Here is a 129,437-nt window from a genome sequence, read left to right on the forward strand (position 1 = left end):
AGTATGTATCATTTATGCTACTTTATACTTGCTCTTCACTAAATTAGGATAAAACTTTGCATTTTACACCATTACATGTATTTAACTACTGTAGTTATTTTGTTGATACAAAACATATGATAAATGAATTAAATATGATGCATTGTTTATAATAAATACTTTGGTTATGTTGCTGATCAGACCTACTTTGGTTGGAGTTGGTGTTCTTATAACAATGATAAAGTTGTAAATTGCCCAGCAACAAAACTAACAGAGATAGAGTGTCGCAAAAATATTTTTGTATGTCATGTATGGACGATGATGATGTATGAACTTTTCCTTTATAACAAAACTGGACGATTTAATGAAGGAGACAAAACACAGAAATGACCATAAATCACCAAACAAGGAAACATTTCATATTTCATGTTCCACGGGCCAGGCGTAAATTCTACATCGATGCTAATTATGTTGGTCAGTGAGACCAGAGAGGCTCAACTCCATTCACAGAAATCCATTTCAACAATTTCTTGGATTTGAGAGGTGCAGTGATGCGTAAAAAATGAATCACAACGATGGAACACACATGAAAATCCATCGTATTTAATCATGTTTCTCTGAGACAGAAATAATGTGACATTTTGTTTTTGTTTGAGGAACATTTCATCAGTTCAACATCGTGTTACTCAAACATTCTCATGAATTGAGGAAAAATCAATAATCAAGCTGATAAAATAAAGTCAGGTATGTCTTTTGCAGCCAAATTAAATGTATTTGCAAACGACGGTTTGTATGATATCTGACAAATAGCTAGTTCTTATTTTTTGTGCGTTATCCTACCAAAGTCCACCATCACGTGTTAATGCACGCAGTCTTTTCAAAATAAACTTCCCTCCTCACAGGAAACTACTCCGTCAGGTTTAGGGAAAAATCGTCATTTTGGTTCAAAATAACTACGGAAGTGCCGTTACTGAAGTACGCAAATGAATGAAAAAATGTAGCGGGTGCTCCGTGCACTGCTGCATGGAAATCGGTCGCTTTCCCCTCAAACACTTAGCAGTTAGCAGTTAGCACAGCTAGCAGGCAAACAGCCTTGTGGCTTTATGATTGTATTTAGCAGCTTCAAGGACAAGACGTTTTACAAATGAACTTGCATTGATTGAAAATACTTTCAGCGCCAACGTCATCGATTACGCTGACTAATCGCTGCAGCCCTGACGACACAAAAGATAATTGTTTGCCAATCCCTCCAATTAGTTGCTAATGGCAACCTGGCAACCCTTACAGTGGAGCCCTGCATGAGCTCACAGATTCAGGACCCCGAACAGAACGTATCGGTGAAAGATCTTTGATTTCTCCTTCAAAAACAATTGAAATGTTTGCGTGTGGTTTCGTCAGGACTTCACTCTGAACCAAGAGTCATAAAAACGCCCTCCGTGGTCCGTTACTTCAAAGCACCTGCAGGAAATGCACAGAGAAGCGCCGAAGCACGGGACGTATCGGGATGAAACTGCTGAAGCGCACAACCAGCTCCGAACAACATTTAGCTTTTGTCATCATAGCCTCTTTTTTTAGAAAAGGAGAAAATAAGGCCACTGGTGGCTTCTCATGTCTCAGCGCTGGCAGCACACCGCCCTCTTTAGATAAACATGCCCCGCGTCCCTTCGGAAAGATGCATATTTCATGAGCACATTTTGAGTTCGGGCTCCGTGTGTATCTTGTCAACAGCAAACAAAGCTGTCGAAAAAGGCTGCTGCGCCCTGCGGTGTCGCTGCACTTGCCATTGTGTCCACGCCACGCCTGCCCCGAAGACTTGTCTCAATAAAAGGCAACAGAGGGTTTTAATACCAACGGATGTCCTTCATGGAGGGAATGGCCCTCGATCAGTGCACGGCTCCGCTGAGCATGTAGCGGCGGCTACAAAGCAGTTCGGGGCAGGGGTGCCTCTTGAAAATATCCAGGCCGTAACTCTGCTTTTCTGGAGAGATTGAATGGACGAGTGTTCATCTTCTTAAAAAATAGAAGAAGCTATTTCTCCATCTGGTGTTCATGTTTTCTATTTCTCCATCTCGTATCCATGTTTTCTATTTCTCCATCTCGTATCCATGTTTTCTATTTCTCCATCTGGTGTTCATTGTTTCTATTTCTCCATCTCGTATCCATGTTTTCTATTTCTCCATCTGGTGTTCATTGTTTCTATTTCTCCATCTCGTATCCATGTTTTCTATTTCTCCATCTGGTGTTCATTGTTTCTATTTCTCCATCTCGTATCCATGTTTTCTATTTCTCCATCTCATCTTCATGTTTTCTATTTCTCCATCTCGTGTTCATGTTTTCTATTTCTCCATCTCGTATCCATGTTTTCTATTTCTCCATCTCTTATCCATGTTTTCTATTTCTCCATCTCGTATCCATGTTTTCTATTTCTCCATCTCTTATCCATGTTTTCTATTTCTCCATCTCGTATCCATGTTTTCTATTTCTCCATCTCGTATCCATGTTTTCTATTTCTCCATCTCGTATCCATGTTTTCTATTTCTCCATCTCGTATCCATGTTTTCTATTTCTCCATCTCGTATCCATGTTTTCTATTTCTCCATCTCGTATCCATGTTTTCTATTTCTCCATCTCGTATCCATGTTTTCTATTTCTCCATCTCGTATCCATGTTTTCTATTTCTCCATCTGGTGTTCATGTTTTCTATTTCTCCATCTGGTGTTCATTGTTTCTATTTCTCCATCTCGTCTTCATGTTTTCTATTTCTCCATCTCGTCTTCATGTTTTCTATTTCTCCATCTCGTGTTCATGTTTTCTATTTCTCCATCTCGTATCCATGTTTTCTATTTCTCCATCTCGTATCCATGTTTTCTATTTCTCCATCTGGTATCCATGTTTTCTATTTCTCCATCTGGTATCCATGTTTTCTATTTCTCCATCTGGTATCCATGTTTTCTACGGCCCTCTGCTAAGTCAAGAGTGCGTGGGAACGATGACTATAACTGAGATTCCTTCGGAGGAGGCTTGAAAAGGAAGGCGGCATCAGTATGTGTCGGGTGCAATGAGGCCGAGCTGAATCCTTTGGCTTGTTTCCATCACGATGTGAAGAGACAGATGGCTAAAAACACGTGACTACAGTGTTGAGCAGCTTTCGATGAAATGACACATTTTTATGTTTTAAATGATTCGGGAGAAAGAGGTCAGAGGGATGAGATATGTCTTTTTTTTCTTTTTGTTAAAAGGAGAAGCGTTTATTCAAGCTGGTGTTCGACTGGTTGAATCTTTAGAGTGCCGCCTCTGAGTTAATGTCTTTGCACAACGAGTCCGTATTTTTTATGAAATTGATGCATCTTTATAAATAAGTACGACCTTGCATCGTGTCAATGTTTACTTTCCACTGACTGGTAAGCTTGCTTGCTTCCAACATCCCACCTCCAGACTTTGTGATGTCAAGTGACATAATTTGAGGACATTCATCAGACTTTACACGGCTCCTTCTGGAACCACAGACGTACAGCAATCAGACGCCATTGTTTGGTTCCGGTTTCAAGCTGGGCATCTCGAGTCCCGACATATATCTGTAAAACACTTCAATTCTCCGCATTCACTGCAACACTGTCCCGCCTTTCCCCACAATTGAAATAATTATGTCCAGCGCTTACAGAGACGTTTATCCTGTTCTGTCCTCATCATTGCCTGATAAAAACGTCAACAATGCACCACGCTGATTTGACCTCCGTCAGCGGGGAAAACGCCGGTGACCGCCGTCGGAAACAGCTCAGGAGGGGAAGTCATGTTCACGTCTTTAAAGGTATCTAAAGACAGCAAAGGGATTTGTACTGTGTGTTGGAACATTAAATATCTGGCAGAGATTTGTCACATTTAGCCTGAGGCCTGCGCTTCTGCATACAGACAAGAACCTTGTTTTGTTTTAAAAGGTATCTGAAAGATGAATATTACACCAATGCAATCCTGGTGTTTTGTGTTTACGAGTGTATGGGACAGTTTTCAAATAAGCTGCTTGGGTGGATTCCAGGAGACAAAACAGAACAAGCTGACACAAATGAAGCCACACATCCCTTTAATTGTACCAACTCTGCTCTCTATTTTGAGACAAAGGTCGAGGAAAATATAATTTCATGTATTTTTTCAGCTGGTGTTCCCTGAAGAAGCACGTCTGGCTCATTGACGCGTCACCAAGGTGCTTCATGCTGCAGTCTGTTTTTCTTTTGTTTTTTTTCTCCTCACCCCTTCCCCACCTGCTGTTCCCCCACCTGTTCCTGCAACCTCCACATCTCTCCCCCTGAACCCTCACTCATCCTCACTCATCCTCACTCATCCTCACCGCCCCCCCCCCCCCCCCTATCGCCTCCACCTCCTCCTTCAGCTCTGCACCACTCCACCTGCATTCAGCACAGGTCCCAAGGTGCATCCTCCGGTTTGTACATCCATGCTGTTTGGACTCTCTGCTGCACCACACTGCGGACACTTTTCTCCCCCTCACGCTGCTACAACCGAACCGCCATTACACGAACAAGGGCAGTGAAGACACCCCCCCCCCCTTCTCTCCATCTGTCTCTCTCTCTGTCTCCAGCTCTCTGCTTTCACTGTTCTTCTACTTCTCTCCAGCTCACAATGCTGTTTTTTTCCTCTTCCCCCATCTGCTTGCTCATTGTCCAGACTCATTTTTGCGTCTGTTTGGCTTCACTTTAATACATGCATCTCCCCTCCATAGCCCCCCCCCCTCTCTCTCTGTCGCTCACTCTCCCTCTGCCCAGCAGCATCCTTATTCTAAGCAGCTCTGCAGCAGAACTCTCCCGCCCTTCTCCGTTTACCCTGTCGATAAGAAGATGGGATTTTTTTATTAGTGTAAATAAAAGCCTCTATTTTTACTCTTGTTAATGTGTGTGTGTGTGTGTGTGTGTCATGGGAGAGAATGCAAATAGGTGTGTGAATGGAGGTCGCGGAGGAGAGCAGGCGTGGATGGAGTCAGCGGTGTTGCTTTCTGCATGTTGCATCTAAAACGTTGAGTCTCATCAAGCGGAATATCTGAACTTGTTTGACAGCTCGCTGACATAAATGTGGCGTGAAAAGAGCAACAACATTTGGAGCACTTGAAGCTCGGATGAACGCTCACAGTGACTTGTGAAGGAAAGGCGGAGAATATGATACAATTCACTGTATTGTGTTAAAGGTAAGAGTGTGTGGCTTAAACAAAAGGGAACAACGTGGTATTGTTTCAAGTGTCGGCTACTTCATCGGAGAAAATATATCACACGTTTATAGTTATTTTGAAACTATAAAATAAGCGTCCACGTGCGGTCAGGTCGCTGTGCCCCTGAGTTTGACGAGCAGAAGAAGAAGAAAGCATGAAAATGGAAATGCATGTCCAGTTCTCTGCAGTCTGACTGAGTTTGAGGTGAAGCAGGTGTTTGGGCGTAATTACAAAGTGAGCGTTGTCACTTTGACACAAAAAATAACAAACGTGTGGGAGCGCGTGCTGCGTCTGCCAAACTGACTGTATGAGGAGGGAGTTTACCGACACGGACTCATTGAAATCACAACACCTGTGCACACATATGACACTTCGCTGTCCGGCTCTATTTACTACGATAAAGGTGACTTTTCGGTTAGAAAACAGCATTTGTTGGGATTCAGAATTGTTCTCATATGCTGGAAATGTGGATTTAAATTTGGATTTTACTCACACGGGTCGGTTTACTCGACTCATCTGTGACATCTTTCATCATTTGAGGCTCCTGGAGGTGTTTAGTCAAGTCTGACGAAAGTCACGAGGGGTTCTTTTTGGGCTTGGAGACTCGAGATATGTGACAGAAAGCCTGTGGCGGTGTGGCGCCTTAGTGATGAAGGATGAAGGATGGAGACAGTTTTGAAGAGATGATGCTACTGGTTGGAACACATTGATCTCATTCAGGATAAAAGCTACGTTCAGACTGAAGGCAAAGCTGATTTGTTTCTCAGATCTTTAAAACTGATTTAAGACAAATAAACCGACGTGGACGTCTCGTTTCACACAGGGAGCAAACGGCGGTCTTCTGTTTGTTGGACCCGTCCACCTCTCCTCCCGTCCTGTGTGGGCTTCAGGGTGTCGATACTTCCTCCTCCATGATTACATGGTTTTCGTGGGATATCTACGAATTACGGCGCATTCTTTTTCCTGTATAGCTCTGAATGCTGGATGAGACCAGCCGGTGATGTTGGAGGGAAGCAGCAGAACGTGGACGTTAAAGTGCCAGCAGACACTATATTTCACCAGCCGTTGTCAGACTGTTGTCCTCCATGTTTGTCCTTCACAGCGCTCTGCTTCTGCTCAGCACTTCTACACTTTGAAATCCGATTTGCATATTTCATGTTGTTGTTTATTTTGCTGTCAAAACCTTCTCAAAATAATCTGAATATGCCAAAAAACAGATTCTGTGCTGGCAGTCTGAACAAGGCCCATAAGTCGGCATGTCTTTGCCTCTGCTGCTTCAACCAAATCTCAGACAGACGTTGTTGGAAAGTGCAGGACACCAGAGACTGGAGTTTGCATCCTTTAGGCAGCAACGCTACTTTTGGTAAAGGTGAGCAATATGAGCTCAGGAGTGTTTCGATTGCCTCTCAATGGCTCCCAGCATGGCGACGCCTGTAGCTCACGGTGCAAACTACGTTAAACCTGCAGGTAGTGTTTCCCTGAAGGGGGAACCGGAGGGCGGCACTACGCTTCCCCAATAGCGCTGTAACCGCCGCCGAATGAGAGCAGTGCAGAGCGGCGTCCATTAGTGAGCTAGTGGGGAACTCTCACATGCCCGGACGCATAGATAATAGCAGTTTGCTGCTATGGTAACGCTCTGAATGCCGTGTGTTGCTCCTTTAAGGTTGGCAAAGATTGTATTGTTGGTTAAATGTTTGAGCAAACGGTTTCTTTTTTATGCTTCAAGTCACTTTCAGCTTTTTCAGTCAGTAAACTTCGACCACAAACTTCACCAGGTGGTTTGATTGAATAAGCAAACCAAACTAAATGTCATACTTCAACAAAAACAGAAAAAAAAAAGTTTTGCAGAAATGTCAATTAAAACGTTTCCTAATTATGATGAAGAAAAACTAAAATCAGTTTCCTTTTTTTTCCAAAAACATGTTTGTCGTTGCAAATGAGGTCGATGACCTTTTGTCTCTTGGTAGTTGCCCAGCTGTGAGTCCGTGCGGTGCTGAATCAGTGCGGCATTCTTTAACTAATGAAGCACAGTCATTGTCAATCAACATTACATGTTATTGTGTTTAATTATGTGCTTGCTATGTGTCAGTGGTGTGGTTGTGTTTATTGTGTACTGTATGTCACATTTGATGCCAGTACTGCAAACCAATTCCCGTCTGGGATCAGTGGAGGACAAACTCTAAGAAAGTTAGTTGTTTGTCTATTTTTGTCTTATTATTTACTACTATGGAGGGAGCTTGATGACACAATATGTCATGTGTCATATTATGTCGGCAGTATTTCAGTCAAAGACAAATTTCCCTATGGGGACAATAAAACATCGTATTCTGTCGTTTCCAACTGTATATCAAACATCAAGCGGATTTGATGGGAAACGTGAATAAAAAATATGCCAAAGACATAATGCAGCTGTAAACAAAGAACAATGACATCCCGCCATTCAATATGTCCCTTAATGCACCTTTGATACGTCTTCAATGAAGTCCTGGATCGGGCGGATACAGAATGTATACGCTGCACCGTGTGGGGTTTGAAGCGACTTACTGGCAAATATTCTTCCTGACGTCTGCCAACTCTGATGCATTTTAAATGTTTTCATGTGAAGCACATTGTGTTTTTCCTCATGCGTGAAATGTACTTTATGGAAGTTTGACGTTCCTTTTCTAATCTTACACTCGGTACAACAACCTCCAACCAGAAACGTTGCATGCTGCCAGTAGAGAGAGCAGAGCACAGCTGCTCCACAGAGGTATGAGAGCACGGGGAGGAAGGAGAATAACAATAGGAAGAGAGTGAGACTTCCAACTGCGTGGGAACATCACAACCACAAATCAGAAGGCAACGACGTCTCTGGTAGAAGAGATAAAAGCAGCTCGAGTGCCTTCTTAATACTGTCATCAATAACACTAATACGTCTGACATCTGGAGGATCGCAGACCCGACTGGTGGAGAATACCCATTTTACTCAGCAGCACAGAACTCATTCACCAGGGTGGGTTAGTGTCTCAAAACCGATGCCATATAAATGCAAAATATCAGAACATTGTGATTTCAGATCACATTTACACCACGAATAAACAGGTTGAATCTCCTTCTATTCACAGACGATGAGTTATTTCATTTGAAGCGTCGAGAAGGAAGACGATTGGGAAATGCTCTGAGTGAATTTGAGTTCCTCTGGTTGGCGGTTACCTTTCACAATAAAAGCCCAAGACATATACACTGAGAAAGGATGGAAGGAGTGGATCTGGACTGGATGAAGTTTGTCTTCTTGGTTCGGACGACAGAGACTCTGTGTGGTTGTGATCGTGTGTGTTTAGAATATGTCTGTTCCACAAGATGCATTTATTCGCGCTGCAAAAACTCAGAAGAATGAACCGCGTTCTGGAAAAACAATTGTCGCTTTTTTTTGCCGCGTGTGTAAAAGTACTCATGACGAATACAACAGTTAAAAGATGTTTTATATCGGTGGTGTCCTCCGTCCGCAGTGAAACAGAAGATCTTTCGGCTCTTTTCGTCCTATTTCCCCTTTCAAACCAGGATGGAAGACTATTGGATGGAGGACTATTTTCCAAAGTCCTGGCCTATGAGCCCCCTCTTAGGTAAACTAGTACATTCAGACCCGACACGCTATTTAACATTGTGTACTCTACTACTGCTAGTACTACTCTAGTACTACTCTACTGACAGACAGACAGAAAACTGTCACTCTACGCGTAAAAGCCATTGGTCCGAGTCAAACAGCCTTTATTATTGATGTTATTTATTCTTTCGTTCTCTTATTGATGTAATGTTATATACACAGGTTGCATATTGTATTATAATTGTAATTGCATGTGTATGTGGGCTCTAGGGAATGTCGTAGATATCGTAGCTTCTACAATCCTTGTGTCGGTTATGTAGCCGCGGTTATCGGTGAATCCAAACATCCCTCGTGTGCTCATGTGTATTTGACAACAAGCTCATTTCAGAGAGAGAAATTCGGTCTCTCCTCAGACTGACATTACTTTTGCGCCGCTGCTTGTTCTCAAACATAAATGACTCGTTACTGCAGATTGGACCCGGACCCCTCGGTGCCCTTCCTCAAAACATCGAACAGAGAATTCAGCATCTCCTTAGAAACAATCTCACACCAGCGAGACAGTAAACGGGACTTTCTTTGTGATTGTTCTTCAAACGAGAGAGTATCTTTTGCCTTGTTATTTTCCCAGCATGCCCTGAGAGCTATCGATAACTAGCAATGACTTTGTTTCTATTTGCATCGCAGAACAAGAAGTGTTGTTCCCGCTCGGTTCGCGTCTCCGCAGCAGGATGCGGTCGGCTCTGATCAGTGCCACTTGGCTGTTTGTGCATTCCACTTGGGCCTCCGCTGCACCCTAAACCGAGGCTCCTTTCATGACACCACGCTGTCAATTAGGTGCATCGAGCTGCTTTTATCGCTCCCTACATCGGCGAAGTTGTCGCGTTGTTGGAGCCGGCTGCCTCCACCTGCTCTCCTTCTGTAATGAGACACACAGACACAGGTCTGCTAACAGCCCAGCGCTGTGCACCAACACAGGAAACCTCTCCAGACACGAGTCTCCACGGTGTGTGAAACGCCCTCTACCTTGATCAGCAGAGGGAAAACAAAGTGGTGTGATTGTACGGAGCATCGTAATGGTTCCTTTGTCTGGAGTCTCCCTCACACATGCCAGTTTAACGAGACGGCCGACTCGTCATTCCCACGACAGGCAATTTCGCATTTTTCAACAACGTTTTAAGGTTATAATTCTGCCAAGAACACATCTGTTCTCTTCAGTCTGACGGTTGTGATTCAATTCAGTTCAGTTCAATTCATTTTTGTATCGCCCAAAATCACAAATTTGCCTCAGAGGGCTTCACAATCAGTTCACATGCGACATCCTCTTGTCCCGGAACCCTCGCATCAGAACAGGGAAAACCATTTAACGGGGAGAAAAGAGGGAGAGACCTGTGGGAGAGCACCAGAGGAGGGATCCCTCCCCCAGGATGGACAGAAGTGCAACAGAAGTCACGTGTGATGCTCAATGTCTGCACCGTCAACGTTCCTCTTGTGGTGGAACGAGCACCTGCTCTGAGAGAGCAACTTTAAAAAGTCCTTAAAATGGCGTTCTAACTTCAATCGTTCTTGAGACGCAGACACCATGAAAGGCGGAGGTTCTTCCTCCGCAAAGATCCTCGAGGTATGAAGAAGTTCCTCCTGGCAGATGAAGGCTGCATGCTGGTTTCTCCACTGTGCTGCACATCGCTTTGACACATCCAACCGTCAACTGCCCTTCATGAATATTTTACAATCGTCATGTAGAATCTGTCAACTGTGATGACTGCATCTTCAGGAGGTACAACAAGTATGTCCTCTAGTAATGGGGACATTGCATCGGCTTTCTGTTCTTCTTGCAGCATCACAAAATATGTTCACCTGCTGTTAAGAGACGTCCTTTGTTGCCATGGGAAGACGAGGCCAGCTCTCACTAAGCACTTCAGCCTCGTTCCCCTCGAGCTAATCTGGGAGTGCTGGAGAGAAGCTCTTCTTCTCTCTTCTGCAGTGTCGCTGACTCTTAGATGGGCCACTCGGTGAGTAAACATGTTTACTGCTGTGGAGCACATCTGTGAGTGTGCTGTGTGTGCTGTGCAGTTTACACTCACGGTTAGCCTGTCCCCATCTAAAGGCGACGCAATCCGCTCGCTGATGAACACATATTTAATTTGCTTAATCCACCGTGCTAAATGGCAATTAGCTTGATAATCAGTTGCCAGATTGCTCGTCTTCAAGGCAAAATGTGTTGAAGTCGGCCCAGTTCTTGTTTATCTTGTTTAGTTTTGCCCTAAACAATCGGCGATATCTCCGTTCTGTCATTGCAGACACGGAAGCTGCAGTAGTGGCTGCTGGAATCATATCAACACATATAAGTAGATTTAACAGTTCTGTACACGGATGAAGGGAATAGTTCACCCAAAAAACGACACACTTTGTTTATGCCACTCAGCACTTTGGGCTCTCTGTGGTCCCAGAAAGATGAATCTATCCATCAGACATCAGTGTGTTTGCCAAGACAGAAGCACACAGTGTTTTATCGTCATGAAATCGCCTTTTTGTGACTTCCAATAAACTGTGTAAAATACTCTTTTGAAGAGGACAATTAGAAATGGAGTGCGACGTGAGGCATGTTGGCAGCAGCCTCACAGACCTGAGATCAGCTTTGAATCCGGTTCATTCACTGAATGGATTCCAGCTACTGACATACTTCCTGCTATCAAGGGGCCCTGACATGAATATTTTAAACTTCTTCATAGAATGAAAACATGCTTAGCTGCGTATATCTTGGCTGCATTAAAACAGGAATAGAAAAGCACTTTTATCTGAAATTTCATTGAAATCTTTCATTGATATTTAGGTGAAGTTATGTATTTTAATGAGCTGTAGGAGGAAGGCACAACGTCAGGCCCACGTTTTCTCTTGAAAGTAATTCAGTGAAAGTATTTTCTGCTGCCGTTACTGAGGTCAAAGGACAAACGTCATGATGGAGGACTAATCCCTCCATATCACAAGAAAATAAAACTCTCATAAATATCACTGCTGGGAACAAATGAAGCCATGACTTCATCCTGACAAATTCATGTGACTTCACTTTCATAACCATAGAACCATGACGAAGAATTGGATTTTAAGAAGCTAGACGAGGCTTCAAGTAGGTCAGTGTTATGGCAATGCCGAACTCTGGTGCGTATGAGAGCTGAGAGCTGGAATCAAAGGGGTTTGAGTCTTAAACTGGCAGCGGTGATCAAGTCAGAGCCGCCTCACTGAGGCCCCGACCGAAAGCCTCTTCCTCCTGAGCCAATAACAGACCCTGGAGAGCGTTCTTTAAAGGCCTTTTATTGTCAGGGAATAAACCTGGGACATATTTAATTGTGAATATTCTAATTTATTCAGCACAAACTACGTATCCCAGCATCTGATAAAAGAAACTGCTGCTGGTGTTTAAGATGCAAAAACATGTCATCATCTCTAAACACAGTAATGATGTAAAGACATCCCCGGCGGTTTCCTCCTCATCTCCAAATGTTTCCCCCGCAATCAAACGTGTGTGTTCACAAAGCCCACAGGCAGGAGTGTCACACAAACAAAGTCAGCAAAAGCAAACTGCAGGCCAATTACATGGAGCAATACCCCCCCTGTCCCCCCCTGTCCCCCCCTGTCCCCCCCTGTCCTGCTGCCAATCGATGGACTGTGTATAGGCCGGGCAGGGGCGGGGCCGACAGATCTCAAATCAGCAGAAAGACGATTTCTATTGATCCGGCTAAATCGGTGCAGACAGATGGAACCCGTTCACAGCTCTGGCAATCCATGGAGCCCTCTCCGTCGGGCTGTGACCGACATTACGATGACAAGTAAACACAAGTTCAGAGGACACGTCTCGAGTCTCTTCCTCCCGCTCATCCCATCTCTTCCTGTCCCACGTCTCACCCGCTGTCTCACCCCCCTCCTCCTCACCCCCCCCTCCTCCTCACCCCCTCCTCCTCCTCCCCTTCCTGACTGTGTGGAAAAGCCACGTTTGTGCGAACAAGGTTAATTAAAAAGTGGCTGTAAATAAGTCTTATTTTGTTTTGTAGCCGCGAGGCGCTTCTTTGCAGCTCTGCAGTGTTTTTTTCCGCCATAGACGATTAGTGTTGTGCATCGGTGCATTTTTTTTTTTAGTTGCCCACTGTTGCAATTTTACGGTGGAGTCATTGCTGCTACATTTAGGGGGATCATCAGCGTTTGTCCTGGAGCGCATGAAGTCCATTTCGCTCCGTTTTAGTTTTTCAAATTTTAATTTCATTTCATGTTTTATTTTGAGGCTTTGAGGCTTTGAGGTGTGGTTTTTTGTCTGGTGCGATACTCGGCTGCTCTCAGCCACACAGACGTTAATGTACGAGGTCAGAGTGCTGAGCTGCTTTCACACACTTACAGCGATGGGAATTAACACGAGAGCGACTGAAGAGTCATTGTATTCCACTTTGGGTCTATTAGACGTGTAGGATGTCAGCTGACACACACACGCAAAAAAAACAACTTGGAAGGACTTTGTGATTTATTTTCACGCAGGGCCTCGAAATAGACTTGTTTCCATGACGATCTGCTCGATGCACCTTGTAATGTCATGCAGTCATGTAATCGGAACGAATACATTCTGAGAAACATGTATGATATAACTAATGTACTGCATATGAATGTACATTATACTGTGGGCTATTTTGATGGTTTAGAAATGTGCGACAATCGAACAAGAAAATGGGAAATAATAGATTTTGATAAATTTGTTTTGCAGCACAAACACACTGCAGTTGATCTGTTTCTTTTTTCACTTACTTAGACAAACTCCGGTGCATAATTCGCACTTGATTTGTGTTTGATCTTCCCTTATCAGCACCAGAAGCATCGTCTGAGCTGTGAACGTTGCACGAGGAGCCTATTTATTGTAAAAAGAGGTGATCAGTGTCTGCAGCAGGAAACAAAGCTTAGATGCTCGGGGACATAAAATCAGTGGAACTGGGTTTCAACCAATCCGCTCATTTCAACAACAAAAAAAGAGAGAAATACAAAGTAACAATGAACTTCAAAGTGTTTCAGACAATAACATTTAAATTATGAATTAAACAATAGTTATGAACGATGAATAAAACATAAGACATGTACATTTGAGGAGTGTTTTAAAGTGTTAAGGAAAGTAGTTTTAAAGATTTAATTTGGATCCAAACAAAACAAAGAAACCAGCCCGAAGCTCTCGCTGTCATCTGCCACTTGTTCCCATCATCCCTCAGCCGCTGCAGACCCAAAGCTCTGACCTCAATCACAACGAGCGTCCTCACTTCCCCGTCACAGTTTGACTCCTCGACCTCTTGCTGTTGCTCTGGAGAGCAAATTGGTCGGCGACACCGACACGAGTCTCCAGTTTGACCCAGAACATCCCGACACTTCTGGCTGCTGTGTCACGAGCTGAAAGGACGACTTCATCCACTTTCTCTACTTTGGGTTCTAATTCAACCAAAACTCTGTTGTTCTCCTCGCGCTACAGAGATATACAGTACATTTGGTGCATTTGTTTATTTTTGGAATAAAAAAGTAATTTAGACGTTTCCAGACATTTGCCAAATGGTATTTCGTTGTGCAGTGAAGCAACTACTTCCACCCAGCTGCAGCTGAAATGAGTCTGTTCTGTGATGCTTTGTATACAACAGTGAGCAAAAGATTCTATCATGGAATCACTGAGTGGAAACAAAAGACCTTCTGCATCAGCAAACATGGAACGAATAGAAAAGAACAGAAGAGCCTCCTGATTGACAACTACATGTACACTTTGTTCATTTCTGCCATTTTTGAATGGCATGCACTTGCACCGTGAAAGATCCATTTTGTTTGTACTGAGTTCAATTTCTTTCCTAATTCCATTTATTGGTTTCTTCAATTAATAGACTACGACGCTCCACTACGGTCGCAGTAAACACGAATTTAAACAAAACACTTGCTTAGGTTTAGGCAACAAAACCACTTAGTTGGGTTTGGGAAAAACATCAAGGCTGGGCTTAAAATAAGTACGTTAACCAAGTAAAACGTAAACAATGTAACATAAGTACGGAGAACACGTCACCAACATCAGTAACGTAACTTCAACACAACACTTTGGGACACAAACACTGGTCTCCTGGGTGAATGTCCTGTGTTAGTTTGACCCGACCACGGGTGGGTTTTTTCAGTCTTTATATTTCGTCATCACAAGCCCGGAGCGTTTTCTCTGAGCATGTAATGATGACGTGGGTGGGTTTACGCTGTTGTAAAGCCCGGTGCGTCTCCTACAGACGCTAACGGGTGCCTTGTGCATCGGTGACAAAGCGTCGGTATTTATCCAAGAAACACAAGATTTAAAGTGATGCTTTTGTGTCATTCTTTTTGGAGAAACTGACATCTAGGTCAGTGGTTCTCAACTGGTCTGGCTGCGGGACCCACTATCACCCCTTAATGACAAGTCGCGACCCACCACCCAAATTATATATATATATATTTATATACATATATGTATATAATTTGGGTATATCTATAGTCAAGAAGTCTAGTAGTGGTAACGTATCTGTGTGGTAAACCGTCAAATCAAATAAAGAAAGTACACCAATTTTAACAATTATTATTCTCATTTTTCAAATGTAACTGGATGGATTATAAATAATACATAGAAATACATGAATAAATGTTCTTCTCATTTCAAGTAAAATAAAGGCTGGATTAAAAAATTATTTTCGTAACGAAATTAATTTTAGAAAGATTATTTTCGCTGAATTGCCCTGCAGTTTTAAATTCAGTCCATCCATTTTTCTCATCTTCTAAAAAGAGAATTTAGTGTTGGAAGAATTCACCTCTATGACTCTCTCTCTGGTCAATTTTCTCTTTTGGAAATCGTCCTATGATTTGACTTTCACAACTCAACAGTCCTGCTCTGCTCTCTCTCTCCTCGTGTGTCACGGTGTGTGAACATCTCACTCAAGTCAGGGAACTTGTCAGAATACTCATATTTGATTGGCTGAGCTGCATCACGTGATGTGATTCACAACGCATTGGTCTGTGTTTTTCCTGCACCACTGAACAAGTGCCGTAAATGCTGGAATAATTCTGCTGCATAAAAAATGCTATCTTTTTTTCTTTTTGTCAGTCAAAGGCTCGCGACCCAAAAGTGGGTGTCGGAGAACTTCGGAGACCGTGTCTGTCTGGTTGTGGGCCTCTGTAGAAACATGGCGGTGTAACATTGCAGACACCATGTAGATGTACACACATGTAAATGCAAACGGCTCATTCTTAGCCAACAGAAACTGAACTTAGTTTCAGGTCGTTATGCACCAAAGAAAATTGTATTCCATTTCTGCTAATAAATCACCCTGAATCCTACACACTGTCCCTTTAAATGAGTGTTAGCCAACTAAAAATGTCTTTGGTCGAGGACAGCACTACTTATTAATATTATACTGTTCATTTTTCTTTGCCGACTGGTTTGATGGTATTTACACTTCCTGTTCCTTGCTGACAAATGGACACAAAACGGTGTGAAAGCCAGCATAACTTTCAACAACAGCTGGCGAGGATCCACCATCAACACCAACTTAAAAAATGCAACAGCTGTTTCATTAAAGAAATCACACCAGCAGAAGGTTCACATCCTGCTCGGGTCTTATTTTAGAAGCAACAACATGCATTTTTTTTTGTTTGCCTTGACCCCGGGTTATCGCTGCAACCCATTGTTGGTGCTGTGAATTCAAGCTGGCCACAGCTCAACTCAAACCTTTCAGAGCCACGTTTTATATATTTGAGACAAGCTGTGCTACATACGTGCAAACTGATGTTCTTCTGTCCGTCACATGACGCACACCGTCTCCTCACGCAGCATGTGGAGTCATGTTGCAAACTAAAGAGTGAAATTAACGGCGTTGACGCAGTCGAGGTTTCTATAAATCAACACGGATATTAATCAACACTTCAAGGTGTTCTGTGTTAGTTTGCAGTTTGTCATTTCTGCAACATGATGAGTTCATGTACATTTACTCCACTGATTCTGCTCCTAATTATTTTTGTCGTTGATGCTGCACGTCTGCTGTGGTTGATATCTTACTCAGTGGTTAAAATGTTAATGATCGATGTCTTCTGTGTGAAGCGCTTGATGCTCTGGTGTACTTCTTATTGTGATCTGTCAGGCCTACTGTGCTGTCTTTATCGTTGGACTTTTCTGTGTGAGGTTTATTTTTTGTCATTTCAGCCCAAGCTGTCGCTGCACACACTACAACCTCCCAATTCGCAATTGTTTTTTTGTTACTGCCTCTGGAACTTCTTGGTCTCGTGTCAAAAACTGGACAATCGGAGTGCTGCACACATCACTTTGCAATTCTGGCATTTAACGCTCATAAATATCAAATTAATTTCTGCGATACAAACCCAGAAGAGGCATGGTGGATTTTTGAGTGACAATTCAGGCAGTTTTACCCTGTGTTTACCATGTGTTAACCTACAAAACATATAAGTTCATTGTTATTGTTGCGATATAGCTTTTGGCCACGTGGGGCAGCAATGAGCACAATGGTGCTGAGCAGCGCTCCGGTCCATGAGTAAGGAAGAAGCTATGCGCCATCTTGGATTTTACATTAATACTGTAGAGTGCTGCAGGGATTTTATGAATTTTTCCAAGGCCAACAGGAAGTTAGCATCACACTTGTTACCTCAGTGAAAAGCAGATGGCATTTTTCCTTTGGATTTTGGATTATTGAAGAAAATAAGCTTTGTGGCAAACAAATGTTTATGATATTTAATCTTCAAAGTAAATAGCTAACGTTATACGAACATCACCACGGTCACATATAAACACAACGAGGCTGTGAAGGCGGACTACTCTGCGTTTAAAAGTTTTGTTGTCTCATTTAGCGCCCTAGTTAGTATTTTAAAAGCTGTATTTTAAAATACTATAAAAGCTGTAAAAGCTTCACATTTTCACAAGAGGGCATATTTTATAGAACTAAACGCTTGTGTTAAGCACAGACCTTATTTCAGACATCGAACCAAAAACACTTCACAAAAACACTTTGACTTCGAGACAAAGGAACCAAAAGTGCAAATCTGAAAATGTATTTCATACATACACGGATGAAGACACTGCACACAAGTCCCCAATAGGCTGAATCACTTTAGAAATATTTTTTGGCTCAGTCTACAGTTGTTTTTGGAATATATATTTTTTACGAGGATATTATTTACTGCCTTTTCTTTAGTATGTTAGTATTCCGTGTTACTGTGTTCTTTTATTCTACAGAAAAGCTGCACAAAGCTTTTCTGTGACCAACAAAGACCAACAAAGGTCCCAAGGCCAAAGTCAGGGGCGGACTGGGGGAAAAAAGCCCCTGAGTTACTGTCAGACCGGCCCACTCAATACACGGCGCGCTGCCCACTCAATACACGGAATGTATTTCGCCGGTCTACGGCGGCCATTCGCACCTCCGCCTACCGGGGATTCCCCCGGTATCCCCGATGGCCAGTCCGCCCCTGGCCAAAGTACAATACTGTTTTCAGTGATACAGTTTCTCTTCACTGGCTGTTTTAAGGTGACATTTCAGAAAAAACAACTGTCCCTATTGGACATACGTCTGTTTTTTGCCCTATTGGCTTTGGTTGTCTCTTTTCGCGTCCTGAAATATGTCTCCAGCACGCCTCTGTCCATATGTGGCACAAAGCTTGGGTGTAGGATTACACAGGACTTACATTTGTTATACTGTGGTATTGCTACCCTGACTTCATAAAAGGATCTGAATACCTCTTCCACTTCAACATTAATTATTTGATTTACAGCAACCATCAGTTGAACAGATACCATTCAAACTGGTGCGTTCAAGTACAGACATTCTGCATCCCTCTTTCTACCACTTGATACTGCCGATGTACAAATTAGACTGATGAAAAAAAAGACACTGCACACAAGTCCCCAACAGACTGAATCACTTTAGAAATTCTTTACTTTTTGAGCCGTTAAATGTTAACCAAATTAGTTTGGATCAAATGAACACCGTCACATGATCTGCAACATTAATACGGAATCAACAGATCATAAAGAAGAATTATCGCTGTCCATTTAGCAACAAAATCGTTCCTCGTCTTCTCTTCGTTCCTCGTCTTCAAAATGGAACTTGTTAACTCCTGTCACTGAGCTCTTAGTTTCACTTTGACGGTGTTTCAACAGACGAAGCTGCATCGACCCCACTGTACTTTCTGATTGCGGGGAAATCAGCAATGACGATGCATTCAAAAAATATACAAGTTCTCGAGATCTGTTTCTGTCAAAGTCAAACAGCAAGACTGTCGGCATGAACTCCACCCACTCACTTCCCGACACTTTTTTTTTTTTAACAGTTTATCTCGCTGCTTGGTGCGAAAGTTGCTATTTACATGAGTCTATGTGACATTATCACAAGTTTATTTTGTACAAATATGATGGCATGTCCATCTCTAAGCACTGTAGCTTTATGTTAGATGAGATGCCTTCTGAGAATCTACGTGAGAACTTACTGGCAGTTGAGCTGGCGGAGGTGGAAATCTCACTCATATAAATAATCTTCAGCGACGAGAGCCGTTGATGAGAACACCTGCTGTGGTACAGGATGTAAGTGAAGTTGAAAAATGAAACCTATTTGTGTCGCGTCAGGAGGGTCGTCCACTAATCGGAAGATCGGCGAATCGATCCCCGGTTCTTCCAGTCCGCATGACTGTCTTTGGGCAAGATATTGACCCTGCTGATGCTGCCTGGTCACGAGACTCGTTAGTCACACACTAGTCACGTGACTGAGTGGGTCATTAGTCACACAAGTCTTTAGTTTTGTCTAGTGAATCGGTAGTGTCTTTACACGGGAGTCATTAGTCACTCGCTAGTATCGTGAGTTGTTAGTCATGTGAGTCGTTAGTCACTCGCTAATCACCTGAGTCGTTGGTCAATCAGGAGTCGTTAATCAACCGCTAGTCACGTGGGTCAGTCCCGAGTCGTTAGTCATTTGCTCGTCACTTGTTAATTGTTAATCACGCGCTAGTGATGTGAGTTGTTAGTCCAGAGCTGACGCTAGAAGTGTCCCTTTAGCGTAACAGTTTAAAGTGCGTAACCACTGACCAAGCATTGGTATTTGATTATTTGGGAGTGAGAATGTGTTGCCGCGTGTGTGTGTTCATGTTGTCAAGAAGGTTTAATAAGAACGGTGTGCTATACACGACACATGCGGGTCCTTTTCATCGCCATTCAGTGTAACTTTAGCACTTTCAACTCTCGTCCCAAATGTAAAACCATATAATCTGCTTTGACTGTCTGACCAGAGATCCCATCCACTTTACTGCCGACGCAATATTGAGGTCACATTCAACATCTATGAAGTCACCCCCTTTAAAAGTCTAAATTTGAAATGAGACGTGTGAAAAACTGGGTCTGGACGAACCACTCAACGTGTAAAAGCTTGTAAATTTCTCTTGAAAAGGTGGTGACGCTGAGGTCTATATTATATAAGAGCTCCTCTGTTTTACCTGGAGGATCATAAAACGCTTGGCTTCTCAGGAGGGGAAGCTCGGCGTGGTCATGCGGTCGTTATATATCCCAAGAGGCACCACACACACACACACACAGGGAGTGTGCCTATAACAAACACTGTGGCCCCTCTTTGACAGTGCTTTATAGCTGAGAGAAGATGAAGAGTTGAAGAGGTCACTCGTTCCCCCGAGGGAGATTGCATCTCGGCAGCTAGATTGCATTTCAGCGTTCAAGGCCTCATCTCGTTCCATTACCAATAAGAACAGAAGTATGACAAATCAAAGTAATCCCAGCAAGGTAAACCACAGGGGGGCCCGGCATCCCCTCAAAACTCTGTGGCAAAGTTGCAACAAGATTACGCACAAAAGAGAGTCTGTGGCAACATGAAAAAGCCAAGATCGAGATCTTTAAATGTGAAGCTGAAGCTGTGGACCATGACAGGGCTTCACAGTGGAAATGAAAGTGATCTGTTGTGGGGGCTACTGGAGTGAGATTGACAGAGAAAGACAAGACACCGCTGCAGAATCGTCCCCTCGGCAACAGATACGATCATCCAGATAGAGCGGATTGACAGCGTTGATGGTCTGAGAAAGAGCTGCCGTGCGGGGAGGAAGAGGGGGAGGAGGAGGAGGAGGAGGAGGAGGAGGAGTGAAGCAGAGGTAGGTGAAGAAGAATCCCAGCGTTGTGATTGACGAATCTACGCAAGCTCCAAATATGGGAAGCTCAACACAGAAAACAAAACAAAGCAGTGTACACCCACACTTGGAAGAACTGTATAGGGAACAGAAAAAGCTTGACTCACCCACACAGTGGGCTTTGTTACACATGATCTAAATGCATGACCTGTCTTTCTCCCCCCCCCCCCTCCTCGCTCCATCCTCACTCCTCACATCACTCTGGTTGCACATACCAGAGCTCGACAAGATTTAAAAAAAATATGAGTGAACATGCAAAAGTCTTTAGTTACTTACGTGACTCATCAACCATGTGAGGCGTTAGTCACGTGAGTCGTTATTCACTCGCAAGTCAGGTGAGTCGTTAGTCACTTGCTCGTCAGGTGACTCATTAGTAATGTGAGTCGTTAGTCACTCGCTAGTCAGGTGAGTCTTTAGTTAATCGCTAGTCAGGTGACTCGTTAGTCACTCGCTACTCAGGTGACTCGTTAGTAATGTGAGTCATTAGTCATTTGAGTCGTTAGTCACTCGCTAGTTCGGTGAGTCTTTAGTTAATCGCTAGTCAGGTGACTCGTTGGTGACTCGCTAGTCAGGTGAGTCTTTAGTTAATCGCTCGTCAGGTGAGTCGTTAGTCACTCGCTAGTCAGGTGAGTCTTTAGTTAATCGCGAGTCAGGTGACTCTTTAGTCACTCGCTAGTCAGGTGAGTCTTTAGTCAATCGCTAGTCAGGTGACTCTTTAGTCACTCGCTAGTCAGGTGAGTCTTTAGTTAATCGCGAGTCAGGTGACTCTTTAGTCACTCGCTAGTCAGGTGAGTCTTTAGTCAATCGCTAGTCAGGTGACTCTTTAGTCGCTAGTCAGGTGAGTCGTTAGTTAATCGCTAGTCAGGTGAGACGTTAGTCACTCGCTAGTCAGGTGAGACGTTAGTCACTCGCTAGTCAGGTGAGTCTTTAGTTAATCGCTAGTCAGGTGACTCGTTAGTCACTCGCTAGTCAGGTGAGTCTTTAGTCAATCGCTAGTCAGGTGAGTCTTTAGTCAATCGCTAGTCAGGTGACTCTTTAGTCACTCGCTAGTCAGGTGAGTCGTTAGTTAATCGCTAGTCAGGTGAGACGTTAGTCACTCGCTAGTCAGGTGAGTCTTTAGTTAATCGCTAGTCAGGTGACTCGTTAGTCACTCGCTAGTCAGGTGAGTCTTTAGTCAATCGCTAGTCAGGTGAGTCTTTAGTCAATCGCTAGTTAGGTGAGTCGTTAGTTAATCGCTAGTCAGGTGAGTCGTTAGTTAATCGCTAGTCAGGTGAGACATTAGTCACTCGCTAGTCAGGTGAGTCTTTAGTTAATCGCTAGTCAGGTGACTCGTTAGTCACTCGCTAGTCAGGTGAGTCTTTAGTCAATCGCTAGTCAGGTGAGTCTTTAGTCAATCGCTAGTCAGGTGACTCTTTAGTCACTCGCTAGTCAGGTGAGTCGTTAGTTAATCGCTAGTCAGGTGAGACGTTAGTCACTCGCTAGTCAGGTGAGTCTTTAGTTAATCGCTAGTCAGGTGACTCGTTAGTCACTCGCTAGTCAGGTGAGTCTTTAGTCAATCGCTAGTCAGGTGAGTCTTTAGTCAATCGCTAGTTAGGTGAGTCGTTAGTTAATCGCTAGTCAGGTGAGTCGTTAGTTAATCGCTAGTCAGGTGAGACATTAGTCACTCGCTAGTCAGGTGAGTCTTTAGTTAATCGCTAGTCAGGTGACTCGTTAGTCACTCGCTAGTCAGGTGAGTCTTTAGTCAATCGCTAGTCAGGTGAGTCTTTAGTTAATCGCTAGTCAGGTGAGTCTTTAGTCAATCGCTAGTCAGGTGAGTCTTTAGTTAATCGCTAGTCAGGTGACTCGTTAGTCAATCGCTAGTCAGGTGAGTCTTTAGTCAATCGCTAGTCAGGTGACTCGTTAGTCAATCGCTAGTCAGGTGAGTCTTTAGTTAATCGCTAGTCAGGTGACTCGTTAGTCAATCGCTAGTCAGGTGAGTCTTTAGTTAATCGCTAGTCAGGTGACTCGTTAGTCAATCGCTAGTCAGGTGAGTCTTTAGTTAATCGCTAGTCAGGTGACTCGTTCGTCACTCGCTCGTCAGGTGACTCGTTAGTCACTCGCCAGTCAGGTGAGTCTTTAGTTAATCGCCAGTCAGGTGACTCTTGAGATACTCGCTAGTCACGTGAGTCAAAAGTCACACGAGTCCTTAGTCACCCACTAAGATGAGTCCTGAGTCACTCTAAATGCATGACATGTCTTTTTCTCTCTGTACCCCCTCCCTGCTCAATCCTCACTCCTCTCACATCACTCTGGTTGCTCATACATAGCTCCCCCTAAAAAAGATTTGTTTTTAAATATGAGCAAACAAGCAAAAGTCAAGAAAGCTAAACAAACACCGACCCCCCAAAAAAAGCTTGCACACACAATAATACAAGATTCAAGACTCACCCAGAAAAGGAGGTTGAAGAAGACCATTCCGTATCGCAGGGCCATCATGCAACCCTCGGCCATCCTGCAGCGCCGCAGTTCTAGGAGGAATATGAAGGAGAGGTCCAGGTAAAACACCACATACTTCTTCCCCTGCTGGGTGTAGCGCCCCTTGGACGCCTGCGGCCCTTTCGTCGTGTGGAAGCCGAACGCGAATGGCGGCCGCTTGTACTCGAACTCCCCGCTGAAGCGGTGAAACCCGGAGGTGAACGGCGGCGACTCGGATTTGCTGTCCAGAGACGGACTGCGCCGGTACGGAGTCTCGTCTGTGCTCGAGCGTCTCATTGTGGGAGCCGGACGAGCCTTTTAAAGAGTCACTGTGTGCGCTTCAGGGTCCGAGCAAAGTCCTCAACGAGGGACCAGAAGTTATTCCACTGAGTGCTGATGGATGCTTTTGGGGTTGTTTTCTCCAGTTTGCCTCAAAAAATAGTTACAACCCCTATCAAACCGTGGGAAGGCTGATTTAATCCCCCACCCCCCAAAGGTATGATCACACTTGATCTGACTTAATCTGGAAGATAACGTCCTGCCATTCACTTCCTCTCTTTAATCCTACAGTTCCACTATATTCAGCGGGGGGCTTTGCATAATCCTGCTGCAACACTTTGTGTAATTCTGTATGTTTAGGATATCATCCCAACACACACACACATCTGCACACCACCTCTCAGTAATCACTCAAACGCAGGTGTCGACGCTCCGAGAGATAAAACTCTGGTTTGCCGTTTCATCTCGCAACGGTTCAATCGGGTAAACAAACCGGAGGGGCTCTCGACTCGACCTCCCACCCCCCCCGCCCCCCCCTCCCCCCCACACCTCCAAGCTGCTTTAAGGTGGCGCGAAATAAAGATGATTCAGGCAACGTTCCTGCCTGGTCTCATGAGAGATTCCTGAGCAGGTGCTCTCGCTCTCTACGGATCGGAGGTAATGGCAACCCCTGATCCGGGCCGATCAACTTCTGCTACTCAGTGACACGTCCAGTGAGAATGAAAAGAGTGTTTCGGGGCACGTGTGTTGACGCTGCCGATGTGTGCTTTTTGCTGACATGCAAATAAAATAGGAAAAAATGAGCGGGAATGATGGTGTCATGAATGTATGGAGAAGGTTGTAAAGACAGATGAAGCGATAAATAGCGCGTGCGAGCGGACCGTACTTTGGCTTCTTTAATTCCTGCCTTGCCCAAATCCCCCCCAACCCCTCCTTTGGCTGCTTTTGCGTCTGCCCCAACTTGTCCCTTTTTTTGTCTCTGAAAAGTGTCTAGAGGTTACTCTGCCTCTCCCTCCACAACCTGCTCTTCACACATCCAGCGATTGGCCTCCCTCTCCCTCTCCCTCTATTCTCCTCCTGCGCCTCGCTCCTCGCTCCCCCTCTGCGCTGACGGCGGTTAATTAATTTCCAGACCCTCCTCATCAGCGGGGCGAAAGTGTGCGGCGTCCCCTCTTCTTTCCTCCGCTACGGCTATTTTCGCCTCCTCTTCTCTGAAGTGGGCAAGGAGATCAAGGTGTCCACCGGGGTCATGGCCAAACGCGGCGCGAGAAGAACGCGCGAGTCAGCTCCCTCAGAGAAGCTAAGAAAGACTGCAGTGTTTGAGCGGTAGTACGGCGTCGCTGCCTGGAGCTCCCTCCCCTCTTTCTCTTCCACAAGCTCCTGTTCTCTCTCTCTCTCTTTCTCTCTGTGTTCCCAACACCCCCCCCCCTCCCCCTTTTATTTTCCTCACAACCACCGATGCGCTCCTCTCCGCGTGCACAATCTCAAACACCCCATCCCTCCCCGGTAACTGCCCCCCAAAACCTGGCAGCGCGAAAAAGGCAGGAGCAGTCATTCATATTCTGGCCACACCCTTACGAGGGAGAACAGCCAATCAGTGTCTCGCGGCTCCCGTCCCCCCTCGTGCACACTGCAATCGCATCCCACCATCTACCAGATTGCACACACACATGCACACTATGTACGTGCACCACACGAAACCTGATGTGTGGTTAAAATACCAGAAGCCGCCGCCTCCTCCTCCTCCTCCTCCTCCTCCTCCTCCTCCTCCTCCTGGAACTGATTCCACATGCAGAGGTTGTTCTTGTGCAAACACGCTGCTGAGCACTCTGCACACGCTTGGCTACAGTCATGTTCCACTCTCCCTCTGGACCTGGCAGTGGCGGCCGGCCAATAGAGGGCCACGGGGCCTGGCCCCACCCACCTTGAGCCACAAAAAAATAATAATAATAACATGAATAAATTATACAGATTGTCAATATTTGTGTTTTTGAGCTATGTAATATACCCAGTAATATTTGTAAAATAGGATATCTGCACAAAATAAATGCTTTTCCGCTGGTGCACCTCTCAGCTGTCCCCGTGCACGTCTCTACTGCGCGTGCACGTGCTGGGGCCAGATCGATTTGGCCCAAGGAAGACGGGTCTAATAAGCAGCTTAGCCAATCACTGATTAAATGAATAAATGAGTGACTTACAATTTAGCCAATCAGCGCCCTAAAAAAGACTTCCGGGAGGGCCAGATGAGAATGGCCCTCCCGGAAGTCTTTTTCTCCCGGAGTGCCCGCGTCTAGTTCTCATCTCGCGTGTTCTCGCTGCCCAGCTGGACGACGGTCACCGGCTTTGCGGTAAAGAAACACAACGAGGAGGTGGATAAAAACCGGCACATTTTATCAAAAATAATTGATTGTGTCAAGTTTTGTGGGGCTTTTGAGTTGGCTTTGCGTGGGCATGACGAGTCTGACTCCTCGGACAACCCTGGCGTGTTCAAGGGACTGGTGGGTTTTGTTGCGTCCCTCAACGTTTTTAAAGGGACGTCGAAGACTGTACAAAATGAGCTGTTGGACTGCATGCTGTCGGGTGTAAGGGATTACATTCTGGAGGAAGTAAAGAACGCTGATTTTATCGCCATTCAAGCAGACGAGACGACGGACATTTCCACCCACTGCCAGCTGGTGCTTGTGCTACGCTACATCGATGCTAACGGTAACGTACAAGAGCGTTTTAATGCTCTGGCTCTGCTCTCCATGGAGAAGGAACTTGTCAGGGACATGCGTGACTTCAATAAGAAGGTCATTGAGAGGTTTGCCACTCAGAAGAGCAAAGTTCCTTTACAAATAACTGTCATAAAAACATGCAGGTTTCCTCACCGCACTGATTGGGTGTTTCTCCAACAAACAAGGTTCATAGGGGCATCTTAAAATATACTTGTTCTGTTAGACTATATATGATATTTATATTTTATTATTATATATTCATGCTATTTACATTGTATATTTATGATTATATGGTATTTATGTATCATATTACACTGAATATTATTATTATATGATATATATATATATATCATATATATATCATATATATATATATATTAATATCCTGAATTGTATGAATAAGATGTCCTTTATTATGTCAGTGTTGGAATAAATGATAACAATGTAACTGCAAAGTACTAATGTGTTTTTGATTCCTTTTTTTTTTTTGCATGTAATTATACAATTTGCTGAAATTGATTGGATGGCCCGACACCACTTTATATACCGTGGTTCTCGTTAACTAGGTTCCACTCAAATGAAGCACAAATCTCAACCGAATCAGCTATAATATCGGCAATAGAAAATGCAAATGAACGTGTTTCCATCCACACGCATTATACAGGTGTCAGGCTCAGTTGATAAGTTGGTGGTGCTAATTCTCCAGTTAGGTGCCATTTAGTAAAGTGTGTTATGAATATGATATTTAAGTTTGTTTCATGTCTTAAATTGTGGAGTGTTACAGTCTCTTTATCGCTCCACAGACATCTGATGTTCTCAGCTGCCACTATTTATCGTCTCTTCATATATATCAAGATTTATTTAGTTTTTTGATTGCACTTTATTTGCTGAAGATGAGTCACTCAGGTATAGTTCCATCATTGTTCAAAGTCAAAGAATAACTTCATGATGTTAGTTGTAATGAACAAATATATTTTAAAATAAAGTACATTTCTCTGCATTTATAGTTTTCTACTGAACCGAAACGTACCGAACCGTGGCTCCACTGTATCGTACCCAACCCAACCGTGGATTTTGTGAACCGTTACACCCCTATTATTCATACATAATGCATATTGTTGACTCACAATACAAACATATGTATACAGCATGTGGTTCATTCCACTTATATGTACATTATATGCAGTAATCGGCACAATCTGCCATCATTTTCATGAAATATACAGTCTGGGACGATGAATGTAGCAGGAGACTCATTAAATGTCATGAAGCATGACACCTTCCTGCTAATCATTCACGTAAGCCCCAAACCTGACACATCCACCGCCACACACAACACATCTCTACCGTCGATTCTCACACACACACACACACACACACACACACACACACACACACACACACACACACACACACACACACACACACACACACACACACACACACACAGTAAGCGTACAGTGGTGCCCCGAGGGTGGCGGCAGCTTTGATGTCCTCAGCCTCTACAAATACACAGAAGGAGAAAAGGGGGGGGGGGTTGCTGCAGCAAGGAAACTTGGATACACAACATGATGAAAGGAATCCTCTTGTTAAGAACAAAGGTTTTAGGCTCATATTAAAGTGCTTCATGAATCGCTGGGCTGTAAAGAAGAAGGGATGTAGATGGACTGACGTGCTCAGTCAGATACACACAGTGCGCTGCGCTGCACTCTGGTCTCCATGCAGTCATAAACAGGAGCGCGGCTTTCCCCTTGTTTAAAGCTGCAATATGAGTCTCCTATGAATATCTCCACTAAATGACAAAACAGGCTACAAGGACAACTGCAGTGCGCACTGAGCGGCAGTGCGAGCGTACGAGAAAGGCTTTCCACAAGACTGGCAAATTATTTAGAGCTGTTTGCCGAATAGAATTCCAGCTTATGCAACTGCAATCGCTTCAGCTCACGCTTTTAACACGATGCTATTTTGGGAAAGTTCAAATGTTCAGACGTTACTGTTTCAAGGCAACCAGTGATTGCCTCCTTGGACATTATTAGGAGGCTGTAAATCAACGGTGACAGCCTCACCATGCAAAGAAGGCTCGTTATGTGCATTCATGATGTTTACAGGGATGCAGAAGGCAGAAACTTCTTATCTCTACGTCACATCTTGATTATAATTATTTTTTCTTGATCACATTTCAATCTTTTTGTTTTCGAAATGTCTCAAATTATGTTTCTTGGTGATATTGATGTAACAGATGAAACCACTTGGTGGACTGTTCGGGTCAGATTGATCTCTAAGTGGATGATTATTATAACCAAATTAGTTTTCTTTATTTGTCACGCAGATAATCGAATTGACTTTTCTGTATTTATTCCATGAATAGAGAATAAGGAATAGGACGGCTTTGCTATTTACCAGCTGCCAGTTCTTCTAACCTTTCCCTCACCAAGGGCTCGCTTTGGGTTTTGCCGTTTTTCTGCCTGCTCTGTTTTAGAATTCACGTCAACTGGAAGTATCGACAGTGTTTTCATTCAGTGTTGTTTTTCCCGTCCATCCAAAAATGCTCTTTATGGTTTCCTCTATTGATCAGAATTGACTAAATGAATTGACTGAATCTTAAATCGTTCCTTGTTTGACTCTAAATGGACAATAATGTACTAAATGAACATCATGCTGTATTGAAGAAGACTTGAAACTAGAGATTGAGACATAAACTCATGTTTACAATGTTTACTGAGGTAATAAATCAAGAGAGAAGTAGAGTAATTTTCTCATAGACTTCTATACAACCAACTTCAAGTCTTTTTTCCAGAAGATACGTGTGTAAACGGAAAGTTGATGATCAATAAAAACGCACAGAATAACGATGTCTTTGGTCGCAGTCAGCTGTGTGTGTAGTTCCGTTAGCTGTTAGCTGATAGCCAAACACATCGTCCAAAACAAGATTTACCATCAAACACACAACCAATCTCACTACGTATCTGCTGGTGAAAATGGTAATAAATTGCATCTTAAAACCCAAACCACCTGAAAGAGTTGTTTTACTGTAAGTTTTGCACGACAGTTCCTGCCATTTTCTGGCCATTAATATCACATCATGACTAATGTTCAATAATTTCCCATTCAGAGTTGCCATCAAGATGTTACCTCCCAAAAACACAGCTGTGTGTGAGGCACATAAGCCGACTGAAAGCACATTTTCACAACAGCACGACGCCAACGATCACTGAGGAATCGGAGCCATGAAGATGAATATCAACAGCTCTGATGGGAAATAGATGTGTTTTACTCAACCGCGCTGACTCGTGAGGAATTTAAGAGTCGCCTCGCTGACAAAAGTGAGATTTATGCACAATAAAACAAAAATAGATGAATACAGACACCAACAAAGTCTTTGGTAAAGACAGAAACCAGCACTGCAGAATTAATAACGAAGGAAAACACAAGATCAAATACTAAATAAATGATGTAAAAGCATTCTAGTGGAAAAGGTAATATGATAAAATATATTATAAAACAGAATTGTTTTGGAATAACCGCATATTATATCTGTCGTGAGGCTGTCGGTACCTTCAAAACACAATGGGATTATAAAGCAAAGGGTTTTAGTAACAATCTTTTTGTATGTCACATGTTATAAAACCTCTAAATACTTAAAGGCTTATATAATGTTGATGCACAGTGACAACGGAACAGAAAAGTGAATGTGTCCTCGGGCTCCTGAATTCATCCTTCACCATATAATATAGTTTTGTTTGGTCTTGTGTGTATTTTCTTATGTGGCAAAATGTGATTTAAAAAATACATTTCGTTGCGCAACTCTGTTGTGCAATGACAACGAAGTCAACTTTGAAACCTGAATGTGATGTATTCAGGACCAAAACTACCGTGTGACCTCGACTGTGTTTACCTTCGCATTCTTCACAACAAATCCAAACTGGGGTTTTGATTCGCTGTCACAGAAAGATAGTGCTGAGAATTGTTGGCATTGCAATGTATTGACTGCACAAGCACAGCACGTACTTTGGGACATGAAGGCCGGACCTTGGGTTGCAAGTGTTGAATTAGTTTGACCCATCCACCTCCACTCCCTCGCAATATACGTAAGTGTCCTCTCTTTTCTCCGTCGTCGTAGCATCTTCTTGCGGTCGCATTTACATTGCAGTCAGAACACACTACGTGGGGTCTTATTGCACGCAAAGTGACCTACAGATTGTCCTGATATTCATATGCCAATTAATGAGAGTGGGCTGCTACTTTTACTTAAAAGTTACTTTGTGGAATTTTTAATTGTTTAAATTGAATACCGATCCCTCTATCAGACCTCCATCAGCAAACAAGACCATCAGAGAGAAGATGGTCTAGAGTTATTCTTAATGCTCGTCATCGGGGCCACCACGTCGGATTTTGGTGAAACCAGATGAAATCATGCAGGTCCAGATCCTCCAGCAGAGACTGGTCCACCGTGGACAGACCCAGATCCTCCAGCAGAGACCGGTCCACCGTGGACAGACCCAGATCCTCCAACAGAGACCGGTCCACCGTGGACAGACCCAGATCCTCCAGCAGAGACCGGTCCACCGTGGACAGACCCAGATCCGGCTTCACCTGCAACCTTGGACCTGTAGTCGGAGCTCCGGAGGGAGGAGGAGAGCTCAGCTCCCGGCAGCTCCTCCTCCTCCTCCTCCTCCTCCTCCTCCAGGAGCAGCGCTTCTCCTCTCTGGGAGCCAACACCAACACCACGCTGCTGGAGACCCAGGACATATTGTTGGACCCGCTGGAGGGAAGGGAGGCACGGGAGAACCAGAACCAGGACTGAGAGCGGCAGACTGTCAGACCTGCTGCAGTAAAATGAGGTTTTCTAAAGGGAGTCTGGTGCTCTTACGTCCACAAATCCTGAGAGTGAAAAATGAATGAGTCACACCTGGGTCATCATTGGTGTGACTGAATGTGGTGACTCAATACCTTTTGTACGTAACGATTAAGTATTAATTAACGCTGTTTAATTAATACATCAATTCAACAAGGGGGTTTCACATGAGTGGACACAAAACAATTAAGTAACCGTGAAAGCATGCGAGCCGACCTATTGTTCACCGAGCATGCGTTTGTGTGTGAGCCAAATGATGTCTGCAGTTGGTGCAATGTAATTACGCTGTACTCTCTCGCTCAGAGACAAACAGATATGCTGCACATGCAAAGAGATGAGATGTGGGCGGCAGAAAAGAATGGCTCTACTTCTACCTACGCGTCTTTATTGTGTAAAGAAGAACATGAAGATGCGAAGAAGTGTGTCTCCAGGCAAAGAAATAGTTCTGCTGTTGCCTTGAAGCAGGCGCCAACACTCTGGTTCTGAAAAGTGAAGCCAAAGCTGAAGTGCCTTCAACCGGCATTCTTTCTAATGTCATTTACTAAATGAACATCATGCTGTATTGAAGAAGACTTGAAACTAGAGCTTGAGACCATAAACTCATGTTTACAATGTTTACTGAGGTAATAATCAAGAAACATTTTTATTGTACTTCCTGATACTTTGGTTGTACTTAGCTCCGCCCTCTCGTGTCACTTCTGGTTGCAAAAAAGCAAGATGGCGACGGCCAAAAACCAAACTAACTCGTTATTATGAAACCCACTGCTGCTCTTGACATGACCCGCCCTGTGCAGCATTTGAGCACTAGGATTGGCCAGGCGTCCACGCTCACCGATGTACTGGTCGTCTGTGCCTCGACCAGCTACGCAGGGCGGGTCTGGCCAAAAAGAGCAGTGGGATTCATAATCACGCGGAAGGCCAAAATGTCGAACTCAAGGCTTCCAAACGGCAGTCCACAAACCAACGGTCACAAACCAACGGTCCACAAACCAACGGTCCACAAACCAACGGTCCACAAACCAACGGTCACAAACCAACGGTCACAAACCAACGGTCACAAACCAACGGTCCACAAACCAACGGTCCACAAACCAACGGTCCACAACCCAACGGTCCACAACCCAACGGGCGAATACGTCCACTTCTTAAATCCAGTCTGTGGTAGGAAAGGACAAACAAGCATCTTTTTCTATTTGTTTTAGTGCTGACAGCCTAAAGGTAAAATACCCATCATTCGGGACGGTGAACAGAGGAAATTGAACTTTAATTATTTATAACCTTTTTTCCAGCACAGGCTGCCTCCACAGAAAAAACTAATTGGGCTTAAAGTCGTTACCGCAAGTTTGGCGTCTCCTTGTGTTCCCAAAGGAGACAACAGGAGTAACAATGCTCAGATCTAGCCTCAATAAACCTAATAATACCTTACATCAGCATAAAAGCCATGTATATTTCAAGAAGGCCTGACATGTCTGTCGTGAAACATTAAGAACAGAAACTCAAAGAGCCAGTGGAAGCAGTTTCGGGGCTCTTAATGTGTTGACATGTTCAAAATGTAGACGCATCAAATTATTTTCCTCATTAAATTATCTTTTAACACTTTGGGTTGCATTGAATGCATGAATTGTGCTACACGAAAAATAACATTATTAGTAATAATTACAATAATTTGTATTATTATTATAACGACAATTATTATTATTATTATTATACATGAATACATAAAGACATTTTAGTTTTTGTTATTAATATTCTTATTTTAACAGCAATACTACTACAATAATTCCGATGACATTCATGAGAAGAACAATTATTAATACTTATTATTTTTGTATAAATATCAATACATTATATGCATGCAGCATTGTGCAGTATTTGTGATTTTCATACAGTATAATAAGACTGCAGGAGGCAGAGAAACACTGTAAACCGGGCTTTGGCTTTTTAACCTATAATCACTATTACAGATTTAGCTCCATCATTAAGTCAAGATTAGGACAAAGTAGCAGCATTTATGAGCTGCTACGAGAGAGGTTTGGTAATCAGCACCTTGATTCACAAAATAGCTCCAAAGAGGCCAAATCATCTGTGACCAAACTGCTTCTGCATCAGTCGGAATCAAACTTTTTAACAAGATTTTAATACGTCAAGCAGAGCAGTCTGGAAAGTCAAGACGAAATGAAAGAAACACCGACTGCGTCAACAAAGAGAAACAGCTGAAACAAAAAGAAAACGTGCAGCCCCCTGCTGGCCATTAGAAAGAATGCACGTTTAAAGCTTCACGTTTTACAACCGGAAGGCCTATAAATAGCACATTTTAAGGACATTCCGCGTGTCATGATAACGCATTTTAGGCTTTTTTTTTGCATGTGATTTTATGGCACGTTGTTACTGTGACAAGGCCGCAGTTGGGTTTACGCAACAAAAACACGTGGGAAAACATGACGGTTGGGCTTAAAACAAGTACGTAAACCAAGTGAAACACGACACAAACAACACAACTTTAAAATAACTCGACAACACTTTGGGACAAGAAGAAGAAGCGTTTTCGTTTGACCCATCCACCTTCCCTCCTGAATAGAGAAAGAAGTAATCGTTGTAATTGCACATTAAATTACTTACTAATTGTCATTCACACGTCATTTGGTGAGAGCGGACTGGGTTAACGGTTAAGACATTAATATGTCACTGTGTGTGAATAATGGTGGCAGGCTGATTAACACATCCAAGCTGTTAAGAAGAACTGCGGGTGACTTCCATTAGTTACACCTTGCGGCTCTCATTAGTCTGGCTCATGCGACACAGTAAACCGATGGCCGATGAACAACCGGTATCTCTGACTCAATCATATGTTCTTTCACTTTGCAAATTGACAAGGAAATTGCATCCAGGTGCGGCATTAGTCAGCCTGTGACAAACGCTGCCAACACCTCAGAGGAAATCTTTCAGACCTGCACAGAGCGGTAATTACCACCTATTAATATCTCCATCTATCTTCATCCATATCTCCGTCAGTTCATCAGGCAAAAACAACAACCTGCAAACACGATGCATGCATACAGTACGTGTCACATCCGTCATTTGCATTCTGCCACTAATCCCTCCGAGCTCCGAAGGTTATTACCATGCTTGCCTGTCAAACGCGGCCCAAGAAGAGACAAATGTGCTCTCAGTGTGGATTTGTATTTATGGGCAGAAAGGGAAGAAAAAGAAATCCCCCGAGGACGGGGGGGGGGGGGGGTTGTTGTAAATACACATGTTACACAAACACGCGTCTCGCATTCTGTAAAAACATACACGCATGAACCACCACGCCCACTGTGTTGACACTGTGATGGTTACTTGACATACATACAGTTCACTCCCACTCCTAGATTATACTCCTTTAAAGAAATTTAAAAAAAAACATCTATTTACAGCACATTACTTTCAACAAAATCCTCTTTCACTGAGAAAGTATCCAACTCATTGTTATTTGCAGATAAAACTGAGAAGGCTGTGATGTGTCAATGTTTCCTCAGCCGCTGTAGCGAATGGTTTTTTTAACAGGCCACACACAGAAACACACAGAGACATCTGTCCGCCCTCCTTCACTGCATTAAGAGGGTATCGCATCAAAGCACGTGCGCAGCACAACACAGCCGAAATCCCAGTGCGAGGAACGTCATCAGGGGGAGTGTTCAGACAGGTGGCTGAGTGCAGGCAAAACACCTGCTTGATCCAGGAGACGGAGAGCACCAGAGAGATACCCAGCGATGAAGTCCCCCGGAGCCCAGATGAAACGACTCGGATCACGACATATCAATTGGTGCACGAGTGTGTATTGTGTTAGTATTAGTGATGTTACGAGATGTGCCGACGCTTCGAAGCGTGTGTCGAGTAATGGAGGGGGCGTTTCCTTGAAGCGCGTATCGAGGCGTGCTTCATGTAGGGGAGGAGCCAAAAATGATGACGTCCGAAGCCTCGCTGCCCGGCTGTACCACGTGACTGCTTCGGGAAGTGGTTCAGAGTTTGCCGGGAGGTTCGACAGCAATATAAACCACTCAGGCTCCATTCAAAATGTGGGTTGTTGGTGGAGAGTTGCGGTCAGTTGAGAGTTTGGATAGTTTGGAGAGAGAGAGATAGTTTGGATAGTGTTTATATAGTTTGGAGAGTTTAGAGAGAGAGAGATAGTTTGGAGAGTTAGGAGAGTGAGGAGAGAAGGATAGGTGATGGAGCCAGCTAGGAAGAGGAGGATTTCCCCTGTGTGGGAACACTTTGATTTGATAACTCCTAATAAGGTAAGCTAAAGCTAACTCTATTTCAGACACATTAGGTTTGCTTATCAAGAACTGTATTTTTCACAGTTTCTTCTTTTATTCAAAGGTGAGGTGTTTATTGTGCTCCAAGGAGCTGGGGTACAATAACAACACCTCATCCATGCTAAGGCATTACCTTATGCATGAGAATAAGGAGGAAACTGGAGCTTCAGCCAGCCATTGTAAGTGATTACAATATTACAAATGCACCATCACAATTTGTCCCTGTTCACTTTTGTGTATTGTGCAAATTAAGACAGGTAACAGACACTGTATTTATTCTCTTTTAACCAGCCACCAGAAAACAAGAGCTGGATGAAGCCCTCGTCTCCATGATAGTGACGGACACACAGCCCTTCAGTATTGTGGATGATGTTGGATTCAGGGCATATGTGTTTGCGTTTTTGTGCACGCCAGCATCTTCTGTACCCTGTGAAAGGGTGTTTTCAAAGGCCGGAGAGGTCGTGTCAAAAAAAAAGGAATCGTTTAAAACCAAACACTGTTGAGAAACTGTTATTTTTGAATAAAAATGAATAAAATGTCCCGTGTCCTGTACATCACTGTCCAAGTTCCACAAGCATATTCAGTCCCCTCTTCCTAGTTCCACAAGCACTTTCACTGTCCTCTGCCTGCTTAAGCCCATGCCATTTTCCTAAAGTGGCATAATAACATTATTACACAACCTGCCATAACATGATACTACCATTTTGGGAAAATGTACACACACAGAACACATTAAAAAAATATTTTATTATGCACATATGTCATAATTTATGTACAGAAATTATTTGGTCATACATTTTTGTAATTCATAGTCATTCCCAACAGCCATAACAGACACAACAATTCAATGCATCACATTATGTGGTTCAGATACAGCTGCCTGTGATTATACACTTGGCCAGTAGGTGGTATCGTGTGCACATGAAGCATCGAGTAATGAACCCTTTCTCGAACCAATTGGCTGAAGTGTTGCGAGGCCTCATGAGGCTTCATCTCGCCATCACTAGTTAGTATGTGTGTGTGTGTGTGTGTGTGTGTGTGAGCTCCATCTTTCCTCAAGGACCTTGGTCCACGGTGTTCTGCTGAGGCTGTCGATAGTGTTTGAAACACAGATGGAGAGCTTTCAGCGGCAGTGTTCTCATCTAAGCTGACAGTCTGCAGAGGAGCCGAGCTGCTGATGTGTGTTAACGTTACAATCGCGTCATGTGTCACGCAGGCAATTGTCCGTCATGTGGTGCCGGTTTGCCTTCTGCAGCTGCTGTGATGAAACTCACGAGGCTGAAATGGATTCAGCACAACCAGCGGCGGCAGGAAAAGCAGTTTTTAATGAATCCCATTTGCGGTGATGTTTTTCTTTGTGGGGTCCTGGAATCAAGGTCCAGAAAAAGAACATGTTTGTTCGATTGTTTGTGTTTCTATGGTGACGTTACACAACAAGACGTATTATGACGTCTCATCCTCACTGTGGAGAAAATGTGTTGCAAGTGAGCAAACTTGAGATAATCTTGTTTTATCCGTCCAATGGTGATACAGTCGTCTGTCATGATATGATAAAATACAATGTTGTGTTTAAATGTAACACATTTGTCCTTAACCGCATATACACACTGTATTTGATATGTTGTGCTTGCTGAGTGGATTGTGTCGTTTCTGAGTCTTAGCCATAGAAATAAAATAAGAGTCGAGCAGACATTTTCATTCGAATTAACTTTTTTATGTGCACTAACTTCTTTATAAAGTAAACTGAGACCACACCCACCTGTCACTCAAAGGAGGCCACGCCCTCAATTATTTCTAACTTTAAGCCTTAATATAATTCTCTCTACTGACCACCAGGGGGCGACTCCTCTGGTTGTATAGAAGTCTATGAGAAAATGACTCTACTTCTCTCTTGATTTATTACCTACACAGCTACACAGTGATTGACAGGTCGCTACCAGATCCGTACTGTACATGGCGTCTAGCGATGATAAGCGAGTTGCGTGACTAGCTTTACCAAATGTCATTGTTGACCTTAGCTTTTTGCACGGGACACAAACCGTGGTCTGTGTTTGTTTGACCGCCTACAGACACTGAAGAGGCCTCAGCGTGTCGTCTTCAGACATCGAGGAGCACCGAACTAACTGTAGTATTTGACGCACTGGGAGCGAGTTGGTCGCGTAGCTAACTGAACCAAATGCCAAAGCTAACATTAGCACGCTAATACAAAATAATATTATATGTAACAATGTTGAATAAAGTCAACTTATCAGTTGGTGAAATGCTGTATTACAATGATGTAAATTGGGAAAATGAACAACACAGCTCACAAAAATAACACGTTATGCCTGGCGTCGGTTAGCTTAGCATGATCAAATACTATAATTCCTTATATTATACAATAATAATATGTGTTTAATTACGCTGAGTGTATTGTTTTTTCCCATTGGCAATGTTACAGTGAGTAAGATCATTCCTGCATGTCATTACTACCTGCTTGCGCCACTGTAAGTACATCATATGTATCTGTAACAGGCATAATGATGGGAAGCTGCAGTCTTATTGAATGAAAGTCTTCATTTTTCTCACTATACCACCCTCGGAGGAGCAGCTGATCTGCCCCCATGCAGCATGGGTCAGATGGTTAACAGCGATCAGTGTTGCGTCGTGAATAACTTGCTCCCAGAGATGAAAAAGGGTTTGATCATCAAAAGTGTGCAAATGTTTTTTTCTGGACGTAAACGACATGTTTCACTGAACAGGATCATTCTTTCTTTAATGGAGACGGCTTCAACGTACCGAGCGGTTGATGTGTTCTGCTGTATCGGCGTTCCTTCAGCTAAAACATGATTATGATGAAAACAACAGAAAAACATCTCATCAAACAGGCTTTCATATCTCCCTTCTGCATCAAGAAACATTCATACGTGTTATGTTTTGATGACTGGTTTTACGTCCTGGACAAAGTGGATATTTATACTCTTTCTTTCAAGCGACGCCTCCGTAGCTCATCATTAGCAACGCGACTGTTAGCTGAGCAGTTGTAATGTGGTGAGACAGGACTGTTGAGATGGGAGGCTTTATTAGTGCATGGAAATTAATTGAAACACTCCAAACACAAATTTGACTAATGTTCTGTTTTTTTTTAAAGAAAATGACTGCAGTGTTAAGACGATGTGACAACGATGAGACACCCTGCATGTGTTACTCAAACTCGTAACACAAATAGAAGTGAGTCAATTAGAGGAGAAATACAGCAAAAGCAGATATTTCTGATGCTGTCGAGAAACTTGATGTGGCCGACACGCGATAATTTACTTGTTTTATGTGGCTTATTCCTCAGTCGCTTAATATCTACAAAATAATGAGTTAGTGTCTCAAAATAATGAGTTGGTATCCTAAAATAATGACAATATCTCAAAATGATGAGTTAGTATTTTAAAATAATGACAATATCTCAAAATGATGAGTTAGTATCCTAAAATAATGACAATATCTCAAAATGATGAGTTAGTATCCTAAAATAATGACATAATATCTCAAAATGATGAGTTAGTATTTTAAAATAATGACATAATATCTCAAAATGATGAGTTAGTATCCTAAAATAATGACATAATATCTCAAAATGATGAGTTAGTATTTTAAAATAATGAGAGCCAAAAGGTGAGAGTGAAGCGCTGGATAGTCCGGCTGTTTTATTCCACAAACGCTGCACACATTTTATATTCATAGAAGACATTTATCTATTTTCAGTTAGTATTTTCCATCCTCCCTGAAGCTGATGAGCACATGGGGCACATCCAGCCCGTCCGTCCACCACAGACACACTAAATGGCTCCTTTAGCTCCCAGTGGCCAACTTCAAAACTGTGTGCTGCCACTCCAGTATCTCCAGAACCTCCAGTACCTCCAGAACCTCCAGTACCTCCAGAACCTCCAGTACCTCCAGTATCTCCAGAACCTCCAGTCTGTCCAGAACCTCCAGTACCTCCAGTCTCTCCAGAACCTCCAGAACCTCCAGTATCTCCAGAACCGCCAGTATCTCCAGTACCTCCAGTATCTCCAGAACCGCCAGTATCTCCAGTACCTCCAGTACCTCCAGAACCTCCAGTATCTCCAGTACCTCCAGAACCTCCAGTATCTCCAGAACCTCCAGTATCTCCAGTATCTCCAGAACCTCCAGTCTCTCCAGTACCCCCAGAACCTCAAGAACCTCCAGTCTCTCCAGAACCTCCAGTCTCTCTAGTACCTCCAGTATCTCCATTACCTCCAGAACCTCCAGTCTCTCTAGTACCTCCAGTATCTCCAGAACCTCCAGTATCTCGAGTGCCTCCAGTACCTCCAGTCTCTCTAGTACCTCCAGTATCTCCAGAACCTCCAGTATCTCCAGTGCCTCCAGTATCTCCAGTCTCTCCAGTACCTCCAGTATCTCCAGAACCTCCCGTACCTCCAGAACCTCCGTCATCAACTGGGAGCAGAGAGGCTCCACTGTGGCAACTCCAATCACAGGAGTCGAAACACAAACACCTTCCTGTCTGTTAATAATAATCCTCCTGTTATGAGGGAAAACATGCAGGCTGCCTTTTTATCTGAGACAGGTTGTGCTGCAGTGCCCTTTGTTCTGAATATGATTTGCAGCACTGTATCTGTTCTTTTGAATTACTAACCGAGACTACAATCATAATCTGCAAATGAATCTGGCTAATATGCAAACAATTCAAGGTTAAGGAGTGAATAATACTGTCTGGGCAGATAAAGAAAACATGCAGCTCCTGTTAGTGAATAATTCATGAAGGAATTATCAGGTTATTAATGCAAGGGCTGCGGTTTCTTACTGCTGTATTTTAAGCATTATACAGTTTGTTTTTAAGCCCTCCGTTTGGCTTTTGATGAACAAATCACCAAACATTCGGTGTAAAAAGTGGAGTTCTCGACCAAAGCGCAGAGCAAAAAGCTGGACGGACAGTCAGAGCAGAAACAGAGCGTCTGAGAGCTACCGAGCCTCCGTCAACACAACTCTCCAAACTTTTCCTGAAAGTATCCTCCGCCGGAGAAAGCACACACAAGTATCGGTAAGGTATTCCTGCTGACTCTCGACAGCTTTGTTTCCATGGCAACTAATCCGCAGGCTGTGGCAGTAAAGAAGTGAACTTCTCAATGAGAACGAGTCACTGTGGAGCACGGAGAGGCAGACTGTGAATGTTAATTATACCTCAGACCTACATAAAAACACAACAAATAAGAGCAAGATTCGGCATTTCTCTCTCCACTGTGTGTGTGTGTGTTCAAAAAGATATCATTTGATTTCCTTTGCATTCTCTCCAATGTCTACCAGGGGGCGACTCCTCTGGTTGTATAGAAGTCTATAGAGAATGACTCTACTTCTCTCTTGATTTATTCCCTCAGTAAACATTGTAAACATGAGTTTATGTCTCAATCTCTAGTTTCAAGTCTTCTTCAATACAGCATGATGTTCATTTAGTACATTATGGTCCATTTAGAGTCACACAGACCATAAAGCAGGGGATGCTTTAGGGCGGGGCTACACAGTGATTGACAGGTCTCTCTACCAGAGACGTATACGGCGTCTCTACGTCACTCCTCTGCTGTTCAAATATAGTCACTTCTGTTCACTGGTTGCATAAAAACAAGACGGCGACGGCCAAATTGCCAAATTCAAAGCTTCAGAACATCAGTCCACAAACCAATGGGGGACGTTTCGACGACTACTTCCACTTCTTATTCACTGGCTACAGCACGTCCAGCCTTTTGCTATAGCATGTGTGAAAAGGTGCAGAAATGTGAAAGGTTGAAAAGTAAAAAGGTTATCCCAGTAAGGTATCGGGATCGATGTGCGAAGGAGGCTTTAAAGTATTAGTCTGTGATAGACTGGAGAGCCAATTTATTTTGTCACAAAAAACATTTTAAATTGAATTTATCAGATATATTTTATTCTCAGTAGCTGATTCATATTGTGACGGCTAAGACAGATCAAGAAATATTTGACAGAAAACTGTTGGAATAAGAAGCTCCATTTTAAGAACTGCATGAGAACCAGTCGTAATACCAAATAGAGTGGATTCAGCTCTAGAAATGCTTCAGTGGCTGAGCAGAAAAACCCAATAAAAACGGGCTTGAATGAATCCTCTACGAAGTCTCTGCAGCGACTTGAAGATAGTTGTTCACAGAGGCTCCCCGTTGAGCTGGAGAAACACTGCACACTGTCTGAACAGTTGGAAAGAAATCCAGATGTGACAACCAAACAAAGACACATCTAAGAAGAGCTGAAGCTGTAATTTCACCCTCGAACTGTTTGTGTTTGAATGGGATAATAAAAACGAAAGAACTGGGGAAAAACAAAAGAATTAGAGCTGTGCTACGTTTTTCATTAAAAAGTATTCCGTGCCGATTGTCAACAACAAATCACTTTTTTTCCCACTTTGAATTCAGTGCGGCACACTTCAGGACACCATGGGGGTTTCAGAAAGTTTGTAAACTCTTCACTTTAAAGTCATGACAATTGATTTTTCCCTCTGAGGCAACAGCATGATCTGCATCCAGGGAGCCAGCCTCTATAACGTTAGACCAAGTCCATTAAGGGCAGCTGCGATCGGCTGCCGGAAACTAATGTAAATGAGTGTCAAGCTCTTACTTCGGACTCATCATATCAAGAAACATGTAGAGAGAGAAATGGCTCGATGAAAGGGAAGCAAAGATATAAACCATACAAACAGAAATGTACAGGAAATACTTTGACTGTGTGGGACGCCTGCGTGTTTTAAAAAAGATGCAAAATTACATGTCATGTAAAGCTTAGTCTGCAGTTGTTGCACCACAAAGAAGGTTAAAACGAACTATACACAGCATGTCAATGCTTGCTGCTATTTTCATCACCCAAATCACTCTAAACAAACAGTTAAATAGAATATAAAGACAGGGGGAGCAAATTATGGTGGGCAGAATGAGATGTAGTGGAGGACACATCAAGAAATACAGTGTGGGGGGGGGGGGGAGACAACCCTGCCTTGTGTTGGTTGTTTTCTGTTAAACAGGGCGTGAGACTGGGAGTCGGCAGCAGTGAAAAGAGTGCGGTTGCATGGGCTCGTGGTTTTCACTCGGCAGCGACGTCTCAGCAGAGCTCTCACCGAGGAAGGAACAGAGGCGACGAAACAGACCCTTCACAATGTGAGAGGCCGCGCTGCTGCCTCGCATCCTGAGAGGACGAGTGGGAGAATAAAACAACAACCGTGTGTGTGACATCGAGTGTGTACAGCTGAGAGCAAAATTACTGTCGCTGTGACTTTGGCTGTCAAACGCACTCTTTATTCCTCTTTATTCATTGTCGAGGGCAACCTCAAGCAAATCTGTCCCCTCCATGACCCGAATGGAAGAAAAGTACATTTATATATATAAATATACAATACATGTAGGACTACAGAGTTGAATATATACAAGTGTATGAGAATATTGTTGTTATATTGTGAATAAAAAAGGATTATATATAATTTGTAGTAGCACTTCTTTATTAGTAGAATTTACCTTTTGCTCAGTCCCGCCCCTCGAACGCAGACTGGCCAATCATAGCGTGGCATCAGCTCGCTGCAACTATTGGTCTCTGCTCCTCAGGCGCTCATCAATGGTTGCAGATGTTCTTCATTTACAGGATGGTTTAGTGTATTTGGAGCTGGTCATGGTTAAACATTGTGTAATAGTTACACTCGTTACTCGTTAGATGCTGGAAGGAGATGTTTCCAAAACATCTACAGAACAATTTGTGGTGCGAGGGATCATAAAACTCACGGTTTGGATCATATCTTGGTGTTGAATCACAGATCAGATCAGCACAAAAGAAACAAATTGCAGAAAATATAACTTTAAGAGATTTATTGATCGCGCTTTTTTGCTGACGATACCGATTGACTGTTGTTGAAGATCCGTATCGACCGTTCCAGATCGTTTGTTGTTGTTTACTTTTGTTACAGCAGCTGGTAGACAAGGCTCCAGACAATTTGTTTTCGCCATCGTCCCAAAAATATTTCCAACTGCTCTGAAGTCAGTGTAAACTACAGACTGTATATAAGAAGTGAACGTAGTTGTCGCGACGTCATGCGTTGGTTTGTGGACGTTTTGAAGCCTCGAATTTGACGTTTTGGCCGTCGCCATCTTGGCTTTTTTCAATCAGTGAACGGAAGTTACCATATTTGAACCGTGGAGGAGTGACGTAGAGACGCCACATACGGCTCTGGTAGTGACCTGTCAATCACAGTAGCCCCGCCCTAAAGCATCCCCTGCTTTATGGGCTGTTTGACTCTAAATGGACCATAAGTTACTAAATGAACATCATGCTGTGTTGAAGAAGACTTGAAACTAGAGATTGTTGGCAGCCCACTGCTCCCTATATACAGGGATGGTCAAATGCAGAAGTCAAATTTCGAGTATATGTATATGACAATAAAAATGGTTTCTTCTCCTTTCTATTGTGTTTTTGCACTACCTCTCACCGTGCACCGGACTCCATCCTGGATCCCCTTACGTCACCTTGCTCCTGACTTCCCTTCAGATACTGTCTATTTTTCATCCCTGTGCTCATGCAATTCCCTCTAAGATCAGAATCAAAAACTAAAGAAATACCTTACGTATGTTACTTATTTTCAACAGAACACAAGTGGGCTTAAAAACTGCTGGCATGAAATATAGTGAGGGAACAAAGGGGAGAGAGGACCGGCTGCAATCTGGCGAAAAAAGAAGAAAAAGAAAAGTAGGCTCCTGAAGGAACAGAGGGAGAAATTGGGGGAATTTAGAGCAGAGCAGTGCACACACACACACACACACGCACACACACACACGCACACACACACACACACCTGCAGCACAATGCAGCCTTGTTATATCCACCTTCAGTAGAGCCAGTGTTCAGGGCCATTATCCAGGGGGTTGCCACACCTACGAGCCCACAAGTTGAGCTCCCGTTGGACAAACGACTAAAGAAAACACCTCCAACATGTTTCCACCGCTTCCGTCAAAATAGCTGGAATGCCATTAAACGCCATGGCAATTTAAAAAAAATAGTGTATCAGCAGCAGGTCTGGTCTTGGCCAGTGATTGCAGGCTGAGCGTAAAGTCATCAGCTCCAGTACGGCTGGAGCTGATGACATGAGGGAGGACATGGGGGTAGAAAGCTGTCTCCCTCTCTTTGCTGTCTCTGTCTGCACATCCTGGAACGTGTCACGGCAGTCTGACTGTCACCGAGAGCTGGAGATTTCATGAGCAGCAGTCATTAGGTTTATATATAGAGCATGGGTTTATTCATGAGGGGAAACATGTGCCCTTCAATAGTCAGAGTCATCAATGTGTGCAGGCTGGTCCCATCCAGCGATCGTGGCTATACCTACGAAAAAGAATGCGCTCTGATTGGTAGACAAGCCACAATATCAATTAATCCACGTCACCGTGAACCGGGAAGTATAAAGACCGCAAAAGCACACACAGGGCGGGTAGGAGGGATGACGGGTCAGACGATGATTCACCCGGTTTATTCCCCGTCAACGGTGATTTATTTGTCACGAAACTGCCGTAGTTCAGGAACAGCACTTCTGTAGTAACGACAAACTTTTCCTAAACCAAACCGAGTATTGTTCTGTCGTTTATTAAACCTAACTCAGTATTTCACCATCTTTTGCTAAACCTAAGTAAGTATTTTCGTTGCCTGAACCTAACTGAGTTTCCTGTGAGGACAGAGGTTTATTTTGAAGAGACTGTATGAATATAACGAGCATAAATTGACACGTGTTTCTGGACTTTGGTCGGAAAAGGCAGGAAAAATGAGGAGTAACTTTTCGTAGAATTGTGATGGAATTGAATTCTTTGAAGTCTCCTCGTCTGTTTTAATCACTTTTCATTGAAATACAGAGCACTATCACTTCAGTCAACATCTACATTATCGTTATCCAAAGAATATCTGAAAAGGACTTTCATCAAACACGTTTTAATACGTTATCATAATGCATCTCAACGTTGATGTATGTTGTTTATATAACATAAGTTCTTCAGCGTACAGAGTGAGAGTTTTTGTAGCCGAGAAAAAAAGTCAAAGTGTTGCTTCTTATTCAAATGTCTTGTAGCCGCATTGCATTCTGGTCTGTTGTGGTTTCTGCCAGAGGCACATAAAAGTGTAAAACTTCTCACTAAACATGTCTCCGTGTTCGACGGTCGACGATCAACACAAACTGTCAAAAAATCTCTCTGTGACGAATGGGCGATTTACTTTCCTACTTTAAAAATAAAATAAAAAAAATACACACAAAACAACAGGAAGATGTTCAGCTCGAACAGTTTTTAGTGTAGACCCCTTTAATGCTGCCTACATTGACGTTTCCATCAATGTTTAATGTGCCGCATGTAATGTGGAGCAGCTCCATGTGGGAGACTTTAACCTAACATAAGGGCACATTGTACGCCAGTGACTTCCTCTGCACTCTGCCAGCCAGCCACGGCTTCCAGAAATCACTGAGGCCTTAAGTTCCTGCAACAACTCCAGAAAAAAAGAAAAAGAAAAGTGATGGGAGGGAATCACCGGAGGAATGGTCGGTATTCTGAAATGTTGTTCTTCTCCACAAGTTTATTTCTGTCTTTCATCGAGGCCCCCGGGGGAAACATTCCTCAGCCAATCAGAGAGCTTCATTCTCACCACATCACCACGTTTGCACAATCACAACATGAAAAAACGAGAGACAACAACTAACAAGCTGCGGGGGAAAAAACATCCAAAAGAGTCAAATCACAGAGAGCGAGCTCAAGTATGATTAATGTAATCCCAGCCTTTAAGTAAACATTCCCGAACCGATTCACACAAGATAAATGCAACCAGGACGTAGTTTATCCATTCTCATTAGACAAACTCAGCCGGCACAAGCACACCTATTTATCAAAGTTAAATCTCTAAAACAAGGTCACTGACATCAGTGTCGGAGCTGGAATACAGAGTTAAAGACAGGAAGAAGAGAAGAGGAGAAGTCAGGAATAAGAGTTAGTGGATTTAGTCTCATTTAAATACAGAGAAATGACTTACCACTCACTTATCTCACTCCCGGCTCTCCCTCTTCTTCCCTCAGAGTAAACTTCTGAAGTTGTTTCTCTCCACAGACTCCCTCTCTCTCTCTCTCTCTCTCGCTCTGTCTCTCTCTCTGTCTCTCTCTCTCTCTCTCTCTCTGTCTCTCTGTCTCTCGCTCTCTCTCTCTCTCTCTCTGTCTCTCTCTCTCTCTCTCTCTCTCTCTCTCTCTGTCTCTCTTTCTCTCTCGCTCTTTCTCTGTCTCTCTGTCTCTCTCTCTCTGTCTCTCTGTCTCTCGCTCTATCTCTCTCTCTCTCTCTCTCTCTGTCTCTCTCTCTCTGTCTCTCTCTCTCTCTCTCTCTGTCTCTCTGTCTCTCGCTCTATCTCTCTCTGTCTCTCTCTCTCTCTCTCTCTGTCTCTCTTTCTCTCTCGCTCTTTCTCTGTCTCTCTGTCTCTCTCTCTCTGTCTCTCTCTCTCGCTCTTTCTCTGTCTCTCTCTCTCTCTCTCTCTGTCTCTCTGTCTCTCGCTCTATCTCTCTCTCTCTCTCTCTCTCTCTCTCTCTGTCTCTCTCTCTCTGTCTCTCTCTCTCTCTCTCTCTGTCTCTCTGTCTCTCGCTCTATCTCTCTCTGTCTCTCTCTCTCTCTCTCTCTCTCTCTCTCTCTCTCTCTCTCTCTCTCTCTCTCTCTCTCTCTCTCTCTCTCTCTCATGGATGCACGTGCACATGTGAGAGATAGAAACAGCAGAAGGTCGACATCCAGTGGTGAGTAAAGCTATCACACTTAATGTAAGACAGTCCTCCTTTGTGCCACTGACAGTTTGCAGAAAGTCATTTACAGGCTATTGGCTCTGATTGAGGTGACGATTTAAAAAGCAGCATCAGATGAATACAAACAGCTGCTTGTAACAAACACAAGCAGACGTCCACAGACATGCTCTGTGGATTATAAACTCATCATTTTTTTGTTAGAGTAGTAATATTGTCATCGCGTTCCCATGACAGATTATTTCCACAGCATAACATGTTAAAGGAGCAGTATTTAGTACATACTAATGTCAAACTGTGACGCTACACTACGGGCGCAGTAAACATCTGGTTGACGTTGGGAATTCAAACAACAACAAAAAAACTGCAAACAGCAAATGTTCTTGTTGGTTTGAACTGAATGACCGCTGGTGCTGATGGGAATGTCATTTATTTTACCAGTACTTCATCATAAGCCAAAGAGTTATATAAATGTAATCATTTTATTCTGATGAAGGCGCCGTGATGAAAAGTTAAGGGATCACAGAAGTCAATAATTTCATGACAAAAAATCTCAAATGTGAACCTCAAAGTCAAGTCAAAAACGGGTATTTACCGATCAGACACAACCTGTCAATCACAGTAGCCCCGCCCTAAAGCATCCCCTGCTTTATGGTCTGTGTGACTCTAAATGGACCATAATGTACTAAATGAACATCATGCTGTATTGAAGAAGACTTGAAACTAGAGATTGAGACATAAACTCATGTTTACAATGTTTACTGAGGGAATAAATCAAGAGAGAAGTAGAGTCATTTTCTCATAGACTTCTATACAACCAGACTTCTTTCGAGTGTGGCATTTTAGCTGTCGCCATCTTGGTTTTTGGTCGTCGCCATCTTGGCTCTTGCAACCGGAAGTGACACAAGAGAGTAAAAATAAATGCTGCAGGAGTGAGTCAGCATTTTTGAACTTCTGGTTCCCTCGACTCAAAGTCAACGGGGCTTGTGGAAAATATGTATTTTTGACTTTGGGGTGAACTTAAATGCAGGAAACAATGTCATAGACCACACAAAAAACAGGAATAAGCATAGACCTACAACCTTAACATAACAAAGCTGCCACTCTGGGAAGATAAACAAGAACTATAAGAGAAGAGATCAAAAAGTTCATGCATCTGCAACTGCACTGATGGAGGTTTATATGTTTGCTTTTGGGTTGGAAATAGTTTGTTGAAGGAAGGTTTTTCACGCATGGAAAAGTACGAAGCTCATTGAAATCATTCAGGTAATGATCAACGCCCTGTAATTACTGTAAAAGAGAAATTATTGTTAAATAGCAATGTCAGTGAATGATACTGGAGTAAGTGACAGCATCATTAAGCTGCTCAAGCCTGAGGGCTGAAGTCTCATTTTTTAATACAGGCACATAAACTGAAATGTGCGCGAGGCAACCGCAGCAAATGTAATGGTTTCTTAAATTAAATTGTCCCCATATTATTGCTAACAAGAGTCGTGTTCAAGTAGCTGTTCCTGGAGGGCACAGAGATATGAACGGGTGCCTCAGAACAGTTATTGAGATAATCAAGCAACCAAAATCACACAGCAGGCTGTACTCTTTGTGTTATTACATGTACCACATGTTACATTGTTCATGTGGTAGTCTGCGATTCACAGAGTCATTTAAATCTCATTGCATAGCAAGTAAAAGATTCAAGATTGCAACCTAATTCCTTCAACAGACTTTAGTGTACCAGTGATTTTCAGAGAGGAGGGATGGAGGATATGGATTGTTTTCGGTCGATAAGATGACCGATACCGACCTGCCGATACCTACAGGGCATTTTTCAAAGGAAGCTCATAGCCTGCACACCTGAGGGTAAGAAAGGCTGAGTAGAGAGCAAAGATGGACTCTTTCATTCTCGATATCAGAATCAGAATCAGCTTTATAGGCCATGTATGCGGACCCATACAAGGAATTTGACTCCGGTTTCTCCGTTGCTGAAAACAGAGGTAAGTATATAACATCTATTCTGTACAAATATAAATATATCTATGAAAAGTATATATCTATATATGAACATAAAAAACAACAACCTGTTGTTTACACAACAAAGAATAGTTCTGACTCGTGAATGTTTATATATTCATCTAAAGTTCTTCAAATCTTGTAATGCAAAATGCAATTGCGTCTTCTTTGTGTAGATGCTGCACTTGTTCCGTCATTTGAAAGTAATTTGGTTTTGTATTAACGGAGGATAATTTATCCCCTATCATCTAATTATTGGAATAATAAATAACAATGTACATTTTCCATTATCAGACAATAATATATTGTGCATCCCTAATTATAAGGGTTAACAAAACTTCCTATATGCATGTGACATTTTGAATACAGGACTTTTACCAGTAATGGAGTACTTTTATACTCCGTTATTACTACTTTTAGACGTCAATACATCTTCTACATTACCTCATTGACTTATGAGACATATGTATATGAGGTATGCAGTGGTGAGATGTACCTAAGTACATTTACTATATTATTATTATTCTATTTAAGTGTAATTTTGAAGTATTTGTATTTTACGTTACTTTATACTTCTACTAGCCTACTTTATACTATTTGTTTTATATTTCTTCTCCACTACATTTTGGATGATTTGATAACATTAGTTACAAGTAACTTTGAAAATTAAGATCATTAATACAAAGTATAATCAATTGATAAATGTTTTATAAATGTATGTACTATAAAGGAAGTACATAAGGTAATTAAAACTGACCCCACCTTTACTAGCTGCAACATTAATAGCCAAATACTTATCACAAATTATAATACTGTAATATTCTGAACTTGGCCATGCTGCTTATGAGTACTTTTACTTTTGGTACTTTAAGGATATTGTGATGCTTGTACTTGTGTACTTGTATTTAAATTAAGTTTTAACTATGACTTGCATAGTTAAATCTGTAATACATTCGATTTGTAACAGTCATATATCTGCTTCTTGTCATTGTTCTTACAGTAATGTACTTCCTGTTCTGCACGAGCTTCCTTGAAGTCTAACCTGTCCGTAGCGCGTTGCCGCTCACTACTCTGCGCGCTCCCGTGTCTCTCTGACATTCCGCGTGCTCTCGCGTGCTGTCTGTGTATAAAAAGGGTCCCCTGTCTGGCTGTGCTCATCATGTCCACTCTGTCACCAGACAAACGGAGGAAGATGGAGTCCGCGCTGAACCAGCTGAAGAAGCACACCGTGGTGGTGGCAGACACCGGAGACTTTAACGGTAAAACACGCACTCTGCTTCCAATAGCATGCTAACGCTAGCTCGGTTAGCATGCTAACTAACTGAGCGCTTCGTGTGAATGACCTCCGTGTCAAACGTCAGCATCAATCTCATTCATTTTAAACCGACATGCTAATGTTAGCTAACTACCCGTGAAGCTAAACAACTCCGAGGAGGTTTGTACGATAGTTTTACTTTTGTTACGTTCACTGCGTAAAGTTGACAATCTGATAATCCGATTACTTATTCATTTAGTATCAGTAGCTACTTACGTTAGCCACATCACTAAACTATGCTAACTAACAACAGTACGTCTGTGCTTATTCTATTAAACTTTTGTTTACATTAGCCTTATTAAAAATGACATCTTGCGACGAGCTACAACTTGCATGCACTGCGCATGTGCGTGGAGGTGAAACTTAAAGTTATAGCCTGCTGTGCAACCTGCGTGAACACACACAACAGGGTGATTTCTGTCCTTCCTCGTTTCTCTCGTTCATGCGCCACAGAGAGGTCAAAGGTTGCGTTTCTCAATGGGTCAGAATGAGGAACTGTGTGTGCAGTAACACAAATGTGATGCAAAACCACCAGATATAGTTCCTCAGCCTGCAGCCTGCAGACTCACAATGACATGACAGAACTGGTTAGTGACAGCCAGGTGTGACTCTAATGTTCCTCATGTCACACAGCGGGCAGGGGGGGTTGCACAAACAAGTCTTTTGTTCAATTAAACAATGAGTTTACTGGAATTTAGACTTTTATTTTTATTTTTTTAAGGCATTCATACAGAGAATAGGAGTCTAATAATGCTGTTATTAAAAGCAGAGTATTAGTTGCTCAACAGAAAAATACCTATTTTGATTTGTTGTCGCTTTAATTTAACCCTCAAACAAAACGCCAGTCTAGCTTCTCCAAAGTGAGTGTTTGCTGTTCATCTCTCAGAGCTTTACTTTTGATGGACAATACTTGTCTGTACAAGTACTATACACATTCTAGTACCCTTCATACAAATTCTGTGCAACTCAAAGTGTGTTGCAGTAAACGGACGAGCTACTAATTCAGTATTGCAGCTCAAATACAAATATGAGCAATAACAGAGTCTAATGCACAGAACTATTTTAAGACTCAGATTCTTTTTTCAGGTCATTTTTCTAACATCTTTATCGACTAAAAAGCAGTTGATAAATGAATCGACCGTGGGAATAATTATTGTTTGCAGCTTGTTTAATCTAATGCATCACAACTCGCGCAATGATTACAATTTGCCAGCAAATACCGTGTCTGCAGATCAAACAATGTAATCGGATCATCTCTCACGCTTTGAATGTTTCTTGTCAGCACGTCTTTAGAAAAAGACGAGTTTATGAAGCTGATGGTGGTGATAAGAAGAGTGGTTACTCGAGATTTACCAGCTCCATTTTTTTATTTTAGACTCTGTTGCATGAACGTTTCACTGGATGCAGGTTTAGACACGTTGAAGTCAAGCTGCAACACTTGTGTTTCACATAAGAAATGCAGGAACTTGGTCAAGCATGGTGAAACGGCGCTTTCTTCACATGGGTGGGGGGGGGGGGGTGCGCCGCCTGGAGCAGCTTGAAATGTAAATGGAGAAGGACCGAGGGGGAACATGTAAAAGTTTGTGCAAGTCTTCTTGCTAACCACTTTAGTAATCCTGCACAGTTATTGATGGTTTATTATTCGGGGTGTCACGGATCACAAACCTCACTGTTCGGATCACGGTTCAGGAGTCACGGTTCGGATCAACAAAGAAAAGGGGAGGAGACAAATCATAACTTTGCTTTCAATTTATTAATTAAAGAACTTCAAGAACACTTAAAGCAAATAACTTTGGGCTATAGTCTTGCATGCAAACAAAAATATTGAAGATGTCTAATTTGAAACGATGAAATGAATAAGTAAATAAAAATAATACATTCAAGAATTCTGTTAAGTTTAAGTGCAACATGAGGTATGTTGATATCCTCGTCCTTTCATCAATATTGAAAGAAAGAAACAGCCAGTGAGCTTCCACTGTTTACACTGAACCGAACTGCTCAGCAACAACTTGGGTCTCTGTTTACTTCCTGTCAGGTTATGCCATTCAAATACACAATAATGTTACATTACTGTGACATTATTTTCAAAAAGATGAGAATATCTCCATTGTCTGGGGAGAGGGTAGACCTTTCTGTGGTGACTGGAATATTATTGGGCCTGTCCAGCTTCCGCTCTGATACTTCTGTCAGCACCTGAACCAGGTGTGTGTCCGTGAGACGTGTCCGCAGCACTGGTCCCAAAACCTGCGACTTAAATGACGCCGGCTTCTGACGTTCCTCCGCTCGACATGACTTCACCGGTAAATGCTTCTAAGCTGCTCCGTTCACGTGAACACACTACTGCTTTATATCTGTTCGCTGACACTCTGCATTGATATTCGGGGACTTGCTACTTGAAAAGGAACCGCAACAGTAGAACTTTACACACTATGATGATTACGCTGTAAAAAAAAAAATACTCTGGTGATCCGAACCGTGACACCACTATTTATTATGCATCCTTAAGGTGTCGTTTCCTGGTTTTAAAAGGCTGCATTACAGTAGAACTATATGACTTTCTGTTCGGGTTATGAGTTGTCTATATGAAGGTAATAAAATAATAACTCAGAGGCTGAGCGTTTCTTTAAGGGGAAACTCGACAAATAACTTTTAGCACTGCTCTCTGCAAAGATTTAACCTGTTATACTATCAGGAGTCTCTCCAGTCTGAGTTGCATAGTAATATGTATGAACACACTATTGTACAACAATCTTTTCTTTCACACCCTCCACTGCCATTGACATCGTCCAAAAATATCTGGAACGAGCGAAGGACTCTGTTAGCAGAAAGATTAACGTGAGACAACATCCGGTTTCTTCAGACGAACATCCGGTTTTCAGAATAAGATGCCAACAAAGTATGAATTATATTCACATTAAGTATAAAACATGCTACCTGCATCTCGTGCGATAAAGGGAAAATACACCTAAATTGTGGGTAAAGTGTCTTTATTCTTTGATCGCTGGGTAACATCATCACCTCGGAGTTGCAGCATTATAGTGATTAACAGTAGAGCTGCATTCACATGCTCCGACTGTCATGAAGACACACATTTTTGCTGAAACGTGCTGAAACATTTTATTCCTGTTGCACAGCAGTGGAATGTTTCACAGACAGTCACACACTGAGCACAGATAGTGACGAGATGTAACTGCTGCTGTGTAACGGGAATACTGCTGTTAAAAAGAACTTTATTTGTTTAAAGTGTTTACAAACCAAATGTTGCCCTTTTGTTCATATAGCAGTACCTTTAAAATAAAAGTGCACAATACACTACTTTTGATTTCATTATTGAACTTTGCCATAACAATGAGATTAATCGCAAGAAATTGGAATCGTTGCCCAGCACTAATAATAATAATAATACAAAAATAACGGGAAAACGAATAGAATAATTGATGTAACATAAAATGATTATTTTTATTAATTTAAAATATAGACATGTCTAAATTAAAATATGTACACGGTATGCAGTACTCTGTCTCCTGTACTTGAGTTTGTATTTTTTTGTTCTAGTTAACTTCATATTTGCAACCAGATATCACTTTTATTATAAGTCAAAACACTTTAGTACAGGAGCTAATAAGGTGTTTTTTATACCATGCAACACTATATTTAGGATGGTTATTAAATTATGTAAAGCTTACAACACCAGGTTTTTTTTTATTTTTAAATTTTTTTTTCTTCATTCCCCAGGTGGTAGACTGACCAGACCCCATGTTTTGGGAATACTGCTGTAATCTGCAGCACTTAAGTATTTAGTCCAAACCCACTGACCTGCAGAAGGATCCCATTTAGCTTTGTTGAGTTTTTGGGGGGTGTTGAGAGACAACAGCCGAGCTTTGTGCTTCTGCTGACGAGCTGGCAGCACTGACTGGATTCTGCAGCAACACTGGCGTGCTGAATAAATAGAAATGAACAAAAGACTGTTGAATCATTCATCATTGCCCCGCTTAAGCCTTCGTCGGACTGGAGGTTGTGTTAAACTGTATCTTCCGTCTCTGTGTGAATAGTTTCGAGGACTGTAAAGACACATCGCTACACACTAGATGGCGCCATTGTCTATCTGCCCGCAGCGGTTTATTGTCTCTTCAACTGGTTAAATTTAGTCTGTCGGTAAAGACACCGATGGGGAGGTTTAGGATGGTTTTACGTATGAAATCATGAAAGATTATAATGAAAGCATTCTAGGGAACAGTTTAGTTGTAATAAATCCTTTTGAATGCCGCCCTTGTCCTTTACCTTTCCTCTTTATGTTTTTGCTTATTAAATGTGTTGCAGAGCTGCATTTAATGCTCGTTTTTGTAGATTAAGATTTTAATTTTGTAAAGAATGCACAAACAGTATTTGCAGAATTCTTTTTTTTGGACTTTTAATAAATATGATAGGGAGACATATTCAAAATAATAAAGTTGTTAAAATGTTTCTGTATCATGATGGTCTAAATGTTAATGAGTACATGTTGACCGATCATTACATTTGACCCTGCCTCCACCTGAAGATGCGACAGGATTCAGTTAAACATTTTGTCATTTACTGGATCATAAAACATCCAGGAATGAAAACGTAATCAAGGTCATAAAGTATTAGTACGTCTTCCACGATACCATGTTCCCCTGTGTGAGACATTTGTTAGAAACCAGGCTGTGGGTGTTTTTGTGTGACTTTTAACTACTTCGCTCGGTCTTCCCGTCCTGCAGCCATCGAGGAGTACAAGCCTCAGGATTCCACCACCAACCCGTCTCTCATCCTGGCTGCTGCCAAGATGCCGGCCTACCAGCACCTGGTGGACCAGGCCATTAAATACGGCGTCGCCAAAGGCGGGTAAGATGTTGAGCTCAACCAAAGAACCCTAAAATGACACAATTGGTTGTATAACTGTTGAAATTACACCTGAAAGTGTTTTGGAGATGTTGCACAGTTCCTCTGTGCGCGGTGTTAACAGCTTCCTATTTGGTTGATTTGGTGTTTGACTTTGCATCTTTTATTGTTTGAGTATAATAACAACTACACAATGTCCATTAAATCCCTTTTTGCGTGTAGCTGACATTAAGTTAACCAGCTCATGATGTTCTCTGTGCAGAACTGAGGAGGAGCAGGTAGAAAACACCATGGACAAGCTGTTTGTGAGCTTCGGGCTAGAGATCCTCAAGAAGGTCCCGGGCCGAGTCTCTACCGAGGTGGACGCCAGGTGAGAGATGCTCTGTCATGTTTTTGTTCTCTTTTTCCTACGGCGAACCAAAGCAATTGTGTCTCCAGCTGGAATACACAACGTCTCGTTTGTGTCTCTTGGTCAACAGACTTTCTTTTGACAAAGATGAGATGGTAGCCAGGGCCCTGAGGCTCATCGCTCTCTACGAGGAAGCTGGCATCGGTAAGGAGCGAGTGCTCATCAAGCTGTCGTCTACCTGGGAGGGGATCCAGGCCGGCAGGTGAGCATGTAACGTGAGCTATGCTCACTCACTCACACTCAACGATGGGAGAGCGTTAAGTCATTTTAACTTTGACTATGTTTGTTGCTCCTCTAAGCTCAATAAAACCTTCACGAGTGAAAAGCCAATAATGTATCGATACTCATACAAACCAGCTAAAACAAGCCGTCCTAAGTGTTTAGTTAAGCTCAGTTTATCTCTCCATCCTTGTAAACGTCTCTGCTGGTTGAGACGGAGCAGCTCTCCTCCCTCTACCAGCGGGCAGTGAATCACATCGGAAGACGTTCTTTAGATTTATCGATTAACAGAACCGAGGATTATCGAGAAGAGTGTGATTTATAAAATCCTACCAGGAACGGCACTATTTCTAGCAAGACTCTTGAATATAGGGTCACAATTCTATGACATTTTATGAATCAAACATTTTCAGTCGCTGAATCAACTGTGAAAATAAAAGCTGTCGCAGCCTTAATCCATTTTGTGCTCCATGAAGCTCATGTCCGGTAGCTGTGTGACACATTTAACGGTAGCATTTTATTTAATGTTTGAATTCAGTCCGTTGGCTCATCGCCTCCGCTCAACCTTTAACTTTGTGCAGTGTGTATATAATGTTTCCTTTTAAACACGACGGAGTTTCTCCGTCGGTTCTGGAAGAGAAGTCCTCTTCATGGCACTCGAAATATTCAAAGCACATTGTTGCAGGGAAACGGCTTCATGACTCAGACATTTATGACACGGGTGCATAAAGTGTCCACTAAAATCTACTAAAGCTGCAACTAACTCCACAACTCAAAGATATTCAGTTTTATCGTCAGAGTAAAACAAATCACTCAAACCGATTTCTAATTGATAGTCTAAATAGTAACCGCTGCATTTAACAGTTGCCAACTAATCGTTGCAGCTCTAAAAAGTCACTCTACAGCTGCCGTCTGCTGTCGGGGCCATAAACGAAGTATTCAGGCACATGGAAGGAGAGAGAATTCTCCTCGTGAGGAGAAGAGAACATGAGGATATCAGAGGAAGCGCGTAGTAAGACCCGACCAAACACCCGGAACGCTCCTGATTGAAACACGCTTCACCTGTCTGCCAATCAATCAATGGCACTGTGCATCTGTTTATAAAACGGTTTTTGATATCCTACGAAATTTCAGCAACGCGTGTCGCGTTCTGCTCGTTGCATGCAGTCTTTTAAAATAAACAGCCGTCTACACGGCACCTGAGAACTGTCTCGTCTCAGATTCTTCTCTTTTAAATGAGCGTGATTTTGTTTTTCTCTACAGGGTGCTGGAGAAAGACCACGGCGTTCACTGCAACATGACCTTGCTGTTCTCTTTCGCGCAGGCTGTGGCCTGCGCAGAAGCAAAAGTGACTCTTATATCACCCTTCGTTGGCCGCATCCTCGACTGGTACAAGGAGAGCACCGGCCGCGCAAGCTATGAGCCACACGAAGACCCAGGTGAGCAAGTGGTTCCTGCAAAGAAGTCTGGGGACAGAGAACCGTGTACATTCTAACGTTAAATGCATCAATCTGGAGCAAAGGGAGGAGGCTAGGTCTATTTCTGGTCACACGACCGAGATGTGTCAGATGCTGTCTGACACGCCCACTGCGTCAGAACAACATTGTACTGTGGTGAGGCTCGCATGTTCCGGGAGGCACGCTACGCTAAACTAGCTTAGCAGGAAAATCAACAGCCAATCATCATCATCATCATCAATCAATCATCCCTAGTGATTCAAACGGGGCTAAAGCAATCCCCATTTCTCCAGACTATAATTCTTGCGTTGTGAAAGAAAACTTTTAGTTTTTCTAAATATGTACATGAATTAAAAAAGCAAAAAAAAAATGTACATAAGAATACTTCACCCACACACGGTTGTCACAGAGTAGCGAAGCACTTTGCCATCGTTGGATAAGTTACAACTTAAGGGATCATTTCCATGAACCAGTTTTGCATGACTGCTAGTTAGCTAGCTAGTTAGCTGGCTACCTCCACCATGCTACACTGGTCACAGAAAATCAGCCCAACAGGGGGCCATCTCTCCATCTCCCGAATAATTGAGCCTGCTGCGGTTGTTAGCAGAAAGCTAAGCTAACCTGTTAGCTTTATTAACATTTGATCTCCATCTCTGAAAATGCTTTGCCAACGTTGCTGCTCGCTGCGGCTTCGAATCACAGTTTTATCATCTCGAGTGAATACGATATCGCTTCTGGCACCCGACAACAAACCAAGATGTAAGTCAACCCTCTACTGTGAGGCCACTCGTGCTCGCCTGCTGTCTGTCCTCAAGCTAACATCATGACGTTGTCTTGCCGCTGGCTGTAAAAGGGTCTTTGACATAATTCTGTATGCCTGAACGAGCAGCAATCGATTGCAAAATATAATGAAGATGCTTCTTAAGGTATTATTTTGTAAAAGTTAAACTATCCATCTTCAGATTTTTCCACCAAACTCATTCAACAAAGAACAAGGAGGAGGAGCCTCATCTTTAAAATGTCTTCTCCTTCAGAAATGATCCTGTTTGTTTGAATGTTCCTCTCCCAGGTGTGCTGAGCGTGACCAAGATTTACAACTACTACAAGAAGTTCGGCTACAGCACCGTGGTGATGGGCGCCTCCTTCAGGAACACGGGGCAGGTGAAGGCGCTGGCGGGCTGCGACCTGCTCACCATCTCCCCCGGGCTGCTGGCGGAGCTCAGCCAGGACCACAGCGCCGTCCCCGAGATGCTCAAAGCGGAGAAAGGTACCGTTGGCTGTGATCAGGATGAAGTATAAAACGACCGCACCTGGGGTGGAAGTTATAGAAGGGTGTGGATTTAGTCCTTCGGTATGAGTTTCTATCATACCGTGCTGACCGGTGGAGCCTTGAGACGCACCGACCGGTCGGCTGCAGATCGAATCAAATGTTGTAAAATGTAGTTTTTTTTCTTTCTTTTTTTCTTTTTTTTTTCTTTTTTTTTTTGTGACACTTGAACACATGCAGTTGTTTGAAGGAGAGATTTTTACAGCAATATAAAATAGATATTAGAGAATTATGAGCTGTTGAACTTCCTAACACGAGCTCAAAGCAGCTTTGACGCACGGACGGTACCGGTTTATTATTAATGCACCGGTACCGTCCGTGCTTCAAAATGACACCGTGAAATATATTTGAGGCCGTGCCGCCCGGCCCTGACCGTACCTTTCTTTGCAGCGCTCAGCCGCTGCTCTCATACGACCTTTGGAGATCCGACCGAGACGTTCCTACAATGAATTCATGACGTCATGGAACCGCTTTCATAGGTTCTGAATACCGGCTTGTGTTACACACTTTGATAACCGGTGTCACCCTTTGTTGTTATTGCCCCTCTGAAGTAATCTGATGTAATGATGTAAATCAGATTAATGGATCATGAATACATGCTCACTTTTTAAAATCCTATTTGCGGCACAAAGACCAGTTTAACTTTTACACTCGTTTGTCATAAGAAGTGCCTTAATCTTTAAACGGTCCTGCAGCCTCATTTGTAAAAGTAGAAGCAGAGAATCCACACACGGTACCTACGAATGAGGAGACGTACTTGTCTGGTTCATAAAACTTCACATCCGTCTGCCAGTGTTCAATTTATAAATCCCAAATCAACCTGGAATTGTGGATCAGACTCGTATCATCATGTTTTAGTTTTACGGCTCTGTCTGATTTATTTATGATGCTTGTGTTGTTCTTTTGCCGATGCTTCTTGTTGCTCGTTGCTGCTGAATCATGGCAACGACTGAGAGGAAGACGTACGAAAAGGAGTTTATGTGACAGCGAAATCTGAATGCTTTTGGGTGAGGCGTTCCCGCCTATTTTTCCATTCACGTACTCATCAGTGCCATTAAATGCACCGCGGAGCATTGGGAGGGTCGCCACACTATCATGCGTGTACACCAGTCGCACTCATTGCCCGTCTCGCAGAGCTTCATCTGAGGTTGGTTTCATTTTGTGGGGTTTGGTTTTGGAAGCCCGTCGCAGCGTCCCGTGCTGCAGTACCACTGTCTGCCTGACGGGGGCGCTGTTTCACACAATTTAAACTTTTGTGTCGCGATATCTGGTTGCAAATGAGTATTTTCTTTTTAGCTTTATTTTTAATTACTCTCAAAATAGAAAGTTAACGATCAAGGAAATCATTTAATTTCCATGTATCTATGATTTCATAAATCTTTTTGCCGAGATATTTAGTCGGTGTGTCTTGTTGAAGTCATCATTTTAGTTTTGTGTCGACACATCCAGCGATGGCGACTTTCCGACTATGTGAAAGCTAGGCTGCACGTGTTTCCAGCTTGACCTCGGTGGTTTGTGTCTGCAGCCGAGGCCTGTGATCTGGAGAAGATCCACCTGGATGAGAAGGACTACCGCTGGCAGCACAACGAGGACCGCATGGCCGTGGAGAAGCTGTCCGACGGAATCCGCAAGTTCGCTGCTGACGCCATCAAGCTGGAGACCATGATCAAAGTACATTTGTTGTATTGTTAAATGTGTGTTTCGATTTGAACACTCGTACTAAGACCGTGCTGTTTTCCTTGCAGTCAGTGTAAAGATGATTATGTTGGTGTTTGCTGACTCTTTTTGTTTTTTTACTTCGGAATCACAGGAGAAAATGCTCAACGTGACAAACTGCAAGTAATGCACAGATCTGGCGTCTCCGGCTGCATCGACAGGCGGTAAAAGGAGTTGGCGGGCCGCCGTCTTTGTCTCCAACCACCTGAGAGAAGGCCCAAAGCGCTGCAAGGCCTCCCCTCTCCTCATCGGACCAAACTCCAGGGACCCCCGTCTTGCCCGGAGGTCCTCTTAGACTGAGATTAACTGTTTGTTTTTCTGACCAAACATAAATGGTGCTTGATGCTTGTGTGGGTGTGCTGTAAAATAGTCGTGTTTTTACTAGAAATTTGACCAGACAGGGACAAACTTTTGCGGAAGAAATGAGGCGTGTCACATCACGCGACTACTAGACCATGAGAGAGCTTCTTTTTTTTTGGCAGGAGAAGAACTACAATTTTTCTGTGGATTGAGAGCCGGAGTTTGATGAAAGACCAACATTGTCCTGTCATTCCTCAGAAGATAATCTTTTGCTTTTTCGATGAATAAAAATCTCAGTCATTAAATTTGTGTTTGGCTTGTTTTGTCGGTGAGTTGCATCAGGTGTCTGACACAAAGAAAGCCCCGCAAGGTTTAGATGAACCGGGATTATTTTTGGCAGTTTAACAACTTCCTGAGACGTCATGAGTTTCTTTTATTTTACCGTCTCTTGCCGAGCCAGTTGAACGTCATTCTGTCTGCTCACATTAAGCGTAGCTCCACCTGCAGAGCTCAAGAGAACGCAGTTACTGAAACACCCGTTTGTCCACAACACCTCAGTTTAGTGGGACTTTGAAGCTTTTTGTGTGTCGGTGTCTTAAGGTAATTAAGGATTACTTTAACTTCTATGTATGTGATAGGTTTCCTCTTGTGTTGGTGTGATTATTCCATGCAGTTTGTGGAGATTTGAGTCTGTTTTTAGCAAAAAGAAGCTGGCAGAATCTGTCTGTCATGTGATTCGAAGGCGAGACTTTATACAATTGGTTTAATAACATTAAGCACATAATTAGACTTACTAAGGTAAACTACGCTGTCTGTCCTTATTTCAAATCTTTTAACAAAGTGATTGTACGACAAACTTTAATGACGCAAGAGGTGAATTTTTTTCATTTTGTTTTAGGGATCTGATGTGATGTAAACTATTGCTCAGTGTACAACAAAATAAATACAGATCTATAGATGTATAATCGAAAGAAATACAATCTTTTAAACGGTGTTTTAAAGAAGACCAACCAGTGTGTTTATGTAACCGACGGTGAACGCATTCAGTCCTTGAACGTGTAGTTGAAGCTCGGCGTACCCGTGACTCACTCAGCCCTGAAATGCATCGCGACCTGTTCTGAAAAAACAAACGCGAAAGACATGAACGTCTTACAACAAAGATTCAAAATAGTTAACTTCACTTCAAGGCGGTTTGAAACATAAACCTTTTTAACGGACACATCTCATCAAACATAAGATCATCAGCCGTATCTCATGTAAGCAAAGATAGATGTCCAAACTCCAGGACAAAAGCTTATTTTATTTTTAGAAATTCAAATTGGATGGATGAGTTTGTTTTGGGCCCTATAGTTATTATTTCACCTGTGTTATAGTTATGATGAAGATGTTTGAATTACTCTTCACTTGAAATGTCTTTTGATGGTTCAGTATCGGCCCAACTTGTGCTTTGAGTAATCAAGACGTGCAATTTAACGTTATTCTTGGTTAATATTTATTTGTATTTAGTACAAAGAAGAGGATAAGCAATAATCTGGACAGGTGAAGGAAACGATACGAAAGCAAATCAATTAAAATGTCGTAAGAAGTGATTTAGCTCCAAAAACACAATCCAAAGTCTTAAACATGCATCCTTGTTTCCTTCACTTGTATTTTCCTTTTGTGTGCGGGAAACACGAATGCGACGTATTTAAAAGTGCTAATCCCTTCCTGTTTTAAACCTCTAATCAGCAAACAAAAGAAGAAACGACAAGAGAAAACCGAGTTACACAACCAGTAATTAGTCTGTTTTGTTGAGAACATCGTGCCAGTGATCAGTTAAGAGGTGAAGAAGAACAAAGTCTCAGGGAACACAACTGGCATCGACTGACTGAAACGTGAATATTTAAAACAACAATTGGGCCAAAACTGATTCTTAATACAGAGATGGAGCGCTGAGGTTGTTTTTAAAATGTAGGATCTAAACTCTCAACAACCTCTGAACCTCAAACATCTTTCCTCAATACTGTGACCAAATATCAGAAAATCACCGTCAATCACCGTCTTACAGGTTTTATAATTCAACACCAACTCATGAAGCCTAATTGTGTTAACAAGTTCTTCATGTCTCAATCACACTGGCCTTATTTCAGGCATCTAAACAGATAAATGCAGGAAATAAATGTGAAAATAATTGAAAATTTTCACATTTTCACTGCCGAACATTTCTGTTTCTGTGTTTCCCAAAGGTTCAGACTTCCTGTCTGACTGAGTCGCTGCGATGTGGAGAATATTCAAATTGAGCATCCTGTTGCTGGGCCTGACTCTGCTCCTGTTCGGCCCGGCCTGCGGAGCCTCTTCTCTGGGGCTGACGGTGCACGTTGTGCCCCTGGACAGCGATGGAGGGAATACGGTGCTCAACATCTTCTCTTCCTCAAACAACCTTTTGTCTCTGGGTCTTCAAGTCCAGACTATTATCTATTGAAGCGTCTGTGCCGTCTGAGGTGACAGTGAACGAATACAAGAAAGACAAAACCTGCACTCTTACACCACGAAACAAAAGTTTAATTAAGACAACTTTCATTCTTACTTGGATGTTCTTCAGGCGAGAAGTTGAAACCACACCCATATTTAAACATCATGCCAACAGGCTGATGAGCTCTGTGATGGCAGCAGTTTTGTAAAACTTTGATGTACTCTTTCTATGTACTTTCTTGAATTGTTAATTGTTTTTTGGATGTTTTAGCGCCAGCCATGATAGAGCTCATCAACCCTCTCAACACATTTACAGGTTTACCTTTTTCCCCCTTTATGGAAGAGACTTTGTACATAAAAAAATCAGGTAACTGAAATATTGTGTTGCATAGCACATCGATGCAAGGCAATATATTCATTATAGATGCAGGTATTTTACACCCATTTGGCAAAACATAGAATGAAATACAGAAATAAATGAAAGAAAAATAATGGACCTGAGATTTTGTTTGTTTTTAAACTAAATCTGATCACAGTTTATTATTTTCAACCTCCATGTAAACCTCCTAAGCTCCGCCCAATTAGTTTAGGCTGTAACATCTGATATAATAATCCCATATAATAATTATTTCATGTTTCCACTTCTTAAATAACTACACAGGAGATACAGAAATGAAGACATTGTGGCTTTCTGTACAGCCTTATTTGAACATGTTAATGGCTGCACGTGTCAGTTTGTCATGTTGTCTCTTTGCTTCCTGCAGGTTCGGGCTCATTTCACCGCCGTCGCTCCGAGTCCCTGTCCGTCTCTGTCTGGCCTGTGTTCTGCAGGGGAGGACTGTCTGGTCCACACAACATCGGTACCTTTCACCGGCACCAAACCCAGCCCCGGCTGGTGCGTCCGCCGGTGGCAGAAAACTCTCCCCAGTAATTACAAAGCCACCGTAAATTTAGGGTATGAGACCGACACGCACACACACACACACACACACACACGCACACACACACACACACACACACACACACACACACACACACACACACACACACACACACACACACACACACACACACACACCTTTGGACTAAATCATCTGACATTTTTATGAATGTATTGAGAAAAATGCTCGTGCCTTATGGTTATTATATGTTGGTCATTCATTCACTGATTGGTGTCTCGTGACTCTTTTCCCGTGTAGCTCATTGCTTTTATTTCTTTAACATTCCTGCAATAATCCTGCTTGTTTAGGTATAATGTACAGACTATAATCTACTATGTTCTACTCAGTGTTTGTGTGATTGGACGTTATTTATTTTATTTGCTGAAGTATTTGATGTCGTGCTTTGAATCAGGCTTCCTCAAGTAGTCTTACTTTCTCGAATACACTTTCTTTTTTCTTAAATGTTTAGGTCCAACACAGAAATGTATGTATCGATGAACGCAGGACCGAAGGTTCGAGCAAACAGCGGGAGACTCAACCAACCTGCTTATGTTGGTCTCCCTCCTCCACTGAGGTACACACAGACACACACACACACACACACAACTTACTCTGTAAACACGTATTTTAACTTCACATAAAAATGATTACATGCGTTTTACAAATGTAATATGAAGATACAACCAGCAGTTGGCTAACTTAGCTTAGCATAAAGGCTGCAAACAGGGGGAAACAGCTAGCCTGGCTCTTTAGCACCTCTAAAGCACACCTATCAACATGTTTAGTGTAAACCTCAATTGTATTTGTGATTCTGTTTTAGGGCCCGAGCGAACTGTCCTCTCCACTTCCATTTATCGGTGAAAGACCTGGATGGTGACAGGGTGACGTGTCGCTTTGCCCGGCCCGACGAGGAAGAGTGTCTCAACTGCACTCAGCACTCCTTCATAGAGCTGGATGAGGTGAGTCCAACTTCATCCATGGACAGTACACACACAACACAGTTATTTATTAACCATCATCATCATCACCACCATCATCATCATCATTACCATCATCATCACCATCTCAAGTGGGGGAGGAAGTATTTACTCAGATCTTTTACTCAAGCAGAAGTGTAGAAATACTCTGTTACAATTGAAAGTCCTTCAAAAGTACAAAAGTATGTGTAAATACTCAATATGCAGTATGGCCCATTTCTGAATCAGTACCTACATTATGTAATTTAATGAATACATGCATAATTATAATCATACCATGAGTCAATTATACATGTATGTATAAGTGTCACTTTAATGTTGCTGGTAAAGGTGGCGCTAATTTAAACAAATGCGTACACTGACAGGTTGCTTTATCCATAATAATACATCATCATTTATTAGTTAATTATGCTTTAAATGACTTAATTACATCTGCAAAGTAACTAAATCTGTCAAACCAATAGTCGTGGAGTTTAAGGAGCAATGTTGCTCTCTGAAATGTAGTGGATCCATAAAGTTGCATAAATAAAAATACCTCAAAAAAGTACCTCATAATTGTACTTCAACACAGTACTTGAGTAAATGTATCGCCACTGAATGACTAAGATCTGACAAATCTGATGCACTCCATCTTCATCTTCTTTGAAACCATTCACAAAGGACCTTTCACGTTATTACGTTCCTGTTGTGAAGGCTCAGTTCAGTGAAAGCGTTCTGTTTGTCTAAACTCTTTTCCAGGAGAAATGCATGTTGTCGTTCACTGGAAACGCACCAGTGGGACAGTATTTCATCTACCTGATGGCGGAGGACCACATTCCTGTGCCCACAACAAGCCGTCTCCAAGACAACAAACCCCTCAGCTCTGTCCCTGTGCACCTCTCTCTCACTGGTGAGTCCGTCAGTCAGATCATAGCAGCGTTAATACTGCATGTTTACTGTATGTCGTGGAGCAAACAGAATGAGGATGTTGTCAAAACATACAACAGAATGGTTGGAGAATATTTCATGTCCCTCCTTTCATAGTTCCTCTCCTGTCTTCAGTTATAGAAACGTCTCTTATTGTCTTTCCTTCCTTTTTAGTGGAGGAGTCGGCTCACAGCTGCATTGATGAAACTGTGGCAACAGGTGAGACCCCCAAAGAGGACACCACGCTGTTTGTCCTGCCGTACCAGGAGGTGCAATTCAACGCTGACTTCTCGTCACCGCGGGAGAGGTGCGTCCTTGTATATAAATATACAGCTCAATTCAAATACATTTATTTGCATAGCCCAAGATCACAAATGCCTCAGAGGGCTTTACAATCTGCTAAGCATACGACGCTCAAGGATCCAAGGATCATTTATTGACGTTGTGCAACACAGGGATGCACAACGGAATGCATTTGTAGTCCATTTGCATCCCCAGAAAAACACAGGATTGCATCCCTGAAGTGCATTATTTTGAATTTGCATCAAAAACACAAACATTGTCAGATAACATGCCATCTTAAAACGTTGTCCACTGCGACGGTTTGCAGCAGAGGGTGAAGCGGTCGGGATGAGAGTCAGTAAGTCTGACGACATGATGATTCTCTGCAAGAACAATGGTGGATTGCAACCCTCCAGGTTGGGAGCGGGTTGCTGCTCAAGTATTTCAAGAGTTCAAGTTGAGGTCTTGTTCATGAGGGGAAAGTGCTGCAGGCGTTGCACCACACCTCAGTGGCGAAGAGGGAGCACAGCTGGAAGAAAAAGCTCTGGATCTACCAGTCCATCTACATTCCGACCTCACCTTGAACAATGAGCTTTGGGACCTAAAGAATAAGATTGTGGAGACAAGCGGACGTAATGAGCTTCCTGCGTAGGGTCGGTTCAGCCTGAGAGACGGGTGAGGGGTGTCTGATCAGGATGCCTCCTGAACGCCTCCCTTTAGAGGTTTTCTGGGCACGTCCAACTAGTAAGAGGCCTCGAGGTCGACTCAGAACACACTGGAGGGATTATACATATAATCTGGCCTGGGAACACCTCGGGGTTTCCCAGTCCGGCCGTGCCAGCACATATCAGAAATTCCTGATGTCTTTGACTCTGAATTACATTTCGGGGATGACGATCTAAACGATATCTATTGTTTGCACCTGATTACATGGAAACAAATCAAACCAAACAGTTTAGAAACTTCCATTGTACGATAAAAAAAAGTAGCAAATGAAATGTTCCTCTCTGTGTTTGCAGTGTTTCAGAGGTGGCGGTGGTCGGCCCCCCTGAACTCTACAGGGTTGGTTTCAAATCGATCGGCTCCCTGTCAGCCATGACGATGGCCTGGATCCGCTCCGACAACAAACTGCCCCGGCTTTTGCCCATCTGCTTTGCTGCAAATACCAACAGGTACGTTGTTACCTGAATGGCACTAATGCTGCAGAACTTATTGGAGAAAAAGTTTTTTATCGAGTTTTATATCAAGTTTGTTTGAAAAGACACTTTTTAAATAACCTATAGAATACACATATTTCCCTTTGTTTATAATACATTATATACTATAGTGTAAGTAGTACCAGTATTTTAGTACTGTTAAGTGTACACCAAAAACAAGATAAACCGAGACCAAGTCATGACCATGACCCGAGACCGAGACGAGACCGGGACTTTGAGAGGTTGAGACCGAATCGAGACCAAGATCAGACCAGTACGAGTCCCACTGCATGACACACCTACGGTAAAATGTGGAACCACTGAGTCACAACTCACACTGATCTGAAGGATCCACATTCCCATAAAAAACACTCAAAGAACACGTCTTTTGTTTTGTATTTACTGCATACGTGTGTATGTTTAAGTGTACCATGAGAAATGTCTTGGTAAAATCAAAGCCTTTGCAGAGGTGAATTTTATGTGTGGAAATGTTCCTTTGTTTAGAATTAGAAAAACAAGCTCAAACCATATTTCACTGGGATTGTCTCGTGTTTCCACCAAAGCCATCAGAATAAAGTTGAAATCAGCAAAAACAAATGCTCAAATATATCCAGGTTGACCAAAAGGCTGTAATTTGTTTTAGTAAACTAGTTACTTACACAAATGTGCATAAAGTACACATAAAAACGCGAGTTAAAACACAAACCATATAACTACTTGAGAACCTTTGTTTCACGTCACGCTCATTGTCTCCTTACTCTACTGCGTCATATTGTGTCAATTATCCAAAACCTGTAAGTGCAGCGTGAATACTTCACGCTTCCCGGCGCTGACACCGCCAGTCAAGAGTCCATATTTAGCACACGGCCTCGTCTGATTGCACTTCTTGTCTCTCCAGTTTGCAGTCAGAGCCCCGATGTGTGTGGCTGTACCAAAGTAAGACCTCATGAGGATGTTATGCTTCACTGTTGCTTACAATGGACCGCGCCTAACCTCAGAAAATACTGACGGTTAACTTTTCGACCATTAAATTATGCTTTTCTTCATCTTTTCAGGGCAGATGAGGACGCTACCCAATGGAACAGGTTGAGAAAAAGTGTTTCAGCGTGTCATTCAAATTTTAAGTGACTTAATTACGAAGACGTTGCTGCTGTCGACCCGCAGTGCTGACGTGTGAGAAGACGGCGATGACTCTGGTGCTGCCTGTCGCCTCCCTGAGGGACATCGACCTGGACGAGCTGCAGCTCAACAGCCCCACCTGTCCCGTCACCCTCAACAGCACACACCTGACTGCAACCATCTCCTTGACTGGCTGCGGCACCAAGACTGTGGTAACATGCTCCACCTGTCTCTGTCTTTCTTTCCTTTTCGTTTTTAAAAAGGCAACAAAAGGGACGTTTTCACGTGCATTGCGCTGCATAAATAGTGGGTGATTTCCAGTTTACAAATGTTGTATGCCCAACATAAAAAGTATTTAAAACTCTACATCTACATGCACCGAAAATAATTGTTGCATTCACGTGTTTATATACGATAACATACGACCATAAAAAAGACAAAAGGTAAAAAAAACATGTACTTCTAAATAACTGGCTGTCCCAAAATGTGAATGATTGGACTTGAATAAAACATTATTAGTTTCATGCTGTGTGGTTTATATCTAGCAGTACTTTGAGAGTAATTTAACACCCTGATAATCTGAAAGTCTTGGCTCAAGTGGTTTAACTTTAGCGTGCACTGGTGTATTCCAGGACAGTGTTGGGTTTGGTCGCAGGTGCAAGAGAGCACACTTCTGACCACACCCGACGTTCAAAACCAGAAAGGGCCGTAAAACACTGCTTCTCAGCCTGGTGTTAAATTACTCGTGAAGTTCAAAAATACTTTGCATTGACCTTTTATTCAGCTGACTGTTAACTCTGATTACCCCCCCCCCCCCAGCACTCTGGTTCAGAGCTGGTTTTCACCAACACCTTGCAAAGTGTGCGTCCCTACACTATTGTCAGCCGCAAGCCCTCCCTCGTCCTCCCTCTGGCCTGCCGAATCCCCGGAGTCCAGGCCGAGGGGCCGCACTACGAGATAGGCATACCCACAGAGAAGGAGACCTTCGGTGAGGTCAGGTTTTGGTTAGAACTTCACATACCAGGAGAGGGGCCCCTGGCAGAATTCACACGCACCCCCGAGTTTCGCACCCTCCGGATGGCGCCGGAGCGAGTGCGTCGAGAAGCAGAATCGGCCATCGGGTCCAGGATCTCCAAGCTGGACCTGCACGTGTTGTCCAACTGCAGCATCGCTCGATCCGAGATGGTGGTGGTCAATTGCATTGAGTCTGAGACGGAGGACTTTGCAGTGTCCTACCCCATTATGGAGCAAGGGTCAGTGACAATCAAACTTGTTGACTGTAATAGTTTGAGGTTACTAATTAGAGGACGGATACTGTATGAAATACAATCCTCTGAAAGAAACATTGACTCTGTTTTGCAGAAGCTTGTTTGAATTCCAATGCTTCTCTCACTCTTTGTCTTCCAGGTGTGCGTCTTCCGAAAGCACATTAGAGGTTGTTACAACACGAAACAATTCCAAGGTTTACCGCCTTGATTTGAACACCATGAAGGCCAATGGAACGTCGGTCTGTACTCTCATGCAACACACTCATACAATACATTTTTTGCAGTTCTCCTCTTCCGGGTATTGTTTTGAATCTTACAAAACAAGTCTAAGCACAAAATGTATTTCATGTACTGCCCTTTTATACAGACTTTGTGGTAATTGGTTCTGTTTGAATCTTTGAGTCGGGCACTCATGTAGGCCACGCTGCTGTCGTGAAACTTTCTGCAGGATGTTGTGGAGATTTAGCTCCAATGAAGCCATCTGAAACAGCTGGGACGAATGCCTATGACTACGGTCCACCTCTTCTGGTCGGACTGAGATATCTCAACAGCTATTGGATATATTGTCATGAAATACAGATGTTTATGCTTCCTGAGAATTAATTTTGGTTTCCAAAAAATGCGAAACCTAGAAAGCTGCACTCAGTAGAGTGCACATCTTTGCCAGGTGTGTCTGCAACAAACACAGCTGTATTAAGTAATTGAATGAATAAAACCCGCTATTGGCCAACTCCCGGTCGAGACACCAATGGGCTGTAAGGCATCATAAACCGTGTTTCATATAAACGTCAACTTCAAAAACAAGCGGCGATGTACCCAAGCAATCTGCTCGAAGTCGTTCTATAAGACGTTTCATACAATCTTGTCAAAAATAAAATGAAACTCACCAAGCTGTCTGCCGGCGTAGCAGCAGTGATGGCGAGGTATTCAGCAGTGTTTGCACTGGTAGTTTCATTAGCTGTTAGCGAAACACAAACAAACGGTATCATTAGCGCCGTCATTAGCGCCATCTACAGGACGGGGGCCGGTTAAGAGTAGTGAGGGTGGAGTCAGCTGGCATTCAATGGCAGAATAAAACAGGCAATGATTGATGAGTAAGTGTGAGTCACCGCAACCATGAGAGGTCCTTGAGCATGCAGCCATAACTGGCCTCCCAAAATATACCGCAGTTTGCTGCAGCAGAATGCGAGATTACCCGTGGACAGACACAGAGGTGCACACTCCCTCATGTGACTGATTGCATGATCCTCCTTTCACTAATGACGTTCATCAGCCTCAGCTGAACCACGTGTTTATCATTAATGAGGTCATTTTATGGTGCGTGCACACGGCAAACTAAGGCAGCAACCATGGTTAACAATATGAGCATGCTAGCTTTGTTATGAGCTTGTTTGCATGGTTAACTTAAAGCCCCATTGGGCCTTCGTACAGCCTGGTACACACACAGACTTGCTAATGTGATCATGTTTGTTGAGCTCAAACATTGCCTTAACTTACACTTCTTCCATTGTCAAAAATGTTTTGTGACAGTATTCTGTCAACCAATGCTGTCTTACAGATAGTTGAAATCATATTATGTTTGTGAGCCGCCTCACCACACAACTAACCGGTATCTGTTTATTTTGTGTTTTGCAGATGTTCGTCCAGTGCACAGCCAATCTTTGCATCACCACCGTACCATCTCAGAAGTGCCCTAGTCTGTGTAGCCCTTCCTTTGATTCCAGAACACTGGTTGACAGTTGGTTTACCGGCTCCTACACCACGAGATCAGGCCCCGTTAGCCTCATCGTCACCGCTCCTACGACCGCTCCTACGACCGCTCCTACGACCGCTCCTACGACCGCTCCTACGACCGCTGCTGCACCAGCTGATCCTGCTGTTGTTACAACTACAGTCAGTCATGGTAAGAAGTTATCTTCGAAACAAGCCTCCGTGTCTTTGTTTTGTTTTTTATTTGTGATGATTCATGAAATACAATATCAATATCATAGTTTTCTCTTAAGATTGTTTTATTTTGGAGGAACGTACTTACATGTTCAGCTGTTTGATATCAATTTCCAACTGCCAGCTGTACAAATTATCATAAATGTTCGAAAAATGTTTGAAAATATCAGTTTTTGGTAAAGTGCATATTAGATTTGTGATTTTAATAACTATTCTTAATTCAGAACAAACAATATTTTTTTCACCGTTGTCAGCCTTCCCAGAGAGAAAAGCAGTAAATTTGAGAAGCTGCATTAGTCAGGGTCCACTTTTATTATTTCTGTAATTCATAATAAGAATTCTTCGAAGCCATTTATTTTTTTCAGAGTTTAAGTATTGATTCATGTTAAATCATCCTGTTTCAATGTCAAAATGTACACGGAAACACTGTAATTGTAAATGCGTCTCTTGCAGCTCCAGAACAGGCCTCGTCCATGGCAGCAGGAGTGATTCTAACAACTATCGGTGTATTTCTTCAAAACATCCTCCTTTACTGAGCATGCTGCTGGGTGCTGATCTGTGTATGTTAAGTTGTTCCAGAGACACAAATAAAGCAGAGAGCATACTGCAGTACTGTCAAAACAACTCCCCAAAAAATCATAAAATAATTGCTGCACTGTTCACATTTACGGCTGAGGTAAATGGCCAGAATCCGAATCATTTTGTATCTCAATAACGATATAAGTCCTGATAATGCATGTTTTCTAGTAATTTAATAAAGTGTAATAACATCATGGTATAACCTATTTTAGTTTAGTCCTCTGTGAATGAAGTACTTAAGTACTGAGTATTTTGTCATTGAACTAAGAAGTTCAGCGCAAAAGTGAAATTATAGAGGAAAAAACGAAATGTATCTATATTTCCAGCATGTAAACAACACACCGACTCTGTTTACATGTGTGCACACAAAAACAGAGTAATCAGATGAAGACAGCAGTTTGATTTAACTACACTGCGGTATTTGCATCAACAAAATTCTGAGTTAATGTGCTATTCATTACTAAACTCAACATGTGAGTTCATCGAGATATGAATCCATTGAAAGCAAATAAATGATCATCTTGAATTATCGCCCAGCTCACATTGAATGATCTGTATTATTGTATCTCATCTCACCAGTAGTGGTAGGATGCTAAAGGATGCTACGTCTTGTTGGATGTTACAAGCGTTTGAGCAGGGAATAACAAATACACTGCTTTTCTGCTGCTCGCTGTTGTCAACATGTTTACCTGTTACAAACATCGTGGATACAATGTTGGAGTAAAAACATTTGAGATGATTCAAATATTCACTCAGACACTTTGACCCTCTAAACCTGTCTCAGACCTAAGGAACCCGTATGAGACGGTAACATAGTGCCGGTGGTTGTGTGACGTGCATCCCTCTGCACTTTAAATGTAAAAGTCTATTTTTCTACAATAAAATGTAAATGTGACATAATATATATATTAAACACTTGCAAACCTTTATGTGTTGTTGATTTGTTCGATTACAAAGCTGTAAAGGCTGGTGGTCAGTTAGACATCTATTTCAAGATTTTAAGAAATGTTGCATCACAAAGAAGGAGCTGGTTAGAACATAGCAAAAATAATTACAGTGTTAAACGAGGAAAGGGTATGTAAGCTGCTATATAATTATACATTATAATACATTATCATTATTTTTTATTTACTTAGGCATTGACAACATGACATAAACCAATAATGATACAAGTACTAATAATGATAATGTTAATCAGAGAGCACTTTTCAAAAAACAAGTTACAAAAAGCGTCACATAAGTAAGACAAGCAACAATATTAAAAGGCATATTGAACAACTTACAGACAACAATAAAATCAAACACAATCCATCAAAATAAAATTACAATATGTCTTATTGATAGAAATATGAAACAAATAAAAGACAAGTGTATATTATGTCAAGATAAATGTATAAATTAAAACATGATGGAAAACTTTGACATATGTTCTGGTAGTTTGACTTCTAACGTCTGAATTGTGTACTTTGCCCTTCACAGACAAAATCAATAGACGGAAAGTTGAAATACTTTTTGCTTATAATTTTGCTGAAAGCTCAGAAAAGCTAATAAGAGAGTAGTTCAATTTACTACACACAAATTTTGTAAAAAAATGATTTAAGTTGGTAAACTGCATTGGCAGAGCTGCATGTACAGTATACAGAAGCAGCTTTATGCAATTCAGAGAAACGTTCCTGTTGCATGTGTGCAAAGTGAGGTTATGCACCATCAACTGCTAAAAAAGTAAAAGTGAAGCGAGTCTATTTGTGGTCCCGCACAACGTTTAGTTATAATGGGTTTCAACTACTCTGCTTTTTAAGTGAATGTTTGCATGAAGGTTTGAGACCAGTATTGTTCTAAAATGATGTTACAATGTTTAAAGGCTGTTACAAAACACTGTCCCTGTGTAAAATGAAAAGGTAAAAGTAATATTTTGACCCAAACAATTGTGTTATTTGAGCTCCAAATGAGTTGGAAAACAAAAGTGACCTAATTTGATTAACTTTCTGTCTATAAAAGAGCACTTGCGCCTCCTGAACGTTTACCTTGCTGGACACGAATGTCGTTTTACACATGTTAATGTAGAAATGATAATAAATATAGTAGACCGTTCTGCAGATCAGTGTCTGTGTAAAAATGAAAAACTCAAATGTCACAAGTTTTGAGACCCGGCATGCCCTTCGTTCATGAAGCATACATTTGTTTATAAAGTCCCCTCTCAGTAGCATGGAATAAACTGGGCATGACCATTACAACTATAATACTAGAAAACTATAATATGTTATGTAGTCATATCTTATGCATATTCATTGTATGTTCTCTGTAATATTGTAACATTTTAATATTATATAGGTGGAGGTTTCAAATAAGCCCAGTTGGCTTTTTGCCTCTTCCTGCACTGTGATATTAATTTATCTCTGTTATGTTTGTTTATTTTTATTTTGTTGTTTGAATTGTGTAAAATAAATAAACTAAACTAACTAAACCAGACGCCTTTAACCAAAGACACTGGCTCTCTGCCCTCACTGTATTTGTTTTCATTCTGTGGATCTGACCAATCACAGTTTAGACTGGGAGGAGACTAGCCCCGCCTTCATTGTTAGACACGCCCCTATGTTCAAGGAACACCGCTTCATACATACACTGTTGTTAGCGACGTATTAGCCTCTACGGCCAATTTAATTTTTTGACATTTCCCACCAGCTGCCACTTCTCAGAACTTCACTTTTTTGTCACGGACAGGTGAATTTGTTGGCTGGGTCCCATTTCACTGGTGGGTGAAATTGTTGCTGGTGGCAGTCCTGCGAGGTAAGTTTAAACTAGTGCTAGCTCGTTAGCCCCCGAAGAGATGCCCTGTACTGATGGGGGGTTGGTTGTTGTGCTAACGTGTAGCATTTCAAGTTAGCTCCTATATTACCTTGTCGAATAGACCAGAAAGCGATCGGGCACATACTGATTTTACTGTGATTACCGAATATATATTTTGTACTGTATTTCCGTCTTCCACACAAAATAACGTGGTATTACAGTTAGCGGCTACATTAGCTTGCAGCGCCGATGAAGTTAAGTCAAGCTAGTGAGGCTAGCAAGCTACGAGCGGCGAACATGAATTAGCTGACATGCTAACGCTAAGCAGACTGACCTGACATCATGCAATTTATTTGTTGTTAAGTTTCTTCTTTGCTATGTCTAATTTTACTGTCCGGGTCGGCCAAAGGTTAACGGTGGTGAAGCAGTTTTGTCTGACAACCAATCGTCGAACTTCTCGCACAACTTGGCGTTGATTGCGACGTTAACGTTACGGAGAGGCTTGTGTTAGCTTGTTAGCGAACTTAGCTAGCGGTCTTTTTTCCTTGACATAACGTTAGCCAGCTAGCATAGATAGCCATACTTAATTACAGACTGCGTGACTTTTATGTATTACGTTATTAACGGTAGTCCATACGTTATAAACTAGCTGTGTTCTCGCGCGCTGTCAGCTGCGATGAAGCGCGGCTGTGTTTAACGGCACGGTAGCTAACACGTTCAGCTCATCTGGATTTATTTTATTCATATTTTTATACTTAAGTCTCATTTAGAGTGACAAACCGACACTCGCTGTGTCTTTTATGCGAACTAGCCGTTAATTTGCAGACAGTTGAGGTTAGCTTGCTTGCCACATAAGTTAGCGTCGCGCGCTAGGACGAAAAGCCAACGGTCATCAGACTACCGTAACCGAAAGAACCCGAGAACGGATGGCGTTAAAGCTCGGTGTTTGGCAGAGAGAGAGAGAGAGAGAGAGAAGGGGGGAGGGGATGAGGCAGGGCTACGAGAGAGAGAGAAAATGAGAGAGAGAGACAGCGACAACATGCCTAAAGTGTTAGCTGGCAGCTAAACGTTAGCCTTTTTTTTGTCTAACGTTATACATTTCGCCATCTTTTTTTTTCACTGTGTCGTATTTGCTTCGCGTTCCGGTCAAAGAAGCTGGATGAAATGCGACAGACGGAGACTTAAAGACCGTAACGCTCAGCACCACCGTGTTTTCCGGTACTGGTGGTGCAGCGTAGCGAGGCACAATGTCCGCTCAATCCACCGCTCTACGGCTGCAATGACGTTTAGGTTTAGGGAGCGTCAATAAATTACTTTTCTCACATGTTTTGTGCTTGGAGACACAAAGACTTGTTTAAATGATGGGAGACGGTAACTACAAAATGAATAAACTGTAATGAAAACAGTACATAACAGGGCCCATGCGTAATGAGAAGGAATTGTGACACCCCAAAAAAGATAGGTGTGTATTTATTTATTTATATATATATAAATATATATATATATATATATATATATATATATATATATATATTATCTAAATCACACACACAGATGAAAACAGTAAGAACAAGTATATACCTATGTCGTAGTAGCAGGCAAAAGAAGCTCTTTACACAAATCTCTGTTACTTGAAGGATGGTCCCTAACTGGCTGGACAATGATGGCATGTCTATTAAGTCTCGTCACAGCCTTTTGATGGACTAAGTTTCTGCCTTTGTTTTCCCCTGATTACATTTGTTTTGTGCATTTGTTTGTCAATTGTAAAATAGGACTTTCAATCATCAATATATCTTTCCAAGTGGTCATATGTGCGGAGTTCATTTATTAGGTAGACTGAGACTGACTGTTTAACTATGTTCACATACTAAACCAATCGTATTTTTAAGATCTACACTTTTACAGTGTTTTAGAGCATCTGATTAAAGCCTCACTCTTCAATTAGTCGGTAACAATTTCTGCGATTAAGTACCGTTGACACTTTTGACACAGTTTTATTGGATTGCATCACACTGAAACACATTTCACTGCCTCCAGAATAACTAGTTAAATTAACACCTTTCTGACACAATCTGTGATACTCGATACTGGATTGCAGTGCAGTTTTTCTTTCAGTTATTTCAACGTATATTGACCATGATGAAAAGAGCAACGGTGTCATTATACTTACTCTGTGCAAATAAGTACAAGTAGAACACTACTTACATTACCGGTACTGTCCATCTGTCTCTGTCCCCTTTAGCCCCTTTGAGTATGCGTATACAATGAAGAGGCGCGTGGAGGACCAGGAACCAATATTTGCGCCCCAACAACAGCCAACACGCCGCCCCCCAGTTCAAGGCATTGCAGACAGCTTCCAGCACCGGGCCCTCGCCCCGGCCCCTTCTGTGATCGAGGCAGCTGCAGACAACATGCAGCCGTCCACCGGTATCCAGTATTCTCTCCCCCAGGGCTACCAGGTATGACAGCATTGATGTATCCGGCTGGTACAACAGCCTCCAGAGCAAGAGTTTCTGTTAAGTACCAGTGGGTCTGAGATTAACTTTTACCAAGCACCAAATTCCAGAAAAAAAAGTTTGCTTTATTGGCTATAAGTCGTGTTAGGATGTTTACCATAAATCGGTTGTATACGGTCTCTGTTTCTTAGCCGTAACGCTGTGTTCACACCAAACGTGAAGCACATTTTCGGCATCATTTATGTTTATTTGCGTGGCTCGCGCTAGACGCGCCGTGGAGGAGCGAAGGGGTTCCCTCCGTGGAGACGTTTCACCAACCACGGCTGCTTTGTACATGTTGCGAAAGTCCCAGATCTCCTCGTGTCTGGGTTCATAACATCACCCGGGAGGCGCTCGGTGAACTTCACCGATCTGTATTCACTGTATCTAGCAAGCCACACGTCGGCTGGTCTACTTCAGCGGTATGAACACAAAATAAACAATTTTGCTGTGATTTAACTGCAATAAATAGATTTTTTAAAAGTCTGAATTCATGCTCTGGTGGGTCTATCCGCAAGACGACAAGTGAACAATTTTTAAAATGCTTGTTTCCTGAAAGGAGTTTGGATCGATTTGTGCTTGGCTTTGCTATCATTGTAGCAGCTCCATCAACACTCAAAATAACGTCATATAGGCGTGAATACGGCAGCGTCGTCATTGTTTGAACCACAGAAAGTCTGATTTGTACACTTACATTCACAGGTAGATCGGTCCGGTCTCTGGATGAACGTGTGTTTTCCCTTCATGTCTGACTCGACGTCGGTGATGACGGGAGAATCTTAACGCTGATACAGCGTCACACAAATTTCTTGCTTTAAGTTTAAATATTTCAACCCGAGTGAATACGTAGCTGAAGACACGGTGATCTTTAAGATTCATGGATCCTAACATTCCAGTGATTTCTTCCTAAAAAGGTGCCCACGATGCCCCAGAGCACGAGTGGACATGGACACGGACATAACAATGCTGCTCCTCATGTTGGTCCCCACGCTCACCCCCTGGCAGTGCAGTCCCAGGGCCCTGCGGTGGTCCAGGGTCACGTTCATCCACCTGCACCCATGACTTCAACCCAAGGACAGCAGTTTCAGCGACTGAAGGTACTTCACACACTTATTTCCACCAAAATGAAACAAAGACACAGCCGCCTGTGTGTTTGTGTTGACATATGCTAATGAATACACCAATTACACACAGAAAAGTTCTTGATTTCACATTGTAGTACAAAGTAAGACCTTCATTTTGTTTGTTTATTGTTCTTTCTGTACTTTGTAGGTTGAAGATGCCTTGTCCTATCTGGATCAAGTGAAGCTGCAGTTTGGGAATCAGCCACAAGTTTATAACGACTTCCTTGATATCATGAAAGAGTTCAAATCACAGAGGTGAGTTCAAATTTTATTGCCATTTTCCTCCAAATCCTTAAATGATATTTCTATCCTCCCCTAACCCACTGAGCATTTTCACCATAGCGTATTCATATTCATACCACCGTCTATACCAGAGGTCACTAACAGGCGGCCGTGGTCCGGACCGAGAAGCCGTCCCTTCCGGTCTCAGACCTTCAACCGATAAATGATTGAGAATTATTACATATTACACAAACTACAAATGTTGAGAGCAAACACACTCACTCGCATCCGAAATGAAGGCACAGAAAACAAACACTCTGAGCCGCGACTTCAATACATGTGGCGTTGTGTTTTAAAGCGAGTTAGACGTCATGATGTTCTGGACAAAAACAAGTAAATAGATGATATGAAGTTACCTCTCATCTTGTGAGGAAAGAGCCTGAAGACTTTCACATCAGGGAGTACAAAGTATACAATAAATACATATTTCTTGTTGTTTTCATGGTAATGTGATATGTTGCGGCAAAGTGCTGTCCCATTCCTATTTACACCATCTCAAGCCCTGCGTTCCCTGTAATTGCCTGTCTGAAAATCCCCGTCTGTCCCTTCGCTACTCTTTACAGGTTAATACAGTCAATGACTGTGTTTTATGGCTTAACACTTCTATGGTAAACATACTATGTAATAAGGATTTGCAACTTTTGGCAAAAACTTCACAAGTTTTACAAGCATAGATGGTACGACCCAAGTACTTGCTATCATTATTATCCACCTCTAAAGGTGCTACACATTCTACTAAGAAACACTTCTAACTATACATTCTAAAACACACCTATAATTATGAATCTTCTAATTATGAATTCTAAAACACTTCTAATTATGATTTCTTAATTATGAATCATTAAACACTTCTAATTATAATTTCTTAGGCACACTTCTAAACCTAAATTTCCTACAGTATACACCGTCATATCATACCTCCAGCTGTTTATTCTGTACATAATTTTGTGTATTTTTTTACTGAAACATTTCCCCTCACTGCCTACTGTAATTGCTGCATGTGTTTTTCCTCCTTATTCGTAGCATGTTCATATCTCCCCCATACCGTTTATTCCACATTCTATATTCATTCTAAATATCACTGTTCATTCTGTCCATACTCTGTAGATAACTCTGCAAACTGCACTCATTTTCTCATCACTGACAATACAGTTTCATGTAATTCTTTCTACGTTTTAATTTGCAGAAACAACATCTGTTGACCCACGTTGAAGATGATTCAGATACTAAACAGCTGTCACTCTCTGTCTCTACAGCATAGACACTCCTGGAGTCATCAACCGCGTCTCCCAGCTCTTCAAGGGCCACCCAGACCTCATCATGGGGTTTAACACTTTCCTGCCACCCGGATATAAGATCGAGGTTCAGACCAACGAACAGGTCAACGTGACCACGCCAGGTCAGATCCACTACATCACCCCTCATGGCATCTCTGTTCAGAACATCCCTATCAGTGGAGCGCCCAGCCAACCCGCGAGCCACAACCAGCACCAGAGTCTGCCACAGGCCGGCCCGCACACTGCCACCAACACCACCACAACCACCACCTCCACCCCACCGACCCCCACCCAACCTGCTCCAAACAAAACCAGCAAGGTAGAAGACATGCTTTTGTATTGATCTGCTGAATTGAGTATCATTGACTTGAAAAAATACTGTAGTTTCTTTGGAATAGATTTGTTTCAGGTGTTTTGATTGTTTGCACCAAACTGAATGTTTACTAGATGACTGTAATGACACACTTGTGCTCTTCTCTGTCAATCCTTTAAGCCGATTCAGTCTCCGGCCCACACGCCCACCAGCCAACCCAACCCATCCATCCCATCCTACGCCTCGCCGCGCTCCCCCTCGGTCCAGTCCCACGCTCCTGTGAGCAGCACGCCGTCCGGTGGGCCGCCTCTCCAGAACAACCAGCCCGTGGAGTTCAACCACGCTATAAACTACGTCAACAAGATCAAGAACCGCTTCCAGGGTCAGCCAGACATCTACAAAGCCTTCCTGGAGATCCTCCACACGTACCAGGTGAGAAAATACCACATGCGGCATATACAGGGCTGCTGGTACTAGGGGTGGCTATCGTTCAGATTTTATCGACACCGAGTCGGTGTGTGTCAGAGTAAAGCACAAAGAGACAGAGAGAGGAGGTTTGAGACAAGGACATCTCACTCCTTAACTTCTAAAGTACAGTTAACTCCGGTACTTGGTACTCTGGATTTAACTAATTTAGAACCGGTTCTCGTATCGGGGGGCCTTTTTGTGGTACCCAGCCTAAGTGCTAGAGAAAAGAAAATAGGATCCACAAAAGTAGTAATTTCACGGCCTCTTTTTATGATACATTTTCCAGAAGGAGCAACGAAATGCTAAAGAGGCAGCGGGCAACTACATCCCATCACTGACCGAGCAGGAGGTCTACACTCAGGTGGCAAGACTCTTCAAGAACCAGGAGGACCTGCTGTCAGAGTTCGGACAGTTCCTGCCAGATGCAAACAGCACAATGGTGAGTCTCTGTGAACGCACGAGAGTAAACCAATGCGGTTGGGGTCATTCTTGGCTGTGGCAGCAAAGTCATTGTGTTAAAAATTGTTTGATCTTAAAGTACCGTAATTTCCGGACTACAGAGTGCACCTATATATAGGCCGCACCTGCTAATTTTGAAAAGAAAAAAGAAATTGTACATAAATAAGCCGCACTTGTCCATCAGCCGCAGGTGTCCCCGCTGAAACATGAGATATTAACGTGGCAAGATGTTACAGGAAAGATTTTTTTAAACCGTTAATTAAATAAATGCCGGTAACATCCACAGCTTTTGTCGTCTTTTTGCAGCGAGTCAGTTCTTCATGCTGCCGTCTCCAGCGTCTCACCATCGATTCATTGATGCCGAGCGTACGTGCAGCAGCTCTATTTCCTTCTTCGACAGCCAGGCGGATCGCTTTTAACTTGAAAGCCGCATCATATGCATTTCTTCGTGTCTTTTCCATGATGAGGGTGCGTGCACGAAGCGCAAAATGGGCACCATTTGTCGTTGGATAATTTGTGATAAAACAGCGACAAATGGTGCTTGGCGCGAGCCGTCCTCGCTCCTCCACGGGGTGATAGGAGAGAGACCCACGTTGCCAGGAAGGCAGAGCTTTATCCTGGAGCAGTGGCCCAGGTGTCTCCCGTTTACAATCTCCGGGTTCCTGCCGTTAAAGGGACACACACACCAGGAACATGGCAGGGAACCGTCACACCCATGAAAATCCATCAATTAGCCGCATCGTTGTAAAAGCCGCAGTCTTTAAGCGTGTGAAAAAAAGTAGCGGCTTATATGCTGGAATTGACTGTAGTAGTGACTCCCAGACCGGACAACACCAATCAAGTGAGAAGTAGAGTAAGTTTCTCATAGACGTCGATACAATCAAAGGAGTTGCCCTCTGATGGGCATTAGAGAGAATGCAGCTTAAAGGCTCTTCAGTATTGGCTTCACTTTCAGAGCCGGAGGTTTTGTCGTCTGACTCCTATAAACTACATTTACACCGATTTCCTTTGATGTTTCCAGTTATTTTGTTGGTGAGATTATGATAATAATAATAATACTGTAATCCTCTCCTCAGCTGCTGGGCAAGACTACACCAGACCGGGCCGAGTCGGTGCGTAACGATCATGGCGGCACAGTGAAGAGACCTTTACTGAACAGCAAACAGAGGCTGAGCCAGAACGGCCTGCCGATCAGGAGACCTGCTGGAGTGGGAGCCCCGCCTGTCAAGGTACACTCGACATGCTGACTCTCTTCTTTATATTCAACACTTTTTGTTTCTTTCTGCTATATTTTAGACGCCAGAAATGTCAGTGTGCTGCAATTTAAATGAATGAGGGTAGGTTCAATTATTAGAAACTCCTCACAAGGACAGTTCAGCAGCATCTCATTCTCCACCAAACTGCAGCTTCCAAAATGACCATAAAGTTGAATCAACATTTAAACAGTTTTAACAAAACCTGAACATTAGGAACCTTCACGAAGGAAGGTTTTATTAGACTCTGTTAGTTTTAGCTACGTTTAACATATAAACTGTCAACTCAGTGTGTTTAAATCTACCAAAAGTCTTCTTTTATAACATTTACCATTTTCAAAATAAGTCATTTTTGAGAGCCTGCAACAATCATGTCCTCATACTATTGCAGAAAAAGCCCAAAATATTGGGGAAGGATCACGGCATGACTGAAGTTGGCAAACACAGCACCAACACTGAAACCATGTTCTTTGAGAAGGTCAGTTTTGTTTGTTTATAGTTTATTCTCCTGCAAAAACAAGATGATGACACACATATTAATGGAATCACCTCGAGGGAAAGGTTTGATTTATTTTATTAACGTCACTGAAAACTCTTTCCCAGGTGAAGAAGGCTCTGCGGAGCTCTGAGGCGTACGACAACTTCCTGCGGTGTCTTCACATTTTCAACCAGGAAGTGATCTCTCGTGCCGAGCTGGTCCAGCTCGTCATCCCATTTCTTGGGTGAGTTTAAAGATGCACACAGTCGGTCACACATCTACAGTCACCAGAGCTTCATTGCTTCTACAACTGCACTGTTGTTCATTGTCGCTAAATAACAACAGCGTACTAAAACACACGAGTTGTAGACGTGTATTCAGTACGATGGAGATATGAAATACAACTGTGACAGTAATTATGTTGTCATTCTTGTGCAGCAGTTGCAATACAAAGTAGGACAGAGTGCAAATATAATACAAATCAATGAGGTGCAAAAACCAAATGTACATAATATCTGTTTCAACATCCATGTACATAACATTTAATACTTCTATCACTGGAAAATATCCTCTAGAAATGTCCCTGTTACACACAATACCCGTAAACCACCGGGCTGCAGTCTCACAGCATTTCGTTATTTGGTTGACAGAAAATTCCCGGAGCTTTTCACGTGGTTTAAGAACTTCCTGGGCTACCGAGAGTCGATTCACGGGGAGTCGAGCCACGCGGAGAGTTTACCCAAGGAGCGCGCCACCGAGGGCATCGCGATGGAGATCGACTACGCCTCCTGCAAGAGGCTGGGCTCCAGCTACAGAGCGCTGCCCAAGAGCTACCAGCAGCCCAAGTGCACAGGAAGGACGCCGCTGTGCAGAGAGGCGAGTCACTGCAGACGTTTAGTACAGGCGTTCATCCTCTGCTACGGGGCTGTAACTAGGGATGCCACCGGTTAAACCTGGGCCAACACCGGTGTTGCCCACGACACCAGATATTTAAAAGAAAAGATGTTCGTCATGTGAAGCGCTGACTTTAATCTCTGACGGCTGTGTGTCCGACCTCTCCGGTCGAGCTTTTGCTGCGCTGCCTGTTTTTGGCAGCTTCACTCTTGCGGTGCACTTGTGTTTAGCTTCGAGGCTGTTGCCTCCAGATGTTGCCACGTTCATCAGACAAAGTTTACCGAAACATTGCTAAAATTGCTTTTTGTTTAAATCGCTTGATTGAGCATTCAGTCTAAAAAACACCAAATGTCCTTTACAAGTTAACAGAGCGCACCATTATTTCCTCACACTTGTCTTTGACTTCATCTAATTGTTAAAAGAATTTAAAGCTTTTTAAATGACACAGGAAAGCAGCAAATCCTCACATTTGAGAAGCCGCCACGACCTCTAACTTTTTTTTACTATTTTATACCTGATTATTTGTTCCAGCTGAGCAGAAACAAGATGAACTACTCGATTGGTTGAGTGTTTCATCAAGAACAAAAGGCCATCTTTTAGCCACATTATGTTACAGACACTGTGTTCATTTTTAATTTCGGTTGATTACGTGGTGAGGCCTGAAACCTACACACTTTGATTGTTATGACATATCTTCCTGCTTTTTGTGATCTTTGTGCCGGACATGAAGTCAAATGACAGCTTTCACACAAAGTCTTTCCCTAAAAACTGACGTTAGAGTTGAGCTGAATGTGATCTCGCAGGTTCTGAATGACACGTGGGTGTCGTTTCCATCGTGGTCTGAAGATTCGACGTTTGTGAGCTCCAAGAAGACTCAATACGAGGAGCACATTTACAGATGTGAGGACGAGCGCTTTGAGGTGAGGAAGTCCACTTTGATTAGAAGTCAAAAGACTACAGAAAACCTTTTTTCTTTTTTTTCACTTGTCAATAACTTCCCTGCGATCTCTCCCGCTTTAGCTGGACGTGGTGTTGGAAGCCAACCTGGCCACGATACGAGCCCTGGAGGCGGTGCAGCGGAGGATGTCCCGCATGTCGGCGGAGGAGCAGCTGCGCTTCAAGCTGGACAACACGATGGGCGGCTCCTCGGAGGTGATTCACCGCAAAGCCATCCAGAGGATATATGGGGACAAGGCCCACGACATCGTCGACGGGCTCAAGAAGAACCCGACTGTGTCGGTTCCCATTGTGCTGAAAAGGTGAATACTCTTGATTTGAATGACTTATCTGGTCAGGCCTTAACCTAGATCTTAAAAGATTGGCTGTACTTAAGATTTAAGCATCACTTTTCTTCTGTTCCAGGTTAAAAATGAAAGAGGACGAGTGGAGAGAAGCCCAAAGAGGCTTCAACAAAATCTGGCGGGAGCAGAATGAGAAGTATTACCTGAAGTCACTCGACCATCAAGGCATCAACTTCAAGCAGAACGACACCAAAGTGTTGCGTTCGAAGACCTTACTCAATGAAATTGAGATGCTGTATGATGACGTAAGTAAACATGAGGACAACTTAACGGGTCTTTGTGATTGGTAACTTATAACGATGATCATTTTATTTGGTTTTCATGCATAAAATGCAGCTCAGCGTGCTTTATGGTATGACAATAACAACGACGCACATCTGATGTAAAATACAGAGAATAAGAAGTTCCTAAAAATATAAAGCCAGAGAACTAAAAGTAGTAAAATGGTATTGGAAAGATAAAAACGTACTACATTAAAGTTTATAAGATTGTCACTCATCCATTGTTTTATTGAGGCCAAACAGGAAGTCACAGACGATAGGCCGTCTGGGTTAGTTTCATTTAAAGGTATAATTGTGTGTCATTTGCGTAGCTGTGGATATTTGTATTGAACTTCTTGCTTCCCACAACACATTTCAATTTATTTTTGAAGCTGCAAGTGGGACTCATACATCCAGAATGCATCTGTCTAATAAGAGGAATGCCTCAATCTACTCCTGTGTGTGTCCTGCAGCGCCAGGAGCGAGCGGCGGAGGAAAGCGCCACACCGCCGCCGAGCGGCCCACACCTGACCCAGACCTACGACGACAGCCAAATCCTGGAGGATGCCGCCGCCCTCATCATCCACCACGTCAAACGACAGGTGGGCATCCAGAAAGAAGACAAATACAAGATCAAACAGATCATCCACCACTTCATCCCCGACCTGCTGTTCGCTCGGCGAGGTGAGCTCTCCGATGTGGAGGAAGAGGAGGAGGAGGAGGAGGAGGAGGAAGAGGAGGAGGAGGAAGAAGACATGGAGTTGGACCCGGGCGGCCCCAAGAAGCACAACGGCCTGCCAGGCGGCAGCAGCCCGTCCAAGTCCAAGCTCCTCTTCGGCAGCACGGCAGCTCAGAAGCTGCGGGGCACCGACGAGGCCTACAGCATGTTCTTCGTCAACAACTACTGGTACATCTTCCTCCGTCTTCACCACATCCTGTGCTCTCGCCTGCTGCGCATCTACGGCCAAGCTGAGAAGCAGATTGAGGAGGACGCCCGCGAGAGAGAGTGGGAAAGAGAAGTGCTGGGGCTCAAAAGGGAGAAAAACGAAAATCCAGCAATCCAACTGAAGATGAAGGAGCCAAGTAAGTGAGACAAAAAGAGTTTGGTTGAATTACTGTCCTCTACACAACAATGTTCCATACTTTTCTCACCATATCACGTGAACTGTCTTCTGCCTGCAGTGGATGTTGATGTGGAGGACTATTACTCCATGTTTCTGGAAATGGTGCGTAATCTGTTGGATGGAAACATGGAGCCGACTCACTACGAGGACTCCCTGAGGGAAATGTTTACCATCCACGCCTACATCGCCTTCACCATGGACAAGCTCATCCAGAGCATCGTCCGGCAGGTCAGCACATTCAGGATCGGACCGCAAGGATTTGATTTATGGAGCACAAAGATTCGTCTTGACTGTTTTGAGTTTAATTCAAATTCAAAACATCGTTTTTCATGCACTGGTCAAATTTGACATTTTGTGTTATTTTGCTTCCTTAACATAACTTTCAGATTAGTGGAAAGAAAACATCCGAAATACACATTTAGGTGTTTATTTCACTACCTTTTGTTACCATTAGATAATGCTGCATTTGCATATTTAAAGGAACAGTGTATGGGATTTATAGGCATTATATACATAACTGTGTTTTCATTCGTGTATGATGACAGGAAACTAAGTATTGTGTTTTCATTAGCTTAGAATGAGCCGGTTATATCTATATGTGGTGCAGGTCCTCTCCACAGAGTCCGCCATGTTGCTCTGCCGTATTCTACAGTAGCCCAGAATGGACAATCCACTGGTTCTAGTGAGAGCCTTTCTCGTTTTGACTTTAGGAAGAGTGAGCGAAGGGTTATTTAGTTTGATGCAATGTGCAACCACACCACTAGATGTCACTGATTCCCACACACTGCTCATTTTAATCGCAATATTTTAGAAATCTTGTAATACAAAAAAGTAAATAATAATTCCCTAAACAATAACTTCTGTGCTGATGATCTGATCATAACGAGCGCAAGTTGTTGCATCTCTTCAAACGGCTGTTGCGTGCTCACACCTGTTGCTCTCCACAGCTCCAGCACCTCGTCACGGACGACGTGTGCTCGCGCGTCACCGACATGTACCTGAGCGAAGGAGCCAATAAAGCCACGGGCGGCGCTCTGTCCACGCAGACGTCCAGGGCCACAGCGGAGGGAGCCTACCAGCACAAAGCAGAGCAGCTCATGACGGACGAGAACTGCTTCAAGGTACAACAAGTCCACAGAGCGGTGATGAAATCCTCCCTCAGTGTAAACCACTTCGGACACTTTGTTTTAAAGGCGATCTCCTTCTGGTTGTGTTTTGTGTAGCTGATGTTTGTGAAGAGCCGAGGAGCCGTCAGTCTGGCCATGGAGCTGCTGGACACGGAGGACGACAACTCTGATGAGCCGGCGGATGCAGAGGTACGACTCGTTAGTTATTCACGTACAGGTCATACTCTTTAAGTCCTCAGTTTATTAGTTGTCTGGTACAACAGCCCTGCAGTAATTGTGAATGCAAAGAATCGTCTTTTGAGGCCGGAGTTAATGGTAAAGTTGCATTATATCGCTGCGTGTTTCTAATATTTTTTTCCTCCCAAAATTGATATCAGTCTAGAAACAACGCGTCAGTTAACATAATAAAGCACAGATTTAAGTCATCTTCCCTTCCTTTGTCCCCTTGGATGGTGTCTCTAACAATCTGTATTAGCGTATAAATATACAGGGTTCAACACTGACTTTTAAAAGTGGTTGCTATTTTTAAATCGCCTTATATTTTGAGTAATGAAGACAGGAAGCAGTTCTGTGTCAGCTTAAAGGTGCAATACACAAGATTGGGAGCGTTCTCTATCACATTCCCCACTACATTAGTAGATTACAGACGGCAGATGCTGTATTTCCTTCTCTGAATCCTGTATATTGCACCTTTTTTATTTTAATCATGAAAATCTTGCCCACGGCGGTGCTCATCAATCTGTAGATGTCTGTACATTATGTGGTTTTATTGAAAATCATTGGACAGAGAGGGTGAAGCAAGTAAAGGTGTGTGTGTGTGTGTGTGTGTGTGTGTGTGTGTGTGTGTGTGTGTGTGTGTGTGTGTGTGTGTGTGTGAGAGCATAACTGTACCACAGGACAACATATTAACAGTATCAGGATGAGAAATCGGATTATTCAATATCAATATCTGCGAGTTCAAAAAGTCCAATAACAATATGCTGACTGTTTTATATTTTTTACATCGATACATCACATACACACACATTTTTGATAATCATCCATAAATTATATATATATTTTAAAGAGATATATCCTGACCAGAATACTACCGTCTAGTTTCATGTCGTCACTGGTTTTACTGCATTAATCATCGATCTTTGGAGCTCCTGTACGTCTGTGTCCTGTAAGTTTATTGGCAGTATTTTTATACCAATATCTCTGCGATACGCTCATGTCGGTGGATAATATATTTATATTTGTTGTGTACGGATGGTCTGTTATACTAACGCCTCTGATATTGAGGTCTACAGGTTTGTCTGCGAGCTTCTGTTTATACGTTTTCTCGTCCTCCAGAGGTGGTCCGTCTACGTGGGCCGGTACCTGAACTCAGATTCTGCGTCCCCAGAGCTGCGTGAGCATCTGTCCCAGAAGCCCGTGTTCCTCCCCAGGTGAGGCCCCCCCACCCACCCCCAGCCATGTGTCCCTCTTGTCTGCATACTTTCTGTCCCTCCCCCCCCGAGGCTCTAGTCAGCCGAGCAGCCACTCCAACTGTTGACAAGCCAAACCAGCTGCCAAATACAACTCCTGTTTCAGAGATAGAAAACAGTGGCTCTCCTGCACAAGCCCGACTTAGGAAGCTCTTTCTAACCGCGACCGTTTTTGGGGCATAAGAACGGACAAACGACGAGGGTTTGAGAAGGTTCATTAAAACAAACAACAACAACAGAGTAACTCCAGAGTTGCAGCTTGAAGACGCCTGAACGCCCGCCTGTTTGTAAAGAATCTCATTGGCTGTGAACGTTTTCAGTTTCTGACATCCGCCTCAAACAGAAGATTGCACTTTACACGGCCATCTTTTTAAAGAGAAACGAGTAAAATAATGGAATTTATTTATTCATTGATTCTGTTCCTTTTTAAACGGGAATTTTATTTATTAATAGCAAAGGTTTTTTAAAAATGGTTTTGGCTTGATCGTGGGTTTCAGACAGCTATGAGGATTTATTTGGTTTGATTATTCATATTGTATTGAATTGAAATGCTCATTTTTCATTGTGTAACGTAAGAACAAAAGTCATTGAATGCACAAACTGAAAGCGAAACACATGGGTTCAACCTTTTACTTCCTTTCTTTTGGTTTTGGTTTCTCTTGGATGTCTTTGAGCTGAGTTTGAGAGACTGAAGCTGTTGTGTTGGACCTGAGAGGACAGTGACGTGGTTTCCTTTTCTACCCTATCATGCCCTTTTCTTTGTGATTGTATCCAGATCAAAGGTCCTGTATTTGACTGTAAATGTTCAAATGTCCATTTGTTCAAGTCTGTTATACTCCGTGTTATGTTTGTAATGATTTTCAGTGGAAAACGCTCCCGTTGCAACTTTTTGTTGTGGGTGAGGGGTTTTATTTTCCACCGGTTTTGACAGAAATTAGTGCTCGTAAGTTTTTTAAAACTCTGGTCAAGCACATTATCTGCAACACTTGTACAGAGGAGTAGGGTTTGTAAATAAAATGATTGTCTAAATTGTATGTTCATGTTGGAGTATTTCTTTACCTAAAAGCTCCCGATGAGTGTTGCACATAAACTGTCATTGCATCTGTTGGTGCTTTTATTTTGTGTTCCTTTGAGATGGCTGTCCATTACCATAAACATTTCTTTAACAAAAAAAAAAAGGCTTTAAAATATTGCTCGTAAGCTTTATCTTGTTCTTTTTTTTTTTTCAACCCATTGCATAAATCTGGTCACATGATTTATCAGTGGGTCACCCACATCTTGTCCCTTTCTTTTATTTTCCATCAAATCTATGAGAGATCAGCAGCACAAGAGGTCAAAAGACTTCCTTCTACAAAAGTCTTCAATGGCAGCAAAAAAAAGAAAGAAAACTGCAGCAGTTTCTTCTCCAGTTGTGTTGGGTCTTCATCTCATGATCATAACACTCTGTACGTTGTTTGGTGAAAGTATGTGCACATCAAAGTATTTCCCCGATCATATTTCTGGATTGGTTTTCCTATCAGGCAGCGATTTGTTTCCCTGTTTCTAACAGTTTTAAATTGGCCTCACTGTCACGTCTTTAAAGTGAGTCCCCGCTCACCTGTACCCTCGGTGGTAAGTACACATTTAAACCTTTCATTCAGGTGGGCTGAGTCTGTGCATTTTATTTATTTTAAAAAATCATCAATTTCCAATTCAAATATAAAATCATTGTGTGCCAATAACGAGTATATTTAGACCTGAAGCTGTGTCTGCACCGTACGGCGATATTACCACTGCTGCCTCTGCTGCTCTTATAGATCCACATTTCCCTCCAATGATTTGACTCCCAATCTAATTCAGTCACTCGGTGAGTTATACAATGCATGGGTTTAAAAAAAAAATACTTGTTTAAAGGGACAGTCCTCTCAAATTATGACTTTACTGCTTTCAAATTTGCTTAACGTCATGTGTGTTGTGCACGCTGTCAAATAAAGTAAATAAAAACAAGTTCTAGAAGATTTGTGCGAACTTTCCCTGTAAACGCTCTTTTTTTAAAAATTTATTTTATTTATTTTATTTTATGCGTGGAGTAATCAGAAGATGTTTTTGTCGTTGTTGCATGCTCAGTCGCCGTTACTCACGCTTGTTGATTTGTTATTCGGCCTCCAGGAACTTGAGACGGATCAGGAAGTGCCAGAGAGGATGGGAGCGGCTGCAGCAGGAGAGGATGAACAAGGCGCCCTCGGACAAGTCGCAGGGCGCCAGCGGGGCGCTGAAGATGGAGTGCATGTTCAAGCTCAACTCCTACAAGATGGTCTACGTCTGCAAGTCGGAGGACTACATGTACCGGCACACGGCGCTCACACGGGCTCATCAGGTAACAGGAAGTAGAAGTCCAACACTCGCCGGAGACAAATAGTTTTTCTATTTCAAGTTTTCTGAAATGTTATGTTTAAATATGCAAATGAGGCATTCGCTTATTAAATGTGTGCTAATTTGCATACATTTCCAGAACAAAAATATAAACAAGTGTATTATGTTGTTGACATATTAAAGTCGAAGGTTTTATTATTACAGAGAAGATTTTAGATATCTCTTTGTTTCACTCCATCAATCAGAAAATACTGTCAACAGACATAAAAAGAATCTATTTTCTCTATTAATAAAATGTATACGTCCTCTTCTGAATGCTGTGAACAAACCCCTCTGTGTGAACCTTCAGCACACAGAGAGGAATGAACGAGTGAAGTTTGGTGAATGTAAGAGCTGCTGAAGTGGAGATTTATCATCAGAGTCTGAGAACAAACTCATTGAGAGGAAACGTCTTAAAGAGACGTTTAGTTACATTACAGACATTTAGAGACTCTGCAGGTGAATATTCACCACTTCATCACTCACATGAAGAAGACTCTACAGGTGAATAAAGTCACAACATGACCTCATAGATATCACCATGAAACTTCACCACTTCATCACTCACATGAAGAAGAATCTACAGGTGAATATTCACCACTTCATCACTCACATGAAGAAGAATCTACAGGTGAATATTCACCACTTCATCACTCACATTAAGAGACTCTGCAGGTGAATATTCACCACTTCATCACTCACATTAAGAGACTCTGCAGGTGAATATTCACCACTTCATCACTCACATTAAGAGACTCTACAGGTGAATAGAGTCACAACATGACCTCATAGATATCACCATGAAACTTCACCACTTCATCACTCACATTAAGAGGATTATTATTAGTATTACAAGTTTTCTGAAATATGTTTAAATATGCAAATGAGGCATTATCTAATGGTAAAACCACAAACAGACAAACTAGTGAAATAAAAACCTCAATGTGTATTTTGGGACACATTTTGCCTTCAAACTATTTAAAGGCAAAGAAGCAGGATATTCTTTCGTATTGATAAATATGTTCTGCTCTCAGAGTGACTCGTGTCCCAGTAGCTGAGCTGAGTTCTGTTCGTTTGTAATCTCAGTCCCAGCAGCGGGTCAACACACGGCTGCACAGACGCTTCCACTCCTGGCTGGACTCCTGGGCCGAAGAGCACGTGACCGCCGACATGTCCGCCGACAACCGCAAGTGGCTGATGGGAGAGAGACGAGAGGGCCTGTTGCCCTGCAGCACCACCTGCAACCCGGAGGTCCTCCACTACATCAACGTCAACAAGTACCGGGTGAAGTACAGAACTCTGTAGTCTCTCTTTAAATGAAGGATAAACTGGCAGCAACTCCCTCCACACAACAAACCGCCGGACGATGACTTCGTATGTATATGTATATATATATACATATAAAGTGTGTGTGTGTGTGTGTGTGTGTGTGTATATGTATATGTATATATATATATATATATATATATATAAATAAAGTAGCTTTGTGCAGAACCTCTACAACCTGCTGTCGCTGGATTCAGATGCCAAAATACAGCAACTTTCAAGCTGGTGTAAACAGAGGTTCTGCAGGCGTTGCTGTCACTGTATTGGAGGAAAAACAAACGCCTGTCTCAGAAATCCCAACATTATATTACGTGTAGATTTTTTACATGAGATGATGATGAAGAGAAAACACTCCGTCTTTTTGGAGAAATTCACAGTTTCCCTGTAAACTTGTATAGCCTGTGAATTTTGTTTTTTCTTCTTCGGTGGTAAAGGTGCAGCGAGGCACTCTAATATATTCTCTGGCGACCGCTGGGTAGATGCTCGGCAGCAGTACGAAGCCAGCAGTGTATATCGTGTACAATAATTTATGACCGCCCAAACGCTTCTGTGTAAATATGCTGTTTATATCTAGATCCTTTCTTTTTTTTTTATCGGATGTCATGGATGTGTAGCGTGCATTAACACACATACTGAGTACCAGTCTTTAGCTAGAGGTTGCAGAGAAAGTCTCTTTTTTTTTTTTTGTACCACAGGATGTAATTAGAGACCTTTGTGGTTTAACGTGTCGTCCTTAAAGTCTCTGTTTAGTAGAAAAATGTCGTTTTTTTACGTGTTTCTGCGCATTTCTACCTTCCGTCTTTGGCGTCCGTGTCACTCGTGGTTTTAAGATGATTGAATGTAGCTGAGCCGTAATTTCTCCTTTTTATTTAATTTTTTTAAATACAGTATATGTCAGTTTTTCAAAGTACTGAAGTCTAAACAGTACTTTTTCTCGTATTTAAACTTTACCAAATGGTCAGAATCTGATCCACAGGTTCTCACGATGTGTCACCTATAAAAACTGAACACCAGTTGTGTTTATTTCTTATTTTTAGAGTTGCTGTTTATGTACAGAAGGTCTATATTTGAACGTCAGACATGTGACTTGTGTACAGTTTAAGGATTAAGAAAACAGCAATAATAGTTCCTTTAGACGCAGTTTATCAAAGCTATCGGTTTGTGTTTGTTGCTGAAATACAAATGTGAATGTTGTATTCCCTTTAAAACAGAGGGACGTAAACGAAGCATTTTTATTGCCTTTTGTCGTCTGCAGTTTGTTTAATGAAGCTGGAATTGGCCCTGTAGATGCTGTAGGTAATGTCAGATGGAGACGGGACGACATCGCGCGGTCAGAAACCGACTCAATATTAACGCGAGGAGCAAAGTCAGATCCTCATTATTTTTCCACGAGCAGGACGGAAGCAAACGCACCAAAAGTTCACGACGGAGGCGCTGCCCGACTAAACCTTCATTCTCCACGAAACATTACCCGCTACAGACAATCTGGGAACAGTTGATGACTTTTTATTTTTATATTTACTGTGTTTTAATAAGGAATACCACAGGAAGTCCCCGGGAGATGATTGTACATAAAGACATCGTTTGTAACTCGTTTTAATGTGTCTCTTCTCTTGACTTATGATGTTGTACATGAGTGTTAGTATGGTGTTTGGCATTAAACTATCCTATAAATGGACTCAGTCGACCACTTCCTGTTTTTATTTTCTTTCTTTAAAAAGGGCCTAAAGTCTGACCAGGAAGTTCTTCATCAGGTGATTGTGTAGGAGATCAAATTGTGGTTTTCTTTTTTTCATGAAGATGCAAAACATTGAATGTCAAACCAAATTATTAGATTTTTGATTTTGTTTTAAATTTCTGGCGCTGAAACTTTATTTTTGTCGGAGGGAGTTTGAACTGGTGGACTTCTGCTACGCTCGTACGTAGATCCGTGTGCACACCACGTCATCGGCTCCGAAGGTCTGAAAGGAGATTGAGAGAAGAGAAGAAAAAGAAATGTGAATTATCACTTCATCAGCAGTAGTGTCGTGTGTCTCCTATCTATCTATATATATATATATATATATATATATAGATATCTATAGTCCATCAGAATCAAAACACGTCTTTTGTCTCTTAGGTGAGATACTAAGTTTCAGTGGAAGAAATACTCAGAAATCAAAATAACTCAATTACAAAGTGTCAAAATTGTACTTGACAAAATATACTTGGTTACAAATTTCCCCCACTGATACTAAACATATAAAACAATGTTCCCACCGTCTTTTTGAAATAGGTTTCTTTCTTTTAATCGAACAAAACTGGAGAAACAAACGATGTATTCCTGAAAGGTTTGTACAAGCTGCAGTTGGAGTAATTGTCCCGCTTCATGTTATTTAGAGCTATGTCAGTGCTGGCTCTACACACTCCGCTGAAGCACTTAACATGTCCAGTTTTCATGTATTGTAGTCCCTAAATGTCTCCTAACACCGTATTAAAGTCCTCATGTCCTCTGCAGCCTCCACTAATGCCGGCTAATGTCATGATCTTAATTTGACGCAGCTGCCCGAAGAAAGAAACAGACGTGACTCAAACTGATCTGAGAACGGGGTAGAAACACGGGACGCCCCGGGTTCTGTCAGAGTCCAAAAGATTTATGGGCGTCCCAGGGGCCAACTGCAGGGCCACACATCATCATTATCGCGGGACGAGAGGGGGGGGGGGGACTCCCATCTGGCACGTGGCGCGATTGCCGAGGGAGACATTAACTGGAAGCAACGCCGGGGTCCATTGGCATTTTTTAACAGCATGATCAATGAGACCAATTAAAGCCAGCAGGAGGTCACACACACGGATCTGGACCCCCGACACCATCACAGCCACACAAATCCATCTGGCTCCAGTCCCATCATAAACTAGCCAATCCAGGACTGCATTAATCTCTAACAAAATCAATATTCATTGGCTTAAAATGTAAAGGAAGTGTACGAGGCTCCTTGCATGGACGAGTAAAAGAGCGTTCATCCTCCAGTAGACTCTCCAACTGGTCTTTTTTAAGTCCACCCATCTTAGGTCAAAGTGAGCCGCCACCCCCGAATGCCTAATCCCCTCATCTGCTGGCCCGTGCTTTTGTTCAACTTCATGTGCATTTCATTCTGTTCATACTGAGGGGTCGATCACATTCCTCCGAGGACGAGAGGAGAGGGAACTCGTCTCAGTCAAAGAGATGATGTGTTGGTCTTTAGGTCCCTTTTGTAACGGCCGTGTCCGTCTGTTCATCCGGTCCATTCTGTCTCACCAACGCCTTGAGGGAATTTCCTTCCAGCTCCATAATTGTTGTACTAATTATGGCAATTTCAAAGTGATGACAGTCTGGATGTAAACTGCAACTCGACTGGTCGGAGAAGGCACACCGCCTTGAGTTTGTAATTAAGTAGCTCTGAATCCACTAAGCCAGCCTGAACATCTGGAATTATTAAATGAGTCTGTGGAGCAGAGACGGACAGCTGTGGGACCCTGGTTCGACGATGCTACGCTGTGATTGGCCAGTCTGCGTCTGAGGGGCGGGACTTAATGAAGGGTCAAGTCTGTTTTCAGTAAATTAGTACAATGACATGCAGACTGCAGTACAGAGCAGTACTGTGAATCTGTTCATGAAGTTTCACAATATAAATATATATGGAGACATGGTGAACTTGTGATCTATCTATCTGTGTTCATCATTGTGTATTATATAACGGAGTGATGTGACCTCAGCCTCCCGATCGCTGGAAAACTATTTCTGCTGCATCATTCAAATCTAACAATTCAAACAAGCATTAATTGAGTGTGATATGAGGGAGTATTGTTTAAATCAGTGAACAGCTGGAATATACCAGACCTCTCCCTCACTGGTGTCACGTTAAGACTTTTTTTTATTTTCCGATGATTCAACCTGCGATCACATTACAGCCCATCAGTCCTACGTGGACAGACGGACGTCCGCACCCTGATCTTAAACACGAACACATCTCATCCCGTTGCATGCATCTTGATAGTGTTTGGTGTCACAGATGCAGCCATGTTTATCCTAACCCTCATTTGGTAAATAAAATAAGTAAATTAAATGAATCTTGAATCTTGTATCTGGCTTCATAGCCGAACGTTTGACATTTTCACATCTGGTGTCGCCACCCAGTTATGGCCTCTCCTGACCATCTGTGGAGCTTTGGTTTCTGCTGATTCGCCCTCCATCATTGGGGGAAAAGCTTAATTTTCTTTCTTGCCGAGAGTTAGATGAGAGGATTGTCTTTGTGTGGTAAATATGAAGCTGTTTATCTTGATTGTTTAAAGGAACATTGTGTAGTAGTGACGGTGATCTATTGGCAGAGATGGAATATGTAATAATAATGGAATAAGTATTTTGTCTTTACTGTTTAATCACCTCAAATAATAATCGTGTTTTTGCAACCAGTGAGTGGAAGTGACCATATTTGGTCTGTGGAGGAGTGACGTAGAGACGCCGTATACGTCTCTGGTAGACCTGTCAATCACTGTGTAGCCCCGCCCTAAAGCATCCCCTGCTTTATGGTCTGTTTGACTCTAAATGGACCATAATGTACTAAATGAACATCATGCTGTATTGAAGAAGACTTGAAACTAGAGATTGAGACATAAACTCATGTTTACAATGTTTACTGAGGTAATAAATCAAGAGAGAAGTAGAGTCATTTTCTATAGACTTCTATACAACCAGAGGAGTCGCCCCCTGGTGGACACTAGAGAGAATGCAGGTTGAATCCAAGCTGATGCCTTCAAATGTCTTGTTGTATCTGAACGATTCAAAAGCCAAAGATATTCAGAAAACCACAACTACACCACAACTACATCTGCTGTATATTTCTGTTGCCTGAGAGCCAGGCTAGCTGTTTCCAGTCTTTATGCTAAGCTAATCTAACCGGCTGCTGGCTGTAGCTTCATATTTATTGTACTGATTTGAGAGAGCTATCTAACTTCTCTTTCCCAAAAAAGCTTAAATCCCCAAATTCCTTTGCGGATAGAACAACTGTTTCTTTTTCCAAAACGTGAGAACTGCACCTTTAACGAATCCATTTGTTTTCTTTTGGGCAGAAAGAGAAGTAAAAACAGAAAACAGCTCATGAGGTTAAAGACAGCGACTTCCAAATTTGGGAAATCATCCCACTTCGCAAAACATCTGTTCATTGATCTCCTGAGAGATTTTTTTATAAAAGTAGGAGTCATTGTTTGGACATCTTTCTGCCGGCTGATGGGACAAGAAAGAGCATTTGGGAGCCGCAATTTTATAAAAGAACATCGGGAGCATTTTTCTAGCAAGAGGAACAAAAGGGAAGATCCTGAAGAGACACATGCACCAATAAATGCTTTATACAGTTGACTATGAGTCTACAGCTGCATGCAGCACTCTCTTATTTAAAAACAACTGCTCACCAGTACGAGTTCGTCCCCGTTGAGTTCTCGGGTCCAGAAGGTCTTCGGGCCGTTCCCGCTCAGTAGAGTCTGTTTGCAGTAAATCTTGTTTTCTGCTTCCCAAGTGGCCAAGCTCTGTAGAAAAAGCAGCCCTTTGATGAAGTTTCCTTTATTTATCGCCTCAGCTTAACCTGGCGTACAGGACGTCAGCAGTAAAGCACAGTGATGGATGAGAGATCGACGGGGACAGTTTCTACGTTTGACACCGTCGGTCGTTACAGTGATGAACCTGTCCATTGAGACCATAGTATATATAGTTATGTATATAACTAGTGGACGTAGTCATCGTGACGTCACTCATTGGCCGCTTTGAAGCCTTGAGTTTGGCGATTTGGCCGTCGCCATCTTGGCTTTTTGCAACCAGTGAACGGAAGTTACCATATTTGTAATGCAAAGGAGAGACGCCGTATACAGCTCTGGTAGCAGCAGCAACCTGTCAATCACAGTAGTCCCGCCCTAAAGCATCCCCTGCTTTATGGTCTGTGTGACTCTAAATGGACCATCATGTACTAAATGAACATCATGCTGTATTGAAGAAGACTTGAAACTAGAGATTGAGACCATAAACTCATGTTTACAATGTTTACTGAGGTAATAAATCAAGAGAGAAGTAGAGTCATTTTCTATAGACTTCTATACAACCAGAGGAGTCGCCCCCTGGTGGACATTAGAGATAATGCAGGTTTAAAGACATTTCCGCATTGGCAGAACTGGAAGTTGCCTATTTGTTGCTCTCTTTAGAGTTTCTGTATTGTGTGAAGGGGCTTTATTGTTACTTTTGTCTGCTAGCAATCAACAGAAAAACACCTGAAAGCTGCTGTGTGGTTCGATGCACTTTACTTTGCAGTATTATCTTTGCAATGGCCCGAGCTAACTCATAGCTAACATTAGCTCGCTAACAGCGAACTTGTCCCATCCCATCAAATGCACCCTTGGGGGATAAAATAATCCTTTGACATGCTGAAATCTTATATTATTAGCTAGCTACAGGCATTTTGTCAGCGCTATGTGCTCTCTCTGAATAGTGATGCTTGTCAGAAACTAAGAACTCTTCATGTGTTGTTGTCACAGTTTAATTGGATTACCTTACACTTTCTGCCGTCCACCGTCTCCTCGTTGAACTCCTCTCCAATGAGGAAGTTGATCTCCGTGGTGCGGACCGTGGTAGAAGTCTTGATGTAGAAGCGCTCGCCGTTCTGCCTTATCTCCACGTGGGGCTTGGAAGCAGCCGCCATCGCTACCTTCCTCAGCATGGCGTTCACACCTGAAAACACGTACAACGCCACCTGTGAGGCTACAGTACGAATATCAACGGTGCAGTGTGGGGGATGTGGCGCCATCTAGTGGCGAGGTTGCAGATTGCAACCAACTGAAACTACGGTAGCCGGCGTGAAAATGTTTGTCCTTTCTGGGCTACTGTAGAAACATGGAGGCCGGCTCCGTATGTCGATGTAAACGTCTCATTCTAAGGTAATGAAAACACGACAACTCTTATTTTCAGGTGATTAAACACTGAAGGAAACATAGTTATTAATATTTAATACATAATAAAATGTCTGCCAATAGATTCCCCTAGATGCTACACACTGCTCCTTTAAGTAGGGCGGATTAGTCTTCAAAGTATGATGACCTAATGTACATAAATCACATTGTTCCCACCTATTGTCACTAATTATAAGACCTACTTTCTCCATATTTTATTGTCTTGACATCGAGTTGTCACCTCACATTGTTTCTGTCTGCTTCTGGCGCCAAAAAGGGCGCAAGAAAAAAAATCAGAGCGATGAAACGTTGCCAATTAACCAGATGAATTGTTGTATAAACCATTTGGTTTTGAATATAAAAGGATCCTCCAACAGCTGCAAAGATTGTCAGCAGATGTTGTAAACATGGAGGGTGCAGTGACGAGGTGATGAGGGGGAGGAATGCTGCTTTGTTTAGCTCTCCTGTCCATCGTGATCACTCCAAATGAGTGGAAAAGCTATTAACCCTTTCTGTCACAGTTCCAGTGCAAACAATCAGAAGAGAGGACGCCTCCGTCCTCGTAGTTCATCACTTAAGACAAACGCAGCAACAATGAACTAATGTGTTGTCTCGTCCCGGAATCAAAACCAGTTGTATTTTACTTTGGAACAAGCGGTTTAAAATGTGTCTCCTGCAACCATACTTCCATGTGAAAGATTATTAAAATTGCAGCCACCTCTTGTGATTATGGAGCTGAAATGAGAGACATTGGTTTAGTAGTTTAAAAGGTAATTACTTATATTTGGTGTTTTTCTTTTTACATTTGAAGATCGATTAACTCTTTACTTAAAACCAGTCAACCCTGCATTTCATTTGAAATACACCTTGATTGCAGACTCATTTCTGTGTTCCAGGTTTGTTTGTCTACAGAGCAGATACAATCATTTAAATACACTCTCACTCTTCAAACCTTAGTAGAAAAAGAGAGTAAATATTCCTCACCCAGCGTTTTGAGCAAGTCTTCAAAATGCTCGCTGCTTTTCATTTTCCAGGTGCCGGCGAAATTGGGCATTTTTCTGGTGAGGTTTTGAATGTGTGTCAGCCTTCCGTCTCCTGTCGCTCGTTTCCTCCGCTCCCTTTTCTTCAGCCTCTATCTCTCCCTCCCTCCCTCTCTCCCTCCCTCTCTCCCTCCCTCCCTCTAGCTCTCCTCCCTGTGTGCAATGATCCCACACAGCCGACCAAACCCCCTCTACCTCAGCCTCCTCTCCCACTCATTAATCACACACACACACACACTGTCAGTGGTTTGTTCTCATTGCAGCATTTTAATGGTCGTGCTAAATTATGATTCAGTTGAACGGTCTTATGTCTCGTCTCATCATCCGATGTGATTGAGGTTTAGTGGAACTTAATGGTGCATTTATACAAATAGTTATTTCAGTATAACACAAATTCTTATAAGTATCAGGATTTTATTTCACAGATGTCTCATTTGCACCCACAGCTGCATTGACGATCTTCTACTTTTCTTTTTACACTGAGAGTTTCATTTTCTCACTTCCACCGGATTCCTCCGACTGCATCCGGCCTTGAAGACACTTCAGGTTTTATTTGGTGTTCAGACATCATCTTGAACTTCTCTTTTCCACAAACAGTGTCACACCTGGTTGAGTTCTTATTTCTTTGGTAGAAACTAGTTTCACAGTGTTAGTGACGACACTGTGCAGCTGAATCTTTAAGTCATCTTTGAACACTTTGAGCACAAGAAACTAAATCCCATTCACCCCGAGGAGGTTTAGGGGTAAACAAAACCCCAAATGATCTGCATGGTGAGATACCGCTCCAGACTTAGTTTGTTTTTATTTTATTGTTGACATATTTGGGTGGATTGGCCCTTAAACAACGGCATTAAACAATCCTGAAAGAAGTTGTCTTTTTAAGTATATCATATAACAAATACTCGCATGTTCTTATGTGCATTGAAACAGTTTTTGGGTCACTTTACATGTTCCTGTTCTTCATATCGGCCGTGCAGAGATAAATCCCTGAAGTGATTTCAATGTAAGAAATGGTGGACAAACAATGCCCAGAGTCCTCATTCTGTGTTCAAATGTTTTCTAAAGTTCAGAAGTTCATACGAAGCTTCAGCAGTGTGAGCAAAATAACCCGTTTGATTTGTGCAGTTCATATTACTAAAGAATACATTTTTGCATGAAATAAGGTTGATTTTGTCTCATTTCTTCCATTGGACGAGATACTTTCATGATGAAAAAGTGTTTCTGTGTTCAGCGGTTATTGAACTGTTTTCTGTGGTCATTTGACCAACAACAGAAAATGGCGATTGTTGTTCGTTGATATGGTGACAACACAAAGTTGTCGCAACTCTCTGGGCTCAAATGGCAAATTCTGCTTCGTTGATTTGAGCTAACACTCTTATTTCTATAGTTTACATAGACATAGAGCATTAGCGTGTGAGTATTGTTTTACTGACTTGAAACAGAAGTCCTTTCAAAGATGAAATATTTGTGTGAATGCACAATGAATCAACTCATGAGTTCATTCCAATTGAGCTGCTTTCTAAAATACTTCTTTGTCCTTTGTTGCTTTTCAAATCTTCCAAAAAGATGACACAACACCGTCTTTTCAACACACTTCTATCCCTCTCACACACACACACACACACACACACACACACACACACACACACACACACACACACACACACACACACACACACACACACACACACACACACACACATATGAGAGCGAGAGGCCCTTCCTCTAAACCCGGCCAGGTCACATTTGTTTCCTCCCTCATCTGTCTTTTTGACAGAGTGCTTTCCAGACGTCGCTTGATAATGAACGTACAGAGCCGAGCAGGGAGCGATCCGTCATCCCACCGTGAAGTGTCTCGGGCGTCACCGGGCCTCCTTGTTTGTTTCACTCATCAGTCCGTTTATCTGCTGGATTTCAATGAAGAAAAATAAAAAGTTAGGTTTATTAGTTTGAGGACGTGTGACGAGCTCTGAGAGCGCTCTGCTGCCATCTAGCGGCCTGTTGATGGAAAGTAACACTGAACATTTGTGTCAATACTTCTGGTATTTAACGGCTTTGAAAGGTTTAATCTGACTTTAAATCACTCAAACAGTTACTTTTTCCAGTAAGGTAAATCTTTAATGTTTTGTGAGTTTTACTTCTTTTTTTTTATTGAGAATGCGAGAACATTGCAATAAAATCTCTTTTGTTCGATCTTTTCACAGAACACTGGATATATTTCCTCTATTTCGTAACAAAAATGTACTTTTCTAATATCGTGACGAGTCCTGATGAGATGTGATCTTTGGTGTCGCCCCAGAGTTCCGAGAACGTCAAAGAAACACGTTAATTTGTCCCTTTTTATTTTTGCATTGATCCTCCAGAGTTCTCTCCCTGAGGACCACAGATGTGCAGTCGATGTGAACGGCTCACTCTCAGGTGAAATGCACTCGGTTCCTTCAAGGTGGACCAGATAGTCTCATTTTATGTTCGGTAAATATAGAAGCAAATTAACTGAAGTATCTGTTTCATTTGAAGTAACACTGTTTATTCAAACATTTGCTCAAACATAATGAATGTCAGCGAGGACGTTTTCTTGTTGGCTGCTGTCGTCGTCAACGACATCGTTTCAGGATCCAGAGGACGAACCAGACGACCGAGACGTGTCGGGTGAGTTTATGTCCAGTTTGAATGAAGTGTGTTTTCTGTTTACGACGAGTTGAATTTAGGAAATGAAGCCGGCAGTTGTTCGCTGTAAAACTTGAATCAGGTGTTCAGTTTTTAGTAAAACATGCGTTTAAAAGCCCTGAAGAAGTTTAAATTAATCTGAGGTATTCCAGATTCATCAGGTGTCCCCTAAACATGAATAACACATTTCTACATGGTCCTGAGCAGATTGATGACTTCAGAAAATATAAGACGTTATGGCTTCATTTAAACTAACTCAGATTTATCTTACGAGATGTTTTAGGAAAAGTGATCATTTTATTTTGCACCTTTCTAAAAATCGGTTCTCTTTTTTGACTTAAATTATTAATCTACATGAAAATGTTATTAAGACCCTGCTGCACGTTTTACCTTTAATGTTTTTCACTGGAACACATTTACCTTTGAAGCTCCTATCCTTCAAACATCTACCTTTTGAAACTGTCCACTGTAAAACATTCCCCCTTAATTCCGTCCACTGTAAAACATTCCCCCTTAATTCCGTCCACTGTAAAACATTCCCCCTTAATTCCGTCCACTGTAAAACATTCCCCCTTAATTCCGTCCACTGTAAAACATTCCCCCTTAATTCCGTCCACTGTAAAACATTCCCCCTTAATTCCGTCCACTGTAAAACATTCCCCCTTAATTCCGTCCACTGTAAAACATTCCCCCTTAATTCCGTCCACTGTAAAACATTCCCCTTTTCTCTGATGAAAATACCCAAAGTGCAACATCGAATATTGAATATATCTCATTTTCAAACTTAAAATTTTATTTTCACCTTTTTCCTAAAAAGCCTAGTTACAAAAGCAACAAACTGAAAGAGCCACGATACTCAACGTTATTCATCTTAAACACATTAAAGAAACATCTTTTAACATGATGTGACGTTTTTAAAGTTGGGACACTTCTGTGGTCATAATCCCCCAAAAACATGAAGAGAATAAATTAGGTGTCATGCATTCCTTTAAGACACATTATTTACACAATTGACAAGAAATACACAAATCACATTTTGTGCTGAAAAGGATTGAACGCATTATTGCACTCAAGCGTTTACTGTCACAAGAGGGAAACGGCATCAGCCCAGCTCGCTTCAATCTGTCTCTTCTGGAAGTTACCGGTTCACCAAATCATCTGCTCACTGAAATATGATCGACATGTTACGTCTGTACGGAGACACTGGTTTGCATGGAAGTTGCGAGTCATTCGTTTTGACTCGGTTTGTGCAGCGTACACGACAACAGTAAATGGACCCTTCTTTAAGCCCCGCCCCTCGCTGCTACTCCGTCAAGGTGTCAGAGCTGCGTTACCGTGGAGCCCACACTGTCACTAACGGCACCTCCTGAAGATATTATCTAACATTTGGAAAAACCGAAAAGAGAGGCTGAGAGGAGAATCTACAGGATGTGTTTTATGGATGTAACCAGGATGTCACACTGATTCAGCAGTGAAAACAGTTTTAAAAGATAAAGATAGAAGCTGAAGATCAGAGTTAAAGTGAGATCCAGACAGAAGACAATGAAACTGAGGAACTCTGTTCCTTGGTGTTCACTGTTACAATCATCAAAAAGCAAAAGCACATTCAGTATATCTTCAGTAGCAATGATGTGCTAACGTTAGCTCCACAGGTTTTTAACCTTATATCTCCTCCCAACCTCTCCAGCTGACGAGTATCTCTATCACACAACGTTTAACCACGACGAGCTCCAAATGCACTAACGCAGCCTGAACATGAGGAACATCTGAAACCATCGATGAGAGTCTGAGGAGCACAGACGGAGTGTTGTCGGACCCTGGTCAGAGCTGGTCGATGCTGCGCTATGATTGGCCAATCTGCGTTCGAGGGGCGGGACTTAGTGAAGGGTCAGTAGAATACCTACAACACAGAGGCTGCCATGATAAACAAAAGTCTAACACCTACTTTTCTCCTCACACACATTCAACAAAACCGAAGAACAGATTGTTTGTCTTGATCACACTGTGAAGGCAGCGATTTAAAAAAACAACAAAGACATAGAAGAAGAAACAAACAGAGAAAACAAAGATGCGTTTACGCTGACGTGAATGCATCATCATAACTTCTCTGAACCACTGATCAAAACCAGTTCTGGGCCACTCGGGGATTTAACCATCAATTCCACTTTAATCCACAGCAAACATGCTTCAACCTGATTGTAGAGTGTGTTAAATGAATCGTTCCCGCGTGAAAAACAACATGTTACCCGCTTTCAGTTGGATTAAAAAGCATCCGCAGAATAAAAAGCAGCAGAATAACACGTGAACCTGGTACCATGTTGGTATGAACACACGTTCAATGTCTTATGTAATTAATGTTTCAGTGGCCTGATTCCAGGTTGGCATTTTAAATAAACATTTCTTTCATCCAGTGTTTTCACAGGAAGTCTGACTCGGGGCTAAAGTGTTGTCCATATAAGGTCTGTGCAGGTCTGTGCAGGTCTACCAGTGCCTCGAGTCCACCAGCTCCGGTCGCAAACTCAGCTTCTTTAGCGTCTCGTAGCCGACCACCATGACGATGGCCGTGGGTGTGGAGGAGATGATGCGCGCCGACAGTCCTTTGGTCATCCCCCAGCAGCCCTCCTCTCTGATCAGCTGCCTGAAGGTCTCGATGACTGAAGACCTCCCTTCAACCTAAACAAACACACATACAGCATCTTACAGTAGTTATACTGTACCACGACCTAGCATGACGACGTACATCCAGTTATTTCAATTTATTCTGATACGTTTTTTATACACAATATGTCTAATTTTGTGTGATTTGTGTAAGCTGCCAGCGGCCCCACACTCTGCCTGATGGATGCACAGTGAATACCTGCACTCTGGCTCTGACCACATCCATTGGGTTGGTGACAGTTGAGGCAGTGGCAGCTGCTAGAGGTCCGGCTATGGCTTGTAGAAGCAGATGAGGGCAGTCACTGGGAGCCAGTTTGGAGAGTTGCTCTGTAGAACATTAAAGACACTCGATTAACCACAAGACATGGACTGGTGAGTCATTCACCCTGCAGATGTATACCGGTAGATGCACTGGGAACACAGACTGACACACTGAAGACATGGCCAAACACGACTTTAACGGTGCAATTAGTGCTTTTTTTTTGTGCTTTGAAGTTTAGAAAACATGTGTTTCAGCCATTTACCTGCATACAAATGATAGAAAGGCCACCAGACAGCACTGTTTGGGATGTAAGTGAGGAGAGAAGCAACATATCCCCTGTAGAAGCCCCGGAAACCATCAGCAGCAAAAATCTGAGCCACAATGTTCCTGGTTTGGCCGAACACTTTCTTGGACTTTCCTGCCTCTGCGTTGGAATTGAGACGAAAGCGCGTGAGTTGCTGCCCTTGGCCCTGCATCATGAGCTGCTGAGAGACCACATCTATCGGAACAGTGATGCTCTGAGCCACCAGCGAGGCTGAGCCGCCCGCCACCAGTGACTTGACCGTGTTGTCCTCAGAATACTGGGAGACGTACTTCCTCACCAGCTCGTAGGTGGTTATGTAAGCCTGGCCTGAGATGAGCGTCAAGGTGTTGACCATGAAGCCGCGATAAAGGCCCCGGACGCCCTCCGCCCGCAGAATCTTGAAGAAGGCGTCAAAGGTGCCGCCGTAGAGGGATGTGCCCCTCTGCACCTGCAGCCGAGTGCGGATGAGCGTGGCCGGGTAGACGGTGGCCCGGATGGTCATCGTCATGAACACCCCGAAGGAGTAGAACTTCCTTTTGTCGAGGTCCTCCCACTCGATGATCTGGATGTTCCTTTTCTGCTGCATCCTGACAGCTGAAGGTGCCCCCACATCAGACTGATTCCTGCATACACAACAGTACGGTCAGGAAACTACTTTATTTATTCACTAAGAGTGGAAGTTCATTGTTGACCTTGGAAATTGTAGTTGGACAACTTGACCCAAACACCGCTAAAGTAAAATGTAATTGCTTCAGTTTAAAACGTGTTTTGAAACACTCATTCACAGCAATGAATGTCAAATTTGCTACTTGCATACTGGCTGGTGGATTCATTGCATTACTGCAAACATCATACAACAAATCCAATGTTGTCATTGATTTGCAACACTGACATTGAAATGATAATTACTAGTATCACAAGGTATTGACAACTCTCTGACAGATGATGTCCTCTTCATTTACACCTCCTGCTATCGCCCGACCCCTGCTGTCTTCCAACCACATGGCCTGACATTGTCTTCTCCTTGAGCAAATACTATTGATCTCCAGTTATCGTTGTGTACGAGTTCAAAGGTCATGCTGGAAGAAACCTAAAGCTAACTGATTACAATGATCCAATCGGCCAATGTGACCGTCCAATTACAGATATCGCTTGCCTGGTTTCCCAGTAGCTAAACACCTTAGCGACACCAGTTTGTACTTGAGCCCCAGTGGCCACACCGGGGACAGAGGACGACGTGTTCCGGAGCTGATGTGTAGCTAATAACACTTCATATAAAACCAAAACAAAGTGAGTCAAAAACAACGATAACACCGGGTGTTTTTATTTTAAAAATGTGGCTATTGTCAACATGCTAGTGTGGCTAAAACGTGATAGCTAACACCGAGCTAGCTCTGAGGTTATGTAGCATTAACATCGGTGTGATTAGCAAGCACTTACCTTTTCGGACAGATGTTTATTACAAGGTCACGTGCGTAATGTATGTCAGATTTTGAAAATCATGTCAATCAACCGATTAAAAAGTATACAGTTGCTTATATGTATATATTACTGTAACGACGTACGCGTTAGCTACCTTCTTGCTAGTCAGCTCACTTCCGGTTCTCATTCAAACGGAAACAACCAATGACACAACAGCAGAGCTTCTTCTTCTTCTTCTTTTGAAATTCCAGCATGCTGAATGCTTCCCGGCACATTGCTGCCCCCTACATGTCAGGTCAGTGTTATATCGTTTTTAACCACCACCCAAACCAATCCAACCATATTATTATTATTATTATTATTATTATTATTATTATTATTATTATTATTATCCTTTAGAACAGTGATGAAACTTTTAATCTGAAACTGCACACTCCGGTACAGTAGGTGGCGATATGTACCCATTCAAGTTGGTTGCGATCCGCCAATTAAATTAGAGAAGAAGAAGTAGAAGAACCAATCCAACCAATGAGAGCAACGCGTATTAGCCAATCAGAGGCAGAGTAGGTCTATGTGTGTGTGAGGAGCGTCAAACTGAAAGTAGTAGTTAGTTAAATCTACGCTAACTGAGACCTATTTTCACGTAAGGTAATGTATTCATATTTTATAATTCACTACAGTATTGTCTTAGTCCACCGCTGTATTGGAGTGTAAAGTACAGTTTGTGTCCAGTCAGAGGAACTGTCTTTATTATGAGCTAGTTCCGTGGCTAGCATGCTAACGAACTAGCATGCTCAGATATTGCAGTTTCATTCTGTTCAGCAGCAGTTAGCTTAGCTGCTAGCTTTAGCCGTCATGCACAGAGTCAAAAGTGGTACTGTTGTTGTTGTGAGTTAGCATATTCATTTCCGTGTCCAATTGACCCAGAAACGTTCTTCTTCTTTGGTTTCTGCTGGTTTGCTCCATTAATTTATAACTTTTGTTTTGTTTTGCAGGACAGTTTGAGCGACGGTTAAAAGATGGTAAGTAGTACTCGTCTCAAATATCATGTATGTTCATAGGATGCTCCTGCTTGTTTCTGTCAGCTAATATGTTTTTATCTTTATTTAGTCTCGTAGATATGATTCCAGAACAACCATATTTTCTCCAGAAGGCAAGTCTTGTCTTCTTTTTTTACCACTTTTTTTGAGTTTTTTACATTACTATAGAGGTTAATGAACCAATTAATTACATTGCAAATCTTATATCTCGTGTGCATTACATCATGCAATGTCCTCTATAAATGTGGCGTCTGTTGACATGGTAGATATTTTGGTATTATTTGCCAAAACACGGCAAATCTTGACTCAAATTTTAAGTTGTTTGAGCTGATCTCTGCTCTAAAAAAGACAGTGAATGGACTGTTATCTTGTCCAGCTACTTCGCTTCTGCCATTGGCCACTTGTGCTTTAGATATACACGGTTGCAGTTATATCCAGCCATGTCAATACATAATATCACAATACTTCTGTGACTATGTTTTGCAGGACGCCTCTATCAGGTGGAGTATGCGATGGAGGCCATCGGTCACGCTGGAACTTGTCTGGGGATTCTAGCCAATGATGGAGTGCTGTTAGCAGCAGAGAGGCGCAACATCCACAAACTGCTCGACGAGGTTCTCTTCTCTGAGAAGATCTACAAGCTCAATGAGTGAGTGAATCGAGGACTCTTCAACACCCAGGATGTAGCCCATCCTTACCATGAAATACCTTTAACGTTGATCTCTTCTGTGCTTTTCTTTTACAGTGACTTGGCCTGCAGTGTTGCTGGGATCACATCCGATGCTAATGTCCTGACAAATGAGCTACGGCTGATTGCACAGAGGTGAGTTTCAGAGGGACTAACATGATGTCCCAACTTCTAACCTGTTGAACGGTATTCTTCATGAACTTTTCCAAATGCATATGCTTCAGCTCCTACCTATATGTCTGATTCTTCTTCAGGTATTTGTTGCAGTACCAGGAGCCAATACCCTGCGAGCAGTTGGTGACGGCCCTGTGTGACATCAAACAAGCGTACACACAGTTTGGAGGCGAGTTGCACAGTAGTTTCATTGTCTAGTAACATCTACAAAACCTGTTCAAATGTCATATTAGTGAACAAGCTATAATGACTCATCTGTGTGTAGAAACACAGGTGGATTTAGACTTTCTGTAACAGCTGTGTGGTCTATCTTGACAGGGAAGAGGCCGTTTGGTGTTTCTCTGCTCTACATGGGCTGGGACAAACACCACGGCTTCCAGTTGTACCAGAGTGACCCAAGTGGCAACTATGGAGGCTGGAAGGCAACCTGTATTGGCAACAACAGCGCTGTAAGTTTGAAATTGTTTTGTTTTATTTTATTAAAACCTTTATTTTACCGGAATATTCCCATGGAAATCCAGATCCTGTGTAAAATGGACTTATAATGAAAAATTGCCCAGTGTTCAATTCTACTGTACGGCTGTATAAGGAAGACGAACCAACTGTCTTGTACGAACGGCACTATTTATATATCTATATTGTAATTGCTACCATACTCTTCCGCTGTGTTGTTTGACGTGTTGACCTCTTGGCCCTCAGTCTGCCGTGTCCATGCTGAAGCAGGACTTCAAAGAGGGCGAGATGAGTCTGTCCTCGGCTCTGGCTCTGGCCGTCAAAGTCCTCAACAAGACGATGGACGTCAGCAAGCTGTCAGCGGAGAAAGGTGACATTCAAAACTCCTAAATATGAGCAGCTCATGAGCTTCACGAGCTCCGGAGGAAATGGAAATGTGTTAGCGCAGGAAAGGGACGCACCGATACCGGATCTATTCAATTTAAACACTGCGTCATAGAAACCCTTTACCTGAAATGGTACGAGACGTAAAACATAAAATGGTTATGGCGTGGATTTAGTTCTTAACTGGAGTAAAATGTAGTTATGGTGATCAAATGTTTGTGTGCATCTGTACTGCAGAGAGTACAGTACAGCAGTAGTACTACAGAATAACTTCAACCAGTGAAGTTAGTGAGGGCTCTCAACGCTTCGTACTCTAACAGTCACCCTGTAATAAACACCAGAATGTGTTATTACTGCATACTGCTGAAGATCTTCTCGTGTGTAGATGTTTAAAGTTAAATAACACAAAGCTGTTTTTAACCGTTTCAGTGGAAATTGCCACTCTGACACGAGAAGACGGGAAAACCAAAATCAAAGTGCTGAAGCAGAAGGAAGTTGAGGAACTCATCAAGCGGCACGAGGCCGAGGAGGCCAAGTCTGAGAAGGAGAAGAAGGCGAAGGAGCAGAGGGAGAAGGACAAATGAGCAACATCAGAGTTCTTCTTTCCCTCCCGTCACCAAATCCTGTATTTGTTTTGTCTTTTACATTAAAAGTTTGGAAACTGACGGACGTGTTGTTGTCTGTGTCCTTGTCACAAGAGGAAGAGTTTTCATTTCAAACTTTTTCAAAACAAATTTTACAGAGAAGTAGAAAGCAGTTTTAAAAACAACAAACACTCTTTAAACAGATGTTCTCAAATATAAATGGGACGGGCGAAATAATTCAACGAACATAAACTTCAGTCCCCAAAATGTCTTTACTGATCCTACAAGTTTAATATCACTTGATAGTTGGCACATATGTGGTCTTAAAGCATCCCATTGAAAAGTTTTATTTATTTATATATATATATATATATATATATACACACACACACACTGTGTATACATGTATATTATCACAACATGATGGAGCCGTCGGTCCTGTGGTTGCAGCGTTACAATAACGTTTGGTGACTCTAAAGAGCAAGAAATGTTTTGCTTTTGTAATTTTACTCGATGCATTAAAAAAAAATATATATATATTTAAATCTCTAACTTCAAAAGATTTGTTTCCTAATAAATGTCACGCTCAGCCTCCAGTTGTGTTTTTTTTTATCATATAAACGTAATTCTGTATTTCCAAAAATTAAAGCGGCACCACAAATGTGAATTTTACAAAGAAACAAAAGTCAAAACTAGTTTAAACTGAAGTGAAACTTTGCCCTCAAACTCAAAATCTCAAAATCTCACAGAGAAGCTAAACAAGAACAGTAACGTGTCGAAACAGAAACAGACCCAGAATCAGTCCCAGAATTTGGATGTAGTTTTAGTTTGTATGTCTTTGAGTTCAGTAAGACAGTTATTGTGTTTAAGCAAAATAATTAAACACTTCAAAGAAAAATAGAAGCCATGTTTACAGACAAAAAGGGAAATAATAGAACTATGAGATTATTCATCTAGTTTTGGTGTAAATCATAATATTCAAAGAGATAATGTACAGTATGTCTGATATACCTAATGATTCACTTTAAAGTGTTATTTCTTCTGTTCACCACTTGATGGCGATAGTGTTCACTGAGGACATTTCTTCTGGCGTGAGTCATAAAAAGGTTGATATTTAATCCCCAAAAATGCACAGCTCGCACCATGATTTTGGTTTAAGGCCAGTAGTCACAGTGGATCTAAACCAATAATAACAACAACTATACTTTGTGATTTGAATACAACAACATTGTCTTTTTTTAATACCGATGTACACACTGTAGTTGTACATAGATCTCTTAAGTGGTGCGATGGTTATTGTTTCATCGGGTTTTGCATATTAAAGCGGTGTTGGACAGTCAGTTAAATGTCATTTGGGGAGTTGTGTTGAGTCAAACAGTAGGTGGTGAATGTGAGAAGCTGCGTTCCAAATCACTAACTTTCTTTTCACTTTTAGTACGCGCTGTCCTTACCAAGTATGTGCTGTTGCATGCTGTATGCTTTCAACCAGGGACATGTTAATGTGTCATATTTGGGCCTTGAACTGTGGGTCAGAACGGCCAGAAACGCTCGCGTACTGGAAAACGCGACCGGATGTAGTCGGACATCCTGGTGTTTGTGGCGCACTGCCTTTGACATGTAATGTTTTGGGACAGACTACATCTATGTAGGTGGTCATGACTGGATTGGTACCAGCTGTGGTTAATGCTGGAGCATGTGCTGTGATGACATGGCCACTGTGAGGGCAAACATGTAAGAGCATGTGCCCGTCTCCTTTGCACTATTCCTGAAATCTCCCCGCCTTCATCACTTTGTATTGTCTTAGATTTATTGTCAGTTATGTCACAACTCACCAGACCCATTGTTTTTAAATTGGACAAATGTTAAAGGAAACGTTTCTGTCCATTGGTCACGGAGTGTAAGATTAAGCAAAGACTGCGGATCTTACAGGGTCACTTGTCAAAAACAGTTGACATCTTTGATTTTATGGGAATGTCAAGTCACGAAAAAAATTAACTTGAAGAGTTCCTGAACCTCAAACAGTTCGCGTTGGTTTAAAGCGAGCTTCACAATAAACTGACTGCAGGAAAACTAATTCAACAATCTCAAAACGGCCAAATATATAAAACAGTGTCTCCAGATAATGACCCAATAAGAGCGTTTGGGGAGTTGGGGCTAAACATAGTCAATATTTGCCTGATCACCGATTTGACAAAGTGCTGGATGTCAGTTGAACTCATGTTCAATGTTCAAATTGGTCACAGACTATAAAGCATTGCAAAGACTTGGGATCCTGAAGGGTCACTTGTCAAAACAATTAGCATGTTTGATTTTATAGGAACGTCAAGACGAGTTAAAGAGTAAGTAAACTCAATTATGATCACTTCACACCAAACAATCACGGTCGCCGCACCACAAACTCAAGCAGAACTTTCTTGATTTTATTCCGTGTTGTCGTGAAATCGCTTGATGGCGTAAAAACCGGCACATAAAACAGTAAATCAACAGTGCTGGTTCATTTAAAGGGCGTGACGCAGTGAGGTCACGGTGTTCACATGAGCTCCTCACAGGGTCTCTGCATCTGGATGACCGGAGCCGCTCGGCCCCGGGCCTCCTCCCCTCCTGAGGCCCGAGCCCAAAAGAAGATTTCCAGTCTGCTGGGAATCAGGATATTGTCAGAATTGAATGTCCAAAACATCATGTTGATGCTCTTTAACGCTTCCTTTACAGTTGACTTTGCATGCGACACGAGCGTAGCGTGGATGCAGAGGCCCTCTACTGTCCCCCATGATGAAGCAGATCGAGGGAGAGCGAGAGCAAGGCAATCTGTTGCAGTGTATACACAGCCCCCCCCCCCCCCCCCCCCTAGAAGCACTGGAATGTCTCTGCAGTGGGAGCCGGAGTACGAGGTCAGCCGGAGGCCAAGGCAGGTGGTATACATCAGATCCGAGGCTGACATCTCAGCATTAACTTATCCAAACAAGAGGCAAGGCCTCTGTTATCCTGCGAGCGCTGGAGGAGGAGGAGGAGGAGGAGGAAGCACAGAGAGGAAAGTGTGTGTGTGTGTGTGAGGGGGGGGGGGGGGGGTACACCAGTGCAATCATCTCCCCATCTCAGTCCCCAGAGGGGGAAAAACAGCAGTTAGCATACGAGGCTAAAGATGACACGAGAAGCCCTTGATCCCGATCCCGTAACTGATCTCGAGAGTTGAAGCCTCGCAGAAGAAGTCCGCGATGGTTTAGGAGACGTGATGTTGAACTCCAGCCAGTGAAAGTTCAAGAGCTGGCGTTTCCTCGTGAGCTAATAATGTTGCTTCGTGTGTTTATTTAATGTGTGATTGTGTTGTAATGATACAGCACCGGGGCCTTTGGGTCCGTTTTCTCTGGCAGACAACTGACGGAGAAGATCTCTGGTCGTCACTTTCTTTCTCGATATCTGGCCATGTTTTCTAATATCGTCTTCATCCGTCCCATCATGATAAAACACGTTGATAAAAGTTATTATTGCTGCAGAATGTTGTAGTTGTTCTAGTATATGAACTAGAAGCAGGTGTGTAGCCTTGAAACTCATTTAGAACGAATAAACATTTTAATAAGATCCAATACATTTTCGGATCACGTTAATCAAGAGTGTGAGCATCCACATTGAGCTTTCATGCATAACAGCCATAATAACAGCGTTGTGGTCGAACTTGAATGTTGACATTATTAAAAGTAACACATGCGGTGCCGAGCGTACTTTTCATTTTTGAACAATGAACTGCACCTCAGGAGGCTAAAGACTCCCAAATCCCCGAGAGAAAAACAAAGAAGAAGGAACCGAGAGAACCTTGATTTCCTCAACACCTGCAGTCAGAAGTGTCCTGATTCAACATTTCTTCTGTCTCTGACTGTCCCGCTTACCGTCAAGCTCCAATTGAAAGCCGAGGCCCACTCACCGGGGTGTGGGGTCGTGACCTTACTGCGAATCAGGAATGAGATAATCCTCTCACCCATGACAGTCATTTCATGAGCAGCCTGCAAATCCTTGAGATTACAGACTCGCTGCTCACCACCAGATCAAGACGGTTCACCATAAATGGAGCGAGGTTGCAGTAAACAGTAATTACAGACAGCGCTGCTGATGCGACCATGTATGGAGACGTGAACGAAGTGATTGTTGCTGCTGGAACATAATAGCAGGGCTCGTGGTAAAGTACAGTATTTTGGCAGGGTCAGAATTTGTTGTCACAAATTTTGTTTTACTTCTGTTTCAAATCTCTCAGGCTTTTAAAATCTCTTTAATTTTACAAAATAACAATAACAACCCGAGATCAAGCTGAAATACATTTGTAGTAAAAAAGAAGACGTTTCTAGCAGCGTGATCGAGAGTAATAACTCTCAAACAAACACCGGGCGTTTGTTATGATTGTCGGTGGTTATTTATTTGAAACTGTAGTCTGTTTATGTTCGTGCAGACGTGCTGGTCTGTTTTCTGCTTGGAACAACGGCCACCAGTCACTGCTTGAAGTGCTTATACCTAATACGGTGGTGGGGCTGAACTCCTTTGTTGTGGAGGCGTAGATCGAGCAGTAAAAACAGGCCTGGACAGTCAGGCGTCTGACTCCACGTCGCTTTTCTGACACGAGGAACAGAAACACAACTTTCGTCCACTTCTTATATACAGTCTATGGATTACATGCGCACTTGTATCCCGGTTATGATCAATGTACCGTGTTGGCTCCATACGGCTCTCAACATGGCGACGTCTGCGCTAGCAGCTAACGGTGCTAACGACGGTGAACGTGCGAACAGAGCTGACGGTGTTTCCCCCGAGGGGGATGGATGCTACGCTTCCATGAAGACTCTGTGGGTCGAGGCGGCGTTATGAACTGTAACCGCCATGTGAGTGCAGTGCAGAGTGGTGGTCGTTAGCTAACCACGCTAACATGCACTAGCATGCTCTAAAAGGCCGGCCTGGCTATTCAAACAAAGCACAGAGAAGCTGTGATTACAACACACAGAGAGAGAGAGAGAGAGCGAGAGACATTACTCATTTACATCTTGACATTAATAATACTTGTTTGTTGCTACATTAATGCTCTGAATGTCTTTTAGACCAGTCATTCCCAAAGACTGGTTAACTTTACGCTCACGATTTTAGAGCCCGTTGTAACCTGTGAGGGGAATGATTGTTTGTCTATTTATAAAAGTGAGACCCCAGAACAAAAAGGAAGATTGTAAACACCGACATAGAGAACCTTTAAGTTCAGGAATAACAGTCCTTCAGATACCTGTGCAAACTTTGTTTCACGCTGTATTCCCCAAATATCTGGCTCCTCCGTTGACTGAATTAACGGCAGCTGATTCAAAGTGACCCGTGTCTTTTCTTTACGAGAATGAAGTCAGATGTTCTCAGCAGGTGTTTGTCGACTCTTAAATATCTGTCTTCTCACCGTGCCCTCAGTCACCTTGACCTGCCCCGACTGCAGCTGGCCACACCGGCTGCACGAGTCACCGTCAATGGGCCTTTTGTTTCCCTCTCTCAACTCCATTGAACCAAAAAAACTCTGATTTATTAAATATGTTACACTTTGATCCTCCCTGATAGACGCACATGGGCTCGGACACATCATTTAGACATTCAAAGACATCTTCAGGAGAAGGTTTTAATTGATAAAGTAACAACATGAGAGTCCCTCGTTAGTCTTCCTAAATTAATCCCAACATTTTTGGTTTTAAATATGCAGTACATGTGTCTGTTCTTCATCCAGTGTGGAGCTTTATGTCATGTACACGTGTGCAGTCAGCCATACATGATGCAGAAAAGTTTTCAGGAAGAAGTTTTGGCCATTGTCTCAACTGGAACATCTTCCATTTCCCCCTGTAGATAAAAAAAAATGCCCCAGAAACTCAGCCTGCTACATTTTTGATAAGAGATGAGCCCAGGAAACAGCGGGCGGCATCTAAATTATGCAACCGTTGACGTCCTCTTAGGGCAGAAAGTGGAGTTGGGCTGAGTTGTCGAAGGGAACAAGCCATGACAGGCCTGTGCGTGGAGTGGTGGTGACCATGCATTATGAATGGTGCTAAGTACGCCTCAGCTGGAGGAGCTGAGTGGAGGCGATGGAGGACGACAGGACGGTGCCAACCTATTGGCCATGTGCTTTACTTCACCCCCCCCCCCCAAAAAGAAACCCCATTCTCTCTCCCCTCCAGTTCCCCTGTTACTGTGTCCTGCCTCTCAGCACAGCACCTGCCGCGACCCTAAAATGTCACCTGAACTACTGAACCTGAACTACTACAGAACTTTCCCAAAAATAAAAAGCATGCAGTCGCTTTGCGGCTGGTAGACGGCTGGTAGACGGTTATAGACTGCTGCACTTCCTGTGAGCGGGGATGATGTTCAAAGATAACTTTCACTCAACAGCAATGAAGCCGCTCTGTTTTTGTGTAAAACTTTCATCATATCCAGTCACTGTATTTTAGCCATTTTGACAAACTCATCCAAAATGTATGATAAAAAGAAGTAAAGGCTTTTCTCCATCGGTGAGATGAAATACAGAAACAGACGTATTTCAGCTCCGCGGCTTCTGCAGGAAGTTTCACTTGGAAATCAAAAAAGATTGCACTTTGTTTTACCTTTTATTCACGTCACCAAACAGGATTTAAAACTCTTCTCTTCTCTTCGTTCATTTTATTCCAGCTTATCTTAGTTTAGTTTATTTTATTTTGTCTTATATTATCTTAGCTTTGATGATAATTTTATTTCAGTTTGCGTTGACAGTCATCAGCTTTTAATCTTTAATAGATTTCTTCATCGTATGTTCTTCTTATATATATTCTGTTCATTTAAAAGGAATGTTATGAATAGTTCAATGAGTACCATCGCAGGTTGGAGATACATTTCACATTCCTCTTCTTACTTCGTATATAACCTTTGTATGAGTGCATGAATCTACATATCTACGTATCTGTCTGTACGTTCATCTTGATCATTAACATGTAACTCTTGCTTTTACACTGAAATAAGACCGTATGTTCCCTTCCTCTCTTAATATTTAGATTTATTAGATTAATGATAAGTGCTTGACACATCCTGTCATTACAGGATGTGAAAAAAAACAAAAACGTATTTCAACACAGAGGATGAAGTCACCTTGTGACCTTTTTTCACGTGTCCTGAACAGATGACGTCGACCCGCTGACAGTAAAGACAAAGATGACAGCTCTATTGAAGGTAGTTGTTGAAGTTGTGACTTGTTGAAGTTTGCAAAAGCATATTAAGAGAAATCACATTGTGTGTAGCTACATGCATTACTAGAATACGTACACAAAATAGGAGACACAAGCTCATTTTATTTCATTTTTTCATATCGTCACGTGTCGTTCGCCTGATTCCATGTTAATGCAGCATTATGAACTTTATTTACCAAGTTAAGTTCCTTAATTTACTTGGTCAGAAACACGTAGACTGCAGTTCTCTGAAGTTTGATTGAAATGCTCCTTCTTGGTCTTAAAGGTACAGTGTGCCGTATTGAAGTGGATCTAGTGGCAGAAATAGGATATAAATATGTATTAATATTAAAACATGTTTTCTTCAGTGTATAATCACCTGATAATAAGAACTGTTGCGTTTTCTTTACCTTAGAATAACCGGTTTTTATCTACACACAGCGGTGGCTCTTCACAGAGCCGGCCGTCGTGTTTCTACAGTAGCCCAGAATGGACAAAACAAACGCTGCCTCTAGATGGGGCCATTTGCATTGTCGCGTCAGCCATCTATAGTTGTTCGGGAAAAGTTTCAGTTTCAATTGGTTGCAATCTGCAACCTCACCACTAGATGGCGCCACGTACCACACGCTGCACCTTTAACTAAAACTGGACTTTTTAGTCGACTAATCTTTGATTTCTAAAATGTTGTGTTTTTGTTGACTAAAACCAGACGGATAATGTTCTTGTTTTCTCTGACTTCGATGGGACTAAAATGTCCACAGTTTTAGTCTAAAATTGACTAAAAACACCAAACTAAATACAAAAAGTCAGACAAAATTAACACAGTCATAGAACACCTCTTGTGTATAAGCTGTCACATGCATGAGGATGAATCTGTATGGTATGAAAACATACTGACTAGCATGTGAGACGTGTTAGCATTAGCATGACAAACAGCACTGAAAATGAATCAAGATTTTCTTAAGACGATTGTTTCCATCCTCAGTATTTCCCAAATGCACAAAAGATATCACAGAAGAAGAAAAGCTCCTAAAAATGACAGTTAGTGAATCGTGACTTCATAATATTCTATCACAGATAAATATATACATTTATCTATTTTGGTGCCAAAAGCTTTGAAAGTGGGATTTCTTTGCCAGTGTGGTAATTCCAGATCTGATGTTTTCCCACAATACTTTGTATTCATCATTTTTTTTCAAAATGGCTACCACCCACGTCCACTTCCTGTGTGAAATATCCCATGATCCTCGGCTCTCCTCATGCAGGGAAATCCCTCTTGAGACCTGCGCTGCTCATCTGAGTCTCCAAACCAGGTTTAATATTTGATGAAATTAGTTCTGCTCGCTGCTTCTGCACTCTTTACTTCTGCTGAATGCCTCCCAGCCCTAAATCGCAACCTGAGTTTTCCGTTTTAGTTAACGGTTGGTGCGTTTCACTTGTAATGAGTGACAATCTAAAGCTGCATGCGAAGAAAATTCCACCTTCAGACAATATTGATTTTAGCAGCAGGCTGCCTCATTGTTGTGTGAATTGTTTGCAGTTAACGTGAAACATATTTAATGTACAACTTTTCTTCAACCTGTTAAAATATACTGAGTGTGACAAAGAATGTTTTCTGAAATCGTAAATGTGTGTTTGTGTTCAGGTTATGTGACGACTCGCACATGCAAATCTGAAGACGAGGCGCCTGAATGTGCAAACGTGTTAAAGGGACAGCGCGGATATATTTGGCTGAAATTAACAACAATTGAGTACGTTTTGAGTAACGACAACACAGCACCAGGAATGAGTTTAAAGTGGCTGTCTTCCACTTCAGAAATTCTTAATCAACTAACACTCATATCTACTCATCAGTGAGTGGATTTAATCGACAGATCTGTTTCTTCACAAAGAATCACACAAAAGCACCGCTTTAAGTGTTGTGTTTGCCAGAAATGTGCTCATCAAGTTTCTTGGAAATAATTCATTCAGCAAGACAAAAAGCATAAAACAAACAAATCAACTGAATAAATCGGAGTCGATTACGACCAAAACGGCAGATTAGTCAACAATTTACAACAAAAAATCAATATCAAAGAGTTGTGAACATAAATGTAATCTACACTCACAACATTAGATGTTTTATTCGATGTTTTATATCATATCACTGTAGGGCCTCCATTGATATTGTTACATAAATCACTTTTCATTTTAAAAAGTGCAACAACTTGATGATTTCGTCTGCATGAAATGTCACTATGTATATAAAAGAAATCCTAAAATAGCTCCACTTAACTGCAGGAAGGAACATTGAGATTTCTGAGCCTGGACAGACGACAAACGATGAGCAGCGGAAATATGAGGAAGACGCTTGTTTACATAACTCATCTGTTTCTCTCTGTGTAATAAGTTAGCAACGTCACACTCCAAACTCAGGTTTCAGGATGAGCAAGTGGTGTAAAAAGCCTGATGTTTACGTGAAAGCGATTGATTCGGTGTCTCTGAGTGGGACTGAACTACGTTCCTGCTGCCTTGTTATTGTCCACTGGATGAGAGCCATGCCTCGGCTCTGCGGAGCGGAGAGGGAACAATGTGCGCTGAACGTGTGTTTGGATTTGGAGTCCAGTGATTGATGCTCTCTGAGATTTACCCGGCAACACTTACGAAGCTCTCACTGCACTGAAGGCTGCTCTGCAGGAGGGGCAAGAGGCTAGAACATGACTATATTCTTTTAAAAATCAATATATGTGCATAAGAAGTATGCTCAAGTAAAGACATGTGGAGGGTAATTAAATGATCTGTCTGTCTCTCTAACCTATAGATATCTATCTGTCTACATCTATTGATAAATAGACAGATATCTAACGGTTGATGTCCACCATGACACACTGAAGCTGTTAACATCTTCTCCACTGTTGGCTCATCCCTCTCACCACAGAAATAGCGCTGCAGCTCTCAGCTCTGGTGGCAGACAGCAGCATGTTGTCATCACAGCGCTGTGAAAGCCTCACACAGTCAGTGTGCATGGAAGAAAAAAGGAAACGTATGACGTTTAAGGGGTGCAAAGTGGTGCTCCCTTGGTATGACATTTGCATTTTCTTCCAACAATCTGGAATCAAAACCTTCGGGGGTTTGCCAGGTTTTCAGGGCTCAAGTCTCTTCCATTGTTTTTATTAAACAGGCTATTTTTAATGTCCACAGAAAGTTGCAGAAAGTTTGTTTGTTTGGCTTTAATCACTTTGAAGGGTGTAAACAGAAACATGCAAAACATTTATTTTTGTCCAAAAAACACATTCCAATGTTATTTATAGAGCCCAACAACACATATCTGCCTCAGAGAGCTTTGCAATGTGTACAACAAACAGCATCCTCTGTCCTTGGCCCCTCGCAACGGAACAGGAACCCCTCCTCCAAAAAACCCTTTAACACGGAAAGAACAGGAAGAAACCTCAGAGAGAGCGACAGAGGAGGGATCCCTCCTCCAGAAGTACGATACAATAACAAATGAAGATCTTAAAGTGAAGGGTTTGCGGAGATAAAGATGATCTAATGAGTCCAGAGGCTGCAGTCGACAGTACGACGCACGTCATCTTGATCTGAGCAGAATAAACACACATCTGCCTCAAAGCAACGACCACAAACACAACGTTTGTGTTGATAGAACAACACAAACACACACACTGCTGATCGAATGAGTGGAAGTGATCGCAGGTCGTTTCAAAAAAGAGAAATAAGATCCGGCTTCAACAATGAATGTTACTGTTGCGTCAAAATCATTGTTAAGTTCGATGAGATTTATTCGGCATGTGATGATGTGGAACTCAAATGGAGCTTTCCACTGTGTTTCATTGGAAGTCGTCTGTGTTTATGAGTGGGTAGTGGGGAGTTGACATTCCAGAGACGCTGCCACAAAACCAGAACACGACCGCGCGTCCAAACATCGTTTTAAAGTTTGCTGGAGGAGATTGTCCGCTCTGTTTGGGCGCCTGCAGGCGGAGGGCGTTACTGCCACTGCTGGGTCTGATTGTTATCAACAGGCCTTCCTGTCTTTGAAATCCCTGCGCTGGTTGAATGTCCACACACTGCTACACACAATCCTCATTATGGGTTCGGATCATAGAAATAGGGTAGAAGTAGAACGGACATTGAACTGTTTTCCTCTTGCTGTTATTGGGGACAGCACACGTCAGTGGGGCTGTAAAGTGCTGTTGCAGTTTGTTGCAGAGGAGACGCTGCTACGGAGACGGATGGCTGGCTAGCTAACTAGCCACTGCCGCGCTGGTCGGCAAACAGAAATACATCATCTCTGCAGCACCGTATTAGAGCACCATGGGACCATTTAGCGTTGCTCACCACAACACATTGTGTTTATCGTTGAGCTCTGACAAATGACTTTCTTTCCTTAATTGCAAAGCCGATTCTTTACAAAAAGAACACGTCTGTCTTTAATCTTGAAATAATCTGAAGTTGTAAAAATCTGATATCATGCTGCAGCTTCCGCCTCACAGTTGCATGACCAGCCCCCCCCCCCCCCCCGTTTAATTATCCTCTTTTCCATCCTCGTTTGCATCATTATCTTGTTTCCCTTCTCGTCCTGCTTTCGGCCCTTTTCCCACCCACTTCACGTCCCCCTGAGAAGCTGGCAGCAGACTTCCAGATCCCACCAGCCTCTGCTAGCTGGGAATCTGCTGCCCTTTTGGTTTAAATAGCATAACCCTCCGTGTCCCATGTTCCATACACAAACAGGAAGTGAAGACCTTATTGCTGAGGGAGGATGTTGCGAAAGTGTTTATTTTTCATCGTTTTCTCCGTTACTTAGTGTTTCATACGACACCATCTCTGAAATATGAAGAAATCTATCTTTTATTTTTATTTTGCATGATTAGTTCCTTCGGAATGTGATTCAAAAATTATTTAGTTTGGCATGTTTTTCCCATGTTGAGGAAATCTCAGTGGAGTTTCATTTTATCTGCTAGTTTCATGAGAAAATGGCTATTTAAATGGTCCCAGTGGGTTGTTTCCTCATCATTTCCTCTTGTTAGGGCTGCTCAGAGTGGGAGTGTAGGAAACACTTTGATATCAAGTTAAGAAAAAGATCATCTTGTCGTTTCTCCAGAATCGCCCACAAAAAAATGTGTGTGAGAAAAACAGAGAGATCGACAGACTGCCAAGAAAAAAAAATGTTTTTTTATATCTGAGCAGCAAACAATGTGTTGGGCTCAATCTCGCAGTAGCATATCTGGCAAATCCTCCGGAACATTTTTGAGCTCATAGTTTTGTTTTCTGCTTCGTATGAAACAATAAACACAGTTGCTGCTGGCACCCACTTTGTTGTCGTTGTAGAAAACACGACAGCGCTGAGATCCAGGAGAGGTGGAGGCAATGAACTGGGGTTACTGTGTTCGACAAACGTCAGGAAGCCGAACGCCTGTCTGAATATATTTCTGATGTGGTCGAGACCCTTTTTGGTTTTCGTTACAAGTGATGAATGCTGATGTGTAAAACACAAACAAAGCCTGCTTCGGTGCGTTCGGATGGTTTACATCATCGGTGTCAGTGAGAAAGCTTCGTCCAAACGTCTCTTCAGTGAAGCTGTGAACGATTTCTCTTTCCTCATCGTGAGGCCTGACAGTTGTGGTCAGTGGTGCACATCTGGACCAGGAGGTGTTGGGGAAAGAAAATGGTTTGTTCCAGCTGCCGTTCAGAGGGTTTGACTCCCGGTTGAGGATTCTGATCATTGTGGTTTCTGTTCATGAACGTGTCCCGCTAAATTTTAAGCATGCCCACTTTTTAGCGGTCCAATAAAATGCAACGGTACACCGCTCAAATTTTAATCTTTAATTTTGGAATATACAGTACAGAAGATAAGGATGTCTTCACGGATGTCTTTCAAAAGACTCATATGTGAGAATGCTGTTCATAGACTTTAGTTCAGCATTCAACACAATAATCCCACAAAAACTCATCTTCAAACTTGACCAGCTGGGGCTCAACACCTCGCTGAGTAACTGGCTGCTGGACTTCCTCAGCGAGAGGCCACAAGCGGTACGTGTCGGCAACAACACCTCGAGCAGCATCACACTGAGCACAGGGGTCCCTCAAGGCTGTGTGCTCAGTCCACTGCTCTTCACCTTGCTGACACACGACTGCACCACAACCTACAGCACCAATCACATGGTCAAGTTTGCAGACGACACAACTCTGGTTGGTCTCATCACCAACGACGATGAGACCCACTACAGGAAGGAGGTCAGCCTTCTGACCACGTGGTGCAGAGACAACAACCTCCTTCTGAATAACAGCAAGACCAAAGAGATTATTGTAGACCTCCGGAGAGGCCACACTCAACACCACCACTGACCATCAATGGTGCTGACATAGAGAGAGTGAGCAGCACCATGTCCTGGGGGTGGACATCAGTGAGGACCTCTCGTGGACAGCCAACACAACATCACTGGCAAAGAAAGCCCAGAGGCGCCTCCACTTTCTCCGCAAACTGAAGAAGGCAAGAACACCACCACCCATCATGTGCACCTTTTACCGAGGCACCATTGAGAGCATCCTGACAAACTGCATCACTGTGTGGGGCGGAAGCTGCACTGACCACAACAGGAAAGCCCTGCAGCGCATAGTGAACACAGCTGGAAGGATCATTGGTGCCTCACTCCCCTCCCTGCAGGACATATATGACACTCGCCTCATCCGCAAAGTCACCATGATTGTGCGACTCCAGCCACCCCTCACAGTCTCTTCAGCCTCCTGCCCTCTGGGAGAAGATACCGGAGCCTCCGTGCTGCACCACCAGACTCTCAAACAGCTTCGTCCACCAGGCTGTTAGGAAGCTGAACTCTCTGGAATCTCTCCCGCCTCTCTTTTAATGGCCAACTGCTGCTAAATACAGATTGATAGCTTTTTTTTGTTTTTTTCTCTTATTGTATATATTTATTGTCTAAATGTTTTTTAATGTTTTTTAATCTATTGCACTGTATTCACTTTATATGTTTATGTTGGACTAGAGAGAAACGTCTTTTCAACTCCCCTGTATGTTCAGTACATTGTGGAATTGACAATAAAGCAAACTTTGAACTTTGAACTTTGAACACACACACACACACACACACCCTACGGGCCCTGATGCAACCGCACTGCCTGCACTGTCTATATTTATGCGGCTGGTGTTGATTGAGGTTAATTTAGCTGGCGATCATGCAGCTGATGAAACTACAGCGTTGAGTAAATGTGTTGAGAATCGAATTACTCGACTGCCAACTTGTTTTTGAACTTCCTCCATTTTGTGGACAATCATCTGTTAAAAATACGCCTCCTGTGAAAATCCCCACTTAATAACTTCGCCGACGACAAAGAGCTGATGGAAAATGGCAGCTGTGAAACTGCTTCTGAGCGCAGCTGTGACATCAAATGAAAGCAGAACATTAAAATCATTACAAATGTCGTCGGCTGTCTCCGCCAAACTACTGCTGCAACACAAACGACGTCACCTAAAACATTTGAAGACACGTCGACCAATAAACCCAACAGAGGCATGTTTGATGCGTGTGTTTAGCGGTGCAGCGTGTAAAAGGGTCGATTGATTTCAAAGCCTCCTTCTGTCCTTGCCGGCTCTCACAGCAGGTGTGACAATGTCTGACAAGTGTTGGAAGGAAGAAGAAGAAGAAGAAGAAGAAAAAAAGGGGGCAACAGATAAAACGTGGCGACCAAATGGATAACCGGTGCTATCGCTCGCTAACCGGGCCTCACAGATATTATTGGTTTAGACTCTCCCAATGAAATCCTCCATTCGATGGAACCACGTTCCATACCCGTCGCTCTGTTCTGGGGCCGTGGCTACATCCATGTTTGTTATCAGCTCTAATGTATTCGTGAAGAGGCACTATTTATTGGACAAAGTATTCAGGAAACGTCACCAATGCGGCCCCCTGCTCCCCTCGCTCAGTGTGTGGGTGGAAGGGCTTCAAAGTTTTCCGAGGACCTCCAAATGGATGTTTGGCTGCACCACAGAGGACACGCAGAACACAAGCTAAGTGCTTCAGCAGCGGGTGATGCTAACGCAGGAGGACAGGCTCAGTGTGGCGTGAAGCAGAAGAGTGCTGTGCGAGGTGACTTATGGGACAATGGGGCCGCTTTTCACAAATAAAACATGAGGGTTTATCCAGAGCCTCTGAGCTGTTCGCTCTCGGTTTTCTGTCAGGTGTTTGTGGGTAGAAAGAGAGAGGGGGGGGGGTCTGATTTAATGCTCCTGTTTGGATTATCTGCCTGATTCAATGAAGGGTAATTCAGTGGAACGTATTGTTTTTTGTTGATGCTCAGAAACTCCTTAACATCCAGTTTACACTTTTTCCACTACGTAGCTTTAATGTTGTCAAAATAATTGTACAGCCTGACAGTATTGTGTATTTATTCTGATTAAGCTTCTGATTTATAAGCTGAGTGAAATAATCAACCTCAAGACTCCATGTTTTTATGGCTGCATCATTTTTATCAAAATGGAAATAGTCTTTATTTCCCCAAAAATGTAGTTTAACTGAGTTAGAAACTCTGGGATCTTGAATCTAAAATAAAGTTATGTGGTTTTAAACAGCATACACATTCGACTTTAAGAGAATTAACGTCATAAGATCTTATTTATATGTTCTATAATTTACAAAAGAATGTAAAAGTTAAACAGATATGAATGCAGGAGGGTTAAAATGAATAGATCACTCGATAGGACACTGCTTTTGCAGAGCGATTGGTATTAATATGGTATTTTAGAGAAGAATCATATAATGTGTCATATTTAATTTAGAGGTTTCTGTCACAAGATGAATCGAAGGGGTCATGAGCTAATTACCAGTGAGGGAAACAAGAAAAATAAATAAAAACATTCTGCTCCACAGAATCATGTTCTGTCTCTAAAGCGTTTGCTTTGTTTTATTTTGAAACACCAGATGGTTTCACCTCTTTGTGAATCTAAAATTATTAAAATCAAGCATTCTTAGCATCAGATTATGAACGTACTCGACCTGTGAGAAGCGATATGTTTTTTTGTATTAAGAGTCACGAGCCAAAGCTGTTAGGAACCAATGACAAAGACTGCAGTCTAACCAGGAACACAGCAGGTTGTGAGTCATGAAATGTAATATATATATAACATAAACACAAATTCTCTGTTGTTGTCTTTTTGTCACTCAGTACAAAAACAATGCCAATAGAAAGTAATTTAATTCATTTTTCTATGCATCTGCGTGACAAAGCTACAATCAAAGCTAGCGGCGTAAATGAAATATTGAGAAAGATGACTTATGGTGGATATGGACCAACAGACACGGGAACCACGAGACCTGTGTTCGGCACTGCATTGTGGTTGTGTTGCCTGGACCTGACTGTTATTTTAAGCCTAACCGTGATGTTTTTCTTCAACTGTTATACAGATATTTTTCAAAGACTTTTAGGAAACTAAAACGGATATTTCCAAAAAAAACGGCTTCTAAAGTGACGATTTTTAAAACCGCCGGTTTCTTTGTATCCGTGACGTCATGTAAAACGGAGCGTTTGGGAAACAATGACGTCATCTCTCCAGATCTCTCAGAGTCTTCCATGGCAGGTTCCTGAATGGCCCCCAAGATGTCTGAATATTTAGTAAAACAAGACTCCAGGTCAACGTTTTTTTGGGCTTTCATCGCCTTAAAGCGACGCTAAGCAGCAACACCACTTTGTCGTTTACACCGCCGAAGGAAATAAAGCTCACTGAGCATGCTCAAATTCTTCTTCTCTGGTATTTGCAGTGACGTTGACAAATCATTTATCGCCACCTACTGGCCCGCCGAGCTTTTGGCGTTTTTTACGTTCCAGCGTGAACAGGATATTTTGTCGAGTGGACAGAATTGTATTTGAAAGCGTAAAGGAAAATATTCCTGACATTTTTTTAATCTGTATACGTGGACACGTATAAGTGCTTTTGTTGCCTAAATCTAACTTAATTTTAGCCCAAACCATGATTTTCCAAAAACGTCATAAGTGGTTTTGATGCCAAAAAGTAACGTTGGTTTGGGATTGTAACATCAACCAGAAAGAAAAGGTCATTCTGAGAGACACGAGAAACAAACAGACCATTCGTGCTCCTGTACAAAACGAATGGATTGCATGGATTTCTGTTTCACAAACTATCGTGAGC

General features: G+C 42.5%; 7 protein-coding genes across 13 annotated transcripts in view; 4 read left to right on the top strand and 3 right to left on the bottom strand.

Annotated features, from left to right (window-relative positions):
• Positions 1 to 46,692, bottom strand: part of tspan4a (tetraspanin 4a) — a gene marked incomplete at its 5' end in the record, with an annotated part of 101,895 nt that extends 55,203 nt beyond the window's left edge. For 2 of the 4 annotated variants that reach the window (XR_013772524.1, XM_079282077.1), the window contains one exon: positions 23,400 to 23,723. Coding sequence is in view for 3 of the 4 variants with exons in the window: in XM_079282077.1 (XP_079138203.1) it covers positions 23,400 to 23,723 (324 nt within the window). Of the gene's footprint in view, positions 1 to 23,399; positions 23,724 to 46,624 lie in introns of those variants that run through there. The other 2 variants (XM_079282079.1, XM_079282078.1) reach the window with 2 other exon arrangements.
• Positions 46,693 to 50,455: 3,763 nt separating this feature from the next.
• taldo1 (transaldolase 1) lies at positions 50,456 to 61,281 on the top strand. The gene is made up of 8 exons (XM_079290464.1): positions 50,456 to 50,632; positions 55,428 to 55,551; positions 55,811 to 55,918; positions 56,028 to 56,159; positions 57,440 to 57,615; positions 58,703 to 58,900; positions 60,486 to 60,631; positions 60,771 to 61,281. Exons 1-8 carry the CDS (start codon positions 50,533 to 50,535, stop codon positions 60,801 to 60,803), a joined length of 1,017 nt encoding a protein of 338 aa, XP_079146590.1. The 5' UTR covers positions 50,456 to 50,532; the 3' UTR covers positions 60,804 to 61,281.
• Positions 61,282 to 63,233: 1,952 nt separating this feature from the next.
• Positions 63,234 to 73,529, top strand: LOC306794003 (uncharacterized protein; the record flags this gene model as incomplete). Its single annotated transcript, XM_079291856.1, has 14 exons — positions 63,234 to 63,365; positions 64,192 to 64,382; positions 64,838 to 64,942; positions 65,189 to 65,327; positions 66,084 to 66,234; positions 66,426 to 66,558; positions 67,553 to 67,705; positions 68,628 to 68,665; positions 68,785 to 68,814; positions 68,894 to 69,060; positions 69,668 to 70,101; positions 70,256 to 70,355; positions 71,752 to 72,019; positions 72,514 to 73,529. 14 exons carry the CDS (start codon positions 63,234 to 63,236, stop codon positions 72,594 to 72,596), a joined length of 2,124 nt encoding a protein of 707 aa, XP_079147982.1. The 3' UTR covers positions 72,597 to 73,529.
• Positions 73,530 to 75,271: 1,742 nt separating this feature from the next.
• LOC306791089 (paired amphipathic helix protein Sin3a-like) lies at positions 75,272 to 93,479 on the top strand. The gene is made up of 21 exons (XM_079287715.1): positions 75,272 to 75,426; positions 77,669 to 77,885; positions 78,836 to 79,018; positions 79,194 to 79,300; positions 80,584 to 80,923; positions 81,098 to 81,349; positions 81,672 to 81,824; positions 82,921 to 83,073; positions 83,489 to 83,575; positions 83,701 to 83,819; positions 84,226 to 84,451; positions 85,273 to 85,389; positions 85,490 to 85,728; positions 85,832 to 86,015; positions 86,504 to 87,113; positions 87,213 to 87,382; positions 88,102 to 88,275; positions 88,378 to 88,470; positions 89,617 to 89,711; positions 91,899 to 92,106; positions 93,228 to 93,479. The coding sequence occupies exons 2-21, from the start codon at positions 77,691 to 77,693 to the stop codon at positions 93,444 to 93,446; spliced, it is 3,924 nt and encodes a 1,307-aa protein (XP_079143841.1). The 5' UTR covers positions 75,272 to 75,426; positions 77,669 to 77,690; the 3' UTR covers positions 93,447 to 93,479.
• Positions 93,480 to 95,293: 1,814 nt separating this feature from the next.
• On the bottom strand, positions 95,294 to 101,505 carry LOC306791099 (cellular retinoic acid-binding protein 1). Its single transcript, XM_079287725.1, has 4 exons — positions 101,400 to 101,505; positions 100,019 to 100,197; positions 98,895 to 99,008; positions 95,294 to 95,428 (listed from the first exon to the last, which is right to left on the bottom strand). Exons 1-4 carry the CDS (start codon positions 101,467 to 101,469, stop codon positions 95,378 to 95,380), a joined length of 414 nt encoding a protein of 137 aa, XP_079143851.1. The 5' UTR covers positions 101,470 to 101,505; the 3' UTR covers positions 95,294 to 95,377.
• Positions 101,506 to 104,974: 3,469 nt separating this feature from the next.
• slc25a44b (solute carrier family 25 member 44b) lies at positions 104,975 to 108,948 on the bottom strand. 2 transcript variants are annotated; one of them, XM_079295438.1, is made up of 4 exons: positions 108,923 to 108,948; positions 107,305 to 107,969; positions 106,980 to 107,107; positions 104,975 to 106,795 (listed from the first exon to the last, which is right to left on the bottom strand). In XM_079295438.1, exons 2-4 carry the CDS (start codon positions 107,930 to 107,932, stop codon positions 106,604 to 106,606), a joined length of 948 nt encoding a protein of 315 aa, XP_079151564.1. In that variant the 5' UTR covers positions 107,933 to 107,969; positions 108,923 to 108,948; the 3' UTR covers positions 104,975 to 106,603. The 2 variants fall into 2 exon arrangements, with proteins under 2 accessions (XP_079151564.1, XP_079151563.1); XM_079295437.1 differs by lacking the exon at positions 108,923 to 108,948 and adding an exon at positions 108,787 to 108,898.
• A 377-nt stretch (positions 108,949 to 109,325) lies between these two features.
• LOC306790780 (proteasome subunit alpha type-4) lies at positions 109,326 to 112,172 on the top strand. Of its 3 annotated transcripts, none has more exons than XM_079287273.1 (9): positions 109,326 to 109,416; positions 109,764 to 109,790; positions 109,879 to 109,921; positions 110,295 to 110,457; positions 110,554 to 110,631; positions 110,751 to 110,839; positions 110,989 to 111,119; positions 111,370 to 111,493; positions 111,937 to 112,172. In XM_079287273.1, the coding sequence occupies exons 2-9, from the start codon at positions 109,788 to 109,790 to the stop codon at positions 112,089 to 112,091; spliced, it is 786 nt and encodes a 261-aa protein (XP_079143399.1). In that variant the 5' UTR covers positions 109,326 to 109,416; positions 109,764 to 109,787; the 3' UTR covers positions 112,092 to 112,172. The 3 variants fall into 3 exon arrangements, with proteins under 3 accessions (XP_079143399.1, XP_079143401.1, XP_079143400.1); XM_079287275.1 differs by having other exon boundaries at positions 109,349 to 109,411; XM_079287274.1 differs by having other exon boundaries at positions 109,352 to 109,416; positions 109,769 to 109,790.
• The last annotated feature ends 17,265 nt before the right edge of the window (positions 112,173 to 129,437 follow it).

This window comes from Melanostigma gelatinosum (genome assembly GCF_949748355.1).
Source record: "Melanostigma gelatinosum genome assembly, chromosome: 2".
NCBI lineage: Eukaryota > Metazoa > Chordata > Actinopteri > Perciformes > Zoarcidae > Melanostigma > Melanostigma gelatinosum.

Excerpts from the sequence above, each read along its gene's own strand:
- taldo1 (XM_079290464.1), top strand. The coding sequence starts at position 50,533 with ATGTCCACTCTGTCACCAGACAAACGGAGGAAGATGGAGTCCGCGCTG. Across the intron at positions 55,552-55,810 it reads TACGGCGTCGCCAAAGGCGG|AACTGAGGAGGAGCAGGTAG; the intron begins GTAAGATGTTGA and ends TTCTCTGTGCAG. Across the intron at positions 57,616-58,702 it reads TGAGCCACACGAAGACCCAG|GTGTGCTGAGCGTGACCAAG; the intron begins GTGAGCAAGTGG and ends TTCCTCTCCCAG.
- LOC306791089 (XM_079287715.1), top strand. The coding sequence starts at position 77,691 with ATGAAGAGGCGCGTGGAGGACCAGGAACCAATATTTGCGCCCCAACAA. Across the intron at positions 79,301-80,583 it reads AAAGAGTTCAAATCACAGAG|CATAGACACTCCTGGAGTCA; the intron begins GTGAGTTCAAAT and ends CTGTCTCTACAG. Across the intron at positions 87,383-88,101 it reads TCCAGAGCATCGTCCGGCAG|CTCCAGCACCTCGTCACGGA; the intron begins GTCAGCACATTC and ends TGCTCTCCACAG.
- LOC306791099 (XM_079287725.1), bottom strand. The coding sequence starts at position 101,469 with ATGCCCAATTTCGCCGGCACCTGGAAAATGAAAAGCAGCGAGCATTTT. Across the intron at positions 99,009-100,018 it reads TGGACGGCAGAAAGTGTAAG|AGCTTGGCCACTTGGGAAGC; the intron begins GTAATCCAATTA and ends CTTTTTCTACAG. Across the intron at positions 95,429-98,894 it reads ACGGGGACGAACTCGTACTG|ACCTTCGGAGCCGATGACGT; the intron begins GTGAGCAGTTGT and ends ATCTCCTTTCAG.
- slc25a44b (XM_079295438.1), bottom strand. The coding sequence starts at position 107,932 with ATGCAGCAGAAAAGGAACATCCAGATCATCGAGTGGGAGGACCTCGAC. Across the intron at positions 107,108-107,304 it reads TTTCTATCATTTGTATGCAG|AGCAACTCTCCAAACTGGCT; the intron begins GTAAATGGCTGA and ends AATGTTCTACAG. Across the intron at positions 106,796-106,979 it reads TGGTCAGAGCCAGAGTGCAG|GTTGAAGGGAGGTCTTCAGT; the intron begins GTATTCACTGTG and ends GTGTTTGTTTAG.
- LOC306790780 (XM_079287273.1), top strand. Across the intron at positions 110,458-110,553 it reads AAGATCTACAAGCTCAATGA|TGACTTGGCCTGCAGTGTTG; the intron begins GTGAGTGAATCG and ends TTTCTTTTACAG. Across the intron at positions 110,632-110,750 it reads CTACGGCTGATTGCACAGAG|GTATTTGTTGCAGTACCAGG; the intron begins GTGAGTTTCAGA and ends ATTCTTCTTCAG.